This window comes from Balaenoptera musculus, chromosome 5 (assembly GCF_009873245.2).
Source record: "Balaenoptera musculus isolate JJ_BM4_2016_0621 chromosome 5, mBalMus1.pri.v3, whole genome shotgun sequence".
NCBI lineage: Eukaryota > Metazoa > Chordata > Mammalia > Artiodactyla > Balaenopteridae > Balaenoptera > Balaenoptera musculus.
Window position 1 is genome coordinate 120,047,023 of NC_045789.1, and position 144,179 is coordinate 120,191,201.

Genomic DNA, 144,179 nt, shown 5'->3' on the forward strand with positions numbered 1-144,179 from the left:
CTCAGGGACAATTTCTACGTAGAATCTCAGCTTTCCTTGCCAATGTCAACTTGAGTAGTTTGGATCAGAAACACAGATCCTCCCAAGAGTGTTAAATAAAAATGTTAATATCACAATCATGTCAACTGGGCTTTAGAAACATTTCCTTTGAACTTACGTTTGAATATATTTGCCTGATTGTGGGTATCATGTGTGCACGGACCCCTAAGCAGTATCCCACACGGTGGGTGAGCACTCCCACGGAGATACCGACAAGGCTGAAGATGAAGACAAGGTCTGGAAGGAGTCTGCTTGTGCTAAAAAAATGTATTCTGATACTTGTTCAGATAGGAAGGTGGACTGTATTCAGGACGGTTGCAATAGGTGTAGGGGCTGCTGCAGTGGGGTTTTGCAGCAAGGAGAGATTGGGCTTAACTCAGGATACAACAAAGAAAAGTAGGGATTTACAGCCAAAGAGCAGGGTGGGAGGAGGGGGTCAGCGGATGAAAAATTATGATGAGGGTATGGTGATTCTTGCTAAACTGACCTAATGGGATTCTTGCTGAAGGCAGGCTGGGGTGATATGATATTATCTGGGGTTGGGGGGCGGGGTAGGGGATGAGAAATTTGGCCAGATGTCCAGAGTCATCAGATTCCAGGGTGGGGGATTCGGGCTAAACTGATTTAGCAGGATTCTTGCTAAAACTGGGCTATGCAGGCCCTCCCAGGATGGACACTGGAGATCCAAGCCTAGGCAGCTCAGACCAGCCTGACTACAGGTCAAGGAGAGAGTCTGTCACTTGTTGGGAGAGGACGCCCGTATGCAACAATGAACACAGGAGAGGTCAGCGATGGTTCAGTCCTGAATTTGAGGATGGTTTAACATGTAACTGATGGAGACCATCATTGTGTGTTCATATGGATACACATTTTACATATCTGAGGAGAATGGGAAGAAAGGATGTTTGAAAAAGAATGGGATCAAGCTGACATGGAATGTGGGCCCAAATATCAAACTCAATGAAAAAAGCCAGTTGCAAATCTGTGTGTTTAGTATAATTCCATATTTGGTAAAAATGAATGGTAATAATAAATAGTAGTTTATATACAGGGAAGGAAAAAGTATTGGAATGTAAACAGAATTGTTAAAAATAGTTTTCATTGGGGAATAGAATTATAGTGAAGGTTCAAGTTTCATGGTATAGGTTTGAGTAATTTTTTAGTTGTTGTAGTTTTCTTTTTATAACAAACACTACCTTCACAATTAGGAAAAAAATATTTTTTAAATGGGGGAGGGGCTAAAGGGGCAACAGAGCCCTCGTCTCTCCTTAGCACTGTCTAGGAAAGAGTTCAAACAAAGAAGTCATATCAACTAACTCACTGGCCCCAAAGGCGATGCTCGAATCCTGTCGTCAGCTGCTCTTTCCCCAGGCAGGACACAGAGTTCACCAACTTTCAGCCTGCGACTCAGGCAGTGGCTGTGTGAGCTTCTTAAATGCCAGGTGCATAGGAAAAATTTATATGGGAACAAAGGTATAAGAGAGCGAATCAGGAGAATGTCAATATCAAATACTCAATGTGCCAACAAAGTTAAGTCCTTAGTAGAATGAGCACAAGTCCAGCAAACTTTAAAAGTAAATCTGTGCCAGTGGGTTCCATGGGAAGTCAGAGGATCTTTCCCAAAGGCAGGAAATGAGAATCACCCCTTCCAGCACTGGCTTTATCTATAACCCTGGATTTGACACTGAGTTGTACCCTTTATTAGCTGTGTGATATCGGGGAAGTTACTTAACCTCTCTGACCCTTGGTTTCTTCATCAGTAAAATGTGGAATAATAGTATCTACCTCATAAGACTGTTGTGTGGATTATCACAATATGCCTCAGCTCGGGGGCTGGCATATAAATGAGGGCCCAGTAAGTATCTGCAATTAAAAAACCTATAACAAAAGAAAGTAAATATGTACAAAACAAAATCCCAAACAGCCACAGACAACTCTATATGCTAAAACACAAAAGCATTAAATAAAGGTTTATTGGCATCATATTACAGACACATTTTATCTTATGCAAGCATTACAGCAAATTCTGTATAATGAGATATATAAGCAAATAGCAAGAAAGGTTGTTGTGATATAGTATAAGACATCATTAAATGGAGAAATCCTACACAGTAAAAGGAACTTAGTGATCCTTTGTGAATTATTTCTCTTTTGTCTCTAGGTCTTCATATTTATCCACATCAAAGATAATTTGTTGATAAATGTCCAGGCCAACCTTTGAATATGTTTTAAATTTTCCCCATTTTAATCAATTGTCTCCTCATGTATTCTATTCTGTAAGTTCATTAATAAGCACTAGAGCTCACACCACACAAATGGAAATAGAAAGATGCATACATTTGGAGTCAGATGTATCCATTTTTTATTCAATTTGTGACCTTGAGCACATTATGTAATTTCTTTGTTCTTTGGGATCTTTGTTTGTTCAATGAGACTGCAATAATGTCTTCATCTCAGAGTTGTTATGGGGATTAAATAATTGTATCTCACATGCCTGGCACTCAGTATGTGCTTAAAGGTTGTTAGTTTCCCTGCTTTACCAAAAGGAATCTTAAGAGATCATCACCCTTCTCATTTTACAAATGAGAAAGCTCAAGACCACAGAAGTTAAAAAAACCACACATCCTGAGTCCCATTTCTACACTCTTTCCACTGCTGTCCTTTCTCTTATTAGCTTGTTTATCTTCAATAGAGAAGAGAAAACTCAGTGGAATCAAAAAGTATTGTTTTCTTTTTTTTAAATATAGGTAAGCCACCAAGAGACTTTTAAAGGAGGTATACGTTTTATGAAAGGTAATAAGTAGTCTAAGAACCGTTTTAAATCCTCAGAGATATTAAAAACAGAAGTTCTGTTCTTCCAAGATTTCCATAGCAGAACATAAGTATTCTGTATGCTTTGGCACCAAAAACTCCAGCACTGAGTATTTATCTGCACATTTGAACTCAGGCCTTCGGAATGCTTGCCCATGGAATCCGCAAAGGAATTGGAGTTCAGTATTCAGAGCAGTGAAGTTTGCTCAGCACACAGCTGTATTTAAAGCCCAGCTCTCTTCCATTAGTCAACGGAACTTGCACAAAATGCAAGTAATTTAAATGTAAGTGCTGGGATCTTACCCTGCTTTCATAGCTTTGTCATCTTTTTCCATACCTGAAGATCACCTGTGGATAAGCCAAGAGAACCCGTGATCATGTGCGTGATGGAAAAAGTCAAAACTGGGCAACCTGTAATTTAGACCTTGGCCTCTTTATTTGAGGAAGAATGGCAAGCTTTATTTGGCAGGAAGGAGATATTCAACACTACCATTAAAAAGAGCTAAAAGAGTATGTTATTTCTTTAAAAACATGTTTTTAAAATGACATTTTACCATAGTAAAATTGGTTGAATTTTATTTGGTTATTTTAAAAATATTTGTACCTTTATTTGTCTCTCTCAGTTGTTTCACTTGCCTCTTTGCTGGTCTCAAGTAAAGTTCTTACTACATCCAGAAGCACCAGGAAATTTTAAATGTCACTAAGGCTACTTGTGGGTGCTCTGATACTTGGAGACACAACCATTGGAAATGGGCCATATCTGTGACTACACCAGTTGCTCTTAGCAAATTGCTCACACAGCAAACTATATCTGTGGTTATAACTCTTAAACGGTTCAGCCACAATCCAGGTATTTTAACCATATGGACCCACAGAAGGGCACAAAATTGGTCAGTCAAATGCAGAGGCCTATGTGACATCTCTGTGGCTTTTGAGGGTAACAAACTGCTTCCAAAAATTGCTTGTTGATTTGGCATTGGGGAAATTTTCCAACCTGCACAGTAAAAGTAGCAATATGTTAATTTTATTTAATAGGTCAGAGTTCATTTTATAGGAAGGGATGAGACTGAACAGTCAAACTTCTAACCCTGCTATGTATTAATGTACTTGGTTCCGTTTATTACAAATAATTTTTCTCAGAAGCAAAATCCTGTTAGAATTATAATTAAATATGGACATTTGGGAGTCTTGTCAAGTGTATCTTAAAACAACTGTTTATATAATTCTGTGCTGCCTTATTTACACAATGTAGAAAGATTATACCAAGGGCTAACGATAGACAAGAAATGGATATTTGCTCCTTTCCAAATTATGACAATTTGATTGGATATTAATATTGGCAAGTATTTACACAAGCAGAGAGAGACTGGAAACATTTTGAAATTGCTTCTTAAAGCTCACTTTCTGACAATAGCACCGGACTCAAAAACAAAGCAATGCATTCATTGCTTCTCTTAGTTGTAAGATGGTTATTATTATTATTTTTTTTACTGTTCTGTCTGGATCTCATCACCCATAACAAGAACCCATCTGCTGTGACTTCTTTGTTTTACACCTTAGTCTCAATTCATAAAATTATTTCATATTCTGAAGTCTTGGGACATGTCCACATCCTGGGAGCCTGCTTGATGTGCCCCTGCTTCAAAGTTTCTAGACTCTAAGTTTCTAACAAGTTTCCAGAAAACCTTACACTTTTCTGAAAATTCTCCCCTGTGGGGCAATGGCTTGACAAGTTACATTCATTCTTTTCTCTGTTTACTAAGGGGTCCTTTACTAGGATGCAATGTCCCTCCCGGCACTACTCTCTTCCCCCTCTAACACTTGATGCCACACTGTCTTCATTAGAATCTGAATAATGACAATATAGCAACATAACTACCCCTAAGGCCTTGCACTCTTCCATCTGGGAACCAGTTATTTTTCTGTGACGGCGATCAATAGCCTTCTATATATTTTATACTTTGAAAGAATATTGTAAAATATCTTTGAAAGAGGTATAAGGGTGGATATGAAAAGCCATTCTAAGTAATTTCACTCTAAACTTTGATTACTAAGTTTATTTCTCAAAGGTTGAGGAAGGGGAATGCAAACAAACAGAAATGAAGGAAATCTTACCCAGATACATGATCAACCATTCCTAGCAAATAGCGGGATGCAATTTTAATACAGTGGATGATGATCTATCAAATTTTCCAGTGTCAGGTTGTGTGTAGAACAGAATCCAAAACCTTAATAAAATTAAGCTGTATTAGATCTCTCACTTCCCTTGATCTCTCAGACCACTTTGAGAAAGAAATTAGATAAAACTATACTTTCCTCCATGCTCCATTTCCTCTCTCTGTTCTCCTCCCATTTCCCACCTTCACAACAACAAAGACCCAAATCCCAAGCTACTGCATATTCTTCTGGCCAAAACTCTCTGGGAAAAACACAATGCTGAGTGTGTCCTGATGTCTCCCAGGTCCTGCGGACAACTTCAAACAGAGGACAGCTGAAATCGGGCTGAAGTCACTTTGCTTGGTCCTCGGGGAAGGACCCAAAGGCAAGTTCCCAGCTGACTTTATCTCTATTGCACCATATCTAAGTGGGGAAGGAAGTGGCTGGAGAGCTCCAAATGACCTTGTTCTTCAAGTCAGATGCTGGTTTTTGTTTTGAAGCCAGCCAGTGAAGAGAGACAAAGGTGCATGGTCTGGGTGAGCGGCTGCATGCCTTCTGGAGTGAAGAAGTGTTTAAAATGAACTCCTGGAGTGAACATTAAACTGGGAGTACAGGAATCTGGGTTCTAGTCTTAGCTGAGCCTCAATTTCCTCATCTATAAATTGAGATAGTTGAACTAGGTGATCTCTAAGAGGCATTAGTAATGTGTTGGAAGAGATTCCTATTGGTTTCAGGTCCAACAAATTCCTTGAACTGTATTCAAAACGTGTGTGTGTGTATGTGTGTGTGTATTTCCAATGGTGTCTGGACCTCCCAAACTATTAAAAATCATTAAAACTGATTTCAAACTCTAAAGTTCATCTAAGTGATTTTTTATTTGAAGTCGCTTCATTTGGCTTTTCAGGATACAAAAATCGTAACTTTTCCAAGTGCATTCTGAGTAACTAAAATAAGCAATGCATATCTCCTTTCCAGCACTAATCCTCTGATGCATGTTTAAAAAATTAATCTAGACATTGATTATAACTTAAGCAAGAAAATCATCTGCTATAAACTTTTATAGATTCTGAATAGTTTTAGATTAAAATAATTGACTAATGAACTTAACAGCCTCAGTTTGTGTGTACATGCAAACCTAGATTAGAATACTTTCTGTCTCTAAAAATAATCATAAATTTTTTTTCTTACAAGTTTGAAGTTGTCAGTTATAGGTTACACACACAGTCTTAACGAAATTTGAAATGGTCTTTAAGAATGAGTTGCTTTGAAGTCATAAATAAGATAAAAATTTTATTTCTTTTGGAAAATAATCCATAAGTGACTTCTTTTCCCTAAGAATTGGTGATTTATATTCTAGTAAGGATTTTGGAGTCTAAGCAATTCTATTGCTTATTTGTTTCGACTATGAGAACTTTCTTTTTATTTCTCTGGTATTCAATTTCCTTTTGCACCTGAAAAATAAAGATAGTGAACTCAAATAAAATGTCCTTAGAGATTCCTCCCTCCTCAATGATACTATGGCTATACTTGGTATTCTAAATGCCCTGTTCTCAGTATAGCTATCCCGGAGCTTAATGGAGAAAAGGTGGTGCTTTCATATTAGCTTTCTAGTTCTTTTGTTAATTAAGAACAAATTTTTCTTTCTTGTCCTCAGTTTACCTGAATGCTCCTAAAATCTAAACACATTAGTAAATAAGAGAGCTTTATGTTTAATAGGTTTCTTTCTTCCTTTATGAGTGATAGAAGTTTTACAATGTGTGTTTAATTTTCCCATAATTTTTAAAAGGCAAATTTCACTGGGACCATGAAAGAATTCTCTGGTATATCCAGACTACATAGAAACTGCCATCCCAGTTGGCTAAAAAATAAAAGCTTGGTTAAATTGACTTGGCCTGGCTCCCAGCGTTTCCCAGGCATTTAGCAATATCTGAGAGTTAAGTCCATCACCTTCAGAAGCTGCAATAACTCTTTGATTCACTGTAGTCCCATTTAGCACATTGCTCTGTAATAATATATTGGTGAGTAATATGAGAAAGTTGATTCTCCTTCCAAAGGCACCGTATTTATAACTTAGGATAAGAAGGTCTCTGGGATATTGTCAATTCTAAAGTTCTCCTTCCAAGTTGGTTGGTTATGTGGTCACTGGGGACATGCTCTTTCTTCCTTTTAAAAAATTATTTCAGGTGTCATAATGCTTCATACGGATATGATAAATTTTGTTTTGATATCTTAACACTGATGAATTGGATGACACATTTTTAGGGGGGATATTTTCTCCTACGGTGGTCCTTTCATAAGGACCACCACTTATACTCCCCAAGGCATAGTGACTTTATACTCCGTAAGAATGCTACTCATGTATGCCCACCACATGAAAGGTGGTGCCAGCACATAGGGGAAATGTAGTGGTTAAGGAATTACACCTGCCCCACTTGTAGTTACAGAAACACTTTCTAATTTAGAATCATAGAATTCTACAAAAGACAACGTCTCATGATAGAAGGTATCCTATAATATCATCTTATCCAAATCTATCACCACTTAATTTTATAAATGGGAAAGAGGAACAAGGGGAGGTAACAGATTTTCCTAAAGCCACATAGCCTAGTTGACTGTAAATCCCAGACTCTTCTGAATCCTCCAGTGTTTTCATGACACATCATGTATAGAACCTGTGGAGAATGAAACTATCTAAAACTGCCCTCTGTAAAGAGTTTTTGATAAATGAAGGTTTCTATTATTATTTGCCTAAATTTTATCTTACACCTAAATTACTTTTTGAAGATTCATGAGAAATCAAAGCTAAAAGTAACACTGTTAATGTTACAAAACAGCAGCTTCCATATTTTTCTCATTACTAATTACAGTCCTAATTGGTAGTTGCTTAGTTGCTCCCAGTAGAAATCAAAACAATTATTTTGCTAATATTCAAGCAGCTGGAAAATATTTGGCATATCCCAATTTTGTACTTAAAATAGATGCTTATTTTTAAAATAAAGGTAATATATTTTAGGTTGTTAAGGACGATTTGTTGAATACTTATCGAGCTACAGTATTTTGAGGCTTGTCTTATTCTAAGTCCATTGGTGCGCTCTCAATTCTCACAACAGCTAGCTCCTATTCAATGTCAAAATACAAATTTCAATAACTGTCTCTAATGCCACAGTAACTTTAGAGAGATGCAGCATGCCTTTTAACTATTAAAAAAAGGGTCAAACCTGGTGCAAAATTACATAAAGGCGCAGTTTGGGGGACAGAATAGAAATTGAATACACCAAGGTAGCTGCTTGGGAAAATGAACAGTATATAATCTAATATCTTTAATTTTATATACATGAATATAATGTATGTCAACTTTGTACATGAGATACATACAGTATTTAAACATTTTACTCAACAGATAAGAATTTACAATAGCAATAGAACTGACTAAAGGGCTGTCCACTTAATATACTTAGATTAGATCCGTACTTTAACAGGAAAAGAATTTAATAGTTTACAATCATAGAAACACTGACATTTAAAACAAGACTTTATAAAATAATTTATATATATCCTAGCATCTATTGAGAGGAATAATTTGCATTTGTGGATGTGTGCAATGAATGGCATATTCAACATTTTTAGGTGATAAAATAATTTAGAAGCAGTTCATGCAGTGGTCAAAGCAAGGGATGGCAGTTCCTTCAAGATGTCCTTTCTCTTTGACATCAGTGGATATCAGATGCACACTAGGTACCATTGGCACACTAGACCAAGTCTCCTCCAACAATTACTTATATAAACATCAATATACACCAGTTGATATCCTTTCTTCCATAGTACAAGCACAGGTCACAACTTCTCTCAGCTGTGGGAGTAGTCAGTTTATACTTAAAGTGATTTAATGTCTCTCCTGGAGTTCTAAGTGATATATCTCTATACAAGGTAACTAACAGAACTTCCTGGTTTTCACAACTTTACTCTGATACTTCACAGAGTGCCCCCCATGTCCTGTGACATAAACATCCAGCAGGTAAGATTTTCCAGGCTGAAGACCTTTAATTGTTTCTGTGGTCACTGCTTTTTGCAGGTTTTGACTGTGGAAATATTTACAGAGGACCTTCTCTGATTTCTTCCTTGTATCTGGTCCAAGGCATTGGTTTTGCTCTCTTTTCTTCTGGTCTTCACTGTAATTATCATTCACTTCCTTTTTGTAGATGCAAAACTTGTTCCTTTCCTGGGTGCCTAGCCAAGCCACGGTGGCCGAAGAACAGGTACGGAGCTTGTCGAAGGCTTTGATACGTGTGTCTTCAGGAAGAGAGGGAAATGACTGCTTACTGGGTCTGGTGGTAGCTAATATTTTCAACATAGACGCTCCCTTCTTGTTTCCTTTCAGTCGAATGAGATATTTGGCTTTCGGTTTTCCTCTCAGCTGAAACTGTCGAATGCCTTCCACATTCTGAGACAGAAGAAGTTTCCCATCTCTTCTCACTTGGATTTGGACAGCGTCCAGACAAGAGTGAATAAAGAAGGTGACTTTTTGGTGAGACGAGACTGGAGCAAACCGTAGAAACTTTGCCCCCTTCCTTTTAACAAACACATCTGTAACTTTCCCATCTTTCAGCTCAACTGTCTTCTGTTTCGCTTCTTCCTTGGTCCTGGCAAAGGTGCCCACGTAAGCAGTGCTCATGTTGCTGTTGCTGTTGGCCACGAAGACGTCAAAGTAGTACTGCGTGTCGGGTTTCAGATCCGAGACGGTGAAGATGTTCTTGTTTCCTATGCAGATTTTCTGAATGTCAGCCTTGGGCCTCGAGTAGGCATGCCGCCCCAGTTTCGGAGACGGCTTTGTCAGGAAGCTGCGCTCTTTACCTGAAGCATCCGAAGCAAATCCGAAGTGGGCAAAGTCAAAAGGGCTGAAGTCCAGACCGGGCTTTGGTGCCATCATGAAAGCGTCGTCCGCACTCAACTTCGCTTCCACCGCGCAGAGACTTTTGAAATTGTGCTCCTTGTTGATGACCACACAGTACTGAATGGGCTGTTTCAGCAAAGAGGCCGTGGGGCTCGGTTTCCAAGCCAAAGTGACCGTGGTGCATCCCAGGGAGGTAACGTCGACTCTTGGGTCGTAAGGTAATTCAGGGTAGGGCTGGTCCGACTCTGGAGTTGTGGTGGCATATACTTTGAAATGTGTGTCTTTCTCTGTTGAAAGAAGCTCCAACTGATATAAACCAGATGGAGAACTAGAAGATATGAAATATTCCACATCGTTGCCTTTGTAGGAGAATAACTCTGTGCCTTCCACATTAATGATCTGCTGCTTCTGCTGATCTAGAGGCTCTGGATCCCCTAAAACACACAAGAGAAGCACAGCCTACACGTCAGGGCATGTGCTGTGGCTTGCCAACCTTAGACTGTGTTCTTAAGACAATTTAATTGAGTTTTTCTCCATTATAAAAGGAATACATGTTCCCAGTAGAAAACTGGGAGATAGAGAACAAGATTAAAAAAATCATCCATTCATACAAGATCCAGATAGTCCTTTATTAATAGTTTGGTCTATTTCTATCAGTCTTCCTTCTACACATGTTTATGCAGTTGGTATTATTTTCTCTGCAACTTTATAACATTTATTATCATGCATATACGTACCTAGAGAAACCTCCATTTTTCTCACTTAATATTATATCATAAAAATAAAACTGTTGGTTAATTTTTGACCATTATAATAATGCTGTTATATATGTAAGGCTTTTCTGATTTTACATTATTTCTTCAGGATAGATTCCAGCTGGTAGAATTTTTAGGTCAAAGACTGCAAACCTCTTAGAGACTAATCCCTACTGTCAATCTGCTTACCAGAAGGATTCTATCAGTTTGCACTTGGATGGCTAGCCATTTCACTAATTTCGCTTTTGTTAGTAGGACTGGACAATCTCATTAAAATATAGAATATAAAGCACCAGTAAGAGGACCTAATTTTCAATGTGTAGAACACGTGCTCAGGAGGAATATAGGGAAAGTACTGAAACTAAAATAATGTTTTCCATTATTTGTTACTACTAATATCAGATATCACACAGATATCAGTGTTAGAAGACCCAGAGAAGGACTGTGTAGCCAGAGTGGGAATGGATCTTTTCCAGCTGATCACTGCAGGTTGAGAGTGAGGTACGTAGAATTTCATATTCCTAAACCACGCAATTAACACAATCATCATGTGACTATTCATTCTACCTCAATCTCATCACTTCCCATGTGCCCTTTCAATATTTTCCTAATTACAGTGTTCCCACATCACTGTAAGTATCCAGCTTGCTACCATCCTGTCATGGCACCAATCTCAAACCTTCACTTTAAGCTAGGATGCCTTTGCCCCTTAAAGGGATGCAGCATCAACCCAGGGCCTCATACAGACTCTACTCATTTCTTTGTATCTGTTATTTGCTTTCCATCATCTGCATCTTCTTGAAATGCCTGACCTATTCCTCCTGACTTTCTTCTCAGCCTGGACTTTCAGTGGTGCTCAATGCCCTTTTGTTCTCTCTTTGTGGCTTCCCTTTATTCCCCAGAGATCAGAGGCTCTTCTCCTTGGGTGCATATTAGATTCACCTGGAGGGGAACTTTTACCATCCCAATGTCCAGACCCCACCCCAGGGCAATTATATCACAACCTCTGAGGTAGGATGCAGTCGTCAGTAGCATATATAGCCCCCAGTGGTGAGTCCAATGGTTAGACAAGACTGCAAACCACAGCCAGGGAAGCTCACCTCTTGCCTTTCCTCACTCCTTCAGCCCACACACCTGTCTCTCTCAACCTTTTATTTTACCAAATCACCACCATCTGATGTCATTCTCCATTTCCCTCATCTCCTTCCCCAAATCTCCAGCTTCCCCCATGCATCCATGCTGGTTTTTCTTACTAAGAGAAGGCTGTCCGTCTCATAAGCCTTTCAGCTATCCATCCAGAGGTCTGGGGCCAGATCTACCGCGCCGCTTACCTGAGCCTTCCCCGCTCGCGTCCTCTGGCAGCTCCTGGAGGCTCAGCGTCCACGCTAAGGGCGCATCGCAGGGAGTCACTGTGACTGACAGTGGGGTGTTGTCTTCTTCAACCACAAAGAAATACCTGGGTGAAAGTGGACCACTTCAGACCGAGGTAATTCATCCTAACACTTACAACCAAGATTACTGGGGAAAATCGCTTGGTTTAATTTGTATTCATTTAACAGAAAATCAAACTGGCTATCTGACACAAATCATGATATTTTCAGCAGTAACCGTGGAAGTCCAATAGCCCAAGGTTCTGCGACCAGACTTACCATCGACACAGTCTGAGATAATTGAAAGACATTGAACCAAAACGTGGAGTTTGGGTATTGCTCGAGTTAAGAATCAACACTTACCAGTTTGGGGGTGTTATTTAACACCAGTGCAAAGTAGGTCACAACCAAGAGGAATTTCCAGGTACGTTGCCCTACAGGTACTGCATTTTCCATAAATTTGACAATAAATTTATGTTACCCCAAGGGCACTCTAAAGCACCAACCATTCCAAAAGATCATTTTCACAGCAATGTCCTTCTAAAATGCATGTTGGTCTCTGGCAAAATAACACTGTATTCATGTTTTTACAATCTTGACTTTTGTTCACAGTTTTACTATTCCACATCCTTTTGGAGAGAGGTATCTAACGACCATTTGAGAAATATTTTTAAAAGGCAAAGATAACTGTGTCAGTCAGTGGAAAGACACATTTCTCTATCACTAAGATTTTCCGTTGAATTAATAACCTAGTGATTTTAAAACATTTTATAAGAACAAAACATTCTCCTCTATGCTTTCCCCTCAGATTTTTAAAATGATGTCTCAAAAGAACGTTTAAGTAGAATAAAAATATTGTCTATGTATAACAATGCTATATACTCTTACTCTGAATAATTTAGATGATTCTGTTTATCTTTCAAAGCCCATAATCTTGCAAGGGAGGAAACAGTGGTTTCCTCACTGGTTTCACGGCAAAAAATAAGCAAGTTTCACTTCCTAGAGACTGCACCTCTTGGGTACCTCTTTACCTCTCGATTCTCTCTATATCCACCCCAACACCCTCTCCAAACTGACCACCATGGTCACCTGCTCCATCAGTCTCCTCTGCAGTTCTTCTCACCTCCCCGACCTCTAACCCATGGGGTGAACCAAGGGCCCGTGCTAGGACACAGTTTTCTACCCGAGCTCATTCCCTGTGTGATCTTACCCAGGCTCACAGCTTTAACCTCTTCTATTTTAATGATTCCCCAATTTAAATTGTCAGCCTGAACTCTTAGCTAAATTTTAGAGACAACTATCTTCTCGCCATCTTCCTTCAGATATTACTGAAAATTTCCAACTTAAGATGTCTAATCCAAATTCTCATTCTCTCGCCAAACCAACTTCTCCTGCAGTCTGTCTCTACTCAGTAAATGACAGCCCTAACCTTCCAGTTGCTCAGGACAAACGTTTTAGAGTCACTCTTGACTTTTTCTTACTCTTCCACTCCACATACACTGAATCAGCAGTCATTATTTTTTTTTTTGGCTTCATCTTTAAAATATACCCAGAGTCCATCACTTTGTTCCACTTTCCCTGTTACCACCAGATCAAGCCACCATTTTTTCTTGTCTGAGCATTGCAATAGCCTTCTGACTGGTCTTGTTTCCACTTTGACCCCCTTAGTTTATTTACCTCCTTCCAGGAGGAGATGCCCATGTACACCTAAGTCTGAACACACTCGCTGCAAACCCTCCAGGAGCTTCTTGTCTCATTCAGAACTTGCAATGATTTGCGTGCCCAACCAAATCTCTAAACTTGTCTCCTCTATTCTCTCCCTTCTTTACTCAGCTCCTTGCTCTCTGTGGAGTGACTATGGCACAGTCTTGCCTCAGGGCCTCTGAACTTGCTGTTCCTCCAGCTGAGATGCTCATCTTCCAGCTGTTGACCTTACGTGCTCAGTCACTGCGTCAACTCTCTTCTCTAGAGTCGGTCACCATCTCGCCATAGACCGACTCTGACCCCTTATGTAAGATATCACCTTCCTACCCGTGAAGCTCTTCTACTCCTCTTCATTTTTCTTCAAAGCACTTATCACTACCTGATGTATTATATATACCTTTGTTTATTTTTTTTATTTTCCCACCTCCCCCAACTAGAATGAAAGCTACAAGAGGGCAGGGCATTTGGTTCACTGATGAAGACTTAGAGACTAAAATAATTATTAATAAATATTTGTTTAATTAATTAATGAATAAGTTTAGCTTTTCACTTTTGAGGAAAAGTCCTTAATTGTTCAGAGAGTCTACAACTTCCCCAGCAGTGGGGCCTCCGCCTACCTCACTGTCATGTCATTATCCCTTTTGCTTTCTGTGATTGAACCACGTAGGGCTTCTTTGAGCCATATCATGATGTCATATCATCAAGTGGGATGTTGTTTGCTCTGCCTGAAATACACCCCTTAGTCCTTACTAATATTTGTAAATAAATAAATAAATAATTTTTAAATTGAAATATAGTTGATGTACATGCCCTTACTAATATTTAAATGTCACTTCTTCAGGGATGCCTTCTCTTACTGTTCTGGCTCAGGTTCTCTCACATACTCCGAGTGTCCTATACTTTTCACTTTGGGCACCTATTGCAATTTGTGACTATATATTTATATTATTATTCGATTAATGTCATTTTCCCAACAAAGGCCCACTTAGGGTTCATTTTCCATGTCATTTTATTCTCAGCATTTAGCACAGATTTCTGCATGTAGAAGGTACTTGATAAACTTTTCTTAGTGAATGCATTACTAAATGAATAAACAGAACCCAAGAATCATAACACCTACCTTATTCTAGCCTTAGGATACCTACACTTAGTCTGTTTCTACCTGAAGATACTGAATCTGAATGGAAATACATGTGCTTTCCCCCCTTCACTATTCCAAGATGAATTAGGAGCTGGAGGGTGGAAATAGGGCTGTGGAAGGACAAATAAAGTGAAGATCCTATAAAAGCAAAAAAGCTTGTTTGGAATATAGTAAAGTTAGACAATCATCCAAACAAAATAACTAGATGATTGCACTCTTTACTGTATGGAAATTTTATGGACTTAAGCATCCCTAAAGACAGGTGTCAGATGGTTTAATTTTCAAATTCAGTCAACTTTTGGAGAGTAGAATTTTGTTCCTTTGGCCAGGTTGCATAGGTGATATTAACCACATAAACATGACTGAACCTATGAACATTACAAACAATTAGGTAAGACAAAATAATTTATTTAGCATCGTGTAATTTTAAAAGTATTCAAAACTTCTTAGTTTTGTTTGTTTTTGGTTTTTATGTGGGTAGCAGAGCTAACCAGTGCTGAAATCAATGTGCATGTTCATCTATTATCTTCTGTTCTCATTTCAATCAAGAAAGTAGTTTATTTCCCAAAGTATGCAACTTTGTCTTAGTAACTTTAATACCGGCCATAAGCAACCAATAACAGAGAAAACAATGCTTGCATTCCACAGGGTAATCATTATACATAGAAAACATCAGAGAGTCCCTCTAAGTCAACATTTTCATATGGAAGCACTTATGATTAGGGATAAAAGACAATCTGAGTAAACTTTAACAATTTGACAAACATTTATTGTCTACTATGCACACTGCACTGGTGGAAGGCAGCTGCAATCAGAGATGATAGGGCACGATCTATGAGCGCCAGGTATTTACTGGCTAGTGAGGGAGATAGAAATGTGATAAATATGCTCCAAATTATAAGGCCAGAGTTGAGGGATAAACACTTCATGAACCATTTAGACTTTGGAATTTATGTATAAACATAAGAATAATTAATGAATTTGTTTTCTTTTGCTATTCTCTGCTTCCAAACTTTATCTGGAATTTCATCTGTGGTTGTAATATCAACAATGTCTATGTGTGTTCTCCCATCACATATTTTACCCCTAGAAATGACTGTGGCCACAACTCTTTATTTAACTATTGTTAACATTGCATCCAAATGTAGATATCAAAGTCTCCAATCATGATTTGTGGGGGGGAAAAAAACCCAAAAGAATGAACAAATGAAAGAAATAAAAACAGAAGGAGGAAAGGAGCATGTGTTGTTTTGAAATGTCTTATAATAAAAACATGTTGCTTCAAAGAAAAAAAAATGTAATTTTAAGACAGCGCTTAGAACCAAAACTTATTTAATTTTTAAGAGACTGGAAGATCAAAGATAAACCATTTATTTGATTAAGTGAAATGATTACATAATGAGGAATGCTGTATTTTAAAGAACACTGCAAAGCAGTGCACAAGTACATTTGGGAAATCAAAGTAATTTTTAAAGAAAAATTTGGATTCACTCAAAAGTTTCAAGAGACAAAAGAATATGACAAGCAAAATGGTTCGGCATGAATTCAGCTGATATTTAAGACTAATTTGAATCGTTAAAACTGCCTCCTCTACCCTTCCTTGTTTTCACAGACTAAGTCTCTGTAAATACTAAGACATCAAGTTCCTTTAGTGTAATCATCCTTGCATTTTGTGCCTTCACTCTTATGAATGTCATTGAAAGAGTCATAATTATTTTATATATTACTGACAAATCAGTTCCTAATCTATTACATTCATGCAAACAAATAATTTCATTCAGATGGTGCTGAAATGATACCCAAACAATAGGTCACACCCGTCAAAATATGAAAACTGATTATCTACTCTCACACAGACTGACCGGATGGTAACATGTCTGTGCCTTCAGTGGAAGAGGAGCACCACGTTCCATTCTTATTGTCAATTAAAACTGAAGTGACAAGAGAAAGACGACAATAATTTGATACACCTCAATCTTTGGAAAATGGATTATTGATGATATGACATAGTTTTATCCTTTGGAATGCCAAGGTGCCCTAGGTTAAAAGGAAAAACTGTTTTTGAAATATGATAAAGAGGAGTTTGGGTACTGCAAAGTAAGTAACTTTAAATATAATTAGTTTATATGATTGATTGATTGATTGCTATATGTTGATATATGTAAGTTTTAAAGGCCAAAATACTTAGAAGCATTATGTGAGTTCAATATGTTGATGTTGGAGTGCAGATAAGCGAGAGGCCAGTTTTTATCTCTGTTTTGTTTGATGCTTTCAGAACCAATCATATTGATCAAAGAAATATTATCCTTACAAGCCAATGCAAACCCTTGAAGGATCATATGTGTTCAATTAATTTCATTAATCCTGTAGAGTCATTCTTAGAAATTTCCTACCATCCTGAAGAAAAGAAAATGATCATTCCAAAACGTTAGACATGCAAGGAATTCTCTCTCCACCCAAAAGATCACAATCAGCGAGAATCAAAGAGATGTCTAATGACTAGATGTTGCACTGCCATTTTATTTTCTTACTTAGAGAAAAATAGGCAATGCTATCCAGAGGTTGATTGCAAATTACCTAAACTAAGTCTAAAAGGTCACTTTCTTTTTCAGAGACACCCTTTCTGAGCTTATTGATAAAGGAAATACTGCAGGGAGAATACCTTTTAGGTGTGTCTCTAAAGAGATAACTGCTAATTTCAGCTCCATCTGGAATTACTGACGAATCATGAAAAAATGCCTTGTCCCGAATTTGCATCTGAAAGAGCTCCTCATCTCGAGTGGGTAGCTTCTGGGTCCTGGAGCTGAGTGGTAATAGCAGCCACAGCATACACCAGTGGAGAGGCACCATCTTGGGGCAACAAAAAGAATTGCTTACATTAATTTTACAGGCAAAACACTTGGGCAAGTTGCGAACTTTCTGAAGGGTTCACACTATTTGGTTTTGACAGAAAGAGCTGTATTATGTATTTTGGATACATGCACATGAGCTTCAAGGCAACTTTCCAGTTCTTTTTTTTTCAAAGTATTTCAACAAGTCGATAATGAATTCACCAGAATTTCAGATATTAAAAAGATTTTGAAACAAAAGGACTCTTGGTGCATTAACTTCCTCGGGTATTCAGAGAGAAAAGGCCCCCCTTCGTTATGGCAGAAGCCAATATGGTCATTATAGACATCTCCATACAAATGTCTCAAAGCTTGAACCATAACATAAGTCACAGAGACCCACTGAGAGCCAGAAAATTACCACTACACAGTTACTTTTCTTCTTCCTTAAAATTTGACGAAGGATCATATATAGAATTATTCTGCAAATCAGATTTTCATAAATCAGAGATTTTAAGAGATTATAAAGTTTAACTTTCTTATAGGATAAGCAATTTGTCCAAAATCCCGAGGTGAGTTATTTGCCAGTGTCTAATATTACAGATTTACCAGACTCTTCAACACAACACTTATATATAAACTTTTACCATATTAAAAAGTGGGCTTGGATTCCCACTTCAAATCAAGAAAGACCACTGGGGACTTCCCTGGTGGTCCGGTGCTTAAGACTCCGCGCTTCCAATGCAGGGGGTGAGGGTTCCATCCCTGGTCGGGGAACTAAAATCCCACATGCCCTGCGGCACAGCCAAAAAAAAAAAAAAAAGACCATTGGAAAGTTCTATACTTAGGTCATTTGTCTTAACCTCCAGCAGAGTTATATATTTACCACTCCAGTTTTCATTGAGTTACATTTTGGCATTTATCACTGACTTTCATAAAAAATCCTATAAGCAATCATGGATCATTCTCTAGGGCACCTTGCTGTAGGGATGTTTTCAAGGACACCATCTTCCACATGTTTCCCTTTCCCAACAGGAAGCCGCAGGTAGGCGAGTTCTTTTCACCTCAAGTGCTAATGAAAGGCCTTGCTTCCTTTGAGGATTTGGTGCCTGTTTTCCTCACAGAAAAAACTAGGTAAGGAGTTGTTTTCCCTTATCTCTTTGACAACATACATCAGGGAATTCAAGCATTAGGGAAATATAGTGTTTTTACATTGAAGTACTTTAAATAGTGAGAATGTCAAATGCAAATATTTGCGATAATTTGAAATGAAGAGAATGCCAGTTTTATTTCTAAATAGTCATTGCTATAGCTATGAGGTCACCTCTACTTAAACCATCACTTGACTTTAGTTTTTCTTTGAGTGCTACCAAAAATAGATTCATACAACTGAAAATATTTTTTGAAAGGAATAAGCTTTTCTTTTTTCTATGAGAGTTTGAGAAGGAATTTTTCCCAGTGAGTTTGCTCAGAAAGTTCCTTTAACTTACTTTTTCAAAATTTGCTTTCTGCCATGTGCTCTGCAATTTTCCATATAAATATCTGCAGTAATTAGGAGTTACTATGTGCAAAACACGGTGCTAAGTTGCATTTAATATTCACAATAACCTTGTGAAGTAGGTGCTATTCTTATATAAGTATAAACCTCCTTTAACATAAGCAGAGAAAGGATATAAACCCAAGTGAATCTGACTGCAGAGCCCAAACATTTATTTCCCATCCTTATTTCTCAATTGTATTGCCATTGAATGAGAATTTGACTGAGAGCTAAGAAACTGACTTTTTAGTTTCAGCTCCTAACTAGAAGTGTAATCTTAGGCAATTCACTTAAAATTCTGGACCTCAATTTTATGAAGGATTTGGATGGATGACCTCTAAACTCTGAAAACAAATGATGATTTTGAGACTGAACACTAAAATCTTCTTCCCAAATAGCTAGCAGTTTAGGAATAAGACCAGGCCTCCTTGAGTTTCATTAAATAACCTGTCCCTCAGATATCCAGGTGATTGTCAAGGTGGAATCCAAGGAAAGTTGGGGATATAAACAAGAGCTCATGGGAGTTACTAACAGCAAACAAAGGTTATATCTACAAAAGATGGCTGGGGGGGATCAAAAATCAAAGCTTAGTGAACCTATTCAAAACAAATAGGGGGGGCTTCCCTGGTGGCGCAGTGGTTAGGAATCTGCCTGCCAGTGAAGGGGTCATGGTTCGATCCCTGGTCCGGGAAGATCCCACATGCTGCGGAGCAACTAAGCCCGTGGGCCACAGCTGCTGAGTCTGTGCTGTAGAGCCCGCGAGCCACAACCACTGAAGCCCGCGCGCCTGGAGCCCATGCTCTGCAGCAGGAGAGGCCACTGCAGTGAGGGGCCCGCGCGCCGCAACGAAGAGTAGCCCCCACTCACTCGCCACAACTAGAGAAAGCCCGTGCGCAGCAGAGAGGACCCAACACAGCCAAAAATAAAATAAATAAATAAATTTATAAAAAAACAAATAGGGACATGGTGGAGTAAACTGAATGGGACCTCCACTCACGACCCTCAGTCCCTCTCCTCTGATGCCCTTCATCCTGTAGCTAACAGAAACGGAAAATCTGAATAGAATTTGATATGCCGCCCCTATAAAGAAATACTTATTATTTCAGCATAATAAAACACATTCAGTTTACTTTGTAGTAGCGTCTCTGAAAGTTTGCCTCCTGAGAGCAGAAGACAATAAAATATGTCTCTTCAGAAATGGTTAGAATTTGGCTTTCCATATTTATTAGGAACTTAGAGCAAACATGCCATGGCAGCACTTGAGTGTGAGATACTTGGGCGTATTTGCCCTAGAACCACTCAAGGGCAGCCTTCTCTCATTAGCCCCATATTTGCCCTCAAAGCTGTCAATTGCACAGTACCACTGCACAGCTGAACAGGACAAGCTGCCCAATGCCCCTGGGTATTTGGGATATTTAGGTCAGCCCCAGAGTTAGAGAGCTAGCAAGTTATGACTGGTGGGAATTTTCCCAGCATCCTCAGCTGCCTGTGGGAGGAACTTTCTCTTTATTAAATCAGCTAATAAAAAGAGATGAATTTTGAGTTAATAACAATATTAATAAATTTGTTGTGTATGTGCTGCACTCTTCTAAGTGCTTCATATCTATTATCTCATGAATGCCAGCAACAAGCCTATGATGTAGGCCCTATTATTTATCTCATCTCATCTCAAAAATGATCAAACTGAGGCTTGGACGCGTAAGAACACATAGTGAATACAATATGATATAAGAAATATAAACTATCAGGAATGTGGTAAATATGATTATTATATATTCCCCCACGTCAGCTACTTAGCCATGTAATATTTAGTAAAGTGAACAACTTCAGATGATAGGATTATGCAGAGTTAAGTGTTAAAAAGACAATTCTCCATGGGTTTCTGTGCTTGTTTGTGCATATGTGGGGAGAAGAAGAACTGACTGCCTTTGTTCCAGATTATCTTTTCAAGGATGTTTGTGTAGTAAACAGCCTTGGAAGATAAAGCTTCTGGAGCAAAGAGCAGGCATGATTACTACCCATTATAAAAATCTGGGTTCCCTAAGCTCAGGGCTGCTCTCTTATAATAAACCCCACTCTATGGGCTGATGCCATCAGGCCCTCTTTGCATCACCCTACGAGAATTGGGGGGTCAGGCAGTGGGAGAAAGTGCTGCTGCTGTGGATCTGTGGCTTCTGCTATTGTTCTGTGTAATAAAGTCCTTGGTCGCTGACCCAGGAGTCTCATGCCATCTAACATCCGTGAAACTACGGCAGGATAACTTGTTAGCTTGCAAGGAGGGTAAAATCTCATACTCTTCAGAGTTATTGACACTAAGATTTTACTTGTTAAATTATTTTACTGGCTTATGGACTTTACTGGCTCAGGTAGACACTTTTATTTAGATAATCACCAATAGGGAACAGACTAAACTATCTTTTGCTTTCTTTAAAAAAAAACAATCATATATCCTCAGCTAAAATTCTATCAGGTCACACTTTCTGTTTCTGAAACAATTTTAGCTATTTAAATTGCCACATCAACTATGGGCAAAACAGACACTTTTCAGAAAAGTGTTTAAAATGAGTATGATCCCTTTTCTTTTTATTGTATCTACAGGAGAAGCTGGGTGTTAACTGAACTTATTGTGGTAACCATCTCACAATGTACGTAAATCAAACCATCAGGATATATGTCTTAAACTTATACAGTGATGTATGTCAATTATTTTTCAATAAAACTGGAAAAAATTAGTATGATTCCCCAAACACAGGACTTTATATTCTGTAGGATTATTGTTTTCAAAATGTTATCTAATAACATTCATGTATTGCTGGGGAAAAACATACTCAGTTTTTAGGGAAACCTAATAATTTGTTCAATTTGATCAGGTTACAGGCAGCATTTTTTTAACAAGATGTACTTAAAAGCAGCATTGAATATGGCTAATCAAAAAACTATTATGCAGACATATTGTGCATGTTTTTGCAATTTATATTCACTTATTCAAATTTAAAGCTTTATGTAAGTATTGTTTAAAGGATGGAATTTTACAGATTTTTTTCCCTACCAAAAAAATGTTCTCTCTTAGCTTAAGAATTAGTCACTTTTAAATAAACAACTGAAAATACATTCTGCTTAAGAATAAGCCTTGGGTAATCCAGTCTATAAGAACAGACTTTTCTTCTAAGATTACAAAAGTGCCCTCTAATGGCATAACTTTTCCTCTCATTTCTTTTTGTTACTTCTAGGTATCTAGAGCTTATCTAGGTTTAAAATTTAAAGTAAATAACATTTCTTAGAACTTCTCATTCAGCGTTATTACTTCTGTCATTGGCATCTTGTGGATAATCTAGGAAATGTGTCTGCACAGCAAGAAATCTTGCTATCTGTCTACAGTCAAGGGTCTAGTTCCAACAGAAGTAGAAAGTTGCTAGGATGGTTCCAAATATTTTTATTTTGCTAGGCAGATCAATCAACTTGGTTGCACAATGATTTTCAGCCCAGAAAAACTAGGTGGTTTTATCCTATTACTGAGAAGACTGACTTTGACTGTTTCGATTGAAAAGTTCTGGTGAATCATGTTCATAGATGCTAATCTAAAACTCTGAGATTGTTCATATTGTCAGAGGCCTTCCCCATATTTGAACATTCCTTCCTATCCTACCAAAACTGAAGTGAGAAAAGAAAAATGACCTAATGATTTGATATACCTCAAACTTTAATCTAGATTACTGGGAATCTAGATTATTGGAGATATGAGGTAGTTTCATCCTTTGGAATGCCAATGTGTCCTAGATTAAAAGGAGAAATTGTTTTGAAATATAATTGTCCAATGAGATGAACAATGTATTCTATACCTGGAAAGGTAGAGAGAGTTTTGGGCACTGAAAAGTAAATAACTTTAAATATTATTAAAGTTTATTAGTTTAACTAATAAACTAAACTATTATTAGTTTAGACTATACACACACACACACAGATATTTAAATTCAAGCTATTTAGACACACTATATGGATCCAATTATGATGTTAAAGGTACATGAGCAATGGTTCTAAAAGAACCTTTTGTATATACAATTTTATTTTTATATTTGCTGCCCCCTCTCTGGCGAGCGAGCGAACACTACAGCTCCAGGAAGGTGGAGGAGAGCTGCTTTTGAATGTTTGAGGACCGTGACGGCTGGAGCTGCTTCTCCCATTCGCCTCCTCCCCTGCTGGGCCCTCTGCTGCCCTACCCCACAGACAGAGCGTGGAGGAGCGTGGACCGCGGTGGGTGAATTGAAGACCAGTTTTAAACAAAATGCCATGTAGAGATATAAAGCATTTGTATTGTCCCAAAATGGGTAGGGAGTAGAGCAGCTAATGGGTAACTGAAAACACATAAATAATTCTAAGACTTTATTTTCAGCATTAACTTGACCTTTTTTTTTTTTTTAAATTTATTTGTTTAATTTATTTTTATTTTTGGCTGCGTTGGGTCTTCGTTGCTGCGCGCGGGCTTTCTCTAGTTGCGACGAGTGGGGGCTACTCTTCATTGTGGTGCACGGGCTTCTCATTGCGGTGGCTTCTCTTGTTGCGGAGCACGGGCTCTAGGTGCGCGGGCTTCAGTAGCTGTGGCACCTGGGCTCAGTAGTTGTGGCTTGCGGGCTTAGTTGCTCTGCAGCACGTGGGATCTTCCCGGACCAGGGCTCGAACCCGTGTCCCCTGCATTGGCAGGTGGATTCTTAACCACTGCGCCACTAGGGAAGCCCGAACTTTTTATTCTACATGGCTTTTAAACAGTCAAACTGACCTGGCACATCCTTTTCCCACAAACCTGTGGAAATGCTTGAGAATTGTAAAATGGTCAAATGGTAAGCAAGAAAAAATATTAAAGGGGCCTGGAATAATTTATCAGTGTACCAACTAACCACCCAGGATGACCTCTATCACCACAAAAAAACCACAATAGGCCTAAAAGCAAATAAAACTTTCCCCAGGGAGTCAGCAGCAGCTCTCCTACCGTCATTTTGCAAAATTTATCTTCAGTTACATAGTCAACTTATCATCTTGGTTAATCCACTGATTCACTTAGTGAAAATAAAAATTTATTATTTGAAACTGTGTAAACAATGATAGTAAGTAAATAAATCTGGTTAATTATTTTTTACTTTGAAATATGTATTAAATGAATTTAACCACAAATCCTAATTGAGACTCTTGTCTTAAGAGTAGGGAATATTTCAAACCATTAAAATGCTTGCCTTTAATATTTATAGACTGCTGTTTAGTTACATTATTTCACTAATCTAAGAAATTTGCAAGGCTGGTAAATAAAACGTTCTTTATGGTTTTCATGGAACTTCCAAGGCTCTCTGAATAGAAGATGTCATATAAATTAAGGCATTGCAACCTTTCTCAGTTCTGTAGTTTCCTCAGAACAGCAGCCAACAGCTCTACCTACCTGTGAGTAATATGATCAAAGCAAATTCCTCCATCCCTTTACCACCAACCACCAAGATCCTGCAAATTCCTTGTAGGACATGTGAATGTATTTGTAAAAAGTGTCATCAAGCTCCTATAGACATTACATGGTATAAAACTTAATAAGATCAGATTCATCAGGATAAACAGGCCACACATAGCATACAATTAAAAAGAAAATTCATAGAGTCATTAAGATGCACTTAAAAACTATCCAATGCGCCCAATCGTGTGTAGGCCACAAACATGAAATAAACTTACAATGACCAAAAAGAAGGATGGGTCATTCTGAATTTACTTGAGACAAATGCATCTGGAATAAATAAAATCTAATGTTTAATTACAGAGAGTGGAAAGTGCATGATTATAATTTAGTGAGGATAATTTCAAGGAATGGTCTGCCGCAGAGATTTCTGTTATTTTCTTTTCCTTTTTAAGTGCAAATATTTAGTCTTTTAACTTCTATTTTTAAACTTAAGGGCATTTGTTTTTGTTTGAATCATCCATGCCACATCTGATAATAAATCTGAAGCATCTGATCTAGCTGTAAAGAAAAAAAAAATGTAGCCTTGGTCAGGGGCACGGCCCCCGTGCCTGCCAGGACGTGATCTGTGAGCAAGGAGAGGTGGGGGGGGCATGGGGTCTGTCTATGCACTTGACGCAGTAGAATGCCCAGCCTGGACCTATAGATTCCCTCAAGGCAGAAGAAAATGAAAAAAGCTGGATTCCCAGAAGTCGTTTTGTTCTGCTGTCTTCTGCAAACAGTGAAAATGTTAACTGAAATTAGTTGGTTCTTCCTATAAATATACAAATAGCCTCTACTATGGTTGCAAATTTGAGGGAAATAGAGCATTCTGTGGTTTGGTATGTTTCCATAGTTGAAAAGGGTGAAAGAAGCAGGTAGAAGTCAAGAGCTTCTGGTCTGCGCTAAGGAGTGGTTTCCTGCCCGAGCTGGGTGAGCTGCAATATTTCTAACGCCTATAGCCCAACAGAGCAGAGCCAGCATTGGGCACAGAACACATAGGCTAAAGCTCTCTAAATGCAGGCTGTCATTGCAGAGTGGAATGATTATTAAGGGTTTTAGAGTTCATTATGTCAATAATCTATGGATTAGGGACCTTCACAGGCATTTCAGCTGCAATGATTCCAACCTCCTCTACTACTTCTCTAAATGATTGCCAACTTTCATTCTGGAAGGAAATTAAATTAGTATGAAAAAGCAATGTAAAATTAAAACATGCCAAAGATCTGAATAAAGTTTCCATTCTGTCATCCCCTTCCCTCTGATCCTCATGGTGTGCAGTTCACAGCAGGGCCAAGGCTAGGGCACTCTAATTTTAAAAGATGGCCAAGCCTACATAATACGAACAGCTTGAAAGAGGATAAGGTTTTAAAGGAAGTGACCCTGTATTCCTACCATAATTAATGCCAATGGAAAGAATAATGAACAATAGAAATGGCCAAAATAAATGTACTACAGATAGAGAGTAGTCTTTGATTCAGGAAGCCAGACTCATTTTACTAAAGGAAGGAGTAGATCACCTAAAATGCATCTGTTAGTTAGGTGATTCGAAGATAACGATAAATTCAAAAGCAATTTAGAAGATAATGCAAAATAAAGCTGGAACAAGATACTGAATATCCCCCTCCTATCCAAATTTCCTCTGTAGGTGCAACTGAGATACCTGGGCTCATTTCCACCGTCTTAGGAGAAGCTAATGATTCCTGGAATAATGAAAGCCCCTAAGGGAGGAGGAATATGCTCGGTTGCTTTTCTTACTTTAGTTTGGCAACTAAGCCTTATTTCCTGTTGATCTGCAACAAAATGGAAATGACTTCCTGTGCAATGTTTTCCAAAGCAGTTAATAAATGACGCACGCCATCCTCAACAGAAACCTAGCTAAGAGGGAACATGGCAATGTACCAGCAGCATCTAACAGCAGCACATATCAGCCTCAAAAGTGAATTGTCATGGTCAGCAGAGTCCCTGCTGTGTGAAACACGCTAAAAATACACTGAGAGTACAACAATATTGAATACACATCCATACCGTCCCACTGTTTACCATCGAGTCGAGCGGACATTAATCATGCATAAAAGTGCCCTCCAATGTAAGCTAACACACACCAAGAGGAAAAGGGTAGCTGAGATAGTAAGTGCTTAACAGAGTTGGAGTGAAGAATCACCAAGAGCTGGTGAGGACAGCACGGGACTCAGAGTGGAAGTAGGAAGAAGGGAGAAGAATGAACTAGATTTGGGGAAGGGAGATGGAGGTGGGGAGGTCAGGGAGTTGAGGCAGAGAAGTAGAACTGCATCAGTAAACAAATGTCAATTGAGCCCCCTCCATGTGCTGGACACAGAACGGTGTGCCAGTAACACAAGACATCCTCTCCTCTTGAGGTATTTATGGTCTAGTTAGAAGTAAGGAAGAAAATATTCTTAGGCAGAGGTAAAGAGAGATCAGCAGGGAACTGCACTCTGAAGAGGGTCCTTAAAATTTCACATCATGTCCCTAAGATCACAGAGAAAGACTCCAGAGGCAAGGACAAATATTTCCTCAAGACAAGCTGCTTTTTCGAAGATCACTGTTCTTTTCCACACAAAGTCTCCCGCCACCCCCAAGGTGAAGAAGCATGGTTCAGTGGAAAATTCACAGACTGAGAGTCAAGACACTTCCACTGTAGGCAGGAGAACTATTCATGTTGATGGCTTCTTGGCCCAGGTGTTCTCCAGGGTACCCTGTAGCTGTGAGCCCCTGAGTCTAGGGTTAGTTCAGCCTGTCTCTTACAAAAGCTGGTAGCATAGGGCAGAAACTAAGTTCCTCAAGGACGCAATGCAACTTGGGTTCCTCTGTATCTAATTCTAAGATAAGAAATAACAGGTTTAGGACAGAAGTAAAGAAAAATCAACCTACCTTTACGGAAACATGTACATCCATTTCATGTATTGAATGGTTACTGTTGTAGGTTAACCTTGAGAAAGGGTTTCCACAACCAACATGGTAACACCACAGAAGAATATTAGTGTGAAATTCTACTGGCAAGTAAACCCAATTCTACTTTCTTGGAAATAATCGTTAAAACACTGGAGGTGAGTTGTTGTAGACCTCCTGGAGGTTGGGACTATAGTATATCAATTATAGATTTGATATTTTTACAGTTATTTTATTCAAGAAGGGAACTTTTCAGTAAGATACTCCATAGATTTCTTAGGATACCAAAAACTAAATATGGTCAAAAGAGCTAAAAATCAAGAGAATAAGAATTTTCCAAGCACTGACTCCATATTCTAAACTGAAGTGGGTGATATAAGGGCTCAAAAGAAATATCCTAGGAATTTATAATCTACTCATAAAGACAAGGTTACACAACCCAGACACCAGAGTCCAATCACGTCCGTATCACTCATTCACTATTTTGTTACTTAACATATATGTAATGAGTCCTTGCTACATGCAAGGCCCTCTTCTGGGGACAGGGATGATCTCATGAATCCATGTTCTCATGGGGGTGATAGCAAGACACAGATGCATAAGTAAGAAAGCACTATTGGCTGGTAGTCATTGCTATGCAGAGAATTAAAAGAAGCCTGTGTGAAAGATAGTGTGGTGAGTGAGGGCCACTCTAGATGGTATATTTAGAGAAGATTTCTTAGAGAAAATGACATTTACTCTGAGATATGAAGGAAAGGAAGCAGTGAAACAAATGGCAGGGAAAAGAGCATTCCTGCAGAGAAACAGCAGGTGCAAAGGCCCTGAGTTGGCAGTAGGCCTGGGGTACTACGGAGAGGAAAGGCTATCAGTGTGGAACAGAGTGGGTGAAGGGGAGAGTGGAGGTCGAAGGGTAGATCACACACAGCCGTGCAAACCATATGAAGAAGTTAGGATTCTATCCTGATTGTGATGGAAAGCCCTTTAAGCAGGCCAGGACCGTGATCTGGCCCATGGTTTTTCGGTGTAACTCTGTCTACTGTGTAGAAAATGGATTTTAGGGAAGGGATCATTGTCAAAGCAAAAACCAAGCTCATCTCTGTAAAAGCAAAAAGATCAGATGAAGGCAAGGCTACTACAGTTGTCCACGGTAGACGTGCTGATGGCTTAAACCTCGTGGCAGAGATGGACAGTAGTGAAGAGATTGGGAATATGTTTTACAGGCAGGGTCACCAGAACGTGCAGGTGAGTTGGAGGTAAGAAGTGAGGAAAAGAGAGGAATCAAAGATAACACCTTGATTATACGAACACAGGTACAATAAAACGACAAAACATAAGTAATGAAGAGATGGAAGAAAACAGAGGGAAATGAGATTAGTCAAGCAGAATTTCCAGCTGGCATCAAATAAGTTTTTGAGTTGCTGGCCATCTTGATGCAGTTTTTCAAAGCTAATTCTTATACTGGATAAAGTATTAGAAAAGAGGAGAAAAGAGGAAAGGTGTTCTCTTCGTGTTATGAGAAACATAAAGGCGCGCAGGCCAAGGTGGGAAGTAGCAGGAGTTCAGTTGTCAGGGTGGGAAATGGGATCTGCTGGATACAGGGAAGGTGGTGAGACATACTGGGGAAAGGCAACACACACACACACACACACACACACACACACACCAGTAGCTGCTTCAAAGGAAAGGATGCATGAGGTCAACTAATTTGTCAAAAGTTCTGGTAAGGGGTTGTTTGTGGTAAGTGAGCAAGAAACTAAGAGAGACAGATACAGAAGTTATGAAGAAAATTTGACAGGAAACCACTGCCGTTTGGCATATATGATCAGACCCCTTTATAAGCTATGTCCCAATGGAGAGGCTAGATAAAACTCACGGACTTTCTGATGAACCCACACCTGCCAAATGTCACATAGCGGAGGCTACCAGGCACTTTTCTGGCGACCAGCACCACGAGAGGAATCCCAAGACAGGGGGATAATATGAGATGGCGGTTGACTACACAGGCGTGGGCAAGGGAGAGGCAGGCCGTGAGCGCACCAACAGGCAGGAAAAAGCAGCAGAGAAAGCAAAGATGTGACCTTGGCAGGGTCATTAGGACAGACGCCAAGCTCTGAAAGATAAGAGTCTAAGGGAGAAAGATTAGCAATCATTTCAGATATTTTGTAATACACAAATTAAGTGTTCACTAAATATTGATTGACCGATGGGCCAAACTGAATAATCACTACATCTTCTGAAATGAGATCATTACTGGTTTTGTGTGTTAGTGACAGCAAGGATAAAACTAAAAGACAAAAGCAAAATACTGTAGCAGGAACAAAAGATTCTAAAAAGTGATCAATCTCTTCACTCATCCATCAGCAACAACCTTGACTATTTATGTCCTTTCCATCTATCTCAGGGCAGACATACTACCTTCTCAAAGGAACTTCAAAATCTAAAAGGCTTTTTTAGTTCTAGTCACCCTACTAACAAAATCAGGTACTTAAATTATTCAAGTTCAAAGATATTCCTGTTCTCAGGACAAACCTGGTTTTACAACTTGCTTTGGGGGCTTCCCTGGTGGCACAGTGGTTAAGAATCCGCCTGCCAATGCAGGGGACACGGGTTCGAGCCCTGGTCCAGGAAGATCCCACATGCCGCGGAGCAACGAAGCCCATGAGCCACAACTACAGAGCCTGCGCTTTAGAGCCCACGAGCCACAACTACTGAGCCCATGTGCCGCAACTACTGAAGCCCGCATGCCTAGAGCCTGTGCTCCGCAACAAGAGAAGCCCGCACGCCGCAATGATGAGTAGCCCCCGCTCGCCGCAACTAGAGAAAGCCCGCGCGCTGCAACAAAGACCCAACGCAGCCAAAAATAAATAAATAAAATAAATAAATTAAAAAAAAAAAACTTACTTTGGTAATTCTGCCAGCTATGTCTGCTGAACACATGGGCTGCATCTTCCATAAGTTTTGATCAAAGAAATGTTTTATAACCAAGCTTCTAGTGATGTAATAAAAAGCGATACTCATCCACAAGGCAATGACAACAGAAACTTTTTTTAGGACAGCAAGCATGATGGAATTGCAGATCTCATTGGCTGATTCAACAAACAGTTTTGGGCACTTACTCTGTACCAGGCACTGCGTGAGATCTAGAAATACAGTAGTGACCAAGACGTGTGCACGAGGTTCTCATGTTTGCAAAGCTTACACTTTGGCGGGTAAGAGAGAGATGATGGATAAGTAAATAACTACACATACTGATTCCAGAGAGCAGTAGCACTATGACGAAAGTGAAACCGGTGACGAGGCTGGAGGGGAGCCACAGGGAGGGCCGAGCTGGGGGGACAGAGCGATTCTAGGCTGAGTGGTCAGGGAAGACTTCTCGGAGGAAGTGACATTTCAGCAGGGGCTTGAATGGAGAAAATAAGCCATGGCGAGATACAGAATCTTGGGACTAGAAGGGACCTTTTACAGATGAGGAAACTGAGGAAGACAGAAGGGAAGGACCTATTTCATCTCCTGGGCTTCACACCCGGGAATCTGCCTCACCTGTGCATTAACTGCGACCCTCAGCAACCAAGAGGCTTTGCCTCCACACTGGCAAGCCTTGGGGACCAGAAGACAGGCACTGAGGCCCGTGACAATCACATCAGGTGGGGGACGACTGGCCAATGTTAAACCCAGGGGGTGCGAGGAAGGGTGACACCAAATATTTTTAAGGCCCCTTAGCAGATAAAAGAGGGATTAGAAGCCCTCTGCCCAGCCCAGCAAGTCCCAGTGGTTGCCATGGCATTACAGGGAAGGAGACTGGGACTCAGTAAAATAAGGATTTCTCTGATAAAGCCATTAAACTGAAGGGCGCAGGCGCAGTTTAAAAAGTAGGAGGTGTTCTGACAGAGGACGGATGCTGTCTGACTTTCCCCAGGGAGATTCTTAATAGGATTGCAGCAGTGTGGTGTTTACTTAGACGGTTTGTTATCTGAACTCTCTCTGTACACTGTCAGTAAATGAGCTAGTGTTTATTAAGTGCCTATTGTAAGTTCCCTGGGGACATCAGAGGCGGATAAGGCAGAATCACAGCCCTCCGGTGAAACCAGAGACTTTGATTCTTCTGTACTTGATCTCACTTGAATTATAGCTATTTTTATATTTTTTCTTGTCCCTAAAAAAAAGCTCTTCAGGAGGCTTACATAACATGAGTTTACTCAAGAAAGTGCCCCTTAGACAAAGATTACTTTTTTACTCTTTAGATCCCCCGCATAGACTTTTTTAGTTCTTGCACAAAGTAGGCACTAAATAAATATTTGCTTAATTATACTGTTTTCAAGAAGCTTATAGGAAAGAGTAAGGTAATCAGAAATGTCTCCCATCAGAAAAATCCCTAAATGTTCTGAACTGTGCAAGGCAGTTGGGGGTGGTTATTGGCCAAACCCTCAAGGCTGATTGCTAGCTCCAGACCCATTTTCCTTCCTTTCCCAGGCATCTAACCCTCAACGGTGTGGAGTGGCTCAGGGCTGGCCTCGCCAAGCCAGACTCAGGAGTCAGGCTCGAATCTGAATCTGGGTTCCTTCCTCTGTCGGGACCCCCGCGTACCATTGCCACCGTGGGCGGATGAAGTAAGCGGAACTGCTCTGAGCCTTGGTTCCCATGTTTGTTGTCTGAAATGGCACAGTAGCTCCTGGTGAGGCTGCTGAAGGGCTACCTTGAAATCAGTGCACCTTAGTATTACCTCAGCAGCCCGGGCCTGCCAGCTGCTAAACTGGAACCTCAACGTTATCTGAGTTTTCTGATCCCCGTGTCCCATTACCCGTCAAGTCCTGACAATCTCCCTGCTGCATCTTCTCTCAAAGTTGCTCTCTCTTCTCTATCCAAATGGCCAACGCCTCAAAGTGTCCACTTGCCGCATCTCCCCTGACTGTTCTCACACTCATTTCCTGCATCTTTGCTCTATCGTTCCGCACAGCACTGTACTGTCCCCTTTATAAATGGAATCTGTTTCACTCTTCTGCTTAAAAAAAAAAAAGTCAGAGGCTTCCCATGAAGTACAGAATGAAGGTCATGCATGCGAGGTCCTTTAGGTCCCTCCTCACTCTACAAACTCACTTCCTACAACTTCCCCGCACGCTGCTCACATCCCCAGCACGCGGAGGAGCTGCCACCTCCTTTGCCAGGATGCCACTGTCCCCTCTCTGGTGGCAAAGTCCCACTCATTCTTCAAGACTCCAGCATCTACAGCCACAGAGAAATTTAGTTGTGCACTAAATGTTCCATGCTCATACTTCTATTGCAAACCATTTTGAATTCTTTGTCCGTATTCTTGAGATCTCCCACCCCCCCCAGGGTGGCAAGGACACATGCTCTCTCTACAACAGTGATATGCTGATCACGGAACCCAGCCCCTAGCAGATGCCCATGATGTTTCGTGAGTGTGTAACGAATAAAGGGAAATGAAAATAATAAAATTGACTGTTGTTGCTGATTTATGGAATCTGCTTCACAAGAGATAATACAAGCTAAATAGGAAATAAGTTACGGATGCTTTTGACAATTTTATGGGCACTAAACTTTTAATAGTTACTGTGTGAAACCTAAAAAGTTGGGAAAAATATCTTTAATCTTTTGAGGTGGACATCACAGACATCTGCTGGTGTGGCTGCCACGGACAGATGGTGTGTGCTAGGCAGTGCAGGGACTTCGTATAAGGATGCATTTCTTTTGTCCTTAAGAACACAAGAATGTCCTGGTAAGAATAACATAGCGCATTACTCAGGAGGGCCTCTGTCTTCTGAAAACATGTAAAATGTTTGGTTGGGATACATTCTGATCAGAGAATAGGAGTGGTACAGACTAGTGCTTCTCAAACCTCATTATGCACACACATCACCCAGCCTCCCTGGTAAAATGCAGATTCTGATTCCAAAGGTCTGGGGTGGGCCCTGAGACTCATCCTTTCCAACAAGCTCCCTGGAGATGCAGGTGCTGATAGTTCAGGGACCATACTTTGAGTAGCTCTGACTCTTCCAATCCTATTATCCGGTAAGAGCAGCACTATGATTTTCATCTCCAAGATTTTCATTGTTTGGACTTTCTGATTTCTAATTTTCATTCATTACCAAAGTTTAACATTTTAAACATCTATTTAGGGAGAAGCATGGGTGAAATAGAGGTTGTCCACATCCTCTCTTCCTCTTAACTCGAGAACTATTATTATATCCACACAATTTCACAGCTTTCTCTTTTCTCTACCACCTTTAAATTAAAAAAAAGAATGACAGGCAGGTTTATTCCCTTTGGGGAATATGTCTAGGTTTATCTTAAAGCCCAATAATGGACTAGTGGACCATTTACCATTTGGGAAATTGTGAGAAGATTCAAAGTTATACCAAAGTTTCTAATTTGTTCATATAGTGATACATACTGGAGTTGGCAAATACAGTCCTAGTAAATAAATGCTATCAAGAAGAAATTATTTATTATTACCATAGAATAATAAATACCATAGGCTAGGAAGGGGCATTTGATTCCATGGACCCAATCCCATATTTTCCCAAATATCTGATGGTCCTGAAGCTTTACTCCTTCCTCTCCCCTGGCAGTTGTTTTGATATGACAGCATTAAAGCCTGTCTGCTACCAAAGAGGATTTGAAGGGGCCTCCGGTGCCAAAGCCCAGGACAAGATCAAACAGCGATTTAGAAATAACTGTACTCACGATAATGTAATCGAAAGAGAGATGAGTGAGATAGATATACCAGGGACCTTAAAGAGTCAAAATGGTTTAACCCTAGATTATTCTTATTTCCAGAAAAAAGGGGGGCACACGAGTATGTTGTTCTTGTAAAAAGAAATAAGTTAAAGTTTTCAAACTGTTTGGCCTTAAAATCCAAGGCCAAAAACAAACTATAAACTTAGAGCCATGTCTTTGGAGAGATGAGATAATATTCTCCAAGGACACTGGTTCCTGACAATTTAGTAATTTAGAGATTCTCTCCTGTCTTTCTCTGTCTCACCCTCCTGTCTCCTGTCTCAGTGTCTCAGGTGACTATTCCCACATCTTGGGCTCCTATCAATTCAGGATTGAATGTTTTTACAAAAACTTGAATTTAGTTTTTGGTTTGTTCTTTATTCTTATCCATTCTCCCCCTGTCATGTAATTTTTATGTATGTATTAATTTATTTATTCAAGTTTGGGGACAGTTAAAAGGCTGCCAAAATTTCTATTTAAAATAGAAAACAATCACTGGACTTAGAGTAAGAAGATCTGGGTTGGAGAAGTTCTGACCAAACAATTATCGGCTTTTGTTCTTTGAGCAAGTCTCAATCTCTTTGAGTCTCAGTTTCCTCATCTACAAAATGAAGACAATTATTCCCAGGATTGTTATAAGATTAAAAAATCGTAGACATGAATGATCTTTTTAAAGTAAAGAAGGCTCTATTTATTTACAAATACTATAATCCAGCTACCCAACTAGTTGCAAAATTTTATTCAATGGCAAAAGATACAGGTTTTGACTTGCTCTTAAAACAAGATATGAGATATGAGATATGAGAAGGAGTTTCAACATCAGATTATTCTACCTTTATTTACCTAATCTATCAGGTAAAAGGTTAGGTTCCTATTTAATAAGAGACTGACTAGAAACACGGAGGAAAGGCCAAGATGTTGGGTTTTTGAAAACAACCACACAGACAGTAGAAACTCTTAATATTCGTTTTGTTATCTTTGATATGCCTTATCTGAGGACATCAGTATTGTTTAATAAAAACAAAGCTGGATTAAAACTGATTCAAAGGTGAGTGTGCGCAGGCATTTTAGGCACTAGATCCAGCAAAGGATTTAAGATGCATGTGCTGAGATTAGAGAGTCGAGGATTAGGCTCAGTTCCTGCGACGTTCTGCATTATTATTTCTGGATTAAGAGATGATTGAAGAACAGGACAGTCAAAAGGCAGACGATGTGGACTGATCTCACAGTCACTTTTAATAAAGAGTTTATAGCAAATTATGATGAAATAATACAAACATATAAGCCTGCAACAATTAGGGAGATGACAAACCACAAAATACTGACCCAATATGGGTATTCAGACCCACAATTATTTCATTCCTTTCCTCCCCGAAAAGTAAGATGTATAGGTAGGTGTGTTTTTTATTCTTATTAAAAACTTTTTAAGGGAAACATTGAGGAAAGGCTGCAGCTGGTGAGTGTTGGGGGTCAACAGTGTTCAGTGCTCATTACAAGACAGAACCTGCCAAGAGAAAAAGATGTTTCCAAACTGCCTCTTTGTGGTCGTTGCTTTGTAAGTGTGAATAAACTTTAAATGTAGAGACTTTTTTTCAATTATAGACTGAATCTGGTGGCTGAAGTGTTAATATGGGGGTGTGTATAAATACTTTCATTGTCTGAACTTACTTATTCCTCATTGTGTTTTAAAGGGCTTTAAACTTTTTGGATATTTGGAACATCCTATCATATATGTCTATAATAGCTCTCATTATTCCATTGAAAAATAAAATTTCATCCAAGTTTTTGGGAAATCACTGTTTAAAAAAATCTTAGCGCTGAACTAACTTGAAATCTTACCTCTCAAAAATGTCACATTATTAATGGAATAATAAAATAACTGTAGTGCTGAATTACTATTAATTACTACTAATTTTAAAAGGGATTCTTAGCTTATTGATTTTTCAGTACTATACCTGCCATATATACTTGGAATATGTGTCAAAATCATAGGTTATATGTCTCTAATACACTTATAACTCATTTTTTATTCCCTAATTTTCTTATTAGACTCCACTTTCTGAGGAAAATGTTTTGTTTCCTTTTCCAGACAAGTTGTCTCTAAAGTATGTTAAAGACTTTGTCTGTTATACACACACACATACACACAGACACTCACATACATACACATCACATGCAACAAATAGCGTATCTTAGGGCATTTTAACACCCAGGGTTGGATGGCTGGTCAGTGAGACTATAAGAGGAGAGCTGAAGAAAGGAAAAGAGATTTGCCTTCAAGAATTGATTCCATGGCTATATGTAGACTTAATAAAGCAAAGTGATGAACTAGTTTGCCTTTTGTGATTGCGGTAGAATCTGTGCAAACAGAGGTTGGGAATGTGGGGAGGCGGGGCAGGTTTACACCAGAACTTACACATATGGTCAGAAATCGATACCCCATTTCACTTTCAAAAATTCCCCTTATTAAAAAAAAAGTCTTTCACCTTCTAGAAGGACAGGTGTGGGGCATTGTTTTTCTATTTATCCTTGCTGGACCTTTGTGTTATTTTCAACTAGAATGTGTTTATTCTCAAAGAAAAGTTGTTTAGGCATGACCTTAAATAATGATTTAAAACTGGAAAACGTAATCATTTTCCCCTAAAAGATTCCCTAATAAGTTAACTATTATCAAAACAAACAAACATGTAGCACATAAGCAGCCTACGATTAAAGTCTTGTGGATTTAGACTAAATTAATGATATTTTTGAATCATTATATTGTAAAAAAATTCTAAGCAAATTGTGTCCTTGCAAATTAATTTGGCAATTAATCTAAATTTAAAAATTTTAGACATTTCCATCAATTTTCCTTCTGAAATCAAAGAGTTATCACTTTATTTTAAAAGTGTGTGTTTCAGTAAGTCTTTCATCCGAAACTGAGTCTCAGATTTCTCAGGAGAGGGAGGATATAATAACTTCCTCACTGAGTTCCTGTGAAGATGAAAGAAAACGATGGATGCGGAAGCACCTTGTAAACAGTCAAGGGCTATAATATTATTAATAAATAGAATCTTTTCCATTCACACTGTGAAAGCCAAAGCACAGAAACAACTTTAACACAGTTAATAACTAACTATACTGAAAAACAATAAAATTTCAAATAAAAATTTCAATATACATTTTTATGAGAGCAGTAAGAAGGTTAGATAACTTTTTTTAACTCTTAAAATACTGAAATTTCAGAATTCAGTATATACGGGAGAATATACTGGATATATATATCCAGTATATTCAGTATATTCAGAATATAATGGAGTATAATATCTAATTATCGATAACAGAGGACTTGTGAAATGTTTGTACAAATAACTAAGAATAATCTTGAAGATAATGGCGGCTAATTTAATCAAAGGCTCTTTCAGCTACCTGCCCACCTCCTTTCAAGACCTCTGGCTCTGTAATGGGTTGTCTCCAAATCTCTTAGAATTCTGATTAAAATATATAGATATATTTCATTTACATAAAATAACTTAAGGCATTCTATACTGGAATGAGTATCATAATTAATTATAGCGGATGAAATTGTATATTTCAAATTTTTTTCTAGTTAATCTGTGGCAAGAGCTGACTTCCCGTAAAAGCTGATTAGAATGTCATTTTCACTTTGTCTTTTTACATCATAGAAGCTGTCACCTCTGCCATGTTGTTTTTATTGTTCAATGACCATCTGATATGCTGAGTAAGAGTGACTTTTTCAAAAGATATATTTAAAATAATATTAACAAAACATTTTCCTTCTTTATACATAAAAGTAAATATAAATAAAGCATCTGATATTTTCTCCTTTCATCATAATGAGACATCGTGTGTTCTGTAATGAGGGGAAAAGGACACTCTCTTTCAGGGAATTTTGCTCTACAAGACTGACACTATTAGAAGCTGGATAACTATTCAGTGTAATTTTGGAGGCAATGGGAAACCTTTACCTCAAATTGTTTAAAGAAGTATCCTGTCTCTTTCATTTTAGTTAAAGACACGTTTTTAAATCAAATATTCACTGGACCTAACCTTGCAAAAATAATCTCAAATGTCCTTTCCAATTCCTTGACATTAAGATTCTGTCTTAAATTCACACCAAAGGAGAATGAAGGTGACTTACATGATTTGTGGGACACAATGCAAGATTTCTTGTTCATAAATTAAGAACTTCAAGATGAAAACAGCAGAGTACTCAACTGAGCACGGGGGTTCCTCCTAACTGCAGCCCATGAAGCTGGTCCTGAGTATAACTTATACTAGAGTATAAGAAACTGAGAATCGATTATCAGAGGAAGAGACCATAGAACAGGTACATACTAAGGGTAGGTTGTCTACAGAAGGAGAGGCTAAGAGAGCCCACGATATACATCATTCCTCTCTAAAATTCTGTCTAAAACTAGCCTCATTTCAATCTGGCTTTGTCCAGCCATTAACATCTTTGGAAGATGTTGGCCAATTGCAGTTTACCCTGTTTCCCATCTTGGGGATATTTTCATATTCATAGGGGACACTGAAAAACAAAATTACTTTAAAAATGAAAAATCATCTTTTTTCAGGTGGTGTTTTAGTACCATGAGAGACCATACTGACATTTGGGGCAGGGTCCCAATACCTCTCAGGCCATCTCTCAGGAGACCCGTCTGTTGGTTCATCTACTAGTACCGTTAATCCTGCTACTGCAATTGTTAGAGTGTTAAATTTGTATCTCCTATTTAAGAGGCAGTTTTATTTTTCCATTAAAAAGTAGTATATTTTCACAGCAATTTTTTTAAAGATTTTTTTTGATGTGGAACATTTTTAAAGTCTTTATTGAATTTGTTACAATGTTGCTCCTGTTTTACGTTTTGGTTTTTTGGCCGCGAGGCATGTGGGATCTTAGCTCCCCGACTAGGGAACGAACCTGCACCCCCCTGCATTGGAAGGCGAAGTCTTAACCACTGGACTGCCAGGGAAGTGCCTCACAGCAATTTTAGCAAATTTTGAAGGATCAGCCCTAGAACTGAGACTTGGAGAGGCCAAGAGGTAAGTGATTGCTGTCTCTTCTCAGTTTGCCAGGTGTTTTAGCCGGCACTGCTGTTTCTGATCTCTGTCACCACTGTTGGCAACAAATATCTCTCCAATTACAGGATCCAGTTACTTCTGAATCAATCTCTATTTGAAGCTTTTGATAATATCAGTGAATTTTAGTGAATGCTGTAATTTAATATGAAATTACAACATTTACTGAGTGTTATCAACATATGAACAATATTTAGATTTAAATCATGATAGATATACTAGTATTTACTATTTACCTTTAAATGTATTTTAAACAAGATAACTAAGAAGGATCAAGTACATTTATGTTCGTGTGTGTGTGTGTGTGTGTGTTTGGTATGACTGATAATTTAATCAGAAACACATTTTATTACTGGAATAAAATGCATAATGTTACACTTGGCAAGGCCTATGGGCTTAGAGTACATATGACCTGAACAAAAGAGAGTAATCAAAGCCATCTCCTAGGTTCACATGCATTGCTAGGGTTTACTTTTCACGGCGATGTGCTATAAATTGTAACCATCTATACTCCAAGAGGCACCTATATTGGAGAAATTAATCCTAAATAAATCAAGCCCTTTTACATTAGATTTTTCCCTTTTAAACATAATATCTCCAAGTAACTACCACAATGTTTATCATTTTGTCAACTGTCTAGATATGGTATTATCTATCTTTGCATATAAACACTTGTTCATAGTTTCTATAACTTTAAAACTAATCATGGTAATTTCAAAAAGAAGGTGTCACACCTCACAGATCTTTCTAATTATGGGCTCAGTTTTTACTAATTATTTTAGAAAATGATAAATTTCAGTCTTTTATTTTATTTAGATCTGTGTATATAAGGACGTTGCCTCAGCGAACAAGATGTAGTTATGATAATCTTTTGTTGTTGGTAAAACACTCATTTGAATATAGCCCATATTTTTTGGCTATGTCTTTAGATTGTGGAATATATGCTCTTTGATCACACAGCTGGAAGAAGAGGGCGTTTACCTTGATTTCATGTTAGGGAGAAGAAACACTAACAGACAAAAAACTTACGTAGTCACCATTTACTTCAGTCGGTCTCCACTACTTGTGCTATTGTCTGAAATCATTCCAACTAGAAAACAGACACGAGTGCATGACTTGATTTTTTTGTTATTCGGTTATTATATATAAAATCTCCACGCTGCAGAGGCAGTGTCTAAGAGTTCCACTCAAATGAGCTGATTTTCAATCATGTGTAATCATGTTTTTTGTTGTGTTCCTTCCAAACTTTATATAACCCCGTTACTTCTAAAAATGTTTTTTCTTTTCTCATAACTATATAAAAGGCAGCAAATTCTTTCAAAAGAATAATTTAAAGAGATATTTGATAAGTTAACCATATGCATTCTGCCACATTTTTCTTTTTCAAAGAAAAGATTCATTTTAGAGTTTTTACAAGTGAAACTAAAAATAAATACTTCAGAGAAATATATGAAACATTAAATATATGTCATGTCCAAATTTGCTACAGGAAAAAATTAACAAATGAAAACCAAAAACTATTCACCAACTTACTAAAATAAATCAGTTTCCAAAGGATCCGGAACTTATTGAAGGAGTAATAACATGTAATTTTGGAAGTTTCTATACTTATAAACTTGAGGTCTGCAGACTTTAAAGTTAAGTTTAAATCAAATCTAGCTTGGTGAGTTCTTTTAAAAATTGACATTGTAACAGGACCCAATATCCAGCTGTTCTGTGGTCAAATCTGTTTCTTCATCCCAAAGGGAAAAGTCTGCAGAAACATATTGCTAGTTTGCTTTTATTCCATACTGATCAAATGCTTCACTCTTACTTTTTAAAATGCAAAGCAAGCAATGCGTTTTTTATTTGGGGTGAATTAAAATTATATATTTCACATGTTCCAAATATTTCAAAAGACTAAAATGTGTGGATTTGTTGGTTTGCAGTTTTTGGTAAAATACCAAAATGAAGGGGAAAGGTGCAGATATAGCATCTTTGGGTTTAAGAAGCGTGTTTAGGAAATAAGCAGCCACGAAACCACCTGCTTCCTATACTGGCTTGGGCATTGGTGGGATATAGAACAGCAAATCTCAGGTGTCATCTCAGAAGTGGCAATAGATACATAAGTCTGTAGGCACATCCAAACAAACACAGATTCACACTAAAAGGGTGCTGGTTTTCCCAGCAATATAACTGAATTTATGGTCAATATACCACTGTGTGATTCAATAAAATATTAGCAATTCTGCTTTTCCATGTCATACTATACGATTCTCTTTTTTTTTTCTTTAGCCACAATAACAACAGCAGTATTTACTTTTCTTCCTAGGTAGAAATTAACATGTGGAAACATAACTGCGTGTATCCTAGGTGTCAATTTGCATTGTAATACAGTGGGAAAATAAAGCAGAATTTAGCCTAAATTCAGGATTTAAATTGCAAAGTAGTTTTAAATGGGGTATTTAAATACTGGAGGACTTTAATTTTAAAATCAGTCTTCAAAGCACAGACTTGGTGTGAATGACTATTCAACTGTAACTTTTAAAGCTATTGCTTCTGCTAAATGATTGTGAACCAATGGGGAAGAATAAATTACATTCTTCAGAATAATCATTCCAAAATAAATATTTAGAGGTATTCGATATCATTGCAAGGTCAAATGAATAATCTGAATGATTCTTGCAGGTTACGCTTGCCTTTGACCCAGTACAGAAGATCACAGGAAATGCCTTCTTTCTGGTGACTGTCTGATGGCAACTGACCCTGGCAAGTTTCATTCATTACAAGGCTGCTACTATGGATGTGCTGGTGCCCAAAGCAACACCTGACAAGAAGACAACGAACAAGTAAGTGTCAGAGAACCCTGCTTGGTTACTCGAATCAACCACATAATCATTGGGAAGACTAAGGAAGAGGGATTAAAATAATTTCAATCAATGCAAATTATGTGGAATCACACTGCTCCCATACTATCTGTTAATTCAGGCATAACCATTCCATTTCCAATATCTACTCATCCATCATAGCAAAATGCAAAGTAAGTTCTGTCCTAACAATGACAACAAAAACACAATCGGTTTTAAAATAAAAATTCTGACCTCTAGATAGACTGAATAGAAAAATGAACATAGGAAGATAACAGACAGTTTACGCTTTATTTCTACCTTTCCCCCCTTTATTTCAAATAACTTGTTGGAGCTTTACAACACATTTCTCCCACTATCACACAGAGAGCCTGGTCAGTAAATCCAAGTGAGGAAACTAAAATCTGAATCACCAGGCTCATGAAGCCAACTGAAAAAGTTGCTGCATTAAGTTATCTGAAGACTGACCCACTGTGGCTACTTCGAAAGTAGCATTCCCTCAGCATGCTATTATTCTTTACTCTTTAACATTCATACTTCACCACACGGATGTTCAATAAACCCAGGACAAATAAACTGAGGGCGGGGGCTTCCCTCATTCTTAGAAGGGTATTTTTCAATTATATATTTTGTTACATTTTAAAGAGATAAAAGCTGTATCTGCAAGTGATTAAAAGATGTTTTATATTCATGGTTTCATCTCTGCTGAAATAAATGCGTAATTTAAACCACACACAATTCATAGCAATTTAGGCCCATTACAGAGTTCTAGCTTCTTTTTTTATGATAGCTACTAATTAAAACAGAGTGTTATTGTCACGCTGAGCCTGTGACTTCGACATACAGGTTAATGAATAAAACAGCCTGACATAAAAATGAAAACAATAATACAGACAAAACTGCAAGCTGTTATGTTCCCAGTGTGTGGTAAAGGTTAAGTAGATTCACTGAAGTTAAGAACTGTGCAGAGAAAAAAACTTGTAATTTCTTTTTTAAGGAATTAGTGAAGGATTTTTGAGAGAAATCTGAAATAGTATTAATTTCTCTAACTTCTGGGCCCCTCATTCCCAGCTCCCCCTCCAAGAATTTAAACTCATCAGAGTCACTTTTAAAGGATAAATGATGGGATAGTTTAATATAATCCTGAATATAGGTTTAGATTGAAAATGGGAATTGGGACCATAATTAATTATGTTGCCAAGTTTTTTGAACTTTAAGGAGACAGATTGAGGCAAATGAGGACATTTATAAGACTGCAACCTTATAAAAGTTCATGGGTTAAAACTTTGGTAAAACGACAGTATCTTTTTGACATTGATTAATTCCATGTGCAGAATGAGTGTGAGGAATTAATACCCTTTCGGTGTTTTCACTTTCTGAAACCACTGTAATAAGAGACTGACATAAAATTAAAACCAAATATAAACATAGTCTTCCGCCAGGGTTACGGCCTTATTATCACTCTTAATAAACAATAATGAGTAATAATAAATACTGATCGCCCTCAGTACCCTCTGCTCTGCACGCATATTTGCTCTCGCATCCATCCATCACGTCTTTCAGGATAATAAAACAATTCAATCCCATCAAATCCTCAAAACCGCTCCCTCGGGAGGGATGTTTTATCTCTACTTCTGCGAGCCCAGGGAGGATTTTACTTGTTTGAAGGGGGCGGAGAATGGAGCGGGGTCCTATTTATTTCCATTGACGACTCCCCTGGTTCTCACAGGCGCTCAGGGATCGGGTGGGAGGAAGAGAGGAGGAGGTGCGGAGATTCCCTCCTTCAGAAAAGAAAAAGGGTTCAGGAAGCGAGGCAGGAGGAGGAGGGGTGGAGGGGGGAGGAGAGGGTAGCGTGTTCGGAGAGATCGGCAACGAAATGAAGATATACACATACGTATTTTGCGTGATGTAGCGGGATCGAGGGATGAGGAATAAACATTTACAACCCAACTAAGTTGCTAAAAAGAACTTTGTTAAAAACACACAAACAAACCAACCCAGAAACATTTTCTCAGGTTCATTTCCCGCTCAAGGTCTTGGTGGTTTCAGGGAACTACTTTTACCGAGCAGGAGATGGACAGCGCCCCGAAGGGGACCGGGAGAGAACCGCGACCTGACCCGAAGGACAGCTCAGCGGCAGCGCCGAGGTGCCCGCGGTGAGCTCCAGGGGCCTTGGCGACCCGCGCGGAGCGCGGGCTGGGGGCTGCGGGGAATTCTCCCGCCTCGACCTCTGGGGGCGGGAGTGTGCAGCGAGGAAGGGGTACGAAGGGCGCACGAGGAAACGAAACTGCACCCCAAATTCAGCAGTTTGCGAAGCGCCCCCAAGAGAACAGCTGGGACCTAGAGCCAATCGTTCGGATTCCTGAGGGTCGGAGCTGCCCCGCCTGCAGTCCTGAAGGTAGCGCCAGACTCCCGCATAGACGGTGCTACGGCCGGATGCCCTGTCGCTCCAGCTGGGGCGGGAAGGAGCGTCTCCTCGGCGGCCGCTCTGCTTTCCCGGTAAAAGTAGGATCGGGTCCCAGGCCACCCCGCTGAGCTCCAGGAAGTTCCTCTAATGATGCTCGCCTACCACGCAGAGGACAAACGAGGAGCCAGAGCGGTGGGGGGTCCGCCGGGCGAGGCCGGCAGAGATCCCAGCGCCCCCGGGGGCTGCGCGGCTCCGGACCGCCCGCCAGGAACCTGCGCCCGGCCCGCCGGCGGGCGAGCCCCGCGCGCTGTCCTGACTTCTCGCTTCTCGCCTCACACGCAGACGCGCCCTGCAAGACCCCAGCCCCGCAGGCTTTCTCCAGCGGCCGGCGGAGGGCATGAACCAGGGGAGGGAGGCAGCAGCCCTCCCGGCGGGCGGGCAAAGAAAGTGTCCAGGCCGAGTCGGGGATAAGGGCTCGGGGGCGGCTCCCCGGACTCCGCCGCCCCCTGGGCACCGGACCCCGTGCCCCCGGCCTATGCACTCTCTGCGTCTCCTCCCAGCACCGCTGGGGCCGCCCAGCCACGAAGCCAGCCTGGAGAACTGAGGGAGACCTGCTCCACGCCCCTCACCCCCTCGGCTCCTCGGGAGCCGGCGCCCTCGCCCAGCTGTGACCGAGAACCTAGCGGGGCTCCACCAAGTGAGGAGACGCGCGCCTCCACCCCCATCCCAGACGAGCCCTCGGGTGCGAACGCTTCTTGCGCCAGGTCGCGGGTGGCGGGCTAACGCGTCGGACGTCGGGGGTTTGCTTTTCTCTCGCAACTTACCTTAAAAAACTGTTTTCCTGGGGGGAAGAGGAAATATCCCTTCCCGAGGTGTGATGGGGCCACGTCCCCGGCTCCGGCCAAGATGCTAAGCACCAGTACTCAGGAACCAAAGGGACTTGGGGGAGGTGGGTGGAGGAGGAGGCGGATAAAGGAGAAAAATGAAATGGGCCGAAGTGTCTCAACTTTGCGGCCGGCGCTGCAAACTTCAAAGGCGGGCGAGGGCTGGCGGCGCGCGGCCGCCGAAGTTGCTGCGAAGTGGCGCGGGCAGAAGCGCGGAACTGGGGGGATCCCGGGGCAGAGCGAGGGAGCGGCGGAAGGTTCTTTTAAAAGGCAGGGAGCGTGCGGGGCCGGGCGGCGGGAGGATGCTGCCGCTGAGCGGGGAGCCGGCGCGGGCTCCGCGGGCGGCCGCTCTGGGCACCGGCTCCAGGCTGGAGCGCCGCGCGGGGAGAGCTGGGCGCACGGGGCGGCGGCGTGTGAGCGGCTCGGTTCGCTCCGCTCTCTCGCGGCTCGGAGCTGGGAGTGTGCGATCTCTCCCGAGTGTCACTGCTGAAGCCCGGAGCCGCTCCCCCTCCCGCCCCACCGCTGCCCGCCCGCCCCCTCCCTCTGCCCGCTGCCTCCCGCTCCTTTCCTCCCTCCCTCCCGCTGCGCGCCACCGCGCGCGCGCGCGTACACACACACGCACACACACACACACCCTCCCCCCCTCCCAAACGGACCCTCGCGGGCGGCATCGCGGGGGGCGTAGTCCCCTCCTCACCTCCCAGCCAGCCGCGGGGAAGCAGAGGGAGGCCCACCGAGACCCCCTCAAAGCTACGAAACCCAGAGAGACGCATAACGGGACCATCGCCCTGTCTGGGAGACCTGGGTGCACAATAAGGGGGAACTCGGGTTGATTTGAGGGCGGGGTGGGGAGACGAGCTAAATGGAGAAGGTTGGAGGCGGAAGCAGAGTGTGCAAACTGTGCATTCCTGTCCCACTTTTCACCCGGCCGCCTGCCCACCACAGCCTTCAGCCGGGGAGCGCTTGCCCCTCGGCGCGCTCCGAGCCTTCTCGGGTTTGAAACTCAGCAGCTGTTTTAACAATTGAAAAGCGGCCCTGCAGGACCAGAGAGACTGAGCGGAGTGTGTGAAGCCATTAAGGCTGACTAGGTAATTATGATAAGAAGTTACCTAATTTGCAACCTGGCCTGGGCGCAGGAAAACGCTGCGGGAGGGCGGGGGGCGGGACTAAATGACTTCACTTCGGCAACTTGGAACCTAGTTTTCGGCTAACCTGGTTTGTAGACCCTTGCACTTTAAGTTCTCAGAACATATAGTTTATTACGATATAGTGTCAGGAATGAAAGCAGGAAAAATACTTGCCCGCTTCTCGTTGCCACAGAAAAATGAAGATGAAAATCAACCTTACCGAGGTAATATTCTTGTTAAATACCTGGTCACAGAGGGCAGCCCAATGCAGCTCCTTAAGTTTTGTGGCTCTTGGATGAGAACACTGCAGTAGGTGGATTTATGAAACCGATTTACTCCACAAAATCGCTTTATAAAAGCCTTAGAATTTTTAAGCGCTAAAAGGGACGTTGAGATCACTGTGCAAACGTTTTTAGCAGATGAGACAACGAGGTAGGAAAAAGGGATCTCTGGATCTCTGCTCAGAAGATCTGGAAGAGTGGCTTCTGCACTTCTGAGATATGGCCCCAAACAGGTCATTGGAGAACTCATTAACAAACATTTATTAAGCACCTACTGTGTACCATACGTGTCTTGGTGCCAAGATTTCAAGGTAAGACATAGTGCTGGGCCTTTAAGAAGTTTATAGCCTGATGGGGAGACAGAGGCATCAATGAAAATGTGATTAGTGCTATAATATGTGTTTGTACCTGTTCCTGTAGGAGCATGGAAAGGGAAGCAGCTAATTCCCCTTTAGAAGTTACTCTTGGTAGAGATTTTAGTGTAGAGTTCTGAAGGATGAGGAAGAGAATGCCAGGCAAACAAGGATGGGGGAGGAAAGGGCTTCCACAAACAGAGAGAAGCAAGTGAAAAGGTTAGAAACTTGTCAAAGTACACGGTGTGTCCTGGGAACTGGGAGAAGTTAGAAGTGGCTGAATTGCAGCTGAAGCAAGCAAGGCCAGGCCACGCCACACACTTCAGGCCCAGAGAGCCAGAACTTTCTGGAGGTGGTGCGTGGTTGGGAAACTATTAAGGGTTTTAAGCAAGGACAGAGTTTAAGGTTTTCAAATGTCATCAAATACGAGTTTTGGAAAGTTACCTCTGGAATCATGGTGGAAGACAAATAGATAACAGTGAAGAGGTTATTTCCAGAGGAAAAAGTAGGCCCTAACTAAGGCAGTGAAAGTACCAGTTGGAAGATCGGGACAGCTCTAGAGATATTTAGGAAATAGTATAGCAGGACCTAGTGGTTGATTGCACATGGAGGGTAATGGAGAGGAGGAGTAGTCTAGACTGCCTCCCAGGTTTCTGGCTGGGGCAAGCAGGCAGGGGACGGTGCCATTTGTCAAGAGAAACAATGTATAGAGAGGAGAAATTTTAGGAGGAATGGGATGAGTTCTGTCTTAAACTTGTTGAGTAGGGGGTGCATTTGGGACACCTGAGTGCGGTACCTTGTAAGCAGCCAGAAACAAAGTTCCTAGGAGAGAAGATCCAAGCTGGAGGCTCCATCAGGAGTTATCAGCATTCAGATATTTCTTGAAGCCAGGGAGAGGGGGAAGGCAGCCAGGGAGAGAGGACTTAGGAAGGATCATGGCACAACATCAATGTTCTAGGGCTGGATGGGGAAGAGGGGCCTTTGAAAGAAACAGATGGAGACCAGAGAGGGAAGAGGAGACCAAGGAGAGAGCAGCATTGATGAAACTGAGGAAGCAAAGGACTGGTGACCAAGGTGGAAGGTGGCAGGGTGAACAATACAACCAGGCTAAAAAGCAACTGCTACTCTTTTCAGAATGTCTCAGTGATCTTGACCCAAGCAATTGTAGTTTCTGTTGTATGTGTGTAATAGATCCAGATAATAGCAGGTAGAGAAGGTGAGATCATGGGGACAGAGAACATAGCTCATTTCCCTAGTACTTTGGCCCTGAAGGGAAGGAGAGAGATGATGAGAAAAGCATTTTTGTAGTCGTACTTTTGTTTGTTTTCCTTATTTGATATACCTGGTCTTAATTGCACAATGCTGAAGGAAAAGCAGGTGGAGAGAGAAAGGCAGAGAAGTCTATGAAGTTCTCTGAGGATCTTTTCCTGCCTCAGTACAGTGGTGGCACCAATATCTACCTGGTGAATCTCACAGTGTTGATGGGAGTTCAGATAAATCAGGCATTAAGATAGTGCTTTAAAATTGCCATTGGGAAGAAACTGAGTCCAAAAGACGTTAAAGTGACTTATTAAATCAGCCAATTAATGACAGACTGAGTAGTCTATGGGGAAAGTTCTATAAAAACTCTGAAAGGTATTTTTATGAACGTTCCCCCAAATATCCCTGATTTTGAACATCAGGATTTGCGTATATCAATATAGCTGTCTTCTCAAAAAATGTGCCGTTAGTAAAGCCAATGGCATTGTGTGTATTTATATTTATATATGTACAGATCCTCAGTGTGTTTTGAGAGACTTGAGAGATGTGCCATATTAGTTAGAACATGCATTATTTAGTCAGACAGACTTGTATTTAATTCTAAACCCTGATAATTATTTGCTGTGGGACAAATAGGTTAATCTCACTGAGCTTCAGTGTTGTTTTTTCCAATATAGAAATGGAACAAATTATAGCTGACTTACAGATGTTTTGTGAGGATTAGGTACTATACTGTATTCGTGTTTGGCAGATATTTGATTACTTATATTTCAATTTACTTTTTTTTAAATATAAATTTATTTATTTATTTCTGGCTGCATTGGGTGTTTGTTGCTGCACGCGGGCTTTCTTTAGTTGCAGCAAGTGGGGGCTACTCTTCTTTGTGGTGTGTGGGCTTCTCATTGTGGTGGCTTCTCTTGTTGCAGAGCATGGGCTCTAGGCACGCGGGCTCAGTAGTTGTGGCTCATGGGCTTAACTGCTCCACGGCATGTGGGATCTTCCTGGACCAGGGCTCAAACCCGTGTTCCCTGCATTGGCAGGCAAATTCTTAACCACTGTGCCACCATGGAAGCCCTCAATTTACCTTTCAACTATGAAATTCATAAATATTCAGTCAATTGGGAAAAAATTAAAAGTCCAAGACTATTATAAACTTAAGAGTGTAATTTAAGTATTTAAGAGAAGTCCTAGTTCAAGCCCTTGTCTTAAGGCAGCAGTCCTCAAAGTGTGGTCCACAGAACCATGGGGGGGTGGGGCATGAGACCCTTTCAGGGAGATCTGTAAGGCCAAGGTATTATCATATTAACTTGAAGATGGTAATTTGCCTTTTTTACTGTGTTGACATTTGCGCTAATATCAATAGTACAAAAGCAATAGCGGGTAAAACTGCTAACATCTTAGCATGAATCAAGGCAGCGGCACCAAACCGTACTAGTAGTTACTGTCATCTCCACTGCTACAAATGTCAGTTTCTCCTAAGAATGCCTTTGATGAAGCAGTAAAATTATTCATTTTACTAAATTTTAACCCTTGACTTTGTCTTTTTTTTTTTTTAAGAGCTCCTGACTTATTTATTTATTTTTTTTGGCTGTGTTGGGTCTTCGTTTCTATGCGAGGACTTTCTCTAGTTGCGGCGAGTGGGGGCCACTCTTCATCGCAGTGCGCGGGCCTTTCACTGTCGCGGCCTCTCTTGTTGCGGAGCACAGGCTCCAGACGCGCAGGCTCAGTAGTTGTGGCTCACGGGCCTAGTTGCTCTGCGTCATGTGGGATCCTCCCAGACCAGGGCTTGAACCCGTGTCCCCAGCATTGGCAGGCAGATTCTCAACCACTGCGCCACCAGGGAAGACCGACTTTGTCTTTTTAATATTCTGTAGAGCAAAGTGAGAGACACACGTAAAAGTTCTCTTCTGCATACAGTGTTTGTCCTGAATTAAGACCCTTGTGTAATTGAGTTGTGAACTAAACTAGTTGTTGTTTTTTTTCATGAAACATATTTTTACTTGAAAGAACAACTGACAGACAAACTATGGTTATTCACACTTGATATTTGGCAGACACTGTTTTTCAAAACAAATTAAGTGAGCCTGTCACTTCAAGGTAAACAACTGGCAGTATTTATTTTCAATGAAAAATTTGAGCTTTCAAGGAAAAAAAAAATAGAAATTAGAAAACTTGTATCTGCTACCATGAGCTTGACAGCTTCCCAAAACATAAACTCTTTCCTAATAGGATTGTGGCCTTTTTAATTAACATGGTTTTTTGATATTGTACAATGAAATGTCTTGACATTTGGAAGTCTGCTTATGCAGTGCACCAGTATTTTCCAAATGACCAATAATGTGTGATGTTCTAAAATCATGCATCAGTTACAGATCCATTCAAAGCCCAAGACAGACCAATGAATTTTAATATAAGAGTATGAAACATTAACTGATGTGGTTTCACATTCTGTACTGCAATTATAAAGTTTAAGAAACTACCACTTGTTGAGTTTTCATATAACACCAAAGAAAAATATCCAGAATTATTTGAAAGAGTTATTAAACTGTTACTTCATTTTCCAACTACATATCTGTGTGAAACCAGAGATTCCTCATTTGCTTCAAACAAAACAGCATATCACAACAGATTGAATACGGAAGCAATAGGAGAATCCAGCTATCTTCTACTAAGCCAAACATTAAAGAGACTTGCAAAAAATATAAAACAATGCCACTTTTCTCACTAGATTATTTTCTTTGGAAAATATAGTTATTTTCAGACAAACATGATGCTATTTATGTTAACATAGTAGATATGCTATAGTTATTTTAAAATAAATGAATAAATTTAAAAAATTTTCTGTTTTAATTCCTAATATATTGAATATTGATAGAAATAATCCACATAAACAAAAACTGCCTGGGATTCTCAACGATTCTAAGATCCTCAGTGATTCTTAGTGGTTCTTGAGAACCACTGCCTTATGGAACAGGCCTAATCATGAAGATAGATTGAAGATCATCAAAGTCTTATCATAGTATCTGCCTAATGATTGGCCAACACCTCACATGCATTTATTTGTCCAACATATTTCTTATTTTACCCAAATATAAATAGACCCTTCTATACATATACTTAACTCTATAGAGTGTTGTAGTGGACATTTCTACACTGGGGACTGGAACAAAAGAAGTGGTGGAAACCATCATACAAATACAAGTTTGGATAAAACAGTATCACGCCATGCCTGGGCATTCTACTGAATCAGTTCCAGGCATTCTTTTGTTTGTTGGCTCAGTTTCAATCCCTTCCCTACTCCACCCTCTCCATGGCAGAGGCTGTTACACAATTCTTGAAGTAGTACTCTAAATTCCCTTCAAAATTAATGATTACCTTTAATTTGATGACTCTTACACACAGAACCAGTGTTAAGTGGAAACCTTAAGCCTGAGTTACCCCTCATTCTTCATGAGGGCATTTATTCACTTAATAAATACTTGTTGAGCACCTACTATATTTCTGGCACTATGCTAGCTTCTGGGAAGAAAAGGATAAGCAGGGCACTTGCTCTCAGGAATCTAGTCTAGTGGAGAATTAGATAATTACCATGTGATGTAATAAGTGAGTAGTGGGGTGCTGTGCAAATCCATGAGAAAGTGGAGTGGAGTGTCAGGGGAAGATTCTTGGAAAAAGTAACATCTAAAAAATAGAGACCCAGAGAATGTGTCAGTCATCTTGGGTTAAAGGATGGCAGGGTGGAGTCAATGAGGGTTTGAAGGAAGAGGGAACAGCATAGACTATGACATATTCAGAAAGTGTTACCAAGAAACCCACTACTATAGGAAATTACCTTAATTTTAAAGGTATAGATAAGATCAACATATTTTTCTTGAGTTTTAGTTTGTGTGAGAACTAGAAAGGGATATTTAAAAACCATTATAGTACATTTAAATACATTTAATTTAAATCAGAATTACCATTATCTTACAAAAGAAACACTGGATTAAAAAAAAAGATTAAAAATTTTATAAGAAACCTCAAACGCAATTTTGCGTGACTTTCCAAACATTAACTTAGTGCATCGAAAAACAGTATTTTTATTGTTGCTTTGCTCAAGGCACTGAACTCAATGCTAAAGAGATAAAACAAAAATCTAAAGCATAGTGTTTGCCCAGGAAAAGTCTGTAAGATGAGTTCAGACATATTTTCTTTCCTTCCTTTAGACATTCAATAAATATTTATTGAGTGCCTATTGCCTGACTGATCCTGAGGATGTATTATTAAAAAGACAGATGTCACCCCTGCCCTCAGAGAGCATATAGCACAATAGTGACAAGTCAGTTGGCTTTCAAATATTGGTCACAACATCAGACACCAAGTGATAGTTCCAAGAGAGTAGTAAAAATGGCAGGATATAACTTTTTCACCATTGGGAAAAGTTTGAATTAAGGGAGAGGAGACCGAGAGCATCAAAGCCACAGAAGTGTCATTGGGAGAGGTTCAGAGGAAGAAAATACCAAGATGCGTTAAGAGGCAGAAAATAGACTAGTTTAGCTGGGATGGGTTTGGTAATGGAATTAATGGAATTAATATAGAGAAAGAAATCGGATATATAGGTTGGGTAGATTGGAGTGACCATGTTATGAGGTTTGGGCTTCATTCCTCTTGGCAAGGAGTATAACCTAAACAAATAAAACATTAAAGCAAGCATTGTTTGCCACACTTAAGAAGGACACTCCTGGTTTGTAAAAGAGGCATTCTTTTGATTATAATAAATAGGTTCCTCTTACATAAAATCCCCTATTGTTTCACTTCAAAGTACAGTCTTCCTTGGTATCCTTGGGGGATTGGTTCCAGGACCCGCTGTGGATATTGAAATCCTCCGATGCTCAAGTCCCATAGTCAGCCTTTCATATCCGTGATTCCTCATCCGTTGATTCAACCAACCTAGGTTCATGTGGTGCTGTAGTATTTATTTAAAAAAATCCACAATCCACGTATAAGTGGACCTGCACAGTTCAAACTCGTGTTGTTCAAGGGTCAACTGTATATATCTGCTCATTCATTGCATTTCCTGTAAACAATTTTGCTAGTTGATATATTACACTTTATCAGTTATGTGATAGAAAAACTAAAGTATTTTTTAATGTCAATCCAGAAAAACATTTCCTGAGTGCATCCTATGTTCTAGAAGAAGGAATCCACTGGTGACATTGAGTCTCAGCCTGTGTTATTCCACCACTATACTTTGATCCAGGCTGGCTGACCAAATCGACATGGATCGCCATTTTCAGTAGCCTGCACTGTGTCAATTATGTAGAGAGAGCAGACCATGCAAGACAAGCTAGCAGCACTGTAGTGAGGGTACTGAAGATATGTGCACACCCACAGAAAGAGACGCGAAAACACTGGGCCAGTCTGGAGCCTAAAAAGGGCTGAAAGGAATAGGGGTGGGGAGGTATTCTTAGATATAACAGGGAGTCCAGGATTATGTGATTAATATGTCCCTATAATTTGGGATAATTTAAAAATTGCTTTATTTTCTACCTTGCATGGCTTGTTTAGACACAGTTAAAAAGAAAATTCTTTAACGTAGGAAGATTGGCCCAAGCGCCTGATAGATACATGCCAGTGATGTCATACTACCTTAAGGCCACTCAGACACAAAGCCCGGTTATTTTATTTTATTTTTCTTAGATTTATCAATTATATTTATATCAAAGAATCAGCTTTTATTTTCTTTGATTTTTCTCCAGAGCCCTCTATTTTCTTCTTCTTTTTTTTTAACATCTTTATTGGAGTATAATTGGTTTACAATGTTGTGTTAGTTTCTGCTGTATAACAAAGTGAATCAGCTATATATATACATATATCCCCAAATCCCCTCCCTCTTGTGTCTCCCTCCCACCCCTCTAAGTGGTCACAAAGCCCAGTTATTTTTTAAATATTGTGAAGCTGAATGGCATCGATAGAGTGGAAGGAACACAGGCTTCTGAATCAGAGGTCTTGCGTACAGTTTCCTACATTGCCCCTTAACGACTTGGAGACTGTGTGACTTGGAAAGTTGTTTAATCTCCCTCAAGCTCTGTTTTATCATCTGTAAAATGGAAATAATAAAATTTCCCTGAGAGGAATTTGATTGTCAGAATTAAACAGTTTTGAATATGTAAAGTGCCAGATATATAAACAGGCACTAAATAACTTCCCATTCTTATTCCCTGGCTTCAACTTGCATGAAAATGCATAAAACATTTGCCCCTGCCTAATCAGAAGACCATTTGTAAGTGAAAAAAAAATGAAATGAATGGAATCATCGAGAACCTGGTCATTAGGATGACCAAAAAGCAATTTCAGGTTTATAAAATGTGCTGTATCTAATACTCCTCCCTTTACACATTTTATCTAGTTTATTCCTGAAAGCACAGACTGAAAAACATAATTTTCCACATTTCACTGATGAGGGAACTGAGGTTTAGGGACACAAGTAACCTGAACCTCATTCTGTCTGACCCCAAATCCTCTGCTCTTAACCAGCTGCCCAGGCTGCCCAGGTATATTACTTGGAACCTCTCTATCAACTGTTTTCACATATTCATTTCTCTTTTAGGTTCTGTCATGTTAATAGACAATAATAAAAAAAAGATTTTACCACAGCATTTGAGTTGGTGGCTTCTTGGCACTCTATAAGAGCAAATTTAATCACACATACTGTTTTCACAAAGTGTACGAATTCATCAGCTCTAGCCATAAACTTCTCAGGTCACAAGTCTGGAAGATTAAACCAGAGGGAAGTGGAATAGTCCAACCTGATTTAGCTGCCTGAGTCTTTTACTTGAAAACCATTTAAACTCCATCCAGTTGACACAGTATGGGTCCTTCCCTAATGGTACTTGACAAACTGGCTTGTCCATGAAAAACAGTGTGGCTAGGAGGGCTAACATAATTTTTAAAAATCTTCACATGTGCCGCTCATAAAAAGCAGACATGACTATATATACCTTTGATTCAACCAGTTTCCATTACAAGGAACTTGTTAACCCTAGAGGTCAGTTACTTAAAAAAAAAGAGAAAAAGGCATCCCCACTTTAACCTTTTGTCTGTCTAATCCCTGTTATTAATTAGGTGGTTTCTACACACCTCTACTGTTACTGCTCGCTAGTCCCCACAAGAGCCAGCATCAGTAGGTATTGTTATGATGCCCATTTTAGAGATGAGGCTACTGAGGCTGTCAGAACTTGTCCTGTTTCTTGCCAAGAAGAAATTTGAACCCAGGCAGTGCTTTTGGCTATGACACCCTCTTCGCCCCCTTTTGGAATGGATTCAAGGTAGTCCCTTACAAATGTGGGGAATGAACTAAAGAATTCAAGAACAAGCCAAGTCCAGTCACATCAACATCCATTTTAACTATTTCTTAGTAGTGTGGCATATTAAAAAGTTCCCTTTGAGAAAATAAAACTTTTCTTGGATAGAATAACAATGTTAAAAAATCTGTTAAGTTTCTCAGTGTGCATTAACAGACTCAAACATATTAAATTCCTTATTGGATTAGACCAGTTAACACTGGATTTTGTCACATTTCTACTTTTAAATGCCACATCTAGGAAACAAATGTGTGCTTTTTAAAACATTTTTATTGGAGTATAATTGCTTTACAATGGTGTGTTCCTTTCTGCTTTATAACAAAGTGAATCAGCTATACATACACATGTGTCCCCACATCTCCTCCTTCTTGAGTCTCCCTCCCACCTTCCCTATCCCACCCCTCTAGGTGGTCACAAAGCACCGAGCTGATCTCCCTGTGCTATGCGGCTGCTTCCCACTAGCTATCTATTTTACATTTGGTAGTGTATATATGTCCATGCCACTCTCTCACTTCGTCCCAGCTTACATTTCCCCCTTCCCATGTCCTCAAGCCCATTCTCTACGTCTGTGTCTTTATTCCTGTCCTGCCCCTTGGTTCTTCAGAACCATTTTTTTTTTTTTTTTAGAGTCCATATATATATGCGTTAGCATATGGTATCTGTTTTTCTCTTTCTGACTTACTTCATTCTGTAGGACAGACTCTAGGTCCATCTACCTCACTACAAATAGCTCAATTTCATTTCTTTTTATGGCTGAGTAATATTCCATTGTATATATGTGCCACATCTTCTTTATCCATTCATCTGTTGATGGACACTTAGGTTGCTTCCATGTCCTGGCTATTGTAAATAGAGCTGCAGTGAACATTGTGGTACATGACTCTTTTTGAATTATGGTTTTCTCAGGGTATATGCCCAGTAGTGGGATTGCTGGGTCGTATGGTAGTTCTATCTGTAGTTTTTTAAGGAACCTCCATACTGTTCTCCATAGTGGCTGTATCAATTTACATTCCCACCAACAGTGCAAGAGGGTTCCCTTTTCTCCACACCCTCTCCAGCATTTATGAAACAAATGTATTAGTATTTAATCCATTGTGCCAAATCAGATTCTATTATAAAACTAGATCAAATATGAATCACTACCCTGTAAAATTCAAAATCTGTATGTGCAAGGTAATGAGAAACATAGGTGGTTCTTGTTCCCTGAGAATAACTTCTCAACAATCTTATGCTCTATTGAAGGAAAATATTACATTATTTTGAGTCATTTAAAAGGAATAAAGCCATCTTTCTAGATAATAAATTGTAAATGAACCACTGAAATTATTTTGGGAAAACAGCTTTCATTCTGATAGAGTCTGATGTGAATCTGAAAACTCTTGGTGTTACAAAGGAAAATTTTGATTTTTGCTAATGTAAACTTAGATTATCTAGTCTAAACCTGCTTCATTTCTTCAGATTAATCCTTATATGACATATTCTCTCCATAAGTATTACCTATTTAGAACCTTGAATTTTTCTCTTTTGTCTTCCTAGCATTTTATCAGTAACTGTCTATATTTGTAAATCTATAAATTTCTATGAATGTGCTAATCATACTGGTATCATATCACTTCCAATCCCCAAACCTTAGACTACTCAGTCAAAATCTGAGGGAATTCCTATGGTGAAGAAACAAAACTTAGGGGCTGGACATTTTTCTACAATTAAAAGAGAATAACATCATGAAAATTCAAGTAAGTTGGAGACTCAGTGGTCATTTGAAACACTAAACTCCAAAGAACTCATTTGTACATCTGTCAAAACATAGAAAAATCATTCTGATTTTGAAAGAACTTTTCAAAGACCTTATCTGTGTGGGAAATTGCACACCAACCTATGAGGAATATGTAATTTGTGTTAAACACAAAGTCTCATTCAAGGACTAAAGATAATCTTATATCCGATCAATTCTAGACCAGAAATTTTGTAATTTATTTTGAGTGAGAATGTTCTTAAGGGAATAGGTGATACAAATCAAGCAGGATCCAAGTGCAGAAAGAACTTCAGAAGTGCAAAAATGTTTGATTCTCTTCATCTTTACATGAGCAAATACATTTACAAATCCCCTACTTGCTCTTCCTCTGTATTTCAAGGGAAGTCTAGCAAAACACATGTAGGGGGAGAAACAATAAAATGAAGAATGAAGGTGATGGGAAGTAGGGATAAAAAGGAGAGAAAAAAGTGAAGAGAAGACAAAATAGTAGTTAAGAACTTAAAATAGAGAGTGATGAGAAAATAAAGACACGTAGTAAAGTGATTAGGGTTAAGGATAGTCAGTAGTGGGCACGGGGGCAGGAAAATACAGAGTGCATCAGAGGAGTCGAGAAGCCCAAGAAAAAAGAGATGGTATGTGACTTAGCACCAAATCTAGAGGTAACATCACAGAGTCAATACTTATGTAATAAGAAAACAAAAACGTACACCGACATTTACTGGGAGGCAGAGTAGCGTATTTCAAGAATTTGCATCTCACTACCAGTTAGAGAAGCTTCAAAGAGTTGCTTGATTTTCCTGGGCAATCTGACTGAAAGGAAGGAAGATAGAAAACTGAAGTGGGGAGGATTTTGAAGTTAGAGGGGTCCTCTTGGTAAAAGGAGAGAAACTAAACTGGATCGTGTATTTGCACCAAGTGGGATTTGAGCCAATATGCCTCATAGCAGAATTTCCCCAAAATTTTCCATATTTAAACACAGACTTTACTATTACTGACTTGATCTGTTTAAACTGTAGACCTTTTTTTTTTTTTACTAAACAGCTTATTTAAAAAGGAAATTAACAACCTAAACAGTAATATCTGTTTCACATGCTAGTTATGTTTTTTTTCTCATACACATTAAAATAAATAAAATATTTGCTATGGAACCACTTAAAATAATTAGTGCTGCTTTTTTGCTGCTTTACATGCATGGAAAGTGAGATAGTCCTAGGCTATGAGGAAGGCAGGAAGGACTCTTGTCTGATCCACAGCAGTGGGAAGCTCTTGAAAAGAGGCAGGAAATACAGGAGAGCAATGGGCAGTGAGCCCCCGAGGCCTGCAAGAAAGGGGGCAGAGAGGAGGAAATAGCCCCTTGAGACCTGGCATGGAGGTCACACAGTGTTACTTCTGCCTCATTCTATTGATGAAAGAAACTCACAAAGCCAGCCCAGATTCAAGAGGTGAGGAAGTAGACTCCACTTCTTTTTTTTTTTTTTATATTTATTTATTTGGCTGCGCCGGGTCTTAGTTGTGGCACATGGGATCTTCGTTGCTATGTGCAGGATCTTCGTTGCGGCATGTGGAATCTTTTAGTTGCTGCATGCGGGCTCCCAGTTGAGGCATGCATGAGGGATCTAGCTCCCCAACCAGGGATCGAACCCGGGCCCCCTGCATTGGGAGCATGTCGTCTTAACCACTGGACCACCAGGGAAGTCCCTAGACTCCACTTCTTGATGGAAGAATCTGTAAAGAATTTGTGACCATTTTTAATCTACCTCAACTCACAGGCTCAAAAACTCAACAAAGAGTCATCAACATAATTCAAAAGAGGTGATATTAATTTGGAATGTCATTTTTGTGTTCTTTTGAAGCTATAATATGTTTGGGGCTAAGTTTAACAGAATCAGGTCAGTAGAAGAAGAGTATAGCAACAGTTTTATTCTAACTCTCACTTTTATTTTGGGATGCCAGTTCTTATAGATCATACACACACTTGCAGAAATACACACACACCTCCAGGTCTATTATAGGTTTCTTGTACTATCTTTGTTCAAGAGAACTAGAAAATCAGTTTTATAATACAAATGGGAAGAACCAACTTAAAGGCCAACTTAATTGATTTTAACCTAAAGTAAACACAAAATGTCTCATTTTTAAATGGCATCTCTCAGTGGGTGAAACACCTAATTCAGGCATCTCAAGAGACAGATATTCACTTAAGGTAGAGGAATAGTTCTGCTTCAGAGTGGAGATGGAGAGATGATTTATATTCCACTTAATTCATTCTTAACTGAGAGTAATATTATGGTGTTTCATCAAAATCTTCTAATATATTTGTTATCTCAAAAGCATAGAAGAGAATAACTTATAAATTCTACTGACCAATGTTTGAGAAGCTGTGGACAGTTCACAGGTCTTCCTAAAACAATGATGGACTTTTCATTTTTCACCTCTTTGCTTGGGTTTGGGAATGATTCTCTTTTCAAAGGTTCCCCTTTGAATACATAACATTTCTGTGCCTGGCATTAAGCTCTTTCCACTCCCGTTTTGTACCTCCCTCCTTCTCCCTCCCCGCTTTGTGGTGTTGAGGAGCTGGCGGAACACATCTCCGCTTTGCCAGCTGCTCTGGAGTGGGCTCTGCTGATGGATGGATGACGGGGTGAGAGTGCAGGGCTGGAGGCCGGAGAAGGAGCACTGCCTTCCTCAGTGCTTCCTGTTTTATTCCCACTGCTGCTTTTGCTTCCTGTACCCTCAGACTTCACCCAGTGGGGCTTTTCCACTCGGCCATGGTGGTATTTTGCAGTAGAAGCAATGGATGCCCGTTTGCGGTTTTCCCAGCCTGTAGAGTCTGCCTCATCACATCCCGTCAGAAACACCAGCATCCTGTCCTTAGAGGTCCAGGTCACAGGTCGCAGGTCAGACACAGCAGCATGAGTTTAACTGTGTCTCATCCCCAGAGATCTGAGTTTCAGCTCCACCAAACTCCTTCATGCTTCTAATTCCAGGCTTGCAGGTTTGAACAGTTCCACCTCTTCTGTTTGTGCTCAGGGGAACCCTCTGCTTTCTCACTTGCTACCTCTGGGAGACCTCCAAGTTCCCTTTTTGCCCTTGGTGTGCCCTTTTCAGTTCTCCAACACCTGGTTATACTACATTCTCTCTATTTAAAGAACAGACAGGGTTTCTGTCTTCTGATTGGACCCTGACTGAATAAGTGACTAAAGACTAACACAGATGATCACTGAAAACATTAATCTTGATCATTTTAAGTGTGATCTTCAAAATTCAGGATGTACCTACCAGAAGACTTCAAAGAATACAATCTTTAAGTTTCAGGGTTTACAACGCTCATTTGAAGTAGTTTAATATTAGAGAAGCTCTCTAATATTAAAGCCACATACTTAAGCTAATGAAGACTTTTCACCTAAAGATTTGGAAGGGCTTGGTATAGTGACACTTAATTAATCTGAGCTATAATCTTGTGGATGTGATAGGATGTAAATATCGCACAAAAGTCAGCCAAAGATTAAGATGGTTTCAAGTAGTATACAAACAACTCTTTCAAGCAAATATAGGGGAAAATCCAAATAAATCATTTCATATATATCAAAGTTGAGCAAGGGCAAGTGGAAGAAAAAAGTAAAACAGCAGATTTTCAATGGATTGTGGCTTCAGTTGGAATGTGTGAGAATAGGGACCATTTAGTTATTATGGTTCTGAGCAGAAAATGTAGCGTCTTTGGGCTTCACTGGGCTCTCTGCTCCCTGGGGGGATTGTGTGCTGAGAATGATGGCTTTTTCAGACTTAGCACAGAATCTTTCTCAGTGACTGAGTACCTCTTAATAGTAAATACAGTTAACAGTGCAAGGTGGCCAACTATAAGTGTCAGCCCCGGGTGTTGCTGGCTTTAAAAGTGTGAAGTGGAACCTTAGGCTGGAGGAAGGTGTAGGGGGCTGTTGGAGATTTTTATAAAAAGTTACATAATACATCGCATATAAATATATTGGAAAGATAAACAAAAAATGATAACATCCGTTGCCCCTAGTGAGGGGAGCTGCATGGCTGGGGGACAGGAGTGGGAGAAAGACTTGCCTTTCACTGTCTACCCATTTGTATTTTTTAAATTGTGTACAAAGTTTATATAATACCTACTGAAAAATTTTAAAAAGCCAACTAAATGTTTAATTCATATTGGTATTTCCCTTCACAGTTTGCAAATGGCTCTCACTTCCGTAATTCTCTCTGCTCCACGCTAAAAGCCTGTGAGGCAAATATGGCAGGGTTCTTCTTGTCTTATGCATGAAAACCTGAGGGTATAAATGTCTGACTTCCTCAGTATCATACAAACAAAGTTTAGGTTAAAAAAAAAAGGCTTAGGTTAAAAACAAGGTTTTCTTGCTCTTGAGTAGTTCTTTCCATTATATTGCACAGCCTTATGTGTGCTCAGGACTACAGAACAGATTGTGTAGAAAGAAGATTGGCCTTCACAAGACAGAGTTTACAGACCAACCTCTGGCCTAGGTATCTACACACGTAAGGTTTCTACACCTGGTGGAAAGACTGTTACTGCAGCCACAGTAACCTGCAGACCAAAGCTCCATGCTATGTGAATTAATTCATGTACTCAATAGTGACAGACATCCTTGACTAGCCCAGGGCTGAGGACCTTATATGCATTGTTTGCAATCTTAACGAAAGGCTTACAAATAGGTCTTCTCCCCATTTTACAGATGGGGAAACTGAGATGCAGAAAGGTTACCGAACCAACATATTAGGTTAAAAAAATTGTAAGGCAAGGATTTGTCTTCAATTCATCTTTCCCATAGCCTGTTCTTTTTTTAAAAGACATTGAGCTGATTGCTCCAATGGATACATAGGTAAGTAAGAAAGCTAGTGTCTCAAAAATAGAAGTGTGCGTTGTGGGGTGTGGAGAGGAGTGGATGGTGGGGCAGAGAGGAGACAAGTACTGTGAAAACTCTAAAACTCATAAATCCAAGTATTATAAAAGAAGTCTGAGTAAATGCCATAAGGGTTTAAAGGAGGAAGCAATCTTAGTCTCCTGCAGGTGAGTTAGACATGGCTTTATTCAAGAGAGAGTGAGGGTGAAATAGGCATTGAAGAACTACTAGCAACTGAAATATGGAGTAGACTTGGAGTTATGAATGGGAAGAAAGCAAAACAGGGCAGATGGCACGTGCGAATGTTTTAACGACTGGCCAGTGTCTGCAACATAAAGTATGTTAATAAAAAAATGTGTCTGTTGCCTCCCCTAGGACAGGTATCTAAGATGCAGGAGCACTAACTGAGATGCTGGTGACCAAAGCCCCTCTGGGGAAAATAGTACCAAAAATAAATACATAAACAGTTTTAAAATTGTTGAATGAATGCATGTAAGATGACAAGGGAAGAAAGCATGAGAACTCCTTCCCCCCAATTTTCTATCATTTTGGCTGAGCTGTGAGTTACACTATTATCTTATTGTAGTAATTATTCAGTGCTTGATTACGGTAAAAAAAAATCAACCCTATTAAAACACATAAGGATGCCAAAGTAATGCTTTGCTGTGTCAACTGGCTCTCTCCAAGTCCAAGGAGAATGGCAGAACCCAGAACTCCTGCTGCCAAATATCTAATTCCCTCAGTTTAGAGCAGTTTCCCAACTCCCGTCCCTAGGTATTTTGTACCTTCAAAAGGGCTTCAGGGGTTCCACAAACAATGAAGATTTAAATTGCCTGAAAAACTCATTCATTGATTTTATCTGTTTTTTATATTGTGATTCCAGATAAGATTTCATTAAAAAAAAAGATTTTTTTTTACAACCTTAGCCAGAAAACATACGTCATTGAAATACCTCCTCAAAGTTGCAAGACTTGGAAATTCTGAGCCAGGCTGAGGTTGTTTACACAAGCTGCAAATGAAAGGACATCATGGTGGTCAGGGACCACACGTTGTAATGGAAAGAGGACCGGGTAGGAAGGTGTGCCAAATGGGTTCTACTCTGATCCCACTAACAAGATGAGAGATTTGCCTCTATATACTGCGTGACCTGAACAATGAAACCCGACCTCTCCGGACTCCTTTTTCCTCATCTATACGAGGAGGGAATTGAAAAAGATGACCCTTGCTTGTCCAGCTATTGACAATTAGGTACTGAACACTCTCTAGGATTTAAGCTCACTGCTATTTATTTATTTCTTCTATGCAGTTAGCCATCTTGGACAGTTAAAAATGTTATTGGGTTGGCCAAAAGTTTCATTCGTTTTTTTCCGTAAGATGGCTCTAGTAGCACTTAGTTGTCTTTAACTTTATTCGAAACAATTTTGTTAGATTGTATTGTGACAGCTGTCATATCAGTGTGCATTTAAAAAAAAACTTATCAAAATTGGTGAATTTTTGTGTAGCCATTTTAATATTGAGGATGGAAGAAAACAACATTTTTTGGCATATTATGCTTTACTATTTCGAGAAAGGTAAAAATGCAACTGAAACGCAAAAAAAAGATTTGTGCAGTGTATGGAGAAGGTGTTGTGGCTGATCAAACATGTCAAAAGTGGTTTGTGACGTTTCGTGCTGGAGATTTCTCGCTGGACGATGCTCCACAGTCGGGTAGAACATTTGAAGTTGATAGTGATCAAATCAAGACATTAATTGAGAACAATCAATGTTATACCACGCAGGAGATAGCTGACATACTCAAGATATCCAAATCAAGCGTTGAAAATCATTTGCACCAGCTTGGTTATGTTAATCACTTTGGTGTTTGGGTTCCACATAAGTTAAGCGAAAAAAACCTTAACTGTATTTCTGCATACAATTCTCTACTTAAACGTAATGAAAATGTTCCATTTTTAAAACAAATTGTGACGGGCGATGAAAAGTGGATACTGTACAACAATGTGGAACGGAAGAGCTCGTGGGGCAAGTGAAATGAACAACCACCAACCACACTAAAGGCCGGTCTTCATCCAAAGAAGGTGATGTTGTGTATATGGTGGGATTGGAAGGGAGTCCTTTATTGTGAGCTCCTTTTGGAAAACAAAACAATTAATTCCAACAAGTACTGCTCCCAATTAGACCAACTGAAAGCAGCACTCGACGAAAAGCGTCCAGAAGTAGTCAACAGAAAACGCATAACCTTGCATCAGGATAACGCAAGACCACACGTTTCTTTGATGACCAGGCAAAAACTGTTACAGCTTGGCTGGGAAGTTCTGATTCATCCACCATATTCACCTTCAGACATTGCACCTTCAGATTTCCATTTATTTAGGTCTTTACAAAATTCTCTTAATGGAAAAAATTTCAATTCCCTGGAAGACTGTAAAAGGCACTTGGAACAGTTCTGTGCTCAAAGAGATAAAAAGTTTTTGGAAGATGGAATTATGAAGTTGCCTGAAAAATGGCAGAAGGTAGTGGAACAAAAGGGTGAATACATGTTTCAATAAAGTTCTTGGTGAAAATGAAAAATGAGTCTTTTATTTTTACTTAAAAACTGAAGGCACTTTTTGGCTAACTCAATACATTTGGTGTAGATCTATAAACTGAACTGAAGAATTTATTTCAATTTGTGAATGACTAGAATTGTCCAGCCCAAAGAAAAGTGATTTCTCCAATAGTTCAGTATAATCTATGATAAATTACTTCTTCAATATAAATATTATAATGTGTAAACACATACACAGGCTGGGTTTAAAGTCATGAATGCACAGACTTTCCCCTAGCCAGTTCATTTATTTGGATTCTCTTAAATGTCAGTGCTGATTACCACAGGATGACCCAAGTGTTAGGATATGGCAATCTGTGTAGACTTGTCCATCTATGTACATATGAAAATATAATTTGATAGAATTGCCCTACTATTCCATGATATGGCTTATGTATATGACCATGTTATTGACTTGCTTAGATGAAACAATTGTTATCTTATAGTCACATGGCGAAAAACAAAAACTATCTAACCAAGCCCAGAAGCCCTTTTCTCCCCACTGTGGTAAGTTTGATTACTTTTTAAAATCCATCACATACTATATACATTTTTGAGCATCTATGATCTCTTTAATGCATATCAGTCACTGCTATGTACCAGGCATTGTATTAGGCATGTATTAGCCATTAGGTTATGGCTGTGTACATAATAGACAGTCCCAATTCATAAGCATATAGGCAGGTAAACTGGCAAGAACAATTATGTTTGATCTACAAAGTGTAAGATGCCACTGCAGGTACATAGGACAAATACCTGACCCAGAGGCAGTAAGTTAGTAGAGATTTTCTGGAGGAAGAGACGTTAAGCTGAGAGACTTGGTAGATGAGAAGGAGTTAGCCTTGCAAAGGCATTGAGAGGTGGGAATAAGGGTGATCTAGACATAGGGAACAGCGCGTGTATAGCGCCCAAGGTGAGAGCGCGCAGTATGTTGAGAGAACTTGGAGAGCTGGAATGTTGAGTTTCAAGGGGTGTGACCATAGATGAGGCCAGAGAAGTGAGTAGCAATCAGGTTATGCACACTATTGTAAACTATCTTATTGTAAACTATCTTGGACTTTCTCCTACAAATCATTAGCATGATTGATGTGTTTGACCGGGGGATGACTTGTATTTGTCAAGTTTACTCAAACTTCAGTGTGGAAAATCCATTGCCAGAAACCAAGACTGAAAACAGAGTGATGAGTTAGAAAGCATAGCAGAAATCCAGGTTAGAAATTATGGTGTCTTAACCAGGGTAATGTGAAAGAGATGGGAGAAAAGAGACCATATTCCAAAGCTTTGAAGTTAGAATCAGCAGGGTTCAGTACTTTTTTTGAATATATAGAATAAAAGAGAAGGACAATTCAGGAAAGATACTGTGGTTTCTGACTTGGGAAACTTGATTTATGGTACTACCTTTCAATGTGATGAGGAACGAAAAAAGGCAACAGATTTGGGTGAAGGGAGAAAAGGTGATGAGTTTGTCTTGAGACATGTTGTATTTTGGGTGCATATGGACCATCCAAACAGAAAAGTCTAGAAGGCTTTTATGTATGTATAAAGTTCAGACGAGACATCTAGGCTGGAAATAAAACAAAGCTACAAAAGTCACCAGTCTAATGGCATCTGAAACTGTGGATTAGATGACCATTCAGGGAAAGTGTGTAGACTTAGAACAGAGGAAATCCAAGGACAGAACAATGACCAAAGCCCACAATATAAGAGATGGTTGAGACTCAGGAGGAAATCCAGGAACATAAAATATCACAGAAATTCAAGGGAAAAGGGCACTTGAAAGAGGAAAGAGTGGTCCATAGTGTTAGGTGACGTAGAGAGCACCCCCCCAAAAAAAACAGTTTTAAGAAGTACCCATTGGATTTAGCAACCAGAAGGTCATTTGTGTCCCTTGTGATAACAGCTTCATTTGAGTGATGGGGATGGAAACCAGATCACACAGGGTTCAGAAGTGAGTGGGAGCTGTGGACATGGTGACAGTGAGTGTAGAAAATGCTTTCAAGAAGTTTGACTGTTAAGGCAGAAGAGAGATAGTGTGCTAGTTGAAAGGGTGTATCAGGTTGAAAAGAAGGTTTTAAGAGAGTTAAGCATGTTTATACGCTGATAGGAAAAATCCAATAAAGAAGGAAAAGAGAATAGCCAGTGGCAGGAGATCCTTAAGGAGGTGGGAAGGAGGGTATGAGATACAGTGCACTGGTGGAAGCATTACCCTTTACCAGGAAGAGGCAATCCCTCCAAGTATCAGGAGGATGGAGTGATGATGGCCCAGATGGTCCCAGGTTGGGTAATGAGAGTGTGATAAGAGCTTTCAAGATGCCAAGATGAATATGCCAGGATCCCAGTCCTCTCTCCGTTTGGAAGAGGGAGATAAAACATATGCTAATAATTCTGTTATTAAGTAGAAAGTGATAGATGACATGAGAGAGTTAGAAATAGAAGGCAAAGAATGGTAGCTTACTGAATGGAAAGGTTGTTTCTGATTTGGGATGGAGTAAAATCTCATAAAGGAGGTAAAGTCTGAGATAGTTCTTAAAGTATATGAGGAACTCAGAAGTGTAGGCCATTACATTGCAAGAGAATAAGCAAAGGGAATTGAAGGTGATATTTAGGGAATGGTGACTAGATAAGATTTGAGTGAAATGTCAAATAGGTGGAATAATAGGTGATGAACCTCAAAAGTTGGAACTTCATTGAGGAAAGGCACCATGTCAGACCAAGGAGTTTGGAGTTGGACTTATTTTCAGTAGGCAGTGGGAAGTTATAGAATTTTTTATGTTTAAAAAGTAGAACATTTGAGAATCAAATTAGAAAGGCATGACAGCATATTAAAAATAAAGATGTAGAAAACACTGAATGCTAAAAAGGGTATATTAGGAATTTGATAAATATTGATTAATGAATCAAGGGATGGATGAACAAAGACCATTTTGTATTTGTACAAATAATACAACATTAAATTAAAACCTAATGTATGATATCCCTGGGGTATAAGGATGGTTCAACATACACAAATCAATACATCACATTAATAAAATGAAAGATAAGAATCATACGATCATTTCAATATATGCAAAAAAAGCATTTGGCAAAATAAAACATCGATTCTTGATAAAAACTCTAAACAAATTAGGCATATCTCAACATAATAAAGGCCATATATCACAAGCCCAAAGATAACATCATACTAATGTTGAAAGGTTGAAAGATTTTCCTCTAAGATCAGGAACAAGAAAAGGGTGCCCACTCTCACCCCTCCTATTCAATGTAGTACTGGAAGTCCTAGCTAGAGCAATCAGGCCAGAAAAAGAAATAAGATGTATCAGACTTAGAAAGGAAGAAGTTAAGTTGTCTCTATTTGATGACATGATTTTATATATAGAAAATCCTAAAGACTCAATCAAAAAACTGTTAGATCTAATCAACTAATTTAGTAAAGTTGGAGAATACAAAATTAACATACAAAATCAGTGGTGTTTCTAAACACTAACAATGTACTTTCAGGAAAAAATCCCATTTATAATAGCATCAAAAAGTACCAAATATTTAGGAATAAATTTGCCAAGAAAGGTGAAAGATATATTCTGAAAACTATAAGAAATTGATGAAAGAAATTAAAAGAAGACACAAAGAAGTGGAAAGATATCTTGTTCACGGATTGGAAGAATTGGTATTGTTAAAATGTCAATACTACCAAAAGCCAGCTATGCATTCAGTGCGATCCCTAACAAGATTCCAGTGGCAATTTTTACAGAAGCAGAAAAAAACCTCCTAAAATATATATGACATCACAAAAACCCTGAATAAACAAAGAAATTGTGAGAAAGAAGAACAAAGCAGGAGGCATCTTACTTTCTGATTTCAAGCTATTCTATAAAGCTATAGTCATCAAATAAGTAGAGTACTGGCAAAAAAACAGACAGATACATTAATGGAACAAAATCAAGAGCCCAGAAATAAATCCAAGCATATATGGCTGATATTTGACAAGGGAGCCAAGAATACTCAATGGAGAAAAGACAAGTCTGTTTAATAGATGGTGCTGGGATAATTGGATATTCACATGTAAAAGAATGAAACTGGATCCATATCTTACCCTCACAAAAATTAACCCAAAATGGATTAGGACTTAAATGTAAGACCTGAAACCGTAAAACTCCTACAATAAGACCCTTGACATGGGTCTTGGTAATGATTTTCTGGATATGACACCTAAAGCACAAGCAACAAAATAAAAAAAATAAACAAGTGGGACTACATCAAACTAAAAAGCTTCTTCACAGCAAAAGAAACCATCAACAAAGTGAAAAAACAACATATAGAACAGGAAAAAATATTTGCAAACCATATATCTGTTAAGGGGTTACTATTCAACATACATAGAGAACTCCTATAACAATGGCAAAAAAACAAATAGTGCAATTAAAAAATGGGCAAAGGACCTGAATAGACATTTCTTCAAAGAAGATATATGAAGCACCAGCAGAATCCGAAAAGATGCTCAGTATCACTAGTCATTAGAGAAATGCAGATGAAAACCACAATGAGATATTACCTCTTGCCTATTAGAATGGCCATCGTCAAAAGACAGGAGATAACAAATGCTGGTGTGGATGTGGAGAAAAGGGAATACTTGGGCACTCTTGCTGGGAATGCAAATAGGTACAGCCACTATAGAAAACAATATGGAGGATCCTTGAAAAATTAAAACTAGAACTACCATATGATCCAACAATTCCACTTCTGGGAATACATCCAGAAGGAGCAAAAACACTAACTTGAAGAGATATTTGCACCCTGATGCTCATAGCCACATTATTTACAATAGCCATGACATGGAAGCAACCTAAGTGTTCATTGATGGGTGAATGGATAAAGTAGTTGTGGTATATATAGAATATTCCATTATGTATATAATATATATGTATATATTGAATATATATATAAAATATGGAATATTATTCACCCATAAAAAGCAAGGAAATCCTACCATTTGTAACAACATAGATGGACTTTGTAGGCATTATGCTAAGTGATCATACAAAGACAAATACTGTATGATCTCACTTATCTGTGGAATGTATTTTTTAAAAAACTCATAGAAAAAGAGATCAGCCTTGTGGTTACCAGAGGAGGAGGGTGGGGGGAGAGAGAATTGGAGGAAGGGAATCAAAAGGTATAAGCCTCCAGTTATAAGATAATTAAATAGGGATGTAATTATCCCTACTAAGGATGTAATGTACAACACAATAACTATAGCTGACACTGAAGTATGATATATAGGAAAGTTGTTAAGAGAATAAATCCTAAGAGTTTTCATCACGAGGAGAAATTTTTTTCCTTTCTTCTTTTCTGTTTATTGTATCTATATGAGAAAATGGATGTTAACTGAACCTATAGTGGTCATCATTTCACTATATACGTAAATCAAACCATAATGCTGTATGCCTTAAAGTTATACAGTGATCTATGTAAATTATTTCTCAATAAATTGGAAAAAAACCCAATATTTGAAATTTTATTCTGACAAATGATTTAAAGAAAGGCTATAAAATTGCTATTAGTTTCTGAGAACTTTAATTTATTTGCTAAATTTTACCGTGTAGTAAATTATGTAAGGAAGAACCCTTACATTCAAAGCTTTAAAAAATATTTTTTAGTTGTGAGAGCTTTGAAGAAAACTTTAAGAAAGTATTATAACTATTTCAACTTAATTAAAAGAAGTCCCTGGGACTTCTCTGGTGGCACAGTGGTTAAGAATCCACCTGCCAATGCAGGGGACATGGGTTTTAGCCCTGGTCCAGGAAGATCCCACATGCTGCAGAGCAACTAAGCCCGTGTGCCACAACTACTGAAGCCCCTGTACCTAGATCCCGTGCTCTGCAACAAGAGAAGCCACTGCAATGACAAGCCTGAGCACCACAATGAAGAGTAGCCCGCACTCGCCACAACTAGAGAAAGCCTGTGCACAGCAACGAAGACACAACGCAGCCAAAATAAATAAATAAATAAATAAATAAAAAAGAAGTCCCCTTAGGATCAACTGTATGGTGATGGGTGGTAGCTCGACTTGTGGTGGTGATCCCTTTGTAGCATATGCAGATGTTGAATTCTGATGCTGTACACCTGAAACTTACATAATAATGATAAAAAAATTCCCCTCAGACTTTATAGAGATAAAAAGGAATCATAGAATTTTCAGTGACATCATGGTGACTCAGACTTGCTGTATGAAATATGTACTCTTTGATGTCTCCAGTCACTACCACAAAGAGTTTGTCAAGGAGCTAATAGATTTCTCTTTATCATTTGTTGAAAGTATACACTTGTGGGATAACATGTAGAGGAAGCTTATCATTAGGTTGAAGTTTTGAAGCCTCAAACTAAAATGCTTTTATATTGCATCATAACTTTGTTTCCTTAAAATTGTACTTCCTACAGGTAATAAGTTAATAACTCCAAAGCCATATTTAATTATAAAACATAATATGCCATAAGACATTAAGTAAATACTTTAAAAATATTGGTGATAAACATTATAGTAAGAAAATGTAAAAACTGCTTTAGAAGCTTAAGCATACTAAACTAAGGGTAAATCACGACAAATTTCAGTTAATAAAGAGAATTTTTATATTCATGTCAGCAAATGCAAACAGGAAAGTAACTTGCAACATTACCATGTCATTTGCATTAGCAAATAGTAAGCTATGCAGTTTAAATACAGTTGTGTAAACTGGGCAAGAATGTGTGAATACACAATGATATTGTTTCTTTGAGAACTTGAGAAACATACCTAATAGACACTCACATTTAATCTTTGTGTATGTGTTTCCACACTTGAAGTTTTATTATCTTTTTTTTAAGGACTTTAGTTTTAGGGTTTTTATTTAAACCTCTATGAATTGTATTTTTAAATTTCTGACTCATTAAGCAAGTTCCCTCTGTTTTTAAGGCACATTTTACAACTAAGATATTTTCATTTGTTGTCATTAAACCCTTGAAATATACAGGAAAAAAAAGTTTTAAAAAGAGAACTCTGCATTGAGACAGATTAACTAAATAAAGTCTTAGAGATGCAACAGGTCTTCAGAATATAAGCCTTCAAATGGCATGTGCTTTAAATGGTAATGTTACTCACACAAAAAAGAAAGAGTTAAAAAAAAGAAAGAAAAAGCATTACCTATCAGCAGTTTTTATGAGGTAAAGTTCAGTGGGAAATCTTTAGAAATGGGTCCTTTCTAAGGCATCACCCTCTTCTTTTGAAACGATAGTTCCATCTAGTGGACATTTACTTAGAAACAAACCTTTGATTCCAAAAGTTAGAGAAAGTTTTTTTTCTTTAATGAAATGAGCATTAGAGGAAAATAACAAGGATAATAGGAGAAATAACTTGTTTAAAATATTAAATTCACAAGTAACAAGGTAGAAACCAAATAATTATTCTGGAAAACAGACAAAAATATCTACCTGTAAATAAAACACTTTCCTCTGTTTAAGAACACACTAGAAATGTGGTAAAAAAAATTCGATAATTTATTCAATGTGGAGAGCCAAACTAGGTAACACTGGAATGACTGTGACGAGAAACAAACTACAATTTGATTAAAAACAAAAATCTGGTACACGTTTCCCAAAATGCAGAGTAATAGAAATCATTCATTTATTCATTTCAGCAACAGTATTTATTGGCCTTTGGCGTCAAATATATGCCAGTCACTTCCCAGCGTCTATGATACTGACAATTGCTTTAGTCCTATAGCACAAGAGGGGCTTCCTATCAATATCAGTGGCTATCTAAAGTGAACTATTGGAAATACAAAAACTTGACCTCTGATAGTGGCTCTAATTTGCAACACAATAGCAAGATGGCCAATCTATTCAGATGTTTCATTCAAATATTAATCATCTGGATGATTCCAAAATATTAACATGGCTGGATTTTTTTTTTTTATACTGATTTGGCAGTGTTACTTCTAATCACATTATGTCTAAAAGCAGATTGGCAGCCTACAGAGTAAACCTCTAAACATTTGGAATAAAGTAAACCAGAAGTTCTTGTTATTGTTATCCTGATTTCATGAACTTGAAACCTAAATCTATGGATCTCTTTTATTTTAAAAGACCAAAATGGTTGATTGGATCAACCATTGATAATTGATTGGATCATTGTTTATTTTTAGTTCGGTTCAAAATTAAAATGATTAAGCTCTGGATAAATCTTCTAGAATGTGCAGACTGTATTTCCAGGTGCAAGGGTCTTTGGATTGAGGACGTTTCTGGCTCTCTTTTATCCCTTATATTCCTTGACTATGAGTGGCTCAACCCAGAGCAGACAAACTGCCTACCAGGGCAGTTTTGAGTTAAGTAGGATCTCTGTACCTCTTTTGCACACACTGGGACTAATTCCAGGGTTTCCCAATGCTTTTCCTGGATTTAGGCATATGAGCTAGGATCCTCCCAGGGATCTACATATATTTGCAGGGTGATTTAATGCCACTTTTCAGTTAAAAAACAGTAGTTAAGTGATATGGTCCATGAATGTCCTCTATCTAGGCCTTAAAGGTCAATCATCCTTGCCCTTTCACTGGGATGGAAGAAGTCTTTGATACCATATAAACACTTTTTAATAGATGGGCCTCAGAGTAATTCATACATGAATGATCTTGAATTTCTAAAAATATATTCTCCTATGATCTTCCTCCAAGTTATAAACTAGACCCGAAGGTAAACTTGATAAAATAGACTTTTTGATATAAAATATTAAACAGGTTAGAAAACTGGGGAGTGTTATTGTGACCTATGCAAGTGATTGAAATAAAACTCTTAACAGCAACTAGAAGAAAAAGTGGGAATAAAGTCCAGACGGTTGACAAGGGGATGAAGAAAGCAGTTTAGTTAGATTAAAAGTGTAGGGGCTGGATTATGTGGTCATTTGGAAATAATGCTAATGGTTTCCAGTTACTATTTTCGTACTAGTTGCCAAATATTAGACTAGGTGCTTTATATATGCTGTCTTATTTATCCTCACTACAACCTGTACAACAGAAATTATTACATCGATCCATTTAACAGATGAAGAAATTAAGACCCTGAGGAGTTAAATTACTTGCCCAAGTTCACATAGAAGACAGAAGGCAGAAATGGCATCTTGTGTGACTCCAAAGCTTTAGCTTGTTCTACTTTACCAGTAAAACTATTATTTTTAACCCTCAAATGGAGTGTTGATATATAAAGCAAATGAAACTCCATGGAAAGCAATTTGAAAGTACTGCATTACTCTATACAGTAATAGCTTTATTGTTCTCAGTAGCATTACTCACAATAGCCGAAAGGTTGAAATAATCCAAGTGTCCATTAACAGGTGCATGGATAAACAAATGTGGTGTGTACACACAGTGGAATATTATTCAGCCTTTAAAAGGAGTGGAGTTCTGACACATGCTACAACAGGGATGAGCCTTGAAAACATTAAGTGAAATAAGCTAAGTAAAATAAGCCAGACACAAAAAGACAATATTTTATGACTTCTTGCTACTGACTAGATCAGCATCTTCAGGGTCCAGCAATGTTCATTCCCTGATCCTGTTTCCATATAGACCTAGAATAGAAACAAATGCCACCCTAGACACAAGTCACTTAAATACTTTAATAAGGAAATTTTATTATTAACTAAAAGTAAGCAAAACAACTGAAGTAGAGGAAGTAGCATATTATTTCAGGCACAGTAAGGAAAGATCTTTTTGAGCATGAGTTTGTGAATTGATTGGAATTTTATACAAAGAAGACTTCCAGCCCTGGGTCCTCTGGGGAGTACCAATTCCCAGCCTGATGACTACTTTTTCTTTTCCTGTTTGCTTGTTTGCATCATTCTCCGTCGCTTCCTTCTATGGGAATTGAGTTCCTATTGCAGACAAAGCACTGTGTTGAGGGGTACAAAAATGAAGTTCAGTAAACACAGTTTCTACCCTCTTCTCCTCCTGAAGGAGCGCCAGTTTGCGTCATGGAAAGAGCCAAGTTGTCCAATTTATTTCCCGCAGTGCGTTAAATCTCATTGCACAGTGCAGTGATACAGACTCAGGTGCGAACACAGAGGGGGCATAGCCTGATGAGATGGAGGCTGGAGGAGGCTCAGGGGAATGACGCTTGAGCTTAATTTTGATGGAGAAATTAATTTCCTCATTCAACCAACAAACATTTACTAAGTACCTGTTACATGTCAGGTATTTGTCTAGTGTTTCCAAACTTTAGTGTGCATCAGAATCATCTGGAGGGCTTGTTTAAACACAGATTGCTGTTTGCTGAGGCAGGAGGTCTGCAGCAGGGTTTGAGAGTTTGTGCTTCTAACATGTTTCTAGGTGATGGTAATATTGATCTAAGAACTGTACTTGGAGAACCAGTGATTTAGACAGAGCAGTAAGAAATGGGGGAAAAGCAAGCAGTGCCATAGGTCGGGTTGTGCAGCTTTAGCATGAAACAAAGGCACCAGCATGGGCTGTGGGGTGGCAACGGACCTTGAAATCCAGCCCTTATTGCACTTGCTAGGCCCTGAGGGCATACGGGCAGGACCGCTTGTCTGTATTTCGTCCACCCAAAAGGGCCCCTTTGTTAAATGTCTGCCCCGTGGGTATGTCTGCTCAGAGGGGCCACCTTTTTGTAACTTGCACAAAGGCATGGGGTAAACCAAAGGCTGGAAGCAACACGCAAAGCAGGGCAAGTGAGATGGAATTGGAGGTGGCTTAGAGTGCCCAGAACAAAACAAGTGATGTCGAAGCTATGGCTCCACGCTGGTCAACCTGACTTCCAACTGTGGTCTCTTTCACTCAACAACCTCTATCCTTTTCCACACACACACAGATAGATTCTGTGTTAAAATGTTTCACCCACAAGGAGATTGTCTGATTCTCATTCTGTCTTGGATCCATCCTGTCACTGTGGACAGCCCCTCAGCTTACCTACATCCAGACCAGGTGATGCTATCAGATATTAAAGAGATGTCAGAAAAAGGCAAAGGTAAGGGACTCTAAGGACCAACTGAAGGAAACTAATAAAATAATGGCTTGGGTAGAAGATGGTGAATGAATGGAGAAGACCACACAGCACCAAAAAGCCTGGTGAAGATTACTGGAGGACATGAGGGCTCAAGATATGAACTTGGTGATTAATGGGAAAAGATGAAAGGAAATTACTGGCATGTCAAGTCAAGAAACAATAACAGAGAAGACTATCAGAGTGGCTGTATTTGGAGTTGACCTGAGAGAATTAAGAAAATGTTGCTTGAGAAAGCCTATTAGGAGAAGGCTAGAGTCCTTGGACAAAATAACATCCTAAATAAGAGATTCAGCTTAGTAAGGAAGAAAGGGAATAGACTATAGATGGAGATTCCCATTTTTTAAATATTTAAAAGAAGCACAGCCCGCCAGTTATGTTGTGGGAACCATGCTTGCTGTACACATCTAGGATGTTTCCACTGCCTAGAATTATTCACCCGCTTCTTTTCAACAGGACTTTCGGTTTCAGGGAATAAGATTCATGTGATAAAATAGATTGGATGAGAACAAGAAAACATTGAAATGTCAACCTTTCTGTAGTAAAGGCAAAAGGCTTCAAAAAAGATTATTTAAGGTCTGCTATAGAGTGCAGTGTTCAGACTTTCCTCAGCACAAGAGAGACTCTTCTCTGTGTTATCCAATTAATGCGCAGGTAAAAATCTGCTGTCTGCAAAGTATCTCACATGTGAAGGCTCAGCAGGCATCAAGGCCCTGGGAGAGATTGTTAAAACACCCTCTGGAGCGTCTGATTCAACTTCTCGTGTATAACCTGAGAATTTGCGTTTCTAACAAGTTCCCGGCTGTTGCTGATGCAGCTGGTCTGGGGACCACACTTTGAGAACCGCCATTTGTAAACATTAATAATGTCATTTCTTACAATGAAGAAATCAGTGTCTAAATGCCCAAAGTCACAGCTGTTGGACAGTTCATAAAGCAGGGTGATACAGCTACTGAGTTAAGACAACACCCCAGGAAATATGGGCACCTCTCACTCTGCCACAAAGAGAGATTGCCAGTTTTCCCCAGTCTGCTTACCAAAGATCTCATGCCCAAAATGACAGGTGCAATATAGCAGTGTTTCATAAATTTGACCTCAGTGGGTGAGAGTTGATTATAATAGGCAAGGCTGATTGGGTCATACCAAGTAAATGGAGGATGTGGAAACTGTAGACAAGTTTGTTGTGAATTTTCTATTAAATGATTAAAAGATTCCCTAAAGGTAAATGTGAGGGCATATATTTGCTCCAATCATTTGCCAGAGCAAAATTTATGCTACATATATCTTTGAACGTGCCACTCTGTATTTGAAGAATACCATCAGTTGGAATCAAGCACAAAGAGAATAGCATGGAATAGACTTCCCGGTGATGTCCGCAGGCAGGTCTGGGAGCCCATAAGCATCTTAAATCAAAAGAGCCACCACTGAGATTCAGCTGCAACTCACCCGTGCGTTATTTAAACACGCTTAGATTGAGTGGCTTATTTGGCCCCAAATAAATCACTGAAATAATTGGAAGCAGAAAGAGCTTTTGTACACTGTCCTCCTTTCTTTGATCACTGGACTCATCTCTTCAATGAACAGGTTTCACCCAACAAAATGATACTTGGTTTGGAACTACCGTGGAATAAGCTCAGACTGGTCAACCAACAGCACTGTTGGTTCCGAAAATAAAATTGTGCAGGCACTGAATAAGCATCATAGGAAAACATTACCAAGTCTTATTAGGAATACTGTTGGAAGTAGCTGTGATGGGAGGGTGGAGCCCAGTTCCTTTAAGAGGAAGGTTGGGACTATTGAGTTCGCTCTCAGCTCCTCTCATTAAAAGGGACTTAAATGAAGACTCCTGACTGTGAAGGGGAGGCCAGCCAGGCTGGGTGAAGGAGGGGGCTTCTGCTAACAAGCCTGGTATGGGGCCTTACACAGAAGATCAGCACAATTGACATCTTTTGTTGCTTCTATGCGGACTGATGTGTGGGAGAGAAGGCCCTGTTGGGTTAGTTAGGGGTATCCTTTTGGAGGGAGCCCTGGAAAAGGAGCCAGATGGTGAAATAAAGACTAGCTGAGATCAATGTGACAGAGCCTTCACAGCACCTTTCGTTATGGCTCTGTTATACTGGGAAAAAACAGTTGTTCCCCTTCTAGTTACATGCTTTGCTTGTGTGGTGTGAGTGTCTTGAATGTGCCTCTATAAATGCAAGACGCCAAGACCAATATAGAGTGTTGTTTTAAACTGTACACACAAAGCCTCCTCGATTAGACCTCTTCCCACGGTGTAAGTATTTTGATGGTTGCCATTTTGCACTCTGCCCATGGGGTAGAGCCAGGTAACCGTAAATCCCAGATGGGCTGACCAGCAAAGACTCACTCTAACCCACTTCAGTCAAGCAGTTCATGTTCTTTTTTTTGTTTTTTTGTATATTTATTTATTTATGGCTGTGTTGGGTGTTCGTTTCTGTGCGAGGGCCTTCTCTAGTTGCGGCGAGCGGGGGCCACTCTTCATCGCGGTGCGCGGGCCTCTCACTGTCGCGGCCTCTCCTGTTGTGGAGCACAGGCTCCAGACGCGCAGGCTCAGTAGTTGTGGCTCACGGGCCCAGCTGCTCCGCGGCATGTGGGATCTTCCCAGACCAGGGCTCGAACCCGTGTCCCCTGCATTGGCAGGCAGACTCTCAACCACTGCGCCACCAGGGAAGCCCTAGCTCATGTTCTTTGAAGCACTTCTGACACGCTCAGCACCCTTATGTCCTCAGCGCTTGTGACTATTTGGGCTTCCGCACCAAGGAGGATGACCTGGTCCCTACAGTTTATTCCCTACTGCTTGGCCTTCAGTGTGCTCACCGTAAATGAATCCAAGGAAAAGATCGGATTCAAGATCAGATTCAAAGGTAAGTGGAATTTGATTTGATAAGGAAATATATTTACCTCTTAAATGTTAGATTCATAGGCATTAGAGCAAATTAAAATTAACTTTAATATTACTAATATTAATAATAATGTTGAACACTACCCTGTTTAATGCCATGGTGGTAATGTAGTTACTGAGGCTTTGCTGAAACATGACAACTGCTAATAACTACTGCTTTTTGAATGCCTACTATGTGCCAGGGGATTTATGTACATTATTAGTCTTCCAAAAACTCTGTCAGATGTGTAAACCTTGTAATTAAGATATAGGGACTCTGGCAAAAAAAAAAAGAAACAAAAAGCCCAAGTAAATTGCTTAAGATTGTCCAAGTAGTAAGTGGGAGAGATGGGCTCAAACTTAGGTCTGTCTGACTCCAAATCCCATGAGTTTCCACAACAATGTGTTATTATTTTGGTGTTTTTCTCTAAGAAGAAGGAAAATTATTTTAATATATTTGGAAACAATATTATCTTTTTATTTTAAAATTTTGCAAGGCAGAATAGGAACATAATCTATCATAAAAGTACGTTTGGTATCGCAAACTCCGGGAAAATAATGGACGCCTTTCTAAAGGATGCAGCAATTCTCCCCCACCGATTTCGCATAGCCTTCATCTACAGAATTTAACTTTTTCTAGATTCCTGGAGGAAAAATCCCTCCTTACATGATAAAATTAAAGGCATATTCATAACCAAAAATTCCTCTAAGCAGAATTGAATTTTAAAACTTCCAGCAAAAAGAGACTGACGTCTCAGCAAAAAGTAAATAAAGATACTTTCTGCATCTTCTACATAAATTGACACTCATTTAAAAATATACTAATTAGTTGATGGACAGTGAACTAAGGAATTTTCACCTTCTAGTAAATTATGTGAAGTAGCGGCACCTACTGACAATGTACGATATTGCAGTCTAGCATCATTAGAAACAAATTCTAAAGACTTTAATATAGGAAGAAACTGTTTTGTCAGGTTTTAATTTTTATTTATTTATTTTAAAATTTATTTATTTTTTATTTTTTTAATTTTTTGGCTGCGTTGGGTCTTTGTTGCTGTGCGTGGGCTTTCTCTGGTTGCGGCGAGGGGGGCTACTCTTCGTTGTGGTGCGCAGGCTTCTCATTGTAGTGGCTTCTCTTGTGGCGGAGCACGGGCTCTAGGCACGCAGGCTTCAGTAGTTGTGGCATGCGGGCTCAGTAGTTGTGGCACGCGAGCTCTAGAGCACAGGCTCAGTAGTTGCGGCAGACAGGCTTAGTTACTCAGTGGCATGTGCAATCTTCCTGGGCCAGGGCTTGAACCCGTGTACCCTGCATTGGCAGGCGGATTCTTAACCACTGCGCCACCAGGGAAACCCCTGTTTTGTCAGGTTTTTAAAATTACAGAATGCATCTTCCTGGAAAAATACACTATGTCTGGAGTATAAGTAGTTACAGAATATGCATGGCACATCTCTCTGACATCTCAATTTTATTCGACATTTATATATGAAAATAAATGTTTATTGTGACTTAGATGGCACAATTAGCCTGATTTTTTTTTTTAATCTATGATGGAAATCTTCCAAAAGTGTCTCTGTTTCAAACACATTCATTTTTGTCTTACTATTAGAGGTTCTTCAGTGGAAAACTTTTAGAAATATTGGATCTAGCTCATTCCCTTTGTTTGAAAGATGAGAAAAGTCATGTTCCAGCTTGTGTCTAGGCTCAGAGAAAAGTTCAGGGAAGACAGACTTACAGACTCTTATTCTTCATTCTTTCCATCTGAATTTACCACAGGGTCCCCATTTGTATGGTAGATAATCAAAATAGAAAAAAAATGTTCAATTTGGGGTATCACAAACACGTGGTCAAAAGAATTTGGGGAACGTGAGAAGTTCTACAACCCCGGAATCACTGAAAATTGGTAGCAATGCTACAATAAAAATCTCCCATGGGAGAAATTCTGCAAGTTCTCAAAGGACCGTGAGTGATGTCTAGCGATTCCAACAGCAAGCACGTCTTCTTGCTGATCGTCAGTCTCTTTTTGCCAGAAGTTTTAAAATTTAATTCTGCTTAGCGGAATTTTTGGTTATGAATATGCCCTTAATTTTATCATGTAAGATAGCAATTAAATCACCAGCATTAGCTTTATAGCACGTTAACATTCTGAAACACATCTATTCCACATAATGAAAGATACTCAAATTTAGGCCAAATTTTTAAGTTCAAAGAATAGCTTTAAAATAAGACTGCCAATGAGTCTGTTTAGTGTTTGATTTGCAGCTAGTTAGATATCCAGATTTTGGGGGTCATACGTGTCTTTGTGTTCTACTTTGCTTTATCAGAAAGCAAAAGGACTTAGATGTGGCCTAACAGTAGACAGATAACTTCAAAATTTCCAAATGATTCTTCAAAATGAAATCATAGACTGAGGTTGGCAAAAATAAGAACTGAAAATATGTAAGGATCATTACTACAGCAAATAGCCAAGCCAGGCTCAAATGGGTGCAAAGTTGCTGTTACCACGTTGCTGAAGAGGCACGCATTTGGCTTTTAGTCAAAGCGACGTGGTCAACATGGAAACTTTATTGTCGCACATAACTAGTGTTGCAGATGTAGGGAGCCTCCAGGGTTTGTTAATTCAGCAACTTAAGAAAGCCGTTAAATACCCAGAATTATTCTTTTCCTTCTATCAGCCTTGCCATCTGGGATAGACCCTTTCATGCTTGCAAAATGGTTCTATCTGCAAACTTTACATCCTCACACATCAATGTCCAGAGGAAGAACAAACTCAAGAGCCCTCTCTCACATGTCTTTTTTAAGAGCTTAGAATCTTTCTCCAGGAGTTACTCCAACAGATTTCCACTCATGCCTTATTAGATTTGGATCAGGTATCTCTTTCCAGCTCAATCTCCAAATGGAAAGGGAAATTGAACTACTGTGTTATGATTGGTTGAAGGTAATCAAGATTCACCCTCTTGGGGCTGTGACTAGGGCAGGACTAATCTTTCCTGAGCCCTAAGACCTGCATCAAATATGGGTTCTACAGAAGGAAAAAGGGCTCTTGGCAAAAAACCAAGTGTCTCCTACATGGCACATCATAAAGCAACAGAAATTAACATCCCCAAAGATCGATGGGGAGAAACTTTTAGCATGGAAGGTACCTTGATATAAAATAGAATGTATAGGGACTTCCCTGGTGGTGCAGTGGTTAAGAATCCACCTGCCAATGCAGGAGACATGGGTTCGAGCCCTGGTCTGGGAAGATCCCACATGCTGCGGAACAACTAATCCCGTGCGCTACAACTACTGAGCCTGCGCTCTAGAGCCCGCGAGCCACAACTAGTGAGCCCGCGAGCCACAACTACTGAGCCTGCGCGCCTAGAGCCCGAGCTCCGCAACAAGAGAAGCCACCGCATTGAGAAGCCCACACACTGCAAAGAAGAGTAGCCCCAGCTCGTGGCAACTAGAGAAAGCCCGTGCACAGCAACGAAGACCCAACACAGCCAAAAAATAAATTAATAAATAAATAAATGTAAAAAAATAGAATGTATAAGTGAAAGATATGCTTAGAGGACTTAAAGAAAGGAAAACACATTAGGTCAGTGTTTCCATCTATCCCTTCTGCTATCTGGGAATTTTATCTCTGACTCCTAATCACCAAAGGCAAAGGCAGACTAACATCTTAAGGCTACTTTCCTCAGCTAGTATGTATACAAAGTACGAGAAGGATAATGACTTGTCTTGCAAAATACTGGGACAGCAAAAGGGTTTTGGTCCAGCTGCCTCTTTCCCCAGCACAACTCCATGGGTTCTTTGTGCTTACACACACATACAGATTCATAAAGGCTGTTTCTAGCATTGCTGTGTGCCTGACCTTGGGTTGTGGTATCCTGTGGGAGAAGGAGCACAGCAGATGAAAAGGAAGGCGTTTGTTCTCAGGAAGAATTGTGAGCTCTTTGGGTTCTATGAATTCAACGTAAGGGTCCTGTGAAACAATGTAGATTATGTAGATAATATAATGGAAGTTTATGTTGATAATTTCATTTACAGTGCATATTATTATCATGTTCTACATTATGGTTACAAAGTAGATTATAGGATTTTTTTCCTCAAACAAGATTGAAAAGGTCAAAGGGATGTTATCTTAATAAATCTCTAAATCAGAATCACATAACAATATCATTTGAAGAAGAATTCTTAACCTTCTCTGTGGAAACTTGAAAAACATTAAAGAAAGGCAAACCTCAAGACTTTCTACTAAAAAAAACTGGTTATAAACATTTTTTAGCATAAAAGAAAATTGTACTTGGATAGCCTATCTAATAGTGATTAATGTCCTAAAATTATATTTAGCTAAACCATATTTAGCTGTACTAAAGAAGGCTCAGGCTCCTTTCAGATCTAATATGATTCCAAGAATTCTAAGATTTTATGTATTACTTAATGTTGTTGTTCTTTTTGTTACTGAGTATTTAAAAACTATACAGATTCATTAATTTAACAACTATTTATTCAGTAACTCATACACGCCAGGCACTGTTCTGAGTGCTTGGGATACATTTGTGAACAAAAGTAGACAAAAGATTGAAGCCCTTGTGAGCTAATATTCTAGTGAGGAAAAGAGAGACCATGAATGATAAACATAACAGATTAATAGATATACTATGATAGAAAGTAATAAGTGCAATGGGGGAATACAGAGCAGGGTGAGAAAATCTAGAGCATAAGAGACGTTGCCTCTTTTTTTATGTTTTTTTAAAATTAATTTTTATTGGAGTATAGTTGCTTTACAATGTTGTGTTAGCTTCTACTGCACAGGAGACGTTGCCTTTTTAAATGAGGTGGATAGGGTAGACCTCATGGTGAAAGATGTATGTATATCTTATAAAGTTGTATGTGTATATATAATATAATATATATTTACATGAGTACATAAATACAAGCTACATTAAAATTAAATATTAACTATATGTATGTTTTTACACTGAAAGTCTATTAATGTATTTCCCACTAATTTAAAATTTGTGATTAATTCAAACACTCTATTGGTTAAAAATTTATCTTTGTGTTTTCCATGAAGAGCTTCTAATAGCATAAAATGACTTCAAAGAATGTTTTTATAATATTTTTGATTTTTCTTGATTCTAAAAGCTTGCTTTTTTAAGGAAAGTCAGAATATTAAAAAGAAAGAAAATAAATATCACCCATAATCCCACTACTCATAGATAACTACTAATATTTTAGAAAAATTCCTCCCTTTCTTCATACCTGCCCTTCTTCCTCTTTCCTCCCTCCCTCTCCCCTTCTTCCTTCACTTCCTTCCTTCCAATCTTCCTTTTATCCACCTAGATAGAATTAAAAATAATTATATAAATGGATAGGTTTTTTTTTTTTTTAATTGAGGCTATGCATAGGTCTTCAATCGCTTATCTGAAAACTCTGGAACCAAAATGTGCTTGAGAATTGAGAAATGATTGGGTATAAAAAGGTAATTTTATATAAACTGTACATTACATAATATCCCTAGTGTGTCTGGGGCAGGACCCTGCAATCAAATACATTAATAGTGGAATGTTTGTTCATAATACATGAGATTAATAAAGACTATAAACAGCCTCATATGAGTTACGGTCATATTTTGCTATTAATTGACTCACAATTAGTCACAAATAGTCTCTTGTTTTTCTGAGCTTATTAGATTTCAGAATTGCAAATAATGAATTGTGAACCTAAGCACATTTTTTAAAATGGTGTCGTTTCTTTACTTAAAGTTATATTTTAGAAAAAATTAAAAAAAAATTTTTAAAGTTATGTTAACGTTCTATCATGTTAAAGTTTTTTTTTTTTTTTTTTTTTTTTTTTTTAAATTTTTTTATTTTTTATTTTTTTTTTATTTATGTATTTATTTATGGCTGTGCTGGGTCTTCGTTTCTGTGCAGGGGCTTTCTCCAGTTGCGGCAAGTGGGGGCCACTCTTCATCGCGATGCGCGGGCCTCTCACTATCACGGCTTCTCTTGTTGCGGAGCACAGGCTCCAGACGCGCAGGCTCAGTAATTGTGGCTCATGGGCCTAGCTGCTCTGCGGCATGTGGGATCTTCCCAGACCAGGGCTCGAACCCGTATCCCCTGCATCGGCAGGCAGATTCTCAACCACTGCGCCACCAGGGAAGCCCCATGTTAAAGTTTTGTAAACAATTTTGATAGTGACAAAATAGCTTACATATTAAAAATTTATTAAATATATTTTAGGCATGTTAGCCAGTTGTTCACCATATTTGATGTGTATGTTTTTCTAGTTTATGTTTACCTATTTATGTTGTTTTTAAAAATATTTACAGATATTACATGTATCAATAAATACCACATATGATATTTGTGGTGTCATCATACTTATGGCTGCATCTGTAGACCAAATCTGTAGATTCTTTTTTGTTTGTTTCACCTTAAGTTTCACTTTAATGAAGTGAATAGTGTTGCACATTCTATGCGTCTGGACAAAAGTATGATGACATAGACCAATCATAATGTCAAAGTATTTTCACTGCTCATAAAAACTTCTGGACTCTGTATTCCTCTCCCCTCTCCCCCCAAACTCCTGACCACCACTGATCTTTTTATTGTTTCCACAGTTTTGCCTTTTCCAGAATGGCATATAGAATCTATTTTTCTTTTTTCTTTTTCCTTGAAAAGAGAGCTTCAAAGCCTTTATGTCTATAAGACCACTCATGGCCCACCCATGCGAGGACCGGACAGGCTCTAGGTGGCAAACTCCCCCACTAAACACTGTAGCTTTTCTTCCAATATTGAGCCCTGTCTCGCTGGTCCTGCCCAGCCGCCACGTGGAGGACGTGTGTTGGGTATTTGTTGGGTATTTTGTGCCCCTTGTCACAATGAGCCCAGATTCCTGTCAAGTGTGCTGTAAAGAGACGAGCCACTTCTTCTCGCTCCCTGCTCTGAGCACACCCCTATAAGGTGTTTTCAGTTATGTCTTTCTTTTAAGATTTTATATTTTCCTTTTTACCCCTCAATCCATCTAGAATAAACCCTTCAGCTACAACGTAACTCCTAAACAAAAACATTTTAAAGATACATTATAGCTATATAGATATTATAGATATATAGTTATTGTAGATATATGTACAGGAGCACTTGCACATGGTATAAGATTTTGGCAAGTACTTTCTGAGGATCCTCTCTGACTTTTGGGAGCCATCTGGCTCAGAGAGCTGCTCTCAACCACGTGGAAGGTTTAGGATTAGAGCCCTGACCCTGTCCGGAAGGACCACGTGGTCCAGCACTGCAGGTGCTGGGTCAGGATGAGGAAGGTTCTTAGTCAAGAATTATCTTCCAAAAATCAAAGACAGTGATTTCCAAGTGGATGAAAAAGTGAAGAAAGAAAAGCAGCTTTTTTCTTAAGAAAGTTCGTGAAGAGTGGAAAAAGAAAAGCCAGTGATTTCAGTGAATGCCAGTATAGCAGAAGAGAGGCAGCCCCTTTCTGCGCGAGCTAACAGGATGCTAGTCAAGAACACAGAGAAATGTCTTAGACCGTGAACTGTGTGCGAAGATTCAGAAACTCCAAAAAAGAGCCTGATGATTCTTACTCCATAACGAGCCTTTCTCAGAAAAGTGTTCTCTGCTGGCCTGGTTGATAATCGTAATGTAGTTTTGTAGTGGCTGCTAATTTACCAAAGATGACCTCAATGCTTCAGACATTGACACTTAAGTATAAAGGAACTTCTGGCTGTAATGTTCCTGCGGTTCCCAGTGAAGCGAAGCTGATTGGTTTTGCTCCTGGAGTGTCAGATGATGGGTGTTCTTTGATGTCGTCCTTTCTCCATTACACTAATAAACCCTCAGCCTTTCCTCTTTCTGCCAACTGCCTCCTTCCCCTTGCAAAAGCTTAGTAATATCAGAAGATTGTGAAGAGGTCAGTTTAGATGAGAATGGGAGAATAACTTTTTAAAGCTTCCCACACTCTGAGTTCTGCTTCTTATTCTAGCAATCCTCAATCCAAGAACATGTAAATGCCACACTGGCATGACTGTTGCTAACTTTTACAAGCTGCAATGTAACATCCTTAGCAATCAGTTTGGACTTCGCTTGAAATACACGCAGGTGGTATGTTTATTGGTACAAAAGACCTTTCAGAAAGTCATCAGAAGAAAAAAATTTTTATCAGAAGTTTAGTTTTTCTTTTATTGTTAATTTTTTGTTGGATTATTGTCCATCAGACTATTTAATTCTGTACTTAATATATATATATATATATATAAGATTTAACATATATATCATATATAAATTGTTTTTACATATTATCTATAAAGGGAAAACATCTGGCATATATGTTTCTTGCCATTAATTTCCTTTTTTACTTAAACAAATAGCTTCAGGTGTATCTTTGGAGTATCTGTACTTCCAGTTTTTGAAATAATCTAATTAGGAACTAGGAGGCATATTGTATTGAAACTAATTGATGATCTGATTGTCTTTTGGAAATTGGAGTTGTCTTGCAGACGTGAACATCAAGAGTGTGCCTGAAGCTGGAGTATTGCCGGATCTCCAAAATGTCTCTACATAGAGTGACATATGTAAGTTCAGCTTCATAAGGATGCTTGCAAACTAGGCTATAACATAAAAAGTCCTCATTCTGCAAATTGCTAACCCCATATCCACACCTGTGATTTAGCTTCTCCTTGAGTGATATGATTTGTTTTTCTAAAGAAGGTAAATGTGAAAACTGGAATCTGAGTTTAACTTGAAATTCCTCAGAACTGCAAGATAGAATAAAAATTTTGAAAAGAATTTTGTGTAATAGCCAAAACGTAAATTGCTCTTAGGTTTTAAAAGTAAGCACTTCTGGCCCAAGTAGCCCTTGGCTTTGAACTGTGGCCTATATATAATGAAACTAATAACTTTCAGATTTTTAAACAGAAAGATAAACTCTCAGGGAGGCGGGCTCTTTGCATGGTACCATTGCTACATTCTAACTAACCCTAGATATGGGAGCACTTTAATGTATTTTTTAAAATGCAAATATATACTACTAAGAAATAAGGTATTTATAATCACTTTACCATAAATTAAGACATTATAAAGCCATAATAAAATGTAATGTAATTTAATTTTTGCATATTATTTATACAAGGATACCCCTGAAAGATGACTGGAAAGATAAATGAAAATGAAAGTATAATGCCAAAAAAATGACACGTGCTGCTCCATTATCTCCTTGTATGTCAGGTTGTCCAGCATTGGTTGGTATTCCCTCTACAGTTCCTTTGTAGACCAACTGATGTTTTTAGTTTAGAAACTTGTATGAGAATTTTTTCAAGTTTATGATTATTATTTTTGTAATACAAATAGTTTTTTCAGAATGTGTCTGTATAGTCTTTAGTTCATTCTGTCTGGATCAAGATGAGCTCTTTTAATTTGCATGCTTTGATCCATTTTCAGTTGCTTTCAAATTGAACATCGTTATCACTCCCTGTTGGGTTTCCCTGGGGCTTACATCTAGGTTGGTCTGCCCCTCTGTCTATCACCATCGACTTGGAACATCCCACCCATTCCTCCCGTCATCTGCAGCTGTGTCTTCCTCATCTGGGTCTATACCACCCACCCTATGGGTGTGCTGTACTTCCTTTCCTGTACTTCTAGCCTGTCCCAGCCACTGAAGCTAACCCTATGTCTTTGAGTGGTATGTGATAGGATAACCCTTTCTGTGTTGGAGCCACTCTTTTAATAAGCATAATATATCTCAACTTAACAGAGAATAACCACTTTTTATGCTTTTGTCTTGCGGAGATAATCTTTGGATGGCATCTGATTTTTGTGTTAATTCTATTTATGGTATCTTTATCAACATGACTAAAATTCTCCACAAGTTGGGAACAGTTCACAGAGTGAGTTTCGTAACTTGCAATTTCACATGAAAAGATCTGAGAACTCCTACAGTAAAAACTGGGTTGGACAAAGCATTTCTTACATTTACGAGGAAATCCTTTCCTGCACAGCTCCTATTTTTCCTCCTATCAAGCACATTTTGGGAAATGTTACCCAAGAGAGATTTCTTTAACCGTCACAGTAAGCAAAGGGAGCTAACATACGATGAAAACCACCCAACTGCCAAACATCACATATTTGATATCATTTAACTTTTTACAAAAATCTGAGATTGTTTTCTTGTCATTTTTCAGTTATGAGAACTGAGGTTTATTAACATCGGGCACACTTGCTCACGTTCATACCTGTGCAATCAGGGACAGAATCTGTACCTGACTCCAAATCCCGTGCTCTTTCTACAAAATTTTCTACAAAATTTACTCATTCATTACATTCTTATTTGATAGAAGTGAATCTCTTGACGATCTCAGATAAAAGCTCTTAAATTATCTCAACTATTCCTATTGGGAAAAAAACTCTTATTTTTACCTGATGATTTTTTCATTTTACTGGAAAGCAATCAGTGGAGGGTGAAGGAAATAGATACTAAATAATTTGGTAATGAAGCAAGAATTAATGTCTAAAGGTAAATTAAAAGTTTGCTAAATATTGTTAGTGGTAGTTTCTTTTGAAAAACATATGACAAACTGGAAAAAAATTAAATTTACAAATATAAATATAAATTTATGTCAGAAACATTGGCCTACCAGTTCCTTATATTTTAAAAATTCATTTTAACTTTGTTTGTAAAGTTTCTTAGTGATTAATCTATGTCCTGGGATTAACTTTAATGTTCAATGGGAAAGATAGATTTCTGCCATACTGTTGGAACCTATTGAACTAGGAGTAATAATAAATTAAAGAAAAAATAAATTAAAGGCTAGTTATTCTTTTGGGGAAAATGGATCTACATTTTGCTAATTAATGGAATAATACATTTTGATTAAAAAACTTAAAAAGTTTTGCTAGAATATTTGAATATTATAATAGTTTGCTCACTTTAAATTCCGAAAATTTGACTGATTGCCTCCTGTGATTTATAGAAGGAAGATAATACTTCTAGAGACACTGAAAGACTGAGGAATAGGTTGGAAATTAAAAGGAGATTCAATCTCCCCTGGCGTCAATGCATTCTCCCCACAGCTGCTAGAATACTTTTCCTTAGACAATAGAAAGAATAGGAACTGCCTCTCTTTGGTATCACCCACGCATCACGCCACACACAGTACAGTTTTATGCAAATAAAAGAAATTTCCAATAAAATGACAATGACAAATAATAATCCAAAATAGATCATTGATCAAGATGTGAGTTAGGATATGTGTAGAATTGGCCAAATGTCCAAAAATGTATTGATTTACAAGAAAGTTTTAAGCCATCAGGAATTTTACCTTAACTTCTTATTGAGGAGCTGCCCTGTATTAGAATTCACATTTTGCTGCAGAATAATCTGAAGTTTATAATGCTAGAGTTCAACTTTGCTGGAAAGTAACACCACCATCTCACTGATTTTTAAAGCAGAACTCATTTGGTATAGTTCTTTCACAAAGGAATTCTATTACCTATGATTTATTTATTAACAACCTATTAAAATGTAGATTATCAGTTATATGCAAGTAGGCACTTCACTGAGAGAAATAAGGAAATTAGACATGGGCTTTGGTGGTTTTATTTCACTGGAACTTTTCCCAAAGTTGCTTCATTAAAATATTTTCTTAAGGAGCTTTGTCAGATTTTGGAGGAAATTCAAATGAATAATTGTATTTTATTTTTATTATGAAGTTTTCCACTTTAAAGTACATTTGAGTGTACTGTGCAGTGATCCAAGGTAATATTTTGTCAGACGTGCAAGCATAGCATTTGAATTGTTTAACTCATCTTGTTATATTGGATCTGATTATATTATTATAAAGCTACCACCAGTCCTACTTTCCATTTTCAAAGATATAATAAAGAAAAAGATATGTATATTGTATGTGTACATATATTCTTCACAAGACCCTTGATCTAAACTCTGAGCTTTAACTCCCACATTTGTGATTAAGATTCGTTTGTTTCAAACTAGAGAAACTAACTCTGACTGACTTAAAGAACTGATTGGAGAGATACTGGGTTACTCACATGAGTAAGAGGGAAGTTGTAGAACGTGGTCAATCTTAAGGGGCCAAGGTAGCAACCACTATCCCCTCAAGGCACTCTGCTGCCTTGAAGTTCAAATTCCAGCAAGGGAAAGTCCAACCGGCCTGGTTTGCATCACATGGGTGTCCCTTGCCTAGGAGAGGACAGGACACTTTAGATCAAACTGGGTCCAGTGGGGAAAAAGATAATTTTCCTAAAGGATATTAAGGTGCTATTTCCAAAAGAAGATGGAATGGATGTTTGGAAATCAAGAAAGCAACAATCTCTCAAATACCTTTAATAAAGTATTATGCTAGAGTAACTTTCCTCAGAGAACCAGGAAATCTTATGTGTATTTCTTATCATTCTTTTGAGTATGCACATGCAAAGATATATAAGGAATAATATTGCCTAATAATTGACCTTAAAGCATATAATTGACAAGAGGTATTGAGCTATGTCTAAGATTGAGTTAATTGGAAGTATCCCATTTTATAAATGAGGTAGTTACCGTATATGTAACCCAAGTTTTAACTCCGAGCTCGTATAGATAGAGAAATTTGTTACAGCATTTAGAAAACTGGTGATTTTATTCACATATATCTGTTGGGAGAGAATCCTCCTTGGGAATATCCCATTTCTTTACATCTTGCAAGCAGAGACACTGATTGCCTTAGTTCTGGATTATCTTTTCAAAAGTATTTTTCAGGGGCTTCCCTGGTGGTGCAGTGGTTAAGAATCCACTTGCCAATGCAGGGAACACGGGTTTGAGCCCTGGTCTGGGAAGATCCCACATGCTGCGGAGCAACTAAACCTGTGTGCCACAACTACTGAGCCTGTGCTCTAGAGCCCGCGAGCCACGACTACTGAGCCCGTGTGCCACAACTACTGAAGCCCGCACGCCTAGAGCCCATGCTCCGCAACAAGAGAAGCCACCGCAATGAGAAGCCCATGCACCACAACAAAGAGTAGCCCCCGCTCACGGCAACTAGAGAAAGCACGTGCACAGCAACGAAGACCCAACACAGCCAAAAAATATATATATATATTTTTCAGAAGATAGAGGAAGTATCTCCTTCTGGAATAGGTGGCAGACAGGTTTGCTGCCCAATATAATAAAGATAATGTCTCTTTCCAAAACAACAGTCAGGCAGGATTACTGCCCATCATAAAAGGCTTGGGTTCTCTAAATTTAGGGTTCCTTTCCTGTAATGTGGCCACTGCATGTGTAGGTGTCACCTGGCCCTCTTCACTTTGCCCTGTGGGAATCAAGCTCAGATAACGGGCACAAGGAAATGCTGATACTGTGGCTACTGCTATTGCTGGGAGTAATGAAGTCTTCTGTCTCTGACCCAGGAATCTTGTGTCTTCTGCTAGCATTCCTGAAACTATGGCAGCTGACTTACGTATTTCAGACTTTCACAGTTCTTGACAATAGCAGCCTTTATCAACATTGACATTTTTTTTTTATAGATATTGAAACCAAGGAACTTATTGAATCCCTACCATGTACCAGCCACTGTGTTAACCTCTTTATACACATAATTTAATCCTTAAATAATCCCATAAATTAATAACTATTTTCTTCATTTTGTGCCTTAGCACTTAGAGAATTCATTAGAATTCATTTCAGAGAGAGCCTTGCCATTTGTCTGTCTGTCTGTTTGTTTTGGTGACAGAATACATTGATAATACTCTTGAGTAGAGGGTAAGACCTCAAGGACACGTTTGAAAAATAAATGACTGTCATTATATTTTTGACAAAGGGGTAAATGTTTGTTGCTACTGAAAGAAGGGAAAGAGTTGCAAGTTAGAGAAAATGTCAGAGACTGAATACTACGTGGAAAAAGGCAGAAGAGAAAGTAAAAATAAAAATAACAAGGCAATAAAGCTGTGGTAGAGGGCAAGGCAGGGTACACAAATACTAGATAGGAACCTGTAGTGGGAGGCTATGAATGCAATCCCCATGATCCCACAAATATTTAGGACAGACTGTCCAAACCATGAGAAACTCATTTCAGGGATTAGATTACTTGCGGATCCTCTGGAAGGTTCCGAATTTCATATCCAGGTTTACATCCAGGGTGACATGAGGTTTGGAGGTCATGGTGAGTTGGTAAAACAGAGATGGCAAAACAGATATGGCAAGCCAGAGGGTCTTGAAGCCCCCAAATACTATGTGGGATACTTATTAAAGGAAAACCTGATGCTCACAGAGGCTGAGTATTTTGGTCAGACTCACAGAGTTATTGTGCTGCGTGGCAGAGGTTTTAAAAACGGAACATTTTCATCATGTTTAAGTAGAGAATCGCATGCAGAAATACAGTCAAGAAGGTTTTTTTCGCTTAACTTATGTGGAACCCAAATATCAAAGCAATTAACATAACCAAGCTGGTGCAAATGATTTTCAATGCTTGATTTGGGTATTTTGAGTATGTCAGCTATCTCCTGCGTGGTATAACAATGATTGTTCTCAATTAATGTCTTGATTTGATCGCTATCAACTTCAACTGGTCTACCCGACCATGGAGCGTTGTCCAGCGAGAAATCTCCAGCACGAAACGTCGCAAACCACTTTAGACATGTTTGATCAGTCACAGCACCTTCTCCATACACTGCACACATCATTTTTTGTGTTTCAGTTGCATTTTTACCTTTCTCGAAATAGTAAAGCATAATATGCCGAAAATGTTGCTTTGCTACTGCTTCAAAGGTCTCTGGTTTATGGGACTAGATGAATGACAATTCTGTAGATGAAAATAGGAAATAGAAGACAGAGTGGGTTTAGAAGGGACGATGGCATTCATCACAGTTTGGGACGCACTGAGCTCTTTATTAGGAATCAGGAGAGGGGTCTGGATTAAGTCATAGGAATCTGGAGACCCCCGGGTAAGTTACCACATCTGAGAGAACTTGAGATCATACTGTTTACATTCATGCTAGCGTCCCTCTTGCCTTTTTGAAACTTCCGTTACTTAAAAGGAACATGAGAAAAGTCTGAAAAAAGGAAACTGAAGGGAAAGACATGTTTTTGGTTGGCATTCAGGAGTGGTCAGGAAGCAGGAAGACATTAGGGTCTCCACCCAGGAACAGAGAGAAAGAACCTGTGGAAGTTAAACAGAATCAAAGGAGGAGAGAAGGCTTAAGTCTCATTCTTTACATGCTAAATCCTGCTCAATGCTGTAACCCCTTGTGAGAAATGCGGAGTATCATCTCAGCCTAGGCCGGCCCTGCGATCTCGCACATGTGTTCCCTCAGCCCCCCTTCCCGGGGCAGATGGAAATGGCCCGAGTGTGGCAAATGCACGTGAAGCGACACACTGAGCACCTTCACCAGCACAAAGCCAGCCCCTCGACCTGCAGAGGCGTCTCCGAGGGGAGGGGGCCTCGTGCTTGCCAGCTGCCTCTGTGTCTGTGTTGGCTGATGTGGGTCGTCATCACCCACATGTGGGAGAGGAAGAAGGGAGCTGTGAGTTTCCCCCGCAGATGTGCAAATGCTCCCCCCAGTCAAGGGCAGACTCAGGAAAGTCAGCTCATGTGATGATTCTACCAACAAATGAATTCTCAGTAATAGGTTAAGAGCATTGGGAAGCCCTAGGGTTGGGCTTAGTTTACCAGAGCAGCACTTTGTGAGCCTCATATATTGTGCTCCTCCTTCTGACGCTGGAGTGGAACAAAGTGGAAGAAGAGCAGAGAGAAATTATTTTAACTTCTGAGTGCAGGACACAAATTGGCGAAACTCACGCATTTCCACAAACATTGAATTCCCCCCCTATTACTCAGCAATTATTGGCAAGTTAATTGGTTCTAGATCTCAACATTATCACTTCCTGTAGGAGGCTTAAGATAGAGTTTGTCAATATTCTTGGCAATATATTACACACACACCAGCATTTGAGGCAAAATGGAAAGAAATAACTTTATTATGCAAAATTTTCCATTTGAATATATCTACCCGGCCACAGATGGAGAAACTAGAGTCCCACAGGGCTGTCTGGAAGGCTGGGGAGGCAGAGGCGGGGCGTGTGTGTGTGCGTGTGTGTATAGCGCGTGTGTGTATAGCATTTGTGTGCTGGCAAAACTTTCCTTTTCTATGGAATCACAAAGGCTGGAGGTATAACTGTTTCCCCGTAACACCTTTTTCCCTTGGAGCAAAGACTGATGAAAGTGAAGAGGTAGTTATATAAGATGGAAACTAGGCAAGAGAAATTATTTCTAAAATTATTGAAAAGTGAGGATTAGAGCAAACATTTTCTTTTCTTTTGAGCTTGTACTTGGAGCTCAAGCAATTTTAAGCCAGCAAGAGGATCATAGTGTGGCTGCAAGAGCAGTGCAACTGATTTTATATCTGCCTAGGATTTAACATCCTGCAGGTGCCCAGGATGATTAGAAGCAAATGACAGAAATGAAACGGGGCAAAGGGACCCTCAAGTTGGGGAGAATAATGGCTGCTAAATGACTCTGTCCTCCCCTCCAAATATGGACTCAACCAAAATTAGTGCATAAACAAAGAATCAGTGTGAGATGCTTTGAGCTGCCTGGACATTTTTGAAAATAAGTGAGTGTTTAAAGAATAATTGTTAAATTGAATCATTGAATTGGGAGATATATGTCTTTTAGATTCAATTCTACCAGTGTCTGAGCTACATGAAAAAGTATCAATACATGAAAGCAACCAATCAGGCCCAACTTCTACCTTTAATGCATTTTAACGTTAAATGTACATTTTCCTTTTTCTATGTAGGAGCTTAAATGAGATACTTCTCTTAACCCAGGGGGTAACATAAATTCTATAAAATATATAGCATTTTTTATCAAAATACTTTCTCCTAGAAGTATGCTCTTATAACTGCAAATTGATGAAGACCCAAAGAACCATAAAACAAGTGGAACTTGCTGGAATAATTTAGGAAGCAGAATTATAGCATGCATAGAACTGGGTGGCCAGCCCTGGGGCAATTTTGAATCCTGGCTCTGCCATTTTCTTGCCATGAGACTTCGATTAATCACCTGTAACAACGGGATAATTATACCTCTCTTGCTGGGTGATAGAGCTCAATAAATAAACTAAGGAAAATCATCTGAAGTTAGTCCATGCTTAATAATATTAGAAATTTAGTCTGAAATACTATTTTTGTTGATAAGGAAAATGGGGTTAAAAAAAATCTATGCTAGTGAGCGTTACAGGCTGGCCTCACTCCCAGACTTAACTAGACTCCGAGGAAGGTTTTCTTCTGACATCACATCACAACCATGACAAAGTGAATACATCTTTCTCTTCATGTGATACCTTCAAGTCAAAGATCGAATTCTCCATGACCTTTGAAAACTTAAAATATGCCTGGTCTTACATTTCCAAAGTAATAGAGACCACCGTGTGGTGTGACTTCCTCTCTTTTCAAAGGGATAGAGCTATTCCTCACACAGTTTCTACAAACTGTGTGTGATAATGAAGCAAGTGCCACAGCACAGGGGTATGACCTTTATAATGAGCTGAGACGGAGACGTCCCCAAATGATTCTGGGAGAGGGTCACCAGAGGGATTGGCTGACTCGCAGGCCGGGGATGTGGAAGCCTGTCTTCTTGGAGCTACAGTAGTGCCCTGAGCAAGGGGTCCTCTTTGCACATTTGCAGTCACCCACCAGGAGTTCAAATGAAATTAGGTCTCGCCTCAACTGGATTTTCTCCCAATACATTAGCATTTGTACAATCTTGCCAATGTTTGGCAGTTTGCTAATTAGTAATAGGATGACTTCAGTAATAGTAATGGCATGATAAAATCATGTTTTACTGCTGTTGAATTGACCTATAACAAGGCTACCAAGGGGTACTTCTTATATATACGTTCAATTTTTAATCTGGTGAGCACACCTCAGTTGGCAAACTTAATCCACTACTAGAAGTTGGATTACAATGACTTTTTCACGAATTCAAGGAAATGGAAATTTAAAAAAATACACCAAAATGTTATGATGCAACTATGGTCTTTCTGATTCACTTATACTAAAGTATTGGCCAAGAATGATTTGTCTCTTTAATCAGTAGTAGAAAAAACAAAGCTTTAGTGAATTAAGGTAAGAGAAGGATAATTGTTTCTCAAGAATTATCAAGAATTAAATAGCCAAAGACTGAGGTTGAAAGTAGTTAACTGCTTAGTAAGGCTCTTTCATCTTCCTATTACACAAAGCTTCAAGTATTTCCAAAAATTGAAAAAACAAAAAAAGATAGAGCTGGAATTAAGCAGAATAACTTTTGGAAGTTGGAGCTAGATAGTCTCAACTCTTATCTCTGGATTGTTTATTGGACTGCTGCTTCAGTTGACGCTCCTGGTTTTCTTTAGTTACTTCTAGAAGTACAGATATCCGTGAATCTCGCACTCCTGCTTTATACTGCCTTGTAAAGATGATCTCCAGTTGGTCCTAGTAGAACCCTTATTAAATGGATGAACTTAATACTTTTAAACCTGCTTAATCTTTAGACATCTGTCATGTCACTGTATAATTTAACTGCAATAAAATTTGGATACATTCGTTTTCCTTTTTAATTGGTTTGAGAAGACAGAGTTATGTTTTTTGTTAATAATTACGCAAATGCACGGGAAGAAAAACACAGATTTAACTGCAAATCGATGTGTCTCTGAACTGCTTCTCTAAGTATATATGTACGCAGCAAAGCCATCACCATCACACTAGGATTTTATGTTTCATAATCTAGTCCAGCTAAAAATGAAGCAGGCTCACAATTTCTCATCTTAAAAAAATGATTTGTTTATAGTTTCAAGTTTACCATTCAGATTGAACCACTCACTTAGTTTAAGAATGTATATACACTTCTTTGATTCTATTTATAGTTTCACTAAGGACAACAATGATGAACATAGTATCTAGATAAACTGGCTAAAGAACTAAGCCCCGATAAAAAGAATGGGAGCAATGTTAAAATCTTACTACCGCAGAAACTTTTCCCCCAGGGAACACATATTTAAATCAACATACAATATTACTGCACTGCAAATGGAGCTGCTGAAATCATGAAGTCATCCCTGTGAGTCCAACAGCAATGTGCTGAAGAGAGTTTCAGGCGTGGTGCCTCATCCATCAACCAAATGTCATTTCGAGGAAGCCGGAAGCTGTGATAGGTTGTATAATTTTGGCCCCTAGGACTTGATCAGGATCTCAGCTGGCCCAGCCTTGTCCTCCATCCGTGCCAAAGGGAAACATTACCAGGTATAAGCAGTGGCGGAGGTGATGTGCAGGTGTGGCGGACACAAGCCACAGTAAGAAGAGGAACGAGGGCCCTCAGCCGAGCTCTCCCTCGGCCTGTGTGCTCCTCCAACAGCGTGCGCTTCTACGCATTGGCTTTCTTTTCTGAGGAGAAACCTATGAAAAACAGCAGGAAAATGTTTCAGATTGAAAATTAAAAATTCATTTCTCTTCTTCTGGCTTAGGGCTAACATAAACTTCGAGGTTGGCGAGAAAAGAAGTATTTTGTTCATGAGCACCCACAAGTTTACACTGAGAAATCAAGAGGCAGCAAATGGAAGGTTATTATTTTCAGGACTGACATATGCTTACCATTTCGTGAAACCACTTGTGGCCTAGTCCGAATCACGCCTGACAAGGATATACTACTTCTCATTTTTGCTGGCATTTTGGTGGCTCTGGCATTTGCTTATGAAAGTGAGTCATATGTGTTACTATTTGGTTCAGTACTCATCCCACACAGAGATAACTGCCAAATAAAGTACTTTAAAAATACGATACTGGGTGCGTTCTTGCCGAAGCCATAGAAAAGATCACAGTTCTTACGATGTGAGAGTGTATCACGAAAACCAATATGAAAAATTTGGAATATTTTAGTAAGACCAGGATAAAATGCCACAAATAAGTGCCATAGGGAAAACAAAATCAAAGAAGTCTACTCATTGCAACAGAAAAAAAAAATCGCATAAATGCCAAGAAATAAGGTGTTTTCCTGGTTCATGATAACGTTTTAGTATATGTTAAATGTTTTATACTTGCTGCCCTGCATTTGGTATTTCAGAGATATGCTAAACTAACATTTTAGTAACAGGAAGATAAAAGGTTACTTTTTCAGGCTGAAAAAATATTCTTCTGAGAACTGTGGCCATTATATAAAAAGGTATCTACTGGAAACAAAATGAAAACACAAGCTACTGAATTGGAGTAAATACTTGCAAATGATATGACCGATAATGGGTTAATATGTAACATATATAAATAGCTCATACAACTCAATATCAAAACAAACAAACAAACAACCCAATTAAAAACGGGCATAAGACCTGAACAGACATTTTTCCAAAGAAGACAGTCATTTGACCAATAGGCACATGAAAAGATGCTCAACATCATTGATCATCAAAGAAATGAAAATCAAAACCACAATGAGATATTAGCTCACACCTGCCAGAATGGCTATCATCAAAAGGACCACAAATAACAAATGTTGGCAAGGATGTGGAGAAATGGTAACCCTTGGACACTGTTGGTGGGAGTGTAAATTAGTGTTGCCACCGTGGAAAACAGTATGGAGGTTCGTCAAAAAAACTAAGTATAGAACTACCATATGATCCAGCAATTCCACTCCTGGGTATGTATCCGAAGAAAACAAAAGCACTAATTCAAAAAGATATATGTACTCCAATGTTCATAGCAGCATTGTTTACAATAGCCAAGATATGGAAGCAACCTCAGTGTTCATTAACAGATGAATGGATAAAGAAGATGTGGGATATATATATATATATATATATATATATATATATATATATATATATATAAAATATATTATATGTATTATATATATATCCATTATGTATATAATGGATATATATAATATATATAATACATAATATATATATAATGGAATATTACTCAGCCATAAAAGAGAATGAAATTTTGCCATTTGCAACAACATAGATGGACTTGGAGGGTATTATGTGAGATAAGTCAGACAGAGAAAGATAAATACTGTATGATATCACTTATATGTAGAATCTAAAAAATACAACAAACGAGGGAATATAATAAAACAGAAACAGACTCACAGATATAGAGAACAAACCAGTGGTTACCAGTGGGGAGAGGGAATGGAGAGGGACAAGAAAGGGGCAGGGGATTAAGAGGTACAAACTACCACACATAAAATAAATAAGCTACAAGGCTTTATTGTACAGCACAGGAAATATAGCCAATATTTTATAATGAATGGATGAATATGTTATAATGAGCTATGAGCAGAGTATAACCTTCAAAAATTGTGAATCACTATGTTATACATCTGAAACTTATATAATATTGTAAATCAACTATACCTCAATAAAAAAAGAAAAAAAAATTTAATGCCTTTTTGGAAAGTTATATTAAACATAATAAGTATCATACTTTCTCAGAAATGTTAGCTACAGTTTCTACAGGAACTTAGCCGCATAACGTTCTTAAGATATTTGTGGTGTACGTTTTTGAAATTACATGCAATTTATGGCACTGAATTACATTTTATGGCAAAGAATTGATTTACAATATATACCTGAACTTTTGGTGTATTTTAAAGACAGAGTAGACATGATTATGCACTAAACTGAGAAAATATAAAAATATAGGTAAAAATGTGTTTAGATGGGAATATGATAACTTTACAATAATTTTTTAAAGTCTGGAAGCATTCCTTAATTTGATTAAAAAGATTTTGCATTTCCGAAAAGAAAAGATATCTAATACGGTGAGAACATAAATTTGGATCCAGAAGCATGATCTACTGGTCTAACCAATCCTGAAGTTTAGAATTAATCCATTAATTAATGATACCTACCTCTAGGTATCTTAAAACATTAAGAAAAATTAGTTCCTGTGTAGTTTTTACAGCACTCTTGTGAAATAGGTATAGAGGCAAGGGCTACTACCCCCAAGCTTTAGATGGAGAGCAGCTATGGCCCATGAGATAATCCATGGCAGAATGGAAATCTGAACAAAGGCAAATACAGGTCTTGAGTTCCTTGAATGGAAGGCAGAGTGTCCTTATATAGTGAAGTTGGTTAGAGACTTCTGTCATGAGACTTGGCTCTGCAGTTATGGGGGCAGGACAAGAGAAACACCACAAGGGAATGTGGGTCCTCACCTGCCAGGAAGAGTTGGCTTTGCCTTATTGCTTGGTGAAGGACTCCACCCAATAATTGGGTAAGTAACTATTAATGGTGTTGGTTACACTGTAGGTTTCCATGTTCACAGGAGCACAGGTTAAGTAGCCTGATGCCAAAGTGATCTGAATAGACCCCAGAGATCTTGGTGGCAGAAGCCATGTCTCAACTCTACATCAAGTATTAGCTGAATCTAAAGTTCAGTTGGTGGTTAAGAGTGGAGGGGGTATCAGTGCCGCAGGGGGGTTTTAAAAGGATTGAGGGGACTCTGCTCTCTACATGCCCACTAACCTCTTTGAATGTGAACTCTTAGGCATGAACAGTAAGGAAACCTAGGTAAGTAGACTTTCTGCATCCCAGTTGGGATGCAGAAAGTCTACTTACCTAGGTTTCCTTACTGTTCATGCCTAAGAGTTCACATTTTATATATATATAAAACATATACCTTGCTTTCCTTCCCTATGGATTTTTATCTTCCATTTAAGACAATTACTACAATTTTATTTACCTGGTGGAATTGTGACTAGTCTAGACTTACTGTGTGCATTTTTCTCATCTAGGATCGATCTATCTATCTATCATCTATCTTCTATATCTATTCATACAAAATGTTAAATAGAATGTTTAGTCTTTGCTTATAAAATCAATGTTTGACTAGGAATATATTTACCATCTGTATTTTCATAGGTTCCTGTACATATAAATATACTTTTGCACTTTATTATTCTTTTAGCAAAATCATTTAGTTTACTGATAAGTTGACCTTTAGAGCGTTAAAGGTGAGGTGGCATTTCTCCTGTAATTCTTTTCAAACAATCTAGAAACAGGCATAAAATTATCTGCCTCTAAGTTTCAATTAATTTCCTTTATTAAGAAAGTAATGTATTTTATAAAAGAAAAATATTGTAATATTTTATCCATCTGTATTGAAAATTATACAAAGTATGGTCTTTAAGTTTCTTCTGTTCCTTACATTTCTTAAGTACTTTTTACTATTTACACTGGTTCCTTTATCTCTTCATACTATTAAGAACTGGAAAAAATCCAACTAATCCAAGCCATTTACCAATGTAAAATCACCTGTAATGTTTAAATATAAAGACAGTTATAAAAAGACACATCCTGAGAAATAAAGATTCTGGCTTTCAGGACAGGACCATTAGAATTTATTTAAATAGAATAAATGCAAAGTATGACACTATTACATTTTACTTAATGCAGAGCATGGGGTGGTCCATATTGCTTAGTGGTTACAATGTGGGCTTTGGAGCTAGACCGTGTGGGCTTGTCTGTGTCCCAGCCAATAACCAGCCATGTGGGGATGGGCAAGTTACATGATCTCTCTGCTTCTCAGTTTCCACATTTACAAAACAGGAACAATGGCAGTCCTCATTTCACATGGTTGCTGTAAGGTTTTGATGAGATAATAAATATAAGGCCCCTAAAATAGTTTCTGGCATATAGTTAGTGTTATTGGGTGAACCGTGTCCCCCCAAAAGATATGTTTAAGTCCTTGCCCCTGGTACCTGTGAACGTGTCCTTATTTGGGAATAGGCGCTTTGCAGACATAATCAGGTTAATATGAGGTTACACTGGATTAGCCTAATCCAATATGACTGGTGTCCTTATAAGAGGAAAATTTAGACACAGACACAGAGGGAAGATAGCCACGTGAAGAGAGGCAGAGATTGGCGTTATGCTGCCATAGCCAAGGAACATCTGGGACTACTGGAGGCTGAAAGAGTCAAGGAAGGACCCTCCCCTACAGGCTCTGAAGGCAGCACAACCCTACCAACACCTTGATTTCAGACTTCCAGCCTCCAGAGCTGTGCGAGCATAAATTTTTGCTGTTTTAAGCCACCTAGTTTGTGGTACTTTATTATGGTAGCCCTAGGAAATGAATTCAGGCAGTATTCAATTAATTAGTTATTATTAGACATCGGTAAAGGCCAATTATAATGGTTGGGCTTTGATCTTCTATACTGTAAAGAAATAATGATGTTTGCTCACAACACAATCTTGCATGCCTACATTTCATGCCATTCCAAATATGTAAGAATTGAGCTCCAGCTCATTAGACAAAGTTCAACTCTACACCATATGAAAATTTTGGAATGTACAGAAGTGATTGGCATACAATTGAGTCAGAAAACATAGCCTTTTGACATTTCAAAAAGGAGGAAACAAACAACATGCTTTCAAGGTTATACTAACTCTACTGTGCCATAATTGTTCTGCAAACATGGAAGTCATTTTGCATCTCATTCTGATAACAGATAAAATGAGATTAAAAGTTCTTTGTAAAATCACATATTTAAACAGAAACTGTAACCCATTGACATCTGGGGACATCATGTAGATATTGCATTTTCTACATCATGTAGAAAAATGCCATTATTTAATGCTATGCAGAGAGAAAGCTAGGAAAGTCTCAAAGCCTTGAGACTTTAAATCTTGAGGTTCTGAAAGAAGATTTGATTTTCACTGTGTCCTCAAAGCACTCTAAAATAACCACAGACAGTAGCTGAGAGCAAGGCTGGAAATCAGTTGACCTGAAGACTGTTCCATGTTGTACTCAGTACCAACTGACCTTAATCCTCGGCCAGGGAGCCCTTCACTGGGTCCCCACTCTTCAGAGGACCCTGCTCTGGCCCTCCTCCAGCCAGACTCCCCCTCATCATGTGAGCCCACCTTCCTTTAGAACAAGCTCCTGGCACCCACAAGCAGACCCCCAGATTCTTTGCCAGGTGACCCTGGGTCTGCTTCCAGGCCCCATTGTGGTCTTCTTCCCCAGGCCCGAAGACAAGGGGTGCTGTTTGTAGGGTAGTGAGGGGTATACGAAGTTGGGATGTACCTGCTGGCTGTCCTCAAATTCACGCTCGAGACCCTTCCCAGTGGGTAGGTGGGAGGGAAGGGGGTGGGCCATGGCTCAGGTCTTCCTGTGCCACTGCGTTCTGGCACAGAACTGGTTGGAATCTGAGCGTTCTAAATTTGATGCTGGCCTTCCAGGTATATTTATCAATAGGAGGATAGACTATACTTTAATAGCTTCTAAGCCTGATCCATAACGTTTAAATATTTACAAATAAAGTATGCAGCTTTCCTTGTGTTCTTGTCGCAGACCCTGGGAATATCACAGGAGGCTCTAGTGGTAGCAGAGACGTTTAGTCACCCATTTTGTACCCACTGTACCTTTTAAAAATCACAAGGCTACCGCTGTATGGGTAGACATTGGAGCCACTATTTCAGGTTAAATTATAATAAGAGGAATAATTATAAAGGAAGATACTAAGATAAAAATATCCTACATATATTGGGGTCAGAAAAATAAATTTGTCAGGAGTAATAGGAAATTAATAAAAACCGAGAACTAGGACAATCTAGGAAGCATATGTACTAATTAATATTAATTTAAATATCCACATTTTAAAAAGGATCCTTTTTATTTAAATATAAATAAAATATTTTAAGTATTTATTATATGAATAAAATGTATAGCAGTTTTCAGAAATAGTTTGTTTATAGATTATCAGAAACAGTCTAATTTTTCCACTCATTTTTCTTTCCATTGCTTGCATTTTGGTATTTCTAGTCCAAAACACAGGCTATATTGACTAGCAGTATATTCTTGAATAGTGGAGAATAAATGTATTGGTCATATAATGAGACAATAAAAATATCTTTATAATAAAAGCTCTTTAAACCCATATTTTTTTTAACAATCAATACTACACAATTATTTTTAAGAACTCTGAGCAATTGTGTTGGATCGACAAAGCAAAAGGAGCTTTCCAATGAAATAAAACAAAAAATAACAAGAATCACTACCGAAATTAAATAAGGGCACGTGGGATGTTTGTGACAAGGGTGATTTCAGAGCTTCTGCCAAGTGCCATGACCTGGCTTGAGCTTTGAAACAGCATCAGCTTTGGAAGCTAGAAGAGGGGCAACAGGAGTTCTAAGCAGGTAGATTTTAAAGTAAGGAGTTTCTTTCTATAATAGTCCCTTAGTCATGATCAGCCCTCTTCCCTGCTCTAGACAAGCCACGGTCAGCTGCAGAGCCGTGCTGGTACAGAGGACAGGTTTCAAATGGTAATATAACCCTTCAGTTTCCACCAGGACTGCCCAAGCAAGATTTACCTCATAACGCATTTATTATGCACTTATTCTTACAGAGTACTGTGTCTTTTACCTGTGATATTCTAAGTGTCGAATGAGAAGCACAGATAACATATGCTATGAGTTCTTAGGAAGAAGAGATTATTGAGGGTTAGATACTAGACCTATAATTATCCAAGTTAAAACGCCTGTTGTCATTTTTATATCTACCATTTTAGAGAATTTTAATATAGTAAGAGAGGTAGGTTTTCAAGGGCACTACAGGATATGATTCAAGCACAGGTTTTGAAGTGTTATTCACCTGGAATCTAATCCCAGGGTGAAATCTTCCTAACTCTGTGATTTAGGCATGCTACTTAAATTCTCCAAGCCTCAGTTTCCTCATCTGTAAAATGGTATAATAACAAAACTTACTTTATATATGTAGACCCTGTCACACAACATGTTTATACATCACAGAGCTCTTATATTTCTTCCCAAGTAGACAAAAATCAGTCGGTTTCACACACTGACTATAAAATTATATTTTTGCATGTTATTTAGTTTCTGAAGATCATCACAATTCATTCCTATTTTATATAATCATTAGTTTCTATTACTTTGGTCCAGGATGAATACAATAGTGATATATAAATGGCTTTATGATATTATTGAATTCTCTACTGCATAATTATATTTTCTAGTGATTCAACTCCAACTCAGGAGAAAATATCTTTAATATTCATTCCAGACCAATATAATATAAAATGGGAAATTATAATTGGGTGGCAACTCAGCTAATGCATTTCAGAAACACAGACATTATGCAACAGTCATTATGGTTAATAGTATGCCTTTCTATTAAAAGCTCTCCTTTATGACTGGAACCCAAGAACTTCATTAAAACCAATGGTTATATTAGTAGTAGAAAGAAAAGAAAAAAGAAAGTCCTACAGTTTTCTGATAAATACCTAGACATTTTATTATAGAGTTCCCACTTTTTATCTTTCTTCTGCATAATGCTGCTGTGAGCTACGGCCTTTGCCACCGTCAGTGCTGCTGTGTGCAGCTGCCCAGGTTGTGGGCTGCACAACTGTAGGAGGCTCCATTTACGGAGACGACCATGAAAAGCCCTTGGACTTGTGAAGTTCCCAACTGGAAAATTACATATGGCATCCCTGGCTCTCTCCTTCCACTCCATAATGGATTCCTTGTACTAAACACTAGAATTCTGTGACCTCAGATCTGAACTAAATGAGATAACATTCCAAGTATGGCCTGAAATTGGAATATGGCTCCTCTTCAGCTTTTGTAGATAGATTCCAATCTCTGTAAATTAACAACTTAGAGTCACAGGTATGTGTCATATGGAATTTTAAACATGTAGCAGACATTGCTGACTTTTGATTATATGTGATGAAAACAGAAGAGGGATTATAATTATAGCCCAGTTTATTCAGCCCACTCCTGGGTGGCCTCATGAGACCAGAGAAACAAGCAGTAGAAAGTACAGCAGATTCTGGAAAGAAAGAAAGAGAATGGTAAACCAAAGAAAAATAAGGTAAAAGAGTACTCTTAGTTGTGAGTACTTGGTAGGTGACTATTTCATTTTTCTCAGCATACTTAGAAGTGGACGTTGTGGGCAACTCTGGCCTAAACTTGGAGCCTGACATTTAGTCATTAGGGAACACAGCTCTGAGCCTTTGGTTTCCTCTGTCTGTCTGCCAGTGACATTTAAAACATCTGTCTAGCAAACTCAACCTGGAATAGTGGATGTGCATCTGTCTTTTGCAGTAGAATCACGGAACTTTGTTGTTGTTGTTATAATGCAGCTCTGCTGGAAGTTCTCATTTCTAACCCCAGATGGAATACTGACTCTGAGATGGAATAGGAACAGAAGCCAGAACTGAGATCCATGCATTTCTGCATTCGAACATTTTCTTTTTCCAAAGGAGTTCAATTTAACCCCAGGTGCATCACATTAGAGTTGTGTATGCAACTCAACTTTATAGTGGGTCCTCCCCGAGTATGAGTGAATGTATGTCGAGTAAACATCCCCAAAAGAGCCCATTAAAATGTAAACATGAAAGAATGCTCAATACAGCTGCGGTCTTACCATTCGCCTTGTCCTGCACATCTGGCGGAAACAGGTCGGGAGCATACCACTGATAGTCTGGCTGCGTGGAACAATAAAACATTATTATAGCAACATGGGCTTCAAACCAAACATAGTGGCATGTTAAAAATATAACTACCCTATGTGGCTTTTGTTATGCAGGCAACACAAAAGGGGTTTCTATCCAACCCTGTGGCCAATCTTGCTCACCCCTCTTATCTCCCTCATCACTATTACCATCTCCCTACCTCCCTCCTAAATCCACTCTGTATTCTGCCAGAATGTCTACTACTTTGGGATTGTGGCTTTTTTTAAAAAAAAAAAAAACAGATGTGTTTTGGATATGTGCAGAAGTATAAACACTTTTGTAAAACTTACTATAGCCTGTAAATAAAACAAAAGAATTTATCATCAACAAATACTCTTTATAAAACCCTCGCACAGGAGGCAACAGGAAGACCAAGACAACAGTGTGCAAGTTTAATGTTTTCTGGTGGCTCAAGGAAGGAATCTAAGCCATTGCATGAGGACATGGCTTACAGAGGCTCAGGATGGTAAAGGAGCGAAAAGCTTTCCCTTTGTACTGTTCCTCTGCAGAAACTATTCTAAATTGCTTAGTTTAGACTAGAAAGTCAGTGAGAAGAGAGGGTAGACTTGGATTTTTCTCTTGGGATTTTTTCCCTAGATTTACACCAATTAAGAACAGCTAGACATTGAACATCAGGAAACCTGTTAAACAAATTGCATTGAGATAAATCATAAACTATAGACCTGAATTTCAAAATACAGTTCCAAGGCCAGAATCTTTGTATTTAACCACTTAGACCAGAGGAATCTCAGCTTTACCTGCCAAGGAGGTTGGTCTGTCTTCCTGCTCCAGATGCTTATTCCTGCTTCCTCTACCTCTCTCCAAGACACAGAGAACACAGGCCTTTTGTTCTATTATCCAATTACCACCTGAAAATAACTCAGGAGAATTTTCTCTAGCAACGAGCCAATAGGGGGCATTCTACAAGGCTGCCAGACCACTGAAAGTAGCCTAAGAATTCAATTATCTAAGACGCTAAGAAATGCTGCATTTGGTACTGTCTGACCCCACGTTACCCTCACTCAGACACCTAGGCTCTTGGCTCTTTTTGGTCCACAAAAAGCTAAAAGAGGAAATGAGATCACCTCCGTTTTTCATCTCCTCGTTTATTTTTAGATGTCTCAAATAACACATAGGATAAGTGACATGAACCTCAGTTTTATATTCTAGGACAGTTGCCAAAAGAAGGTGAATATACCATAATTTTACAAACACTATCGCATGTGCTTTAATTCAGGCTTAGAAATAAGCATGAAACATGAAATTTTCTTTTAAAATGAAAAATGAAAAATGAAATTACATGAAAAATGTAATTTCTCTCCTTATACTGAGATTTTGTTTAAGTGAATACTGATTGAAAATGTAGTCATTACATGGCTTGGAATCTTGTTTCAAACACAGACGTTTATTTGGTGATAATTTTAAGTGATCTGGACTGCCTAATCTCTTGTAATTGATAGAAAAGGTTTGATGAGCTTTTATAGTAGGTGAACTTCTGCCTTCTTTACACAAATGAAGATTTGAAGAAAATAGTCATTTTTACTTCTAGGCAAACTTGAATGACTCATTGGATTTATAGTTAACCTTCCAAGAGAGTATTTCCCCCAATTCCCAAACCTGCAGACAACTAAACTCCTTAGTAAATTTCTATCTCTTTGTTTCCCACAATATTAACTTCCTTCTACATTCTGAAAAAAATCCAGAATGATAGCTGTGTTTGGAGATTCCCAGAAATGTTTCTAGTGAAAAGTAAAAAGTAAGCAAACGGGTAAAGAAAAAAAAAATGGAGGCGGGAGAGCAGACAGAAGAAGCAACCAACAACAACACAAAAAGAACCAAATTCTCAGCTGTATGCTGTGTCACACCAGGGTCAAATAAGATTCTGACATCCTTCCACCACCCAAAGAGTCATTATCTCCTCTCTTGGGAAAAGGGCTTCTGAGTCACACTCAAATACAAAAGTGTGAGAAGTTTCAGGCAGCTAAGAGAACTATGTACTCCTTAAGTGTCCTGCTAGGAAAATCCCATTTAAAATCTCAGATTCTTTGCCTAATTAGAAACACAGTTAATAATAACTAAGGGGGAGGAGGTTGTCTGAGCCAATCCAAAATGCAGAAAAATGCATGATTTATTTCCTGTATAAAGATTCTGTCTATGTAGGCAAAAATAGAGAGTAGAGACAAACTTCCAGACCATGGGGGAGGGTGGGTGGAACACTGTTATTGAGAAGGAAAGGGAGGGTGCTCTGGGTCTGACTTATTCAGGTTGACTGTCCAAATCAATTTCACTCACAACTAATGGCTCCACTGTTCACTTCATTGTGCTTGGGTAGACACAGCCATAGAGAGCAACTTAAGTGGGTCACTTTTTCTTGGATCCTTTAAGAAGATCCTTTCAACTGGAAAATGTCAAAAACTATTTTGCACAGATGTAGAAATATTCATAGTAGTTGAATATAAGTCTACAACTGAAAAAGGCATCTCCCAGACTGTTTTGCTATATTCATTTTGCTTTTCTTTATACACAGAAATGTCTTTGGTAGAGTCAGGTATGTCATTAAAAATGACCCATATAAAATGTTATATGTTTGTCCCTGGAATTTTAGCTCAATTCGATACCTTTCAGTTAATGTATTCCTATCTATATGTCCTATGGATACAGTGTCCCAAAGATAATTATAGTGTACATAGACCACTGCAACTCTGCAAATTAGAGGCTGAGATAAATAGAGACTTTTTATGTAGACAGTATTATGTGCCAAAATTCCTGAGACAGACATCATTTCTACCAAAAGAGAATATTAGCACTTATTAGAGATATAAGCACTTATTTGTTGCAATGAGAGCTCTTACTTACTGGGAACCTCTGTAGATCCTGCACAGCCCCAGGGCCTGTCGGTAGGCATGGATCCCGCAGGTGGAAATTCCAGCCGTAGTTACTGGTTGGGAAATACATCTGAGGAGAACAATGCTGTTGGTTCACGGGAAGTGGGTGAAATTGGGGAATCACACTGACACTTGTTTTATACAACCACAAAGTTTGGTTGAAATCTTAAGGTTTAGCCTAAATCTGGCATAATACAAATTCAAGATAGGAGGCCTGTCAATGCAGACTCTGGACTGATACAGATGAAGCTCACAGGCCAAATTTTACTTAAGGTGAAGCTGTAGCTACTTTTCCATGTTGAAGAAATTAGAAACACTTGAAAATGTATGTAGAGTTAACTTTGTGTCTCTGAGTTATCTTCACAGAGTCCTTGCTTAAGAAGAACCAGCCTTTAAGCCATAAAATAAATTTTCTTAAACTGCAGCCAGAGACACTGATGACATAACTAAAGTCCAGAGAGAAAATTAGGAATTAAGAGAAACAATATTCATTCCTTAAGGCTACTAGCGAACCAATGGAATAGAATGCTCCAATACCCAAGAAGACACTCTACTTTCTCAAAAGAAGGCACAAGTCTTTGACGTAGTTTTCCACTGTTGTGGAAGCAACTGCAAGGAATACCAAGGAAATATATTTCCCAGGAGTTTGTGAGTCTATGGAGAAATGTCCGTTTGCATGAACACACACTAAAGCTTGTGCTACTGTAAAAACGTGTTCTGTAACATGTGCTTTTCAAGAGTGTTAGGGTTGAGAGGCCTTGGTGGTACCTAAGCATTAACTCTCCACTGACATTTTAGTTGACAATGAAAAGCATGAGTTGTCCTAGGCCATCTGTAGCAGAGCTTGAAAATGCCTTCAGTTGGGACCATGTGGAACTGCTGTACTTGGGAATAAATGTGTGAGTAAAACTTAAAGTTGGCATTTCAAACACGACAAGAGGGCTGGTGAATTTAAGTAAGGATCAACATACCTGTTTTAATTGCCTTTCTAGTTTTTCTTTCTCCATCTGACAAGCTTTTATCTGTGGACAAAACAAAGGCATTTGTATATCAGAAAGAGCTCAAATGTTCTAAAGCTACTCTTGGCCCAGAGGGCAGTGATCTACTCAGAAATCCAGGGGGTGAAGCATTGATGACAGTCATGCCAACGAAAATAGCTGAGTTTTGGATTTTTCAGACAGGCACTGGTTCTATCTTGAAATTCCCAAATGAAGTTTGGAAAGTTGGATAGTTTAAAATTGTTATTCCAATTTGTTGGGGCCATTATAATTCTCAGTTTTAGGTTGATGTATTTAGCTCTAGATATAAATATAGATATAGACATAGATATGGATATAGAAACAGCTTCTACTGCTTATTGAATGTAATTGGGATTGGTCAATTGTACAGTCAAAGGCTTCCACAATAAATTTTAGAAGTTGCATATGCACTTAATACATGCCAGACAGTGATCTAAGTGCTTTACACTTAATAACTCACATTCAATCTTCCCAATACCCTTATGTGATACTTAACATTATTATTCCTATTTACAGATGAGGTCACTAAGGCATGAGATGCTGAATAACTTGTTCAAAGGCACACTGCTACACTTCATGCTTCTCACTATTTAAGGTCCAACCTCATCCAGCAGAGTCACCTATGCTGGGTTCCCCCAACATCTGACACATCTAGGGAAAGCTGGTTTTCCTTGGACTCTTTAGTAATGCTATTGTCATCCTTATATCCCTATAAAGCAAGGTCAAATGTCCCCTACTGTATGATATCTTTCCAAGTCCTACCTATCAGAATTATTCTCTCCTTTGGTCCTCCCATATAGATAGCATTTTACATTTACTATATGACTTTTTATAGTCTAATGTGTACTATGTACAGTCAGTTCTCATGATTCATGGTAGTTATGCTCTATAAAGTCACTGAGAATACTGAAGTAGCAAACACTGACCCATTTCTCCCAGGGAAATGCAGGCTTAGTTTCCTACCAGCTTCTGGTCATGCCATTTTTGTAAATCAATCAATACATTATTTTGTTTTATGTGTGTTCTGTTAAAGACACCTCATTTAATAAATATTATAGATCCATTAACATTGAACTCATGACCAATAGCTCTATATTCATCCCTGAATGAAGCTTATCTGACACATGCCTTTTCTCCATTAGGCACGTCACAGCCTTCCTGTGCTCAGGAACACTGGACAGCACTTCAGCACTATGCTCGGGGGCCACTTAAAAAAAATGAAATCACCGGGGGCTTCCCTGGTGATGCAGTGGTTAAGAATCCGCCTGCCAATGCAGGAGACACGGGTTCGAGCCCTGGTCCGGGAAGATCCCACATGCTGCGGAGCAACTAAGCCCGTGCACCACAACTACTGAGCCTGTGCTCTAGAGCCCGCGAGCCACAACTACTGAGCCCGTGTGCCACAACTACTGAAGCCTGCGCGCCTAGAGCCCGTGCTCCACAACAAGAGAAGCCACCGCAATGAGAAGCCCATGCACCACACCGAAGAGTAGCCCCCGCTCACCACAACTAGAGAAGGCCCACATGCAGCAACGAAGACCCAATGCAGCCAAAAATAAAATAAATAGAATAAATTTATTTAAAAAAAGTGAAATCACCACCAAAAAGCACAAATATGTGAAAAATGTGGCACTATATAGACCATGAAAAGGACGCTTTTTACAGTATGAGATCTGAAAGAAGAAGACAGCATCACCTGTTGGACCTCCACTGGGAACAAGTGTGTCAGGAAGCTCAAGTATTTTGCTGCTCTGTACAAGTTCACAAATGACCTTAAAGGTGGCACAAAAATTGATTTTGGGGTGACAAATATATTTTAGTGAGTAGGCAAATTCACAAAAATGGAATCTGCAAAAATGATGAGGACAGACTATATATGTCCCCCTCATTATCTTGTGAGTCTTTTAATAGAATGGATCATTTTTTAGTTCCCTCACAGCATATAGCAGAATGCCTTGCAGAAAGAAAGCATCAAAATTAGATTACGAGGCACTGAATGTGGCAGGCTAATTATACAACTAAATGAAACTATTAAAAATTCTCCCTTCCATCAGATTATTTATGAAATACCTGTGAATCATTACTTGAACTAGATGTTTCTGCATAGATTTTTTTTCACTTAACCCTGAGAACAACTTTGTGAAGTCATGAGGTAGGTATCATTATCTATATTTTACAGGTGAGTATGCTAAGAGAGGTTAAGCAACTTACTTTTAGAGACAGAGGTTTTAGAGTTATAAGAAACATTTTAGAGATCATCTACTCCAACTTTTTCATTTTACAGATGAAGAAAAGAAAGCACAGAAAGGTTGAATATTTGATCAAGGTCCTCACTGATTGTCAAAGCAGGCATGAACATTGGCCTTTTATCCTTAAGTATCTCCTAAGTATCTTTCACTTCACCACACTGACTGTTTTACCAGTCATTGCCTTAAAATGTCCTTCGTGATAGGAAGAATAAACTCTGGTATGTAAGCAACTAGTGGCAGATCGATTTGACCTAAAAATTCCTTTGGTCAAGTGGTCCGTTTGGACCACAGGTAATATGCTACTCAAATAAGGTAATGCCTATTCTATCACGGCATTTAATCTGCTGTTAATACATTTAACATAGATTGTTAAATCATCTATTACATCTGGTGAATTCTGTCTTCCTTTCACCTGAGTAAATGAGACTTTTGAAGAATAGATGCTTGGATTATCATTATATAGAAAATTTTGATAGTTTTAGCATATCACTAGGATCCTCCCCTAGTTCATAAGCAGTTATACTGTACTGTAATTAGACAATACATTTATTTTTTGATATCAGTCAAAAATTACAGATGACACGGGAATGAAAATTACTGTGAATTACAGTCTACAATGTAAGTATCTGGTTGTGTGTTTCTGGCTGTACTACAGCTTTTATAATGGCAAGAACATTGCCAGTCTAGACAAATATTTATCATCAATCTGAATTTAATGTAGTAGAATGAATAAAATTAAAATATGGCAGGAAGTAAAATGATTTGTGCAGTGACAACTTCAAAAAAATTAAGGCAGCTTTGCAGGTAAGGCATACAAATTGAGACAGTGATTTTCTCACCAAGAACAATCAGAACATTTTCTCACCCACTGTTGTAAAAGTATGCTGCATGAATTATTTTCAGAAAAAGCAGTTTATTATATTTTTACCGTTATTTTATTCCTTCCAGTTTCTTAGAAAGGAAATGGTTCTGCCAAATAATTCTCCATGTAAAACTAGGAACTTAAAGTTAATCTTTAAAAAAGATGTCAAAGAAGAAACTAAATTTAACTCACAATCTACTTTGTATTAGGAAGAAGGGGATGACAAAGTTTAAAATCTCTTCTAAGACTAAGAATCTTGAAGCTACAGAGCTGTCACAGCCTGTCCCACAACAATTTCTTGTTTATTGAAAAACACTGCATAATTTTGCAAATTAAAAATTTCATGGTTCACTGTTTTTTCTTAAGCCAAATTTGTGTTAGCTACATTTCCCTCATTAACATCAATATTTACCCATCACGGCAACTTCCCGAGTCTATGTTTAATAAATTCTATTGCACCTAATTTTAGTATGCTTACATTTAATATTCTATTCTAATAAAGTGGCTAACATTATCTGGCTTCCTTGAGAGCACTCCAGTTACTTTAAATCTGGGAACCCACTGAACAAAATTCTTGGTTTCACTAGGTATATAAATGACATTTAGTATGTGTGTTTTTAGAAGACAGGAACATTCCAACATAGCCCTTCAAAGAAATTGATAAGAATTTAGAAACAACTTTACTGTACTAGAGTGTTTTGGCTTTGAATTTGAGTGCTAGGTAGTTCCAACTCCCATTCTACCAAGATAAATATTATGAGAAAAAGATCAAAAGAATTGGATTTTATAAAAGTCTTTGGAATCCGATTTCTTGGAAAACTCCTTAATATACTTAAGATGAAAGAAATCTCTAGTCATTTTCATCTCTTTACAGGATTGTTTAAGAATGATTTCATACCAGGTGCTAATCTCTCAAAAAAAAAAAAAAAAATCCAACGGCAATTAACAGAAGCCAAAATGTCTGGATTTTTAAATGAGAAAATAAAAATAAAATACATACGTGCTGGCAAAGATTATTTGGACTTATACCTGAGAATTCAGCCTGTTCAACTGGGTTTGAGAAGTTTGATTAATTTGCTGTAGCTCCTCTTTTTGTTGATTAAGTCTTTCTCGGTCTGATCGCTCCTTTTTGAAGTCTTCTTCGTATATTTGCACCTAGGAAATATTAACTTACTGTTACTGCTAGCTTCCTTTTCTCTTAAGCCATTTAAATGAGTTCTGGAGTGGTGCTATCTGCATTTGTCCAATCTGAGACATTCCCGTTCTCTTTTCATGAATATTTCTTTATGGTGGGGCTCTATCTTGATACATATGACTATAATTTTATCTTTCACTTTGTTTATAATGGCAGTTCTCAACTTTTTTCTCCTTGAGCATATATCAGAAATTCATAAGTAAAGTAATAACATGGATATTTTGAAAATAATTCCCCTCACCGATTTTTTATTGCATATTCCATTATTGTGATGAAGCCTTGCTCCTCCCACCCCATCAGTGTTAAGTTTCACTGTTTTGGAGCAAATCATCCATCTCTAAAACAAGGCTTTGATGTATAAATATTGCTTGAAGTTCTGAAAGACAGTTTACTGACAATAGCTGCTAAGTGAAGCCACTAAAAACTGACATGCCAAAGTTTCTAAATATAAATTATAAGTTTAGCACAAGACAGAAATGGAAGGCTCATGTATGTGGGAAAGCAAAGCATGTTTATTGAAAGATATTCACCAGAGTTGGCCTTTATAAATAATTGTGGGAGTATATCATAAAAAAGAGTAACATTCTAGTGGAATGCCTCTCAAGAGGTACTCCAAATATTCCAGAAAAGTAATCAAAACCAACCCCCAAAAACAGATTTAATTATTGTTGTTTTAATTGGCGTAGTGTTGGCTGATGGCTTGGAGACTAGAATGTGGAGTTATGAAAACAAATGAAGCTTAAGAAATGAAGCAAAGGAATTCCTCTAAAACCAGATTTAAACTACAACTTACATGCGAACCTAGTAGCTAGATTTCGTCTATTAAAGTTAATGCACATTGCACCACCATCAGCAACAGTGCAACAAATTTTAACTAAAGGATTATCAATTTTAAGTCAATAATAATAGAACAAAATGTAATAGGCAAGGGGGGGAATTAAACATTTTACATGGATCTAGATGCAGATATACATATTTAATTTCAAGGCTTTAGTCACCAGAAGGTTTCAAGGGAACTATACCCAGCCAAGCTGACATTTTGTTTTGGGGTGTTTTTTTTTTTTTTTGGTTGAGAGCTGAGATTCAAATCCAGACACAGTTAAACCAATGCTCTGTAAATAACTACCAGAGGCATCTGAAGTGGGAGAAGTCCATCTGATTAGAACAGAACACTCTGTATCAAACACAGCACTGATAGCAATTTCATCACTTAGATGGCCAAGATTCAAGCTCAGTTTCTTTGTGAATTTAAATCCTTTAGGGTTTCACGCAGCACTTGGTGATGTAATGATTGTGGGTACCCAATTAGAAATGTGCACAGTTAAAATGTGAATGCCGAAAGCTAGCAAAAGGGCCATACAGAAACGAAGGAGATGGATTCTGGTCTACTCTTGGGGTTTATGAGAAGAATACCTGCCATTGTCTGTATCAAATACGAATTAAACCTTTACGGTAAACACGTGTAAGAGCAACTCTCTCGCATGTGGTGTACATTATATGGGAGCACTGAGGATGACTCAGGTGTCTGAACGTAAGCAGTACCTTTTTCAGAGGAATCCTGGCTAGCGCCAGTGGTACTTTAGGGGTTGAGAATTTGGCAGTTTTAACACTCTGATTATACACTTATTCTTTCCATGGGTCTATTTTCAAGCTGTATATTTGATCCTGAATGTAATGAAGCAGATTATTCAAACTGAGTTGATAGAAGAGAAAATCCAACTTTATGTCAAATGCTCTGAATTTTTTAGATTTATAGATAGGTTACTTCCTATGAAGTAATAACAATAAAGTAAATAACAACAACAATATCACAATTGCTCTATTCTTCCTTGTATTGCATCAGGAATCCTTGTAATTGGCACTTGCTCAGAGCAAAACAGCCAACAGGTCATACCCAGGGGCATCAGAAAATAATACTTCTCGGCTCTTTGTTCTATGACATCCTATCCCCTGCCCCTGCCATTGCTAACATATTACTGACAATGTGTGCTTCCGGGACTGGAATTCCTATATTTCCTGTACTTATCAATATCACTTTGAACTGTTCCAGCCCTTTGCTTATATTCGTTTATTTAACCTCTTACAGGAAAAGAGATGTGATATGCATGGGTGGCTCCTCAGCTAAGCCAGCTCCAGCTGGCTGAACTAAAATTAGACTCAAGTAGTTTAGGCAGTGCTATATCCCCACAGCCCTATGTTGCTGGTGCATGCAGAAGCTTAGAGAGAACATCCTTTACTCTTGCTGTGCACTTGGAAACAGTGAGTGAAGTTGGGCGAGGTAGGAGGAGGAAACCATTGTACATCAGTAAATTCCTAGGTGGTGCCATGTGTATGTAGGGGTAGGTGAACAGACCTGACTCTTCAGTGACTGTGATTGTGCAGAGTATTCCCTTTAAAGCTGCCCTCATTGTTCAAAAGCCCAGAGGCCTACAGCTACAGAATAATAGCCCGGCTGCTACCATTTTCTGAAAAGGTCCAGAGTTTGGGTTAATAGTGTCTTCAAAATAAATCATGTCTACATGAAACCCTCTAGACCCAGTGCTAATAGAATTTCACTAAAAGGTTAATTAGCATGCCCCCTTTTTAAGTGTAGGATCTTGGGCGAGCCACTTAACCCATCTGAAACTCAATTTTCTCTTTTATAAAGTGTGAGAGTTGGACTAGGGGATCTATATTTTCCCATAAAGCTTTAAAATTAGGTAATTCTGATGAAAATATATGCAAAAACCTTTGACATGTTTTGAATAGGAGGACTTCCAGAACTGGCTAAAGCAGCGTGAACAATGGGCCCTAAGTTCTCCGCATGATCGCTCCACTTTCAACTTCTCACCTGCTGTTTGAGCACTTCCATTTCTGTTCTCATCTCCTCATGGCAGCACTCCATTTCAGACTTCCCCAAACAGTCCTCAGGAGATGAAGAACACTCCATTTTCAAGGCATCCTGAAGAGCCTGTGTTATAAGATAAGCACACTGTTGGCCTGAGAGTTGCCACATCATATGAATTTCTCTACAATTCTTACAGTCATCTCAAATGCACTCCTAAGGTAGAATTTCATTTTTAATGCTACTTTCATCACTGAGTAACTTTCTTCATATATGCATTTTTTTCAGAATCTCCATCTTTTTTCCATGATGGTGCTTATGTTATTCAACTCTCATTGTTACTTGAGAAGGCTTTGGTGTTATAGCCCCTTCCACCTAGTCAACCATGAGTGGAAAACAGATACACAGCCATTCTCTAGAGTCTCCGCTTCAGTCAAATATATGCTCCATCAATAAGGCTCAAGCTTTAGGGAGCATCAGAATCACCTGGAGAGGTAGCAAACACGCCCACGCCTGGGTATTGCCTCCAGGGATCCTGAATCAGTATATCTGGAAGCAGGGCCTGAGAATCTGCATTCCTCAAAAGCTGAGCTCCTGATCTCAGAAGACATTTTAAAAAAAAAATCTTCATTGACATATAACTGCTTTACAATGGTGTGTTAGTTTCTGCTTATAACAAAGTGAATCAGCTATACATATACATATATCCCCATCAGATGGCATTTTGAATAATGTATTTCTGCTATATAACCATGTCCCTTACAGGACAGAGAGAAACTCACATAAATGGAAACCCAGGCAGATTCATTATCCACTGTTGTACGGTTCTGCTCTGTACTCCTTCAGCATAACATGCCTTGGCCTAGACACAGTCATATTTATTCTCCAATAAAACATCCATTAACCCACTAGAGGGTGGAGAGAGTGCTCTGCTTTCTTGACATGCAGTACAACTTGGTGTTTTCACCGTGGGGTGAGGAAGTGAAGCGAATAAGAGACACTTAGATTTGCCAACCAGATCATCATCCTTACTCATAATTCCATGGCACTCTTATATATACTATACTTTTTCAGATTATATGAAAGACATTGTCTCTATTCTGAAGACTTCTGGCTCATGATGAGTTAAATAAAACGGCCACCAAAAATTGTGACAGAACATACCTCATCCTGTTGTGGTCTCAGAGCCCACACACAATATGACTACTTGCTCATTATCAAATGAGTCCTCTATACAAATAGAAAAGGTTCACTTCCAAAGCTCCAAGACTTTACTACCTCTGTATTTCTTTAGTAGCTTCGATGGTGTTCATTTGATGAATCTATTAGTAACTCACTTCCCTGCATTACTATACAATATGGTCATAAGGATAGAAAAGAAAAGCAAATTTAAGGTCTTAAATATGCATAGTTAAGATTAGAAATTTCCTAATAGAATGTCTTATAGTCTAGCCTGATGTAAATATCATTTTTCAGGTAGTTGTAAGAAAAACAAGAACTTTTTTCTTCCTCCAAGAATTATTAGACAACAGAAGTTGTTTAATAATTTATGTTTTGTTAGAATTTATTGCTAAGCTACATAGTTCTAGGAATTATCATAATAGTTATATTTTTAAAAAATGTGTCACTAGTAATAGAATCTAGGGTGGGGTGAGCCAAGTGAGTCAAGATAATCAAATATGCTGGTTCTATATCCTACAGCTATGAATAGACTATTTTTGTAGGTCTTGTAATATTTGAATTTTCTGATCTACCTTTCATGCTATTCAGACTTCTAGAAATTTTGCAAATGAGTCATAAACGAAAGGTGAGTCTAGTAGACATTTATTCCATCTTGGGGTTTTCCAACTTCCTTGAACAAACACCTGTAACCTATTCTAGAGCAGCAGTTTACCATAAGCACGGATATACTAAACAGATCTACCCATCTCACAATGGCAAGATGTCAGACACATCAATTTTGCCCATGGGTGGCCCTGGTTGACTAGCCTCAGGTAATTTCTCTCACTTTGATCAAACATCTGGCTTCTCTGTCAAGAACCTGATGAAAACAATGCCCTTAGGTATCTCCCTCAAAGCAAATAAGTAAAATTCAGTACACACAGTTGTGTGAACTTCTGAAAACCATATGTTAATTGCTAAGGTGACATGCTACCAATTTCTGCTGAGACCGGGTCAGCAGGCAGTGGGTTTGTGCAAGCAGGGTGGACCCCAAATTTCCATGCTGTGATGAATGGTGTGCACAATTAGCTACCCAAATCATCATTTTGAGTAACTTCTATTTATTACAGTGGTAAAAGAGAACAGAAGAAAAATCTATACTGTAAAATAATAATTTCTTACATTTCATTAGACACTAATACTAAATGAGAAAAAACCTAAATGAGAAAAAAATCTCTTTGCACTACATGAGAAAAAAATGAGAAAAAAAATCTCTTTATAGCTCATCACTTTCTACCTATGTTTTTAAAGTGACAGTTGAAGGTATACATGTGTGAGATGAAATCTTTTCCGGCTTGAAGTACCTTTTATTTTTTCTTACTACTCATAAGTAATGTGTTACGCCTATTAAAGCATGAATCTCAGGGCCAAAGTTGGCTACTGAACATATTATGTACCAGCAAATTACATTAATTAGTTCATTCATCCATTCATCCAGTCAACAAATATTTAAGAACATATTATGAGCAAGGCCCTGTTCTAGGCACTTGGAATATAGCAGTGAACAAAATAGAGAAACTCAGGGCCCCATTATGACTGTTGTCTTTGTGAGTCCCTTCCTCCAAATAAATATGTAGTAAAATTATATATTATAATTGCATTCTTACAAAGATGAATATGTTAATATTAATATGAAAATGTTTTTTCAACCTCATACTTTAGTTTTTTTCCTCTGACTTTAAGAGGAATTAAGCATATTAATGGGCCACTGTAAGTATTGTGGGCCCTTAATACTGTGTCCATCTTGCCTAGGAGAGAAGTCTGCCCTGCAAATATCCTGCCCACATGGAGCTTACAGTCGAGACTGGGAGACAGGATACAATTAAGATAATAAATATGAGACATTATGCATATACTAGAATGCAATGAATTCCAAAGAAAAATTAAAACAGGAAATATTAGAAGTGGAGTATGCAATTTTAATTAAGATAACCAGAAAAATCCTCTTTGAGAAGATGACAAGCTCTGAATTTTATTCAAATTAATTTTTCTCATTGAGATTTTATGATTATAATCATGAGTTTTAAAGTTTTTACTAATTAAAAAAAATTTTCTATAAACACACCTACACAAAAATGAAGGTTATACATGGGTTTGAGTAAAAAACAGAGTTCTTGGCTGTTTTAATTTCTACAGGCTTTATATCCTTGTGCCTACATTTATAGAAATAGAGAACAGAAGAAAACTGATAAGTAATAACATATCAAAAATGGGAGAGATTTCAAATATAATCTCAATTAATGTCAGTTCCTCTAATTCATTTGCGAAGGATTTCCAGCAGTGATTAAGACAGAAAATTCATTTGCCCTGAATTTGTATCTCTGAACATTGTTTTTCTCTCTTAAACGACAGAGAAGTACATTGTTTACGAAGTCAGTCTCCAATTTCTCATTTTCTCCTGAATAATAACTTGCCCTATAAACAGATCAAACATAGCATGACATTTGTAAAGCACCCTATCAACCATACAGGCATATAGTTAACACTTTGGGGATATTTAAGTTACACCTCTGAACACTACTTAACTACAAGATGGCACATGGTCCCAAAGGCAAGCACTGAGCACGTGTTTAAGGCCAGTCAACCACCTACTCTTTTTTTAGAAGATAATTTCTGTTACTTTGGTCAAGAAATATCTAGCTTGAGAGATGACTATCTCAACTCAACCATGTACTACAAGTATTACTATGGTCCACATACGACGTGGCTCTTGGAAAAGTCAACAGCAAAGGATTTATTTTTTTTCCCTGAACAAGTCAGTAATCCCTCCCCCCAAGAAAATTAAGGTTTAGTCCATTAAAACAACAACAACACACACACACACACACACACACACACATCATCCTTTTGCAACAATTCACAGGCTCCTTTGAATTGTTGGAGCAAAGGCATTAAATCATCAGCATTTTCTTAATAGACCTACACCCTACTCCCCAACCCCCCATTAAAGGTGAGTTTTAGGCTTATTCTCAGGAAGGCTGCCATCTCATTATTGGGTTTGGCGTTTAGCCTGCTTCCAGATAGTCTGTACTACACTCAGCAGCTCCACAGTGATGATTTTAAAGAGCAGCCTGCTTTCCTCAGGAAACTTTTGCGGTTGACCAAGAGATAACGCTACTATTCGCAAACACCCACTTGCTTTATGTGGTTCTTTGAACTACCAAAAAAAAGTTCTTACTCTCTTCTATAATTTCTCCTTATCTCTTTCTTTAATGACAATTCTTTGCAGAGACATGAATTCCCCCAAAACATTCTTAGCCAAGTATGGCTGAACGAAGCAGAGAGGAGTGATTTATGCAATTACAGAGACCTCCCGTGCAAGCCCCCGAGACTGTGAGCTGCATTGCAGTGTGGATTTTGCTGTGAGCCTCAGCCCAGAAAGTGCTCTTTATACAGAAACCTCTCACTTGATCTCTCCAGCTTCACCTGGCCTGATACCTTATTGAGGCGTTTTATTTCGCATTCAAAATGTTGCTTCTTCTGGTTCGCGAGAGCATTTTTTTCCTTCAAAAGCTTATTCTCTCTCTTCAATTCATGTAATTCTTCATTTAGGCTCTCCTTTTCCTTCTGAAGTAGAAAGCAAGAAAACAAATTCAAAATCAATAAAATTCAGATGAGATGATATTGTAGGACTACTTCTGAAATAAAAAACAAACAAACAAACAAACAAGAAACAGGACCTGCTAGATTTTCACTTAACATTCCATTTGAGCAATAATCTCTGGGTGGAGGTCAGGATTAGGATAGAAGAAATCTTTATGTTATCCTTACTGCTACTAAGTTTCGTGACCCCAGAACAAGCAATCAGAATCCCCACTCCTCACTTTCAAGGGTCAAATGGGTCTGCAGAAAAAGCTACTTGCTATGCACCCTTACAAGGTGATGAAAAAGTGACTCGGTAAAAATAACTGAAAGTTCTAATATGCAAAGTGTCATTGCAACAAAAGATACCAAATATCTCAAAGCCCAATCCTGCATCATTCAGGACTGGTGAGAGAAGGAGAAGAGGATAAAAGATAAAACCTCAGGAAAAAAGACATTTCACCACAGATAATTATTCAGAGCACTGTATTGTTCTGATGATTACTTTTAAAAGGTGGAGATGAGCTAGTCCAACTGCCATCACTCCTCCACTTTCCAGATCACCTTCAAGGAATCCAGTATTTTAAGTACCTGAAGCAAGGTCGGTGGCTTAGACACTAACAGACTCTGGATTCAGACAACATCTGCCTCCTATCTCTTAATTTTATATTCTGGACAGTAAACTTTTTGTGAAGTGAATTGAATTTTTAATGAGACTGCAGTTTTAACCCAGTAAAATAAACATTCTGGAATTTAGGTAAATCGAGATGAGGAAGTAGCTAAGATATATGTTAAAGTATATTATTTTAATAGCTAATATTTCCCATCACAATGATTAAAGAAATCCACTTTAGGTGAGTCGTTTTCTTTAAAAGTGAAAACACTTCTCTTTGCCTTTGTTTAAACAGAATAGGTCCATATGCACACATAGAAAATTTACCAATCTTTTTCTAACCTAGCATAGTTTAAGAGAAAATTATTTCCACAAGAAAATGGTCCCAACTGCATAGGGAAAAAATTACCATGATTCCTGTGCTGCGAGTACATGGAACCGAAAGGTTCTTACGTGGCAGAAAGGGAGTTGCTAAGCAAGGAAGGGAACCTGGGCTGATGATGTCTGCACTGATTTGTGACCTTGCCTTAAGATTTGTGCACGTTTGAAAATACAGCCAACTGCATCACAAGACTTCACCTGAGAAAATCCACCCTTCTCGTTCTTTCCTAACATGCCTGAAAAAAGTGAGAGGCCATTAGAGCTCAAGGGTCTCCTCCCATTTTCTACAAATCCATGGAGTCCCATAACTAAAGTAAAACCGGGAGTCTGTTTTAAGAGAGGCCATCACCTCAATGGCCACCTTCTAGTTCTCAGGAGGATTAAAGGGGGCTTCCAGTCTGGAGACTGGGCTCAAGTCCCATTTTTCCACGTGCTACATGATCGACGACATTAAGTCATCGAAGCCCTACGTCTCAGCCTTCTCATCTCTAAAACGGCAAAAATAAGAGCCTCCTCACAGATGGGCTGAGGATGTTAAATGAGACGACGAGGGTGAGATACTTTTCAAAAATGTTATATTTTTAAGATGACAGAAGTAACACTTATTTGTAAAGCGCTCTGTAAGCTGAAAAGCAGCTGTACAAATACAAGGAATTGTCCTATCATCAACACTGGTAATAAAAATGATCGGTATGAGTAAAAGCAAAAACGCAGAATGAATTTTCTCCCAGGCGGCAATGTCCGAGAAAGATACCCCGAAGCCCCGGCTCAGTTCTCCCCGCGGAAGGAGCCGGGCAAATGAAGGTCTGCCTGTTTGCGCGGCAAAGAAGGAAGTGAGCCGGGAACCTCCCGCCTTCTGATTCTAGAGAAGTGGCCCCTATTTTTGGCTCTGGGGACTTGCGTAACCCGTACAGCCTTGCCCATCGGTCACCGCTCTGCAGAGGGTTGATTTGAATAAACGGTTGGTGTTCAACCATCTGGAGGCAGGTGCCCCCGCCCCCACCCACTACCGCGCGCTCCTGGGGGCGGGGAGGTCGCTCCCCGAGCCCCGCCCACCTCCTCGCGCTGCTGCCGGTCGCTCTCCCTCTGGCTCTGCGGCAGCTCCTTCTCCAGCGTGCCCGGGAAGCTTTCTGCGGCGTCCAGTTTCGTTTTCAGCTCTGCGACCTGTAGAAGTGGTTCACAGACAGCTGCCGACACCTCGCCTGAAGCCCACAAACCCCTGGATTTATTCCCAGCCTAAGCACCCGGGGACAGAACTGACTCAGTCTTGGGCGTCCCCTAGGGAGTGGCTCTTCTTCCCACCGCCCCAAACCAAGATCGGGTCTTTTGCTTTTAAAAAGAAGTTTCCTCTACAAGAAAAAAAAGCAAACACCAAAACGGCGTCCAGCCTCCTTTCTCTTAGACCGCGCCACTTTCGAGGAAATAGACCCGTAGATCTTAAGGGAGCCTTCTAGGCTTGTCATTCTATCCTCAGCTCGCAAGGTGTGCCTCATCTGATCTGAAAAGGACAGCGAAGCATAGGGGATACGTGAATACGCCTACCTTGCCGAAAAACAGACATGACCTTTAACTCATCAGTGACCTGCAGCATCTGACCTGCTACTAAATGCCAAATTAGTCGTCTGAGTGACAAGGGTCCAGTGAGAAAAGCCTTAGGGACAGGCACTTCATCAGAGATGGGAACTGTGACCATTGTTAACCCTGGGTCTTCATGCAGCTGCAAGCCGTTCAGGAAGGCAGCTTAAACAATTTTCTCTGGGATCATGTGCCTTAAAATTCGGAGATCCCAAAGCTGTCCAGACCGAATATTATAAGGTGGCTTGACCATGGCCTGGTGTAGTGAAACGTTATCCTGCTCTTTCCAAATTTAATACTCTATCAAAATGAGGAAGAAAAGAGCAATACTAATGTATTACTCACTTGTGGTCAAGTTTCTTGATTCTGAATTATTTGGGGGAGTTTACTTTCTCTTTCCTCTCTTTTAGAACATGGAATGGTTTTAAACTATAAACTGACTTTTACCCTTTAAAATATATTTCCTCCTAAAAATTTCTTTCTCACCAAAGCAAAAGTTTCTTGACAGAGAACATGCTTTGGAGAGAAGAAGGGATTCCCCACTTCCCCTCACACTTTCACCGCTAACACTGCTTGTCTCTTTTTCTGTGGAAAACAGCTTATGCTGTAAAGAATTAGAGAAGTAGCCTTGCATAAAAAAGTATGAACTTTAAGCCATTTCTCACCGCACTTATGACCTTGTGTTTTTATGGCTGCTAGTAACAAAGCCGAGGCCAGGATACTGTGTGAGCTATGATAAATGTGGGCAAGAACTCTAGAGACAGCACTGGGGGCTATATTTAGTACCTTTCTTTTGCCATGCTTAAGACATTTCACTGACACGTTCCTTCGTTCATTAATCTTCAGTACCAAGAGGCCAATAATGCACTCAGCACCCTCCCCCTTATCATTTTTCAACAGACAGCTGGCTATCCACAAATCTCCTGTAGTTGAAATCAATGAGAATCTTCACATACTTGTCTCCCCCAGATTACTGATTTAAAGCAAATACCAAACAGAGCGGTGTTTACCTTTCTTTCGTATAACTCTTTCATGCTTCTAAATTGCTGATCCCATTGCTGGTTAACTTCCAGGAGCTGAAATTATTAAAATTTGGTAAATCAACACAGGATTTTGCCCATTTGGAAATTTAGCCAAAATGAAATCACTTTTCGAGGCTACTAAGGTTTTGGAAGCCATGGGTGAAGACAGTATTCCTTCCACCAAGTTCTGGTAGATCTGGGATAAGTTAATTGAACACATTCGCCTTTCATAATTGGTTCACATATGAAAAACTATTAAGCCTTAGGTATATCTTGACTAGTCAGTTGAACAGTTTATTAGCAACTTCTAACTTTGCTTAGTTATTTGAATTTTCATCTTCTTGTTTAATCTAACCAGAATCTGATAAAAAATTGTAAGTATTAATGGGTTTATGTAAGATTTATTAATATTTGAAGGGCCTTTTTTCAAACCTTTCCATATTTTTTGTGCTTACATTGATTTTTATAGTGAAATATTTCTTCTAGCTTTTTAAAGGCAGAATTTATATTAAAAAATTCCAAGTTCAATTAACTGATAATCATTTGCTTGCAATACTGTGTTTTTTAAAAAACTCAGTACATGATTTGTATTATATACTCAGCTAATGGATAATATCACCTTTTTGGAAGCATAGGTTTTTCAGGGAATAATAGTCTTGTCATAAGAAAATATTTAGAAACAATTTAGGCTGCAAACAATTTGAAAGTTTTAAAACTGTGTGCCAAATAGATGAAAGAAAAAACACTGAGACCTGTTTTCAGTTTTCTTGTAAGGGAAGTCTACAACTTTCCACATTAAGAGAAATTCCAACACCTATAAATATGGGACAGACATGGAGAAGCCTGTCACAATGACTAAAATGTAGCAAGACTTTCTCTTAATTACAAAACAAAATATCTAATCCAGAGTGGCAGTTGCTAGGTAACTCTTATGCTGGAAATAGATATGACTATTTAGTATAAGACTATATAATATTATTATGTAAAGATCCCTGATCTGTTGTTATTTTAGGGACTAACATTTCTATGCTATGGTAACATTACTCTGCTATAGTTCAGTAATTTTCCAGAAGGGCACACTATTTTATGCAGTATCAAAGAAGGGTAGAGGAAACCATAGAAGAAGACATGAAGGCTGTAGCATAGAAAATGATTTCGAAAAGGAATTACAAAATTGACAACAGAGTGCCAAAATTGTTTACTTTTTACCTCTTTCTCTGTCAAGGAGAATAAAGAGGTTCTAATATTCATTAAACTCAGAAAAACAGAACTCAAAATAATATCCATCACATTCCCGATGACATTTTAAAACAAATTTCTTTTATGATAATGCTCCTTAACCCCTGTTGGTCAGATGCCCAACTCATGAAGTCATAGCACCTAATCAATGATGCAATAAAGCCTCTGACAGTTTGAGTTTCAAGGTGTGTCAAGTGCCAAGCATAAAGGGCACAGATGATAAGCTCACCTAGCCCATGTGGAGGAAATGTCTAAGTTTAAAAAAAAATTAAGATGATAATTATTGGATTTATGGCTTTGTCATTTTTATTCATTTGCACAAGCACTGAGAGACCAAGTAAGAGATATGTAGGTGAATAAGAAAGAAGTATTTGCTCTCAAAATAATGCAGTCCAGTATCCTTAAGATAAATACTGTGACCCAATAACAAAAATAAAGGCACTAGGTGCCCATTTTATTCTCAGCATTAATCCACGGCACATGTTGCTTCAACTAATATTTCAAAATTACCTCTTTTCTCTGTTTTTCCAGGCACCTTATCTTTTGTTCAAGGGAATTTGTTAAGTTCTTTCTTCTCGATGATTGAGTCCACTTAAAAAAAAAAAAAAGAAAAAGAGTGAAACAGAACAGTCTATAAACAGGAGAAATGCTTCTCTTCACAAACTCTTGTGTTGTAATCCATAAAAATATTTTAGCAATAATAATGCTCACACCATAGTCCTTCATAGAGACCTGTTGATGACAAAGCTTTATATTTTAGACTCTTTTATATGAATTAAGTACCAAAATAATTCTCTAATAAATTACAAATGTATCTATATAATGGACAAGCAAGAAATTAAGATTTTATGAATTTGTATTTCAATCCTTTTCCAAAAAAATGAAAATTCAGAGTATAATGTATATAGAAATCAAGTAAGTTTCATGGATATATGTTAGGTATTTACCTGGTAAACATTTCTAAAAACTCATTTTTGTAGACATACCCATGATCTGAAGAGTGGCCCTGGCAAAAGTCAGAGAAGTGATAGAACCACCAAGAAAAAAAGACCAACACACTACAGTTAAATGGCAACAAATTGATTCTGAAACAATAATACAATAAATTAACTACCTCAATGACCATCATTATGATTATGTTATAGAGGTGGGCATAGATTGTCTGGTATTTTGTAATTTTAACCAGCCCTTTGTATAAAGCTACTAGGTGACAAATTTAGATTAATAATAAATCATTGGTATGGTGAAAAATTAACCACCTTTCTTTTCAGTTTTTTTAAAAAAAATATTATTCATTTAAAGAAAGCACAAAAGCTCTGGAAACTCCCTGACATCTGTCTAAATCGACCATCAACAAAGTTTTCTTAAGTACTGTTTTCTCTGTTTTAACTCAGTAGTCTTAAAACCATCGCATGGCTGAGTCATATAAGTAATACAATGAATGGGGTAATGAGGGTCGTCCCTAAATCTGCTATTCAGTTTCAGGCTCAATAGCTATTGTGGACCACGAAATTGCTTAAGGGTATTCATGAGAAATTAAGAAATATTTTCAAAACATGTTGGCCTTTGCCACAAGCGTTACAGGAAATGCTGTTTTGCAATCATCATAGGATTTCAAGGACTTTTTTCATTAGAAATGATTTATAAAACTATTTTCTATCTTTTCTCTACCTACCTTTGTCTCACAATGTTTTAGGATTTGATGGTATTTTATACCTCTATAGATGCTGTTCTTAGTTTTCTTAGCTACTTCCTATTCAGATCCATGTGTAACTAAGACTGCATTTAAAAAGCCATTCTTCTGTAGGTTGATTATACCTGCTTCTGACCTCAAGGTGGTTTAGCCCGGTGCCAGAAGTGACATCAATTTCCAGGTGACAAATATGTTGGGTCCTGCAATTGAGATTTCCCTTTTTTAGGAAGACTTCCAAGGGACTCGACTTATTCTGGATCAGCACAGACTAAATATCAGGCATCTTTGATTTGGAGAATGCTGTGAGCCAACACTACTTAGTGTGTCCTGGGCTCTGTGAAGCAGAGATTCGGTGAGACTGGATTCTAGACCAGTGGTTCTCACCACTAGAGCACATCAGAATCACCCTGGGAGCTTGCTAAACATAGGGCACCCTGAACACTGATCAGAATTTCTGAAAGGGAGCCATAGCACCTCTATCTTCTTTTTAATAGACTACTTTTTAAAGCTGTTCTAGGTTCACAGAAAAATTGAGTGGAGAGTATAGAGATTTCCCACATACCTATTGCCCCAACAAATGGGTAACCTTCCCCGTTATTGGCATCCCCCATCAGAGCAGTATATTTGTTAATAGATGAGCCTACATTGACACATCATTATCACCCAAATCCACAGTTTACATTAGGGTTCCCTCTTGCTGTTGTACATTCTATGGATTTAGACGAATGTGTAATGACATGTATCTCTCATTTGTAGTATCATGGAGAATAGTTTCACTGTCTTAAAAATCCTCTGTGCTCCACCTATTTATCCCACCTCTATTTTTAATAAATACCACTGATTATCATTAGTTACACTAAAGTTCAAGCTTCTTCCATTCCATACCATGCTTCGGAATATGAATTTTAGGTCCTCAAAAAGTCTTTTTTCTATTTGTGATATAGACCAAAAAAAAAAAATCTGTGACCAACAAATATTTGTATGACCCTACTTTCTGGGAATCTAGATTAAGAGTAATCAGATAGTATGCATTTTTTTCCATATATAATTTTCTCTGGAAAAAAATTATGAAATATTTTGACCCTTGATTTTCTTATAAATGAGTTATTTTTAAATAACTTTATAAAAATCATTTATAAAATGATTTAGTAAAGATATTAAATCTGCAAGACAGAGGAAGCACAGCAATAGGCATGGCTTATAAGTCATAAATGTATCACTAGGGATTTCTCTGAGGGTTAATCAACATTTTACCACCATTCATATGTCTTAGGTGTGCATTAAAATGAAAGAAAATCAATTAAATACAAAGTTTTGGGGAAACTTTTCACTTGTTTTTGCTGTGCTTCCCAGTTGCTAATAAAGGCATAGAAAGATTTTTAGTCACTGGTCCTTCTAAGGGCTCATTTAAAGAACATTTATTCCCCATAAAATGTAATCTGTGTTCAAAGTATTTGGACCTTGATTTCTCATTTACCCTAATACCCAGACCAACTTCTAAAAGATCCAAGTGCTGAGACTGCTAAATAAATACCTAAATGTACCAAAAAGTCTCAGTTTCCTATTATATATTAGTTACCTCTAAAAAAATCTTTAAGAAAGCACTTTCATTCATTCATTCAATTAGTAAGTATCTGTTGCAGTAACCAGTAACAGAACAATGACTGTGGTATTAATTACGTATATAGAAGTATTTCACCATAGATACTCTATTGCTATAATAGCTTTTATTTCTAACCACACAAATATAATATTCTTTTTACATTTTACATTAAACCAAATTCCTTGAAATCAAGAGCAAAATATGAAACACATAGAATTGAAAAGCTGACAGGACAAGATTTTATTTCTCACTTTGTAAAAGAAGAAATGTGGCTCAGAGGTGTCAAAGGAAATGTAACCAGTCACCTAGATATTTTTCCTTTGTTGAATAACATTCTTGAAATATATAGAGCAGCTCTTAGCTAAAGAAAGCAAACTAGCCATTTCTACTCTTATTAATCATTGCATAATTCGCCATTAGCAATGCTGTCGATGATATATATGGTCAATTCATCCCCTAGAAATGCGTTCTTACCTCTGCATGCTCCGTAGAACTTTCTGTACCACTCATTCTAGTTGTGGACTGTAGGAAATGTGTCACGGAAGCTGGCTTTCCTGGAGTCTTGGAGAGCAGAAAGAAAAAAGCAAAGAAAATATCTCTTAATGGTGTCTTTTAAAGTGAGAGCAAATATATATATAATTTTTAAAATACCACACAAATAGTTAACTGATGATAGAAAATAATAGCAACAGTTTTTCACTGAAAATGTACAGAAGTGACTCTGTATGTGAATTATACAGAATAAGGTTAAAAGCACAGCAAGTGTGATTATAACTTTTCTTCTCTTCCAGATAGGGATTTCCCAGCATGTCTCAAGCTGCAGGCTGTGACTAACACACAAGGCAGATAAGCCTTGCTATGGTATGTAAATTGCCATTCTTCCCTTACTGGCAGTTTCTCCCACTGGAGGAAGAAGTTACCACAGAAGGCCTAGGCAAGCCAAGTCTTTCCTCAGTAGACTAGCTGCCGTAACTTCACTGTATTTCCAGATCAATTAGGTAACTGTTGACTTTTTGACAGCCCAGTTCCTTGCTTCCCTAAGGGAAGGATTTTCTGGCAACGCCTTATACATGTCAGCTTAGCTGTGCAGAATTTAATGAGTCATACATAATTCTCATGGAACTAAAAAGAAAATAATTCATTACAAAGTTATTGGGTATTGTTCGTAAAAACTAATCTTCTATATTGGCAGGAAGTTTAAACTTGGTTCTCAAGTTTAAAGTCTCAAGACTGTCTTTTCCATAGGTTGTCCACATTTTCTCCATGATCCCATGGAAGTAAAATCTTTGCACTAACATTTAGCTTTAATGAGTTGGCTTGTCGTTTTACAGGGCACTGAGATAATGGAGCACATTATAAGTAAGGCAGATAAAAGCACGGAAAGCAGATGTTTGGAGCTACACAGATGGGCCGTGATAGAGCAGAAGACCTCATTCTTGACTTGGAGCAGAGGGAACAGAAGACAAGGCAACAATATAGAAAGGAAAGAATGTGTTGCTGAAAGGAGAAAAGGAAGAATTTAGTCAGTCACTTAATTTACGTTTTTCTTTAGACCTCCTTATTTGATATCCACATATACGTAGGATAAATCCTTAAACTCCTGAAATTCAGATTCTTTAAAAGGGAATGAATGGGTGGCTAAGATTTGGCCCTCCTTTTTCTCCTTTAGATCTTCTACCCATCTCCAATTCTTGGGCTCCAGACGAACTGAATTCCCTCTGCTTCCTGAACTGGTCACGCCCCCTGATATCTGTGGCTCTCTCCACCTGGAGTGTGTGTGTGTGCGTGTGTGTGTGTGTATTTTTACTTTCTGCTGGTTTCTTGGTCTGTTTGGGGGGTACACTTGAGTGAAATAGAATGATATTTCCTTAAGGCAATATCCAAAAATACAAGTGGGAATGAAATTGTTCAGAGTTCTAAAGGTAAAACTTATGACTCACATATGATTCGATTTTAGGGAATATAAGCAGGGATTTCCTGGAGACTGACACTTCATTAACAGTAAAATCTACTCATCAGAAAAGAATAAAAAAGACAATAACATAAAAATATATTTTTTCCCTCTCAATCCCTGCCCCAAACACACACACACACACACACACACACACACACACAAAACATAATTATATATGGTTCAAGGTTCCCTTCAGCCTTATTTGTGTATTTGGTAATAATAACCCTGTGGATGTGTTAACACTGACCTAAAGAAACGGTTAGAAAGAACATTTTCTTGCCAGGCACTGTCGTCTTTGGGTCCCCTCTGTGTGGGTATCCTGTTGCACATTCATCGTTGTAGCCCATCATGATGTGAGTGATTCTACTGAATGGAAATCCTGTATCTGCATTTTTCATTATAAATTTTCCCCTCTTTTTCTGCTATGGCAGTTTAACAACAAACAGATTTTCTATTAGCTCCAGAGAGCCAAGTGGTGATTTATGAATAAACAATAACTCTTCTGGAGTGTCCCAAGTTCGGTTTGAGAAAAAAGGAATTTGCATTAGTACAGTCCTAGGAATAAACTGGATATTTTCTGTTACATATGCCCTCTTCACCTCACCTCCATCCCTTTCACATATGCTATATACTTTAAGAGTCTGGCTTTTAGTCAAGCTTTGTTTCATGAGAAGTCTCACTAGCTGCAATAACTTTCAGAGAAATGGACACGTCACTCCATGTTTCCAAAGTGATTTTGAAGTGTCCTCATTTCTCAAGTGAATAAAATAATCTCTAGAGGAAAATAATTAACAGAGGGAAATATGGTGAAGTAAAGGACCAAGGAACTACCGGTCAGTGGTCTGTAACTATCATTCCGGTTGATGATAATTCTCTCAAAATTAGTTCAAGAGAGATCATCACATTTCTATATATGCTTGGAGGGATTCTTTGGCAGGTAAAATAAACATGGCTTTTTCTTTAATATCCATTTAGAATGGGGGTTAAAAAACCTCCTTTGCTTCCTGAATCTATTTGCATAGATTTTTAAGTGAATGTGCTATCTAGGTAGGAGACAGAGTACGTACGTAGTGGTGACTAAACATCTGACTCTAGAGTCCAGTCATCTGGATTCATATCTCAGCTCTACCTTCACTGCTTGTAAATCTGGGGATGATGCTTAAGACCCCTAAGTCTCAACTTCCACATTTGTAAACTAGGGATAGTAGAGGTGTCTTCTTCCTGGGGTTGCTGTCTATGATAATACATAGAAGAGCTTAGATGTTAATAATGATATGACCTTAAAGATAGGGACCATCAATCATTTACACATCACTTACTATGCACATGGCACTAAGTGGGTTCCAAAGGAAAATAAACAAAAGTAACAAAAGTTCCTACTTCTAATGAAATTTACATATCTATAAATAAATAAATAAATAAATAAATAAATAAATAAATATATATATATAGAGAGAGAGAGAGAGAGAGAGAGACATGACCGTAAGAATTCAGAGCTTTAATCATTATTGCAGGAGTTGGAATTTCTGCTGGGCCTTGAAGGCTGGATAGGATTTTCATAGATGGTGAGAACTGAGATATATTATTGTAAGGGGAGCAACTTAAATGAAGCAGAGATAGACAAGCCTAAATATGAAGGATTATAGCAAGCTCAGTGTAACTAGAGGGGGGCTCATGTGGTCTATCTAAAGTCGATTTGGATCAAATTGTGAAAGGCTTTTAATTTCAGACTAAGAAATTTTAAGTTTATTGCATAGGCCATGGGGCACTGCTAAAGACCCTTGAGGAAAGGAATTATATGATCAAAGTGGCTTTTTAGTAAAAATAAACCTGGATATGCACATTATGTACTAAATGGGTTAGACAACTGCAATACCACTTAATAGACATTATCAAAAGTAATATTCAAAATACTTAACATCTCATGGTAATCAAAATATTTAATAATCAGTTCACCTGGGGCACTCAGAATGAACCACACCTCTGAACTCCAGGCACCTATATTAATTGCCTACTCACCATACCTGTTTGGTTGCTTAATAGGTACCTCCTTATCCACTTATATAAAAGCTATTTCTTGATCTTCCCTCACAAAACTTGTCTTCCCCATGACAATGACAAATTCCATGCTCTGGACTAAGAACTGTGGAGTCATCCTTGACTCCTCTTTTTCCTCACAGCCTATACCCAATCTATCTGAACATTTTTTAGGCTCTCTATAAACATACACAGAAAGGAGAGTAGCATGTTGCCACAAGAGCCTAGAGACTTCCCAGTTTAAGGAGAGAGTGAAGTAAACATACAATTTTATAAATTTTCAAAATGGAAACTTTAATGATTACTTCCTGATTTTATTCACATGAAAATTCTTGAGAACATCCAGTAGTTACTGACATCTGTCTCTGTGTCAAATCCTAGTTCCATCCTTTACTAGATATGTGACCTTGGGCAAGATGCTTAGCATCTCCGCATTGATCAAGCCACCATCATCTCCTACCTGGATTATTGCAATATTATTGCAATGTTCTTTGCTTCCCCTCTTGCCCCTTTCCCATCTATTCTCAGCCCAGTAGCCACTGTGGGTCTTTAAAATATGTCATTTCATTTCACTCCTCTGCTCAAAACCTTTCAATGGCTTCCCATCTCAGAGAGAAAGCAAAACTCTTTATAGTGGCCCACAGGGTACTAGACACTCTAGCCTGTGCTCCTCTGACCTCTTTCTCAGTGTCCTCCTGTTTGTTCACTCTGCTCTATGTCCTGGCCACACTGCTGGTCCATGAACCTCTCGTGTACACTCCCTGTTCTGGCCGCCCAGAACTATCTTTCTCCTAGATAACCTCATGGCTCATCCCACCCTCCACCCCAAATGGGTAATTGCTTCAATGTCATCTCTTTATTAAGATCTTACCTACCCCTCCCCCATTTAAAATTACTCTCCATCCCAGTGCTTTCCTGCTTTTTTTTTTTCCCTGCTTTCCCAGTGCTTTTCCACAGCACTGTATATCATACCCTATATATTTTTCTTCTTTGTTCTTTGCCTCCCACCATTAGAACTTAAACTCCATGACAGCAGTTGTTGTCTGTTGTGTTCATTCTATATTTCTCGAACCTAAAATAGTGCCAATTATGTTAGTGCCTATGCAAGTACACGTAGTGCTCAGACACACGTAAAGCCTCCTCCTCACCCAAAACTAAATCTGTAATGTTGCTGAGTTATGTATCTTCTCAAGAGGTTGTAGAAGATCTCAAGATCAGAAAAGTCAACTTCTTGGCCTCCAAACTAGTAAATTACCTCTCTTTCATACCCCAAACCTGGGTTTGGACTAGAAGAGTCCCATGAGAGGCATGTCCCAAATTCCACAGCCTCAAGGGGGATACAGGCTTGTGTCCCTCCAGGTGGGCGCTTTGAAGCACTTCTTCCATGCAGTACATACATGTCTATTTCCACTGCACACTTTTAGTTTTTAGTGCATTGCAGATACATCACAGGGCAAATTGGACTTTGCTGACTATTCTCTAGTCTTTAGGAAACTGCAGAATTTATGAAACTTCCACGTCTAAAGATTTCTCAGCGTTGCCCAAAGCAATAAACCATCTGACACAGCCTGACCAGCAGCCCCTTTGAAGTCTCCCCTGGTTTTCCAGAGCAGTTAGTTACCTCCTCCTTTGTGATCCAGGGCACTCTGTGAAGCATCAATTCCTGCACTTATTGTAAAACTGTCATTAATTTTATGTACCTTTCTCTCCCAAGGCTGTAAGTTTCTGGAAGGTAGGGTTGATATTTATGATTTCAGCCTTGGGAACTGACATAGTACCTTCAGAGTACAGAGTAGTGACATACACATTTAAAAAAAATAAACCTGTTTATGTATAAATTTTCAGTAGGAAATCATAGTACACTTCTACATCTCAGAACACAGCCCAGAGGAGAATGACCACAGGGATAAACAACGTTATATGTTTTGTCTCCAAATCAGAAAGGATCAAGTAGGGGTTTCCATTTTTAAAAAGCTGTTCTGTTTAAATGTATTTTCTTTTTATTCATTTTATAGGTAAATATTTCACCCTTTTTTATTTTGGTTACGTGATCAATATTATTTTGTCTCCATACAAAACCTCCTTAAATTTTTTTCTCCTAATCCTAGTTAATATTTAATAAATAAATAATATAAATGATTATACATGTTACGAGGGAATTTTTAAAAAGTATAAATGTGGTCTTCAATAATATCTCCTGCATTTGTACAGTGCTTTATTATATCTTATGAGATAAGTTAATCTCTTGAAGTATTAACTGGTGATTCCCCCAAACACATATGGTTCTTTGTTTCATGTAACTAATCCTTTCTTTGTTCAGTAAGAGATATTTTTCGTCTCAGGGCTGAGTAAGTTTGTCATTGAATGCAAAGGGAAAAACAATCCCTGTTCAGCCTTTGAACTTCAAAATAGACTCTTCAAACTCTAGAGACAATCCTGAAAACCAAAGCTTTGAATTGCAAGAGCTAGTATTTCTGAAAGTAATATATTTAAAAAAATTTTTTTAAAGATTAATTCCTTTTGTGAAATTTATTTTGAAATGCTTCAAAAAGTAACATGGATTGATGGATGAAACATGCGGTGGGTAGATGGATAGATATATGATAAACAAGTAGAGTGAAGTTTTAATAGTAAAATCTATGGATGTACACCATAAAATCCTTTCAACTTGGCTATATATTTGAAATTTTCATAACAAAATGTTTGAGAAAAATCAGAATCAAGCCATAAAATCTTATACCATAAACAACTGACGGAAGAGAGGGTAGATGAAGAGATGGTATAACCTATTCCTTGCCTCTTCCACACTCCCTACCCCATCCCACCCAGAGAAGAGTAAAAAAAGGTATATGGCCCTGAGGAAAAATGAGAAAAGAATCAGGGGAAAAGAGCCCTGAATGTTGTGAGTCCTCTTGGGGAAACTGAGTACAACTCTTCTAGGGGCTCATCCATCATCTATCGAACGGCCTAGATTGAACATCAAAGAGCAGAGAGAGCTTTGGCCTTACCCCCTGAGGTAAACCTGGGGAAGGGGCAAGTCTTGAGAACTTCTGCATAGCACACATCTGGGACTTCGCAGCATGTCTAGGTAGGGAGGTCCTGAGACAGACACCTCAAACACAGAGTGGTGTGGAAGCAGAGTCAGAAATTTCCTGCATTCCTGAGAAGGATGTAACAGTGGTTAACTAGGGTTTTGTGGATTTAAGAATGCTTTGCTGTCAAATTGGGGAAAATGCAGTATTTATCACATGGATCCGAGGACAGGAGATGAGAAGAGGGACCTGGGAGCTTCAGTGATTGCCAGTGAAGCAATAAGCCAATGAAAAGAGCCCAAGGAGCAGATTATACCAGTGCTAGTGGCAGTGTAAGATGATGGATTATTGCAACCTGGTACCTTCACCCTGAAGTTGCCAGAAAAACATAGGACCTCCAGATAAATTTGAGTGTTAGATGCACAATAACTTTTTTTGTAACAGTATGTCTGATGCAGTATTTTGTTGTTTATCTGAAATTCAAACTTAAGTGGGCATCCTGTATTTTTATTTGTCACATCTGGCAACTCTACTCCACCTGCATTTTTCCACAAAATCTGCATCACAGACTGTAGGTGCTGCTGTGGGGAGAAGAAGACAGAGGAGAGAACCCCTGCATAAGGCTGCACTGAAAATATAAATTGCCTGAGAAAACGCTGAAGTGGCTGAGATTTCCTGAAGTCAACTGGATTAAATTATCTTCTCAAAGACAGCATAAGGGTCCTAGATTGAAACTAAATTCAGCTTAAAAAACGGAGAAAATTACAATTTTGCACATGTGAGTTCTGTGGTTTGAAAAATTTTATCTGCTTCAATTTGAACTTCATAACAGTCCCGTGCAGCTGTCTGAAGAGGCATCTTTGATGTTAAGAAGGATTAAATTGAGGTTCAGAGTTGAGAAGTGACTTGCCCATGGTCATTACATGGTGAGTGGGTGGCTGAACCCATACCAGGACTCAGTCCCCCTGGCTTATTCCCCACAAAGAGCCTTTCACATATGCGAGGAGACATGAATAACATAGCTAAAGATTATTGGACAAAACATAATTTACTTTGTGTGATACAGGAGCCTGAGCCATTAAGAAATATAATTCAGAAAAGTTTCAAGGGAGTTGAGCTTTCTTGAGGGCCACATATGAACTGGCTTGACCTTCAAGATCATATCCAAACAAAATCTTACCAGTTCCCGTCACTACTTGCCTAGAGATTAATTTCTACTGCCAGTGACTGGTGGTCAGAAAAGAGAAATTTAGCCTTCGAAAATTGTAATTCTGCATTTGAATTTTTTAATGTTCTCTTCTCTGCCAGGACTTTAATCCATGATCACTCGGTATCTTTGCAAATCACTTTATTTTTCTCTTGTACTTAGCTTACATGTGTTGACTTCACCTTCATTCATGTACTCATTCATATAATAAATATTTATTGATTATGGACTGTGTATTGGACATGTGATAAGTACTAGATGAGCAAAACAGACATGTCTTTCATGTATTGTCTGGTTTTTGAACATAAAATCTGAAGATTAGAGGGATCATTCCATTGATGATGAAATCCTTTCTGCATCATTTCATAATCACCAAGCGATTAGCCTGGAGACCTCAGGTGAAAGAGACTACTTTCTTCCTGAGACAATACATCTCAACATATCATAGCTTTAGATACTATTTTTAAATAGCAAAAATTATAGTTACATATAGTAATTAAGAAAGGGCATGTACGTATAAAGATGACGTGGGAATAATGGGAGCCTACGGTGATGACTTGTGGAAACACAAGTGATCAAATAGTGTATATTGGGACTGTTTTGTCTGAAAATGAGCCTGACTCAAAGAAAATCTCTCAATATGATAGCTTGAAAATATTGCAAATATTTACTAGCTGATCTTACTGATTTAAGGAACATTTACTTTAAAAAAGTAAATGTTCCTTACTGAAGAAAAAAAAAAAGGAATAAATTATCTCACTTTTTGCTACCTATCCCAGAATCCCATAGGAAAAGATATTTATATACTTTGTGGGTCCAGCCTCACTCCCCTCACAAGTACAAAAGAAGGTAAAAAGAGTCTTAAGGTGCATTTCATCTAGATGGTAGACATTAGAATACTATGAGCCTTCTTCAGTGAGAGCTGAAAGTGCCCATTTCGCTAGTATTTTCCCCATGCCCATTAAAGAAATTGTTTCTAACCAAACTAGAAATGGGAAGGCTTGCTTGAGAAAGAAGGCTTCTTGAGGCATTAGATTCCAAAACCCATCTTAGGTTTAGAAGTCCCTACGAGAGATCCACATTCTGTCACAAAGCTAAACAGATCAAGAATATAAAGAATACATATTTGCTAAACAACTCTTACGAACGTGTTTATTCGTGGTATCTCCCAAGGCAAGAATTTAGCTTCCTTAATAGTGTCACAAATTTACAAATCTCTGAACCCAGAGGCTGATGTTACTCTTCCTTCTGCATAATAAGAAAGACATATCTAAAGTTTTTTCAAATGTAATTGCTGAAGTCATCTAAGTCTAGGAGAGGGCAACGATTCCAAAAGTAAGGATAATACTTTTAGTTCCAAAAGTCTGTTTGCTAGAAGCCCTGACACTCCGAATTCATTTTCTTCTCTTTGCAGCCTCCTGGATGCCTTATGTTTGTTTATTCCGTTAAAATTATAAAATGTATTATAATTTCCACCCAGATGTCACCCTTCACTTCAAGACTTGGTGGCTTCCTCCACTAACACCCACCTCGTGTTGGCATGCTGCTCTCCTGGCCACCGAAGCAGCCTGCATTGGACCTTCCAGGATCATTATGTTCAGAGGCAGATGGACTCCTCTTGCACCTACTGCCGGCATCTTCGAAAGGACAACCTGCATCTTCCAGTGTTCTCTAACTCCCTCTCTTGTGGAACTTGGGGCAAATCCTCCCAGCGATGGAAGAGAAAACCTTTGAGTAAGAAAGTGTCCTACTCAAAAGCGTCTTTTACTTATTAACCGAGAGAAGCTTGAGTTTATCGCCTCACTTCCATCCAATAGACAGCCATCTGTCCAACAATGGACGCCTCTCAAGTGTTAGGGAGAGTTTCTGTCTCCCTTCTTTTATAAGAGTTTTAATTGTGTCTTAGAGTTCGATTTTAGCTTACAGACTTGTGTGTCTGTTTTCCTGTGGTGCCTGCTGTTATACCTTATTACAAAATAGAGTTCAAGGTGGACAGACACAGCAAGATCTCCTTATCTGGACATATACCTGATATTCATGCATAGTGGAAGCTTTTAAAATCTTTGTAATGAATGGAGGAATAATATGTCGTAGATAAGTCATGGTGATATCTTGGGGAACACAACCTGGCCTCTTTATCCACTAATCTGTTTAGTTTTGAGATTTGATTATACTTTTAGAACTATAAGACTAAAAACTACTAGCTGAACTTAGAGATAAGAGAAAGATACATAGCTCATTTAAATGACTTCACCCAGGTTGCCAACTGTGAGCTTCAAACACCACAAAGTGCAGCAGCTGAGTTGAGACAGGTCTTCTTGTTGCCTAAGAACTTGCTGTTTTTCCAGCCAGCTATTCAAACATTTCCCAGGGAACAGTAAACAGGTCCTCACACAACAATGGAACGGTTTTTCCTAACAAAAAAAGGATCAAAATACTCCACGATTACCACAACTGAAAATTAAATAATGGAATTCAAAGAGGAAGCCAGTAATTGTATGAGAAAAACTAAGAGGACTTTGAGGCCCAAGCTAATCCCACTAGTGTAGTAATAATAATAATAATAGTGCTGTGTTTCAGCCCTTTACAGTTACTTACAAAATGCTTTCACATTTTCACTCTATTTATTTATTTATTTATTTATTTATTTATTTAACATCTTTATTGGAGTATAATTGCTTTACAATGTTGTGTTAGTTTCTGCTGTATAACAAAGTGAATCAGCTATATGTATACATATACCCCCTCCCTCTTGTGTTTCCCTCCCACCCTCCCTATCCCACTCCTCTAGGTGGTCACAAAGCACCACCGAGCTGATCTCCCTGTGCTATGCAGCTGCTTCCCACTAGCTATCTATTTTACATTTGGTAGTGTATATATGTCAATGCTATTCTCTCACTTCATCCCAGCTTACCCTTCCCCCTCCCTGTGTCCCCAAGTCCATTCTCTATGTCTGTGTCCTTATTGCTGTCCTGCCCCTAGGTTCATCAGAACCATTTTTGTTTGTTTGTTTTTTGTTTTTTAGATTCCCTATATATGTGTTAGCATATGGCATTTGGCTTTCTCTTTCTGACTTACTTCACTCTGTATGACAGACTCTAGGTCCATCCACCTCACTACAAATAACTCAGTTTCGTTTCTTTTTATGGCTGAGTAATATTCCATTGAATATATGTACCACATCTTCTTTATCCATTCATCTGTCAGTGGACACTTAGGTTGCTTCCATTTCCTGGGTATTGTAAATAGAGCTTCAATGGACATGGTGGTACATGACTGTTTTTCAATTATGGTTTTCTCAGGGTATATGCCCAGTAGTGGGATTGCTGGGTCGTATGGTTGTTCTATTTTTAGATTTTTAAGGAACCTCCATACTGTTCTCCATAGTGGCTGTATCAGTTTACATTCCCACCAACAGTGCAAGAGGGTTCCCTTTTCTTCACATCCTCTCCAGCATTTATTGTTTGTAGATTTTTTGATGATGGCCATTCTGACCGGAGTGAGGTGATACCTCATTGTAGTTTTGATTTGCATTTCTCAAATGATTAGTGATGTTGAGCATCCTTTCTTGTGTTTGTTGGCAATCTGTGTCTTCTTTGGAGAAATGTCTATTTAGGTCTTCTGCCCATTTTTGGATTGGGTTGTTTGTTTTTAATTTTGGGCTGCATGAGCTGCTTGTAAATTTTGGAGATTAAGCCTTTGTCAGTTGCTTCATTTGCAAATATTTTCTCCCATTCTGAGGGTTGTCTTTTCATCTTGTTTATGGTTTCCTTTGCTGTGCAAAAGCTTTTAAGTTTCATTAGGTCCCATTTGTTTATTTTTGTTTTTATTTCCATTTCTCTAGGAGGTGGGTCAAAAAGGATCTTGCTATGATTTATGTCAAAGAGTGTTCTTCCTGTGTTTTCCTCTAGGAGTCTTAGAGTGTCTGGCCTTACATTTAGGTCTTTAATCCATTTTGAGTTTATTTTTGTGTATGGTGTTAGGATGTGTTCTAATTTCATTTGTTTCCATGCTGCTGTCCAGTTTTCCCAGCACCACTTATTGAAGAGGCTGTCTCTTCTCCATTGTATATTCTTGCCTCCTTTATCAAAGATAAGGTGACCATATGTGCGTGGGTTTATCTCTAGGCTTTTTATCCTGTTCCATTGATCTGTATTTCTGTTTTGGTGCCAGTACCATACTGCCTTGATTACTGTAGCTTTGTAGTATAGTCTGAAGCCAGGGAGCCTTATTCCTCCAGCTCCGTTTTTCTTTCTCAAGATTGCTTTGGCTATTCGGGGTCTTTTGTGTTTCTATACAAATTGTGAAATTTTTTGTTCTAGTTCTGTGAAAAAGGCCATTGGTTTTTGATAGGGATTGCATTGAATCTGTAGATTGCTTTAGGTAGTATAGTCATTTTCACAATG

The 144,179-nt window shown here is 38.6% G+C and overlaps 2 protein-coding genes and 1 pseudogene across 2 annotated transcripts; all 3 read right to left on the minus strand.

Moving 5' to 3' along the window:
• Positions 1 to 8,289: 8,289 nt before the first annotated feature.
• NDNF (neuron derived neurotrophic factor) lies at positions 8,290 to 46,005 on the minus strand. The gene is made up of 4 exons (XM_036852064.1): positions 45,502 to 46,005; positions 17,531 to 17,719; positions 11,985 to 12,109; positions 8,290 to 10,332 (listed from the first exon to the last, which is right to left on the minus strand). The coding sequence occupies exons 2-4, from the start codon at positions 17,716 to 17,718 to the stop codon at positions 8,939 to 8,941; spliced, it is 1,707 nt and encodes a 568-aa protein (XP_036707959.1). The 5' UTR covers position 17,719; positions 45,502 to 46,005; the 3' UTR covers positions 8,290 to 8,938.
• A 39,906-nt stretch (positions 46,006 to 85,911) lies between these two features.
• Positions 85,912 to 86,029, minus strand: LOC118896221 (annotated as a pseudogene).
• An 11,778-nt stretch (positions 86,030 to 97,807) lies between these two features.
• On the minus strand, positions 97,808 to 132,317 carry TNIP3 (TNFAIP3 interacting protein 3). The gene is made up of 11 exons (XM_036853356.1): positions 132,018 to 132,317; positions 128,758 to 128,838; positions 126,997 to 127,062; positions 125,468 to 125,575; positions 123,274 to 123,402; positions 118,621 to 118,740; positions 115,625 to 115,750; positions 111,437 to 111,487; positions 110,437 to 110,535; positions 107,493 to 107,553; positions 97,808 to 98,498 (listed from the first exon to the last, which is right to left on the minus strand). Exons 1-11 carry the CDS (start codon positions 132,051 to 132,053, stop codon positions 98,467 to 98,469), a joined length of 909 nt encoding a protein of 302 aa, XP_036709251.1. The 5' UTR covers positions 132,054 to 132,317; the 3' UTR covers positions 97,808 to 98,466.
• Between the last annotated feature and the right edge of the window lie 11,862 nt (positions 132,318 to 144,179).

Excerpts from the sequence above, each read along its gene's own strand:
- NDNF (XM_036852064.1), bottom strand. The coding sequence starts at position 17,718 with ATGGTGCCTCTCCACTGGTGTATGCTGTGGCTGCTATTACCACTCAGC. Across the intron at positions 12,110-17,530 it reads TTTAGAGACACACCTAAAAG|GTATTTCTTTGTGGTTGAAG; the intron begins GTATTCTCCCTG and ends ACTTTCACCCAG. Across the intron at positions 10,333-11,984 it reads CGCGAGCGGGGAAGGCTCAG|GGGATCCAGAGCCTCTAGAT; the intron begins GTAAGCGGCGCG and ends TGTGTGTTTTAG.
- TNIP3 (XM_036853356.1), bottom strand. The coding sequence starts at position 132,053 with ATGAGTGGTACAGAAAGTTCTACGGAGCATGCAGAG. Across the intron at positions 125,576-126,996 it reads AAGAGTTATACGAAAGAAAG|GTCGCAGAGCTGAAAACGAA; the intron begins GTAAACACCGCT and ends CCACTTCTACAG. Across the intron at positions 107,554-110,436 it reads AGGATCTACAGAGGTTCCCA|CCAGACTATCAGTGGTATGC; the intron begins GTAAGTAAGAGC and ends TGTTCCACGCAG.